We start from the raw sequence: 129,416 nt of genomic DNA on the forward strand, positions 1-129,416 counted from the left end.
CTGGGTCCAGAACTCACTGCGTTCCATCATACCACTTATTGTCCTCATCTTCCTCAATGCGAGGATCATTAATGAGCTAAGGAAACAACGTGTGCCGGGCAAAAAGCTCTCGTCGAGGAACAGGATTACCCTCATGCTTATAGTCATCATTCTGTGCTTTGTCGTGTGCATTATGCCAGATGCAGTGATGTCGTTGTTTTTTGGATTTGGATATGTTGATGAGACCAACTTGGTTCGAGGAATACGCGAAATCACGGATTCACTTCTAGCTGTCAATTCAGCTTTGAACTTTTTACTTTACTGTATTATGAGCAAGGTGTTCCGAACGACATTTATAAAGATATTTTGCAAGAGTAGTACAGTTCAGCGAAAGGTTTCTGAGCGCGTGTTGCAAAACGGCCATAGTGGTTGCGCCGTGTCAGTTGCAAGAAAAGACAGCAACAGTTGCAGTGGCAATAACAACAAGGACTCTTTGGAAACGTACGTCTAGAGATTGTGTACAGTGATAATAAACTCCGTAAAGAGGTCAGGATAGACACGTGACCATACACTAAGACGTAAAGCAAGAGGTCACAGTAGACACGTGACCACACACTAAGTCGTAAGCCAAGAGGTCACAGTAGACACGTGACCACACACTCAGCCGTAAGCCATGAGGTCACAGTAGACACGTGACCACACACTCAGCCGTACAAAACAGCAAGCGGTAACCGTAGACACGTGACGATACACACAGCCCTAAAGCAAGATGTCACAGTAGACACTTGACTATACACTCAGCCTTAAAGCAAGAAGATACAGACAACATGGACTTAATGTCTTGCAGTCAGTCGTACATACAATAACAGACACGTGCACGTAACAATACATTCATAAGGACGTAAGACATACTTATTTCCACACAATGCGTTAAGCATTTCGACAAGTCTTGCCGATGTTATGAAAACAATTTATAACATAAACTTAACTCTATTAGTCTTGATAGGGTGATTTCTCCACTACTTCACATGGACAAATGTCTGTACTGATATCCAAATGAATTATAACACTAAAAAAGATGATATCGTAATTTCGTCGTAAGGTGTATTTTGAAGATCTATTCAGATAACTTAAGCGATATTTACGAGTGAAGATAAGAACGAAACGAAATGTGGTCTTTTTCTTAGAACAAATTGTGGAATTGAAGAAACGCATCGTTTGCTCAAAGGGAAGGATATGTGATCTTTCGTCGTTTCATGAATGTATTACAGTTACAGTTACGTGTAGATGACAACGACTCATCTGTCTGATGAGTGAGGTACTTACGTAATATCGTCTTTCAACGTATCATGCGGTAAGATGTTGGAGGTGCGATCATACGGGTGTCATTGAGCTAGGTAAAACACAAGGATCTGTACAGAAGTATGGCAGTGTTCGATACAAAACACAATGGAACAGGTACAATAAGCATATATATTTTTGACACGCCAATCAAAATATTAATACACTGAATAGTGTTGCAAACTATTTTTTGCTATCATATTCTTTGATGTCGATCGTCCGCCTTATAGTATGATGTCATATCAAAGCCATCTCATCGCCTAAACAATATCTTTTAGCTCGACCCACGTGTCATGACTGTAATATCACAGAATTCTCCCCCGTTTTAATCCACGTGTCACGGTTGTAATATCACAGAATTCTCCCCTTTTTAAATCCTTTGTCATGAAGAAACATCATGGAATTCTACTCGTTTCAACCCGCATGTCATGATGAAATATCACGGAATTCTTCCCGTTTATCCCGCATGTCATGATGAAATATTATGGAATTCTCCCCATTTTAACCAACATGCCATGATGAAATATTATGGAATTCTCCCCATTTTAACCAACATGCCATGATGAAATATCACGGAATTCTCCCCATTTAAACCGGCATGTCATTATGAAATATTATGGAATTCTCCCCGATTTAACCCGCATGTCATGATGTAATATTATGGATTTCTCCCCGATTTAACCCGCAGGTCATGATGTAATATCACGGTATTCATCCCATTTAAACCGGCATGCCATGATGTAATATAACGGAATTCTCCCAATTTTCACCATCACGTCATGATGATTCTCGACATTTTATCCCACATGATATAATATTGTATTGCAGTTTTCTTTCTGCCATTACCCGCATGTCTTATTTTTATATCACATCATTCTGCCCATCATAATCCCCAGATTATTGAATAATGCTGTTTATTTTCTCTACCTATATCCCTTTCCATTCCTAAACCTCACATCTAACGTGCGTGTCACAACCCTTTGTTAGTCCTAATGTAACTCTCATGATGCCAAATCAGAGTCCTCTCCTCATCCTAACACTCATTCTTTACATTCTCCAAGTACTAATTCTCGTGTCACCATGTCATATCACACCTTCTCCACATCGTATTTCACCCTCATCGTGTCATATCACACCTTCTCTACATCGTATTTCAATCTCATCATGTCATATCACACTTTCTCCACATTGTATTTCACTATCATCATGTCATATCACACCTTCTCCACATCGTATTCACTCTCATCATATCACACCTTCTTCACATCGTATTTTACTCTCACCATGTCATATCACACCTTCTCCACATCGTATTTCACTCTCACCATGTCATATCACACCTTCTCCACATCGTATTTCACCCTCACCATATTACACCTTCTCCACATCGTATTTCACCCTCATCATGGCAGATCACACCTTCTCCACATCGTATTTCACCCTCACAATATCACACCATCTTCACATGATATTTCACCCTCACCATGTCATATTACACCTCCTCCGCATCGTATTTCACTCTCAACATATCACACCTTCTCCACATCGTATTTTACTCTCATCATATCACACCTTCTCCACATCGTATTTCACTCTCATCTTGTCATATCACACCTTCTTCACGTCGTATTTCATCCTCATCATGTCATATCACACCTTCTCCACATCATATTTCATTCTCATTATATCACACCTTCTTCACATCGTATTTCACCCTCATCGTGTCATATCACACCTTCTCCACAAAATATTTCACTCTCATCTTGTCATATCACACATTTTCCACATCGTATTTCAATCTCATCATGTCATATCACACCTTCTACACATCGTATTTCACCCTCTCCATATCACACCTTCTCCACATCGTATTTCACTCTAACCATGTCATATCACACCTTCTCCACATCGTATTTCACTCTAACCATGTCATATCACACCTTCTCCACATCATATTTCATTCTCATTATATCACACCTTCTTCACATCGTATTTCACCCTCATCGTGTCATATCACACCTTCTCCAAAAAATATTTCACTCTCATCATGTCATATCACACCTTCTACACATCGTATTTCACCCTCTCCATATCACACCTTCTCCACATCGTATTTCACTCTAACCATGTCATATCACACCTTCTCCACATCGTATTTCACTCTAACCATGTCATATCACACCTTCCCCACATCGTATTTCACTCTCAACATGTCATATCACACCTTCTCCACATCGTATTTCACTCTCACCATGTCATATCACACCTTCTCCACATCGTATTTCACCCTCACCATGTCATATCACACCTTCTCCACATCGTATTTCACCCTCATCGTGTCATATCACACCTTCTCCACATCGTATTTCACTCTCATCGTGTCATATCACACTTTCCCTTGGAGAAATGCACTATTATAAAGCCATATCACTCCTTCCCATCGTAATCAACTACCAATATGCATATCATTCCTCCATTCCGTCATTATGTCCATCCTCATCTCATTATCTCATACCATTTCTTCTCCCCGTCATTATCCTCCTGTCATATTGTCATATCACATCGTTTCATTGTCGTAATCTCATGTGTCATATCGCAGCCTTTTCCCTGTCGTAATCTCATGTGTCATATCACATCGATTCCCTGTCGTAATCTCATGTGTCATATCGCAGCCTTTTCCCTGTCGTAATCTCATGTGTCATATCGCAGCTTTTTCCCTGTCGTAATCTCATCTGTCATATCGCAGCCTTTTCCCTGTCGTAATCTCATGTGTCATATCACATCGATTCCCTGTCGTAATCTCATGTGTCATATCACATCGATTCCCTGTCGTAATATCATGTGTCATATCGCAGCCTTTTCCCTGTCGTAATCTCATGTGTCATATCGCAGCCTTTTCCCTGTCTTCAAGGCGAAGCCGCAATGATATGAGGTGGTAAGTCACATGTCATTACGTAATTTAACAACATACTATCCGTGGTATAGATTGCTTTAATGGGGGTCATGTGATTTATATAATGCCTTTGTTGAATGTCGTGTGAGGTATGGGTGTCTTTGTTGAATGTCGTGTGAGGTATGGGTGTCTTTGTTGAATGTCGTGTGAAGTATGAGTGTCTTTGTTGAATGTCGTGTGAGGTATGGGTGTCTTTGTTGAATGTCGTGTGAGGTATGAGTGTCTTTGTTGAATGTCGTGAGAGGTATGAGTGTCTGTTGAATGTCGTGTTAGGTATGGGTGTCTTTGTTGAATGTCGTGTGAGGTATGGGTGTCTTTGTTGAATGTCGTGTGAGGTATGGGTGTCTTTGTTGAATGTCGTGTGAGGTATGGGTGTCTTTGTTGAATGTCGTGTGAGGTATTGGTGTCTTTGTTGAATGTCGTGTGAGGTATGGGTGTCTTTGTTGAATGTCATGTAAGGTATGGGTGTCTTTGTTGAATGTCGTGTGAGGTATGGGTGTCTTTGTTGAATGTCGTGTGAGGTATGGGTGTCTTTGTTGAATGTCGTGTGAGGTATGGGTGTCTTTGTTGAATGTCGTGTGAGGTATGGGTGTCGTTGTTGAATGTCGTGTGAGGTATGGGTGTCTTTGTTGAATGTCGTGTGAGGTATGGGTGTCTTTGTTGAATGTCGTGTGAGGTATGGGTGTCTTTGTTGAATGTCGTGTGAGGTATGGGTGTCTTTGTTGAATGTCGTGTGAGGTATGGGTGTCTTTGTTGAATGTCGTGTGAGGTATGGGTGTCTTTGTTGAATGTCGTGTGAGGTATGGGTGTCTTTGTTGAATGTCGTGTGAGGTATGGGGGTCTTTGTTGAATGTCGTGTGAGGTATGGGTGTCTTTGTTGAATGTCGTGTGAGGTATGGGTGTCTTTGTTGAATGTCATGTAAGGTATGAGTGTCTTTGTTGAATGTCGTGTGAGGTATGGGTGTCGTTGTTGAATGTCGTGTGAGGTATGGGTGTCTTTGTTGAATGTCGTGTGAGGTATGGGTGTCTTTGTTGAATGTCGTGTGAGGTATGGGTGTCTTTGTTGAATGTCGTGTGAGGTATTGGTGTCTTTGTTGAATGTCGTGTGAGGTATGGGTGTCTTTGTTGAATGTCGTGTGAGGTATGGGTGTCTTTGTTGAATGTCGTGTGAGGTATGGGTGTCTTTGTTGAATGTCGTGTGAGGTATGGGTGTCTTTGTTGAATGTCGTGTGAGGTATGGGTGTCTTTGTTGAATGTCGTGTGAGGTATGGGTGTCTTTGTTGAATGTCGTGTGAGGTATGGGTGTCTTTGTTGAATGTCGTGTGAGGTATGGGTGTCTTTGTTGAATGTCGTGTGAGGTATGGGTGTCTTTGTTGAATGTCGTGTGAGGTATGGGTGTCTTTGTTGAATGTCGTGTGAGGTATGAAGCTGTCGTATCAAACCTAAATAATAACTCAAACTCTTGTTTATATTGTTTTTACTGAATACCACATGTCGCAAGACGTTTTCCTGACGTCATGGTTTTAAGTGAGGAGGATATCACTTTTGAAAGTGATTGTTTTGCTTGATACTTATATTTTTTCTTTGTGTCAAAGTATAAATAATATTATTTGGATGCACAACAGCAGCTGATCTTTTCCTTCAGACTGTTTGTCTTGGTTCATCGTTTTTTGAAGTGTTCACAATCTCAGTGACGTAATCTGGAACACGTAAGAGTGTTTATAATTCGCGAGTCTGAAAACCCACAGAGAAATATCAGGATAAAGTGTCCATTCATTGATATGAGAAATCAGGTGGAGGATAAAATGATTGAGAGGAGGTATTATTTATATTTCACACACTCTCGTATAAATATCAATTTATAAATACAAAGATGTTAAAAATGTGGCCCTGCTTACAGTAGAAAATTGGTGAACACTTTACAAAAATAACATGAAACAGAAGTTCAAACATACCCATCATTGTTCCTATGATTAAAATAGTCTGAGGTTTCCTTATCACAGACAAAACAATCTTAGTCTGATCACTGAATGATTGAAAAGAGAAATCAGTCGAATGTTTGAGTAAGGATAACAACAGGAGGGTCGAATGATTGATAACAAATAACAACAGGAGGGTCGAATGATTGATAACAAATAACAACAGGAGGGTCGAATGATTGATAACAAATAACAACAGGAGGGTCGAATGATTGATAACAAATAACAACAGGAGGGTCGAATGATTGATAACAAATAACAACAGGAGGGTCGAATGATTGATAACAAATAACAACAGGAGGGTCGAATGATTGATAACAAATAACAGCATGAGGGTCGAATGATTGATAACAAATAACAACATGAAGGTCGAATGATTGATAACAAATAACAGCATGAGGGTCGAATGATTGATAACAAATAACAACAGGAGGGTCGAATGATTGATAACAAATAACAACAGGAGGGTCGAATGACTGAGCAAAAATGACAGCATGAGAGTCGAATGATTGATAACAAATAACAACAGGAGGGTCGAATGATTGATAACAAATAACAACAGGAGGGTCGAATGATTGATAACAAATAACAACAGGAGGGTCGAATGATTGATAACAAATAACAGCATGAGGGTCGAATGATTGATAACAAATAACAACATGAAGGTCGAATGATTGATAACAAATAACAACAGGAGGGTCGAATGATTGATAACAAATAACAACAGGAGGGTCGAATGATTGATAACAAATAACAACAGGAGGGTCGAATGATTGATAACAAATAACAACAGGAGGGTCGAATGATTGATAACAAATAACAACAGGAGGGTCGAATGATTGATAACAAATAACATCATGAGGGTCGAATGATTGATAACAAATAACAACAGGAGGGTCGAATGATTGATAACAAATAACAGCATGAGGGTCGAATGATTGATAACAAATAACAACATGAAGGTCGAATGATTGATAACAAATAACAACAGGAGGGTCGAATGATTGATAACAAATAACAGCATGAGGGTCGAATGATTGATAACAAATAACAACAGGAGGGTCGAATGATTGATAACAAATAACAACAGGAGGGTCGAATGATTGATAACAAATAACAACATGAAGGTCGAATGATTGATAACAAATAACAGCATGAGGGTCGAATGATTGATAACAAATAACAACAGGAGGGTCGAATGATTGATAACAAATAACAGCATGAGGGTCGAATGATTGATAACAAATAACAACATGAAGGTCGAATGATTGATAACAAATAACATCATGAGGGTCGAATGATTGATAACAAATAACAACAGGAGGGTCGAATGATTGATAACAAATAACAACAGGAGGGTCGAATGATTGATAACAAATAACAACAGGAGGGTCGAATGATTGATAACAAATAACAGCATGAGGGTCGAATGATTGATAACAAATAACAACATGAGGGTCGAATGATTGATAACAAATAACAACATGAGGGTCGAATGATTGAGCAAGAATGACAGCATGAGAGTCGAATGACTGAGCAAAAATGACAGCATGAGGGTCGAGTGATCGAGCAAGAATAACAGCATAAGGGTCGAATGAGGTATAAACAGTTCCAGGGTTGAACGACTGGTATACGAAATATCAGACAGGGAGGGGGGGGGGTTGGGTTGATAAGGGTAGGATACAAAATTCACCCTTTGATGCATTGGATCATCATCATCATCATCATCATCATCATCATCATCATCATCAATATTCAATGAAAATATTGATCGTCAGTGGTTGGCGACTACTTCAATAAATCGATACTGCAGTCTGGTATAAATATATATATAGTGTATGTCAGTAATATCAGCACACGTTTTCGTCACATCAACATCAATTATAACTGGTTCATAAACTCATTAATTAGATAGAAACTGATCAATGACTTTTTGATGTATTATGTATAAAGACTATTTCATACTGATCATTAACAAGTTACTGGGAGATATTGACAACAGTGAATACAGTACCATTTCACAGTCTGTGAGCCTAACCAAGCTACCGAACCTGTCAATTACCGGTAAGCCAAGAATATGACGCAGTTAATATGTCCAAGCCGGAGGCTATAGCACGAACACATGTTTATATGAACTGTATGCTTTCTGTAAAATTCATTTTTCTTGATAACAACAATTCAACAATTACATGTACTATTTCGTTTCTGTCTGAACCAACTTGTTGCTTCCTCTAAAATAACCCTTTAGGCCTTAAACACTCGTCTAAATTGGCTTCCGTGTGTCCATGTCGAGGTGTTCTAAATACGTGGATCGATTTTTGTTCAATTTAGATGTTTACTATCCGAACTCCTCAACTTTTCAAATTATCAATACTTGAGATTTTATTCAACTAAATTCTGCATAATGGAGTTAACGTGTTTCTAAAGAACAAATTAAATATTGTCGCACGCCCCAAGTGGATAAAACCTCGGTGTTTTTACATGCCATATCAGAACGGACTAGTTAATTGGGTCTCTGCTGTCGTTTACTTTCTAATCCAAAGCTTGCACATACTGATATATAATTAAAATCCAAGCAAAACCGCGCAGAAAGGTAATCAAAACGGCATGCCGTGCCTTGATGACGTTAACGAGATTATGTGTTTCGATTACAATATCAATGAACGACACAGTGATAGTTTGGGGATTCGTAGTGTGCATCACTGACACTTGTTCCGCCAGAATGCTTAACAGTTGGTTGCGAGCAATTAATATATTACATCATTTGTCAGAGATAATGAGGCAATTTAAAGTTTTATAATTGCAGAGTGGTTACAATGACATTGACGCTCAAATTTCAGTACTGTTGAGATATTGTCGCTTATACTAGGCACGTGAGATTTTAACACGCGAATGTGTTGTATAGTTTTAACATGTATTGTATACTTCCAGATAAAATATCACTGCATTCGATCATCCGCTAGAGCATACATTGGAGATAAAGGAGTTAGCATTCTAATGAAGAATGAGTTTCAAACCCAAGCTTATAGACTTGGTTCCATTTTAACTGCACTGAAAGCCGTAAGTGTAGTTTTGATTTTGAGTTGAGCTCCGAGTTAACCGATTTGCTTTCCTACATTTCTCTAGTTTTTGTCTTTGAAAAGTATGACACTTGCAATTTGGACTGATACATGTACTCACATTTTTAATGTTTTCGCTCACATATTCATATCGTTAATAATTCGAAGTTGCTGTGAACTGTGTATATTATCATTTTTGAGAAAGGTGGGGGAAAAAATAAATGTTGAAATGCTGCGGAGATGCAGATAAGCGGAGGTTGAGGTAAGCGGAGGCAGAGATACGATGAGGTTGAGATAGGTATATGGTGAGACACTTTGAGGTTTGGATAAGTCGAGGTTGAAATGCGCAGATATTTAGTTATTACATGTTGATAAGTAGAGATGAAGATATTGGGTAATGAAGATAAAGAAAGGTGGAGATATGGAGCGGTTGAAATAAGCAGAGGTTGGGGTAAGAGGACGTTGAGATAAGCGGAGGTCGGCAAATAGCAAACATTGTGGATATTGAGATACGTGAGTATATACATGGAGTGCGAGATGCATAAAGAGTAAGATAAGCAGGGTTTCGATACGCGGAGACGGACCTGTACACACATGAGATAGACAAGCGGAAGTGTAGAATTGCGAAGGCTGAGATACGCAGAGATTGAGATCCGATTCGCAAAGGTTTAGAGATGAAAACGTTCAGATAAGGCGAGAGTTGTAATGGCCGGGAGCTGAGAAAAGCAAAATCTCAAATTTGAGGAAGTTGACATCTATGTACCATAACTGATATTTAATGGTCATTTTCAAAAGTATGGGGGCGGGGACTGAGAGCTTTTGGTTAGAGTATACAATACTTTAAATCACTTTAACATTACTTTCTAACGGTGGTACACTAGGTAGAATGTATGTGTGCCATTTTGAACGGTGTACTCTGCTCAAATTGTAGTTTTCCGTTTATGTCTGGAAAATACTGACGAAAGTTGTTTAGACGACTCCATACACCACTCAGACAAAAGTGACAAATAGGACACGGTCCCTTATCGTCTTCCATCTATACAAAATAATCCTTGACGCTGAAATAAGGAAATTCATCTTAACTTCTACTTTTAAATAAATTTCAATGAAATCTAGAAACAGTGGCGATAACCCATTATCAGGGTCCTATAGTGTTTTCTCGATTTCTGTGATCTGTAGTTGTCTGACAACTACATCTAGTCGTACAAGCTTCTCAATAGCCACTCTATTACCATAGATCACTGAAAATCCAGAGCTGTCAACTCTAAGGAAAGCATTTAATATTTTGTCGAGTAGATTTTTGAAATTGTGTTATAATTTAAGTGTGGCCTTGACAATTACTATGCCAGTGATAACGACATGTTATCGATTACAGACAGTTGTCAGTGTCTTGCTGTGCACTTAGTGACATTGTCCTAATCACTGCATACCTACAGATAGGGCGAGCCCACAGTAAGACTCGGCAACCAAACCAATGATTTTACCGACTCCGTCTTGCAGAAAAGAGCCAATTACCACTTTTTCACGCAGACAGTGATAATATTTACTGGAGGTTCGTTAACGACACGCGATTCCCGTCACCTGAAGCATCTACAGACCTCACGCAACTTTACAGTAAAACGCTGTCAAACTTGCATAAAATTATGATATTCATTATTATCACGCAGAAAATTCATTTTGCAGGCATACATAGTAGGACAGATTTCCTAAATAGTTAACACACTGCAGTTGTTGACATTAGAAGTTGAAATATACAGACCATATAAAGCTGAAAGACCACATCAGGTTATTTCTGTGACAATAAATGATCATTACGTTGTAGTTTCAAAGAAAGTCGTAAGAACAGTTTTATTTTCATCACAATTACGTGTTTAGAAATAATGCTGAACTCGAGAGATTTCCCGCCATAGAAGAATATAAAATATAATTATGTTGCATTTATCTCAGATAATTACAGTAACGACATTCATGTATCTGAGAAGGAAAAATGACAGCCACAGAAAGAGAATGCATGATCCCGAATGTCATAAGGATCAAAGCTTGATAGTTTTAAGAAAATGAAAGTACATTTTTAAGTCGTTCATATAGCCTTGACGGCATTTTTCTGTGCAATTGATGACAGTGCGCGTTTTCAACCTGATTGTCACCAAATGACGAGTAAAGCCGAATTATTGTAGACATGTTGAGCTATATAAAATATGCGTAGTAGGTTCGGTTATACTTTGCTGTCTATTGCATCTGAGAAAAGAACTGTGGCAAATTTTAAAATGGAATAGCTTGTTTGATTCAGTATAAACAAATTACATTGTATTACCTTATCGTTGTTTCTGAAGTATGATTGTTACAATGAATCTCTGGCTTTACAAATAGGTATTGTGACGTACGGTAAATTATTGAAAAATTATAGTGTTGTCTCAAAGAAAATGAATTCCATATTGCATTTACGCTTACGGTTCTTGAAACAGGCATTAATGACGTCGTGTTTTCAAAATATGTACGTATATCCTTCATGTCTTATGTTCTTATTAGAACAAAAGGGTTAACTGAACCTTTCACTTCCTTAAGGGTGTGATAGGGGGTTTTCAACCCGAGGGACAGATTATAAAGTTGTCAAATGCGACGCTTGACGAGTGTGTGACGGCTTAATTATCTCCCCCTAAGGTCTGAGATCCCCCGATCTCACTCTAAGGGATGTAAAAGATTATTTTTCTTTGATCTTGTTTCCCTTGTGCGAGTGCAAGACGAAGTTTATTGTGTGGAAGCAAAAACACACGGACGGCTCATGAATAAAGGGAAGGCCTGCACCTCAGGCGTGTCACGTCTTTCTTATTTAATCTTACAGAAATATAATGCTAGAGTATATACCAATAAAACGTCAGATAAAACCATACACTTGATATTTGAATATATTCCTATTGATAAGTTGCGGATTAAGGGAGTTTCCATCTTGTTGATAACACAGGGCAGTCGAACTAGTGTATGTGTATTATATTTGACCTTGTAAAAGTAGTTCCACTTCCGGGTTGCGTCAGTGACGTCACTTTCATTGTTTCCAGATCGTGTAAAGAGCAGTGTAGCTTGGATCAACCCTTTTGGGCGAGACAAGGAAATTTCATATCGGGAAAACATGGATTTACATGTAGAGAGTAAGAGAATGTAAGCTCTGTCAAGGATTAAATTTAAATAGATAAATGATCGTTACATATGTAATTTATCAGCCTCTCGTTTTTTTTACATATATTTTATGATGTGTGGAATAAGACATGATGACTACAGTTATTTTACCATTTGTATTCATGGTAATCAAAGTGATGGTCTCTATGTAAACTATTATGACTACAGATATCACGTGTATCGGAGATAAGTGCAATGTGATCATCTTTGTAAATCAATATCATTACACGTGTTGTTAGAACACTTTATCGCATGCTCTCTACCATCTGGACATATTTTATATTTCGGTGATGGTATATATACACATATATAAATATATATATATAACTTGTGATGCTATTGGTAAATGTCTCCTTATAAGTAACAATATGCTGCTTTTTGGTCCTTTTGTCATTGTAACTGTTTAATATGGACTATAAGGACACCCCTTATATATTGATTTTTGCTTGTATTTAAATCGCTTCTTGAATTTATTGGCGATTTCAGATAGTAATGATGGTCACCGCACTATTGTCACTAGCACGCGATGAAACATGTGACATGTCGTATATGCTATATATATATACCATCAGCTTGTTACAGTACAACATTTGTAATCTGAGGTGTTGGATTTTATTAATTGTATGATATATAATATGTCTTTGCAAATTGAATTGCGTCCGAAACAATAAAGTCAGTTGTCGATTTGTGTTCGTTTTTATTATTCATACAACACGTGCCATTTCGAACCAGGATGCTGTCGACGCTCTATACTAAAACAGTTGAAGTTGCCAGAAATTAATTCGCAGACGTTATTAAAACAGTCTGACAGCTTTACATAGCATCGCTTCTGCTGAAATAGGATTTCATAAGTTGAAGTGACGTGTATATTAAAATACAGTGTTTTGAATTGACGGCACGATGGAACGATTGTATATATATAAAGTGAATCACCTTAAAAACAATGATTTGGTTCTCTTAAAGATGTTAATTAATAATTATTAAAGGAAGATCTCTCTTTCTGTTGACCTGTAAATTTTTCCTAAATTACGTACTTATCTCCTGAAATCAGTCACCAACCTTCCTACATCTCTAATGAACATATGCTAAAACAATTTACTGAATACGTATTTATCTGCTAAAATCAATCGCCAACCTTCCTAAATCTCTATTGAACATCTGCTGAAATTAGTCAACAACCTTCATACATCTCTATTGAATATCTGCTAACATAAGTCACCAACCTTCCTAAATCTCTATTGAACATCTGCTGAAATTAGTCAACAACCTTCATACATCTCTTTTGAATATCTGCTAACATAAGTCACCAACCTTCCTACAACTCTATTGAACATTTGCTAAAATTAGCCACCAACCTTCCTGCGTATCTAATGAACATCTGCTAAAATTAGTCACCAACCTTCCTACATTTCTTTTGAACATCTGCTAAAATTAGTCAGCAATCTTCCTACATCTCTAATGAACATATGCTGAAACACTTCACTAAATACGTCCCTATCTGCTGAAACCTACATACAATGTATCCCACTACTCTCTACAGAGGATAATGAAATCCATGGTGATTGGATAATGACCGGAAACATTAAACATGGGCCGGTTATGTAACACACACTTTCAGATATGTAATTCGTAGTTATAATGAAACCACTTTACCGAGAAATTTCATCACGGAGTCAGCAAAAAAGAAAACCGACGATTACTTTACGAATTACATGTTTTCCTGTTTCTGTTTTAACGCTTAAATATGTGCTCCAAATGTATCAATCTGTAGGATACAGTTAGAAGTTTCAGTTGAAGTATTAATAGATTTGAATCAAAATGTAAGCGTTACTATATCTGATATCACACGTACGACAAGACACAAACAAATTTAAGACTCGCTCAGTGGAAAAAGTGAACCGAGGGACATGGACAGGACATTTCAGCGAATACAGCTTAAACAACACATAATCTATTGAAGACAATAAACAAGTCCGGGCATTCCAAGTTCGGATAGAAGAAGGACATTACAAGAAAGTAATAAGCAGATAGGATATCTTTCAGGAACAGTGGTCCTATATGTCAAGAACATTCGGTGAAAATTTCAGGAAAATCGAGAACCAATCAAAGTCCAAGGATAAGTATTTCAATTTTAGTCAATTCTGTTGGGGTTCGACAGGGGTCAGTATTTCCTCAAAAAATCTGTTAAAACAATGCTGTACATAGCTATACGGTGTCAGTTTTGAATACGTAGATTCTGCGGCAAGTTACCATGTCGAAAAATGAATATAAATAACTGAGAACATATAACAATCTTGAACTTGAAAAAATAAATTTTGTCCAAGTTTGTCAGATAAGAAAAGTTTTCTTGAAAGAAAAAAATTGAAGAAAACTGTCTCCAATTTCAGTGCACGAACTATTTTAGCAGATTATTTGTCTCATTATTTGAAGTGTATACCGTGACTGCAGTGGAAAAGAGTATAATTGTCCAATAAACAGTATTCTGAGAAGGCAGGTGTTTACCAAATATTCACATGAATTTGCGAACTTTCATTATCAAGTAATATCTTGAAACATCACCCAAATCAATTAAGTAATTGCAATATTTTGATACGTATCTACCACCATATCGTCAAACTGATCCTTGTTAATCTAACATGCGGTAATGTACAGGTATGATGGTTATATACAGGTATGATGGTTATAACAATACAGGTATGATGACTATAACAATACAGGTATGATGGTTATATACAGGTATGATGGTTATATACAGGTATGATGTTTATATACAGGTATGATGACTATAACAATACAGGTATGATGGTTATATACAGGTATGATGGTTATATACAGGTATGATGTTTATATACAGGTATGATGGTTATATACAGGTATGATGACTATAACAATACAGGTATGATCACTATAACAATACAGGTATGATGGTTATATACAGGTATGATGGTTATAACAATACACTTATGATGACTATAACAATACAGGTATGATCACTATAACAATACAGGTATGATGGTTATATACAGGTATGATGGTTATATACAGGTATGATGTTTATATACAGGTATGATGGTTATATACAGGTATGATGGTTATATACAGGTATGATGACTATAACAATACAGGTATGATCACTATAACAATACAGGTATGATGGTTATATACAGGTATGATGTTTATATACAGGTATGATGGTTATATACAGGTATGATGACTATAACAATACACTTATGATGACTATAACAATACAGGTATGATCACTATAACAATACAGGTATGATGGTTATATACAGGTATGATGTTTATATACAGGTATGATGGTTATATACTTGTATGATGACTATAACAATGCAGGTATGATCACTATAACAATACAGGTATGATAGTTATATACAGGTATGATGTTTATATACAGGTATGATGGTTATATACTTGTATGATGACTATAACAATGCAGGTATGATCACTATAACAATACAGATATGATGGTTATATACAGGTATGATGGTTATATACAGGTATGATGGTTATAACAATACAGGTATGATGACTATAACAATACAGGTATGATAGTTATATACAGGTATGATGGTTATATACAGGTATGATGTTTATATACTTGTATGATGACTATAACAATGCAGGTATGATGACTATAACAATACAGGTATGATGGTTATATACAGGAATGATAACTATAACAATACAGGTATGATGGTTATATACAGGTATGATGGTTATAACAACACAGGTATAATGACTATAACAATACAGGTATGATGGTTATATACAGGTATGATGTTTATATACAGGTATGCTGGTTATATACAGGTATGATGGTTATATACTTGTATGATGACTATAACAATGCAGGTATGATGACTATAACAATACAGGTATGATGGTTATATACAGGAATGATAACTATAACAATACAGGTATGATGGTTATATACAGGTATGATGGTTATAACAACACAGGTATAATGACTATAACAATACAGGTATGATGGTTATATACAGGTATGATGTTTATATACAGGTATGCTGGTTATATACAGGTATGATGGTTATATACTTGTATGATGACTATAACAATGCAGGTATGATGACTATAACAATACAGGTATGATGGTTATATACAGGAATGATGACTATAACAATGCAGGTATGATGACTATAACAATACAGGTATGATGGTTATATACTTGTATGATGACTATAACAATACAGGTATGATGGTTATATACAGGTATGATGACTATAACAATGCAGGTATGATGACTATAACAATACAGGTATGATGGTTATATACAGGTATGATGGTTATAACAACACAGGTATAATGACTATAACAATACAGATATGATGGTTATAACAATACAGGTATGATGGTTATAACAATACAAGTATGATGGTTATAACAATACAAGTATGATGGTTATAACAATACAGGTATGATGGTTATATACAGGTATGATGTTTATATACAGGTATGCTGGTTATATACAGGTATGATGGTTATATACTTGTATGATGACTATAACAATACAGGTATGATGACTATAACAATACATGTATGATGGTTATATACAGGTATGATGGTTATATACAGGTATGATGGTTATATACAGGTATGATGACTATAACAATACAGGTATGATAGTTATAAACAGGTATGATGGTTATATACAGGTATGATGTTTATATACAGGTATGATGACTATAACAATACAGGTATGATGGTTATATACAGGTATGATGGTTATATACAGGTATGGTGGTTATAACAATACAGGTATGATGTTTATATACAGGTATGATGGTTATATACAGGTATGATGTTTATATACAGGTATGATGACTATAACAATACAGGTATGATGGTTATATACAGGTATGATGGTTATATACAGGTATGATGTTTATATACAGGTATGATGGTTATATACAGGTATGATGGTTATATACAGGTATGATGGTTATAACAATACATGTATGATGACTATAACAATACACTTATGATGACTATAACAATACAGGTATGATGGTTATATACAGGTATGATGGTTATATACAGGTATGATGACTATAACAATACATGTATGATGACTATAACAATACAGGTATGATGGTTATATACAGGTATGATGGTTATATACAGGTATGATGGTTATATACAGGTATGATGACTATAACAATACACTTATGATGACTATAACAATACAGGTATGATGACTATAACAATACAGGTATGATGGTTTTATACAGGTATGATGGTTATATACAGGTATGATGGTTATATACAGGTATGATGGTTATAACAATAAAGGTATGATGACTATAACAATACAGGTATGATAGTTATATACAGGTATGCTGGTTATATACAGGTATGATGGTTATATACTTGTATGATGACTATAACAATGCAGGTATGATGACTATAACAATACAGGTATGATAGTTATATACAGGTATGCTGGTTATATACAGGTATGATGTTTATATACAGGTATGCTGGTTATATACAGGTATGATGGTTATATACTTGTATGATGACTATAACAATGCAGGTATGATGACTATAACAATACAGGTATGATGGTTATATACAGGTATGATGACTATAACAATACAGGTATGATGGTTATACACAAGTATGCTGGTTATATCCAGGTATGATGGTTATATACAGGTATGATGGTTATAACAATACAGGTATGATGACTATAACAACACAGGTATGATGGTTATATACAGGTATGATGGTTATATACAGGTATGATGGTTATATACAGGTATGATGACTATAACAATACATGTATGATGACTATAACAATACAGGTATGATGGTTATATACAGGTATGATGGTTATATACAGGTATGATGGTTATATACAGGTATGATGACTATAACAATACACTTATGATGACTATAACAATACAGGTATGATGACTATAACAATACAGGTATGATGGTTTTATACAGGTATGATGGTTATATACAGGTATGATGGTTATATACAGGTATGATGGTTATAACAATAAAGGTATGATGACTATAACAATACAGGTATGATAGTTATATACAGGTATGATGGTTATATACAGGTATGATGCTTATAACAATACAGGTATGACGAGTATAGAATGTTTAATTAGGAATATTTAGAAATGGCTTGAAGCCTGAACGGACCTAAAATTGGGAACAGTTATCCAAAATTGCAATTTAAAGCCAAGAGTTACACCAGCGGAAAACAAAAATGTGATGTTGGATGGTGGTATTATTGATCGATACACAGTATATACAATCCCGCGGGACATGTGGGAAACCAGATACAGAATGATAGATGGTGATGATACAATGTAAGTCTTTAAATTCAAAGAAATAGATTAAACCCTTTTTGTAGATTAACACTGAACGTGAATATGATGAAAACAGCTTGTATTGTCAGTGTCACTGAAGGTGACGCAGATATCAGAAATATTTCAAACTTACAACATATGTACATTTATGTACGATACTACACAAAAGTTGAACCCTCAACATACGGTCACGAACCTGGTCTTGTCAAAGTGCAATGACTGTTTAAGTGAGGTATGTGTATATGAAGGTGTGTAAGGGCGATAGTGAGTTTGAGAGAGAGGGGGCGGGGTCTCCATATGTCATACAACTGTAACATGAAGGTGTGAGGGCGATAGTGAGTTTGAGAGAGAGGGGGCGGGGTCTCCATATGTCATACAACTGTAACATGTATTCGTATGTATTCGTTGTGTTTCGAAATAATTGAGGTAGAAATTATCCATGATTATGTATTCAGAAGTACAATGATATTAAGCAGTCAAACTTTCAAGCAATAACAATGTTGTTCACTCGTCCTTAGATCAGATGTGTCCAGTGAAGATGACACGTGACCCTACCTAACAATCACGGTTGACTGCCTTGACACATATAGATGTAAGAGTGAGAGTGAAACACGAGCATCAACTATAGCTGTTTGACGTGACCCGACCTCTAAAGTTAGATACATGAGACAAATTATGCCCTTCTTAGGGCACTGTGACCAAGTAACTGGGCTCATTACGCGATTTCGGCTAATCTGTTTCCGGAGCGTACATTGACGCCGGAAAAGCATTTCAGAAAAAGTGTCAGAACTATTAGCAGTGTTAGCAGCAGTGTAGTTGATTACGTGTACCACGCTGATTTGCAGCAACATCGCGATTTCTAGGCTTTCTCCACTAAATACGAACATCACATTTCCTGTTCTACCTCATTATATTTGTTTTTGTGTACAAAAATATCGCTCCTGAAAATTTCATAAAACCGGAAATGTATTTAGTTTTAACAATATCTAATCAATCCAACAAGAAAGTAAAAAGGCGTATTTTGCATTTTGGGATAGGAAAACAAGCTCCCAGGTTATATTAACTCCTTTCTCAAGTACATACAGCACCATGTGGATTATTAGGTCTTAGAACACCTTGCGCACAACATATTGTGAATAACAATTCCACATGATTTATACATGTGATGAATAGGATAGATTGTAGAATACCTTTAATATACAAATTATATAACGCCGTAATTAATACTTGTGGTCAAGTTCAAGTTACAGTATAGAATGGTTTCGAGTCACGTGTATAGAATAATGACTGTTATTACCACAGATTCCACACTAATAGAAACTCACTACAAAAAGACTATGTTCATCAAAACGCTTTCTTACTTTGATATAATTTTCAACAGTTGAAAAATTCTTTTCATTTTTTTTCCAGAGTAACTATTATTTCCCCATAGAAGATTTCTGTCAGTAAGATTTCTATCTAGTTGCACTTTTGGTTTTTGCCTAATTGCGGTATAATTACTACTCATGTTTGGCGGAAGACGTGGTTGAGAGAAGAAAAAACGAGCGACTTCCATCATTCCTATCGTCAATACAAATTGGCCAAGCCCACATTCAGAAACACTCAACTTAATATAAGGAACATTTACACTCCCTACAGCTTGAATCGAACGACGCGACAGACTGTGACAGTCAAAATGTTTGGCAGGCTCTGAAGAGATTCAAAGGGCTTCCTAGGCGCCACTGAAGGTCATCAAGGAAACTCCGATCTCCTGATTGTATCGCAGAAGCTTTTGGCGATTATCTTCCTAATACCTATAAGGTTAACGCTGGTCTATCAGACAATATTAGTTGTAATTCGTCAGACAATCTTACTAATAGTTCTGATTCTGTTGATCAGAACAAGAAGCTAATGCTTGCCGAAATTAATTTGCCATTAGAAGGCTGATTCTCAAGAAAGCCCCAGGGATTGACGGCGTTCATATCGAACATTTATGTTATGGTGGTAGATCTCTGTCGTTATGTATACATTAACTCTTCCCCAAGTGTGTTGAACTCGAGCATGTACCTCCTATCTGGAAGAGAAGCATCATTCTCCATATCATTAAATATGATAATTACATTTTTGACCGTTTTTTTTTACCATTCTGATCCTGCTAATTATCGGCTAATCTCGCTGTTACGTTGCTTGAACAAATTATTTGAAAAAGTGTTAAATGTCAAAATAGGATGTTGTCTGAAGACATCTGTCGTACCCTCCTCATGCGATCAACCGAACGGCTTCAGTAAGTTGCTTGGTTGTTTGACGGTCACTTATTGCCTTCAGGAAACCATTTACCACAACCTCGAGTTGAACAGAAAAGTCATTTTTAGCCTTTCTGGATATAAAGAAGGCCTTCTACACTATCTGGCACGAAGGTCTTATGTTTAAACTCAGCGACCTTGGTTTCCAAGGGATTATCTTTAACACAATCTGCAATTCATGCAATGATGTGATGAGCGCTGTGACGTGGCCTGTGATGACGTCACACTGGTTTTATTTTTTTCATTGATAACCTCTTGGTAAAGCTAGAAAATATTAATCACGATGCGAAGGTAGAGTTGGTTAAAGCGGGGAAGACAACGCTAGCTGACGATATTGTCCTTACCAAAACTTTTCCATTGTCTCTCCAGGGACGTTTCGACATCTGTTACGACTGTAGTGTAACATGGAAATTTGACTTCAAACAATCTAAAGGCAAGGTAATTGTATTTGGGAATTGTATACCATGTAAGTAATATACCATATGGGAGTTCGGGACTGAGAACCTGGAAATTGTCCCAACAGAAAATCACCACGGAAATGTAATAACTTCCCGTATGTCTAACCCTGAAAGGATACGCGCGGCGTGTGGTAAGGGAAGGAAGACACTTCATTGTATTATTGGACCCGACCCCTCATCTTGTACTATCAGCCCGCTCGTAAAATGTCTTTACAGGAAAATAGTTATACCTTTGTTTTTACACGGTTGAGAACACTGAGTACAGCTCAGCCGAACACTTCTCGTGAAGTTGAGTCGCTTCCAACACAATGCTGCCAAATCATCCCTAGACTGTCTCGTCGCACAAGATCAGACAGGAGGAAACTGCTTTATTTGGAAAAAATATGATTTTTTGGATAACTGTACAGTAAATAGATATTCATGGCACCACTGTAGCCTAGAAACCCCAGAATAGGGTGTTCCAAAGGATGATTCCATGATATTCTGGTAGTGCGGACTGGAAACAACAGAATAGTGTGTTCCAAAGGATATTTCCATGATATTCTGGTAGTGCTGACTGGAAACCCCAGAATTGTGTGTACCAAAGGAAAATTCCATGATATTCTGGTAGTGCTGGCTGGAAACCCCAGAGTGGTGTGTACCAAAGGAAAATTCCATGATATTCTGGTAGTGCTGGCTGGAAACCCCAGAATTGTGTGTTCCAAGGATATTTCCATGATATTCTGGTAGTGCTGACTGGAAACCCCAGAATTGTGTGTTCCAAAGGATATTTCCATTATATTTTGGAAGTGCTGACTGGAAACAACAGAATGGTGTGTTCCAAAGGATATTTCCATTATATTTTGGAAGTGCAGCCTTGAAACCCTCGAATAGTGTGTTCCAAAGGATATTTAAAGGAAGTGCTCCAAGGAGATTCGCTAGTTCCCTACTTGGAAAATTACCTACGTCTTTATACGTTTCCCTCTCAGTGTCAATGGAAATCTTTGACATTTTCAGGAATTCTCCGAGCACACCATTGTCCTCCGTACGGACTTTCTCCGATTACACCAGTGTCCTCCGTACGGACTTTCTCCGAGCACACAAGTGTCCTCCGTACGGACTTTCTCCGAGCACACCATTGTCCTCCGTACGAACTTTCTCCGATTACACCAGTGTCCTCCGTACGGACTTTCTCCGAGCACACAAGTGTCCTCCGTACGGACTTTCTCCGAGCACACCATTGTCCTCCGTACGGACTTTCTCCGAGCACACCAGTGTCCTCCGTACGGACTTTCTCCGAGCACACCAGTGTCCTCCGTACGGACTTTCTCCGAGCACACCATTGTCCTCCGTACGGACTTTCTCCATAGAATTCATACCGAGTTGGGACCTGCCATTCACAATTCTAGTAGACCAGAGGATAATATCACATATTCATATACTTTGCTTGGTGAAATCTCGGGTCCTCCGTACGGACTTTCTCCGAGCACACCAGTGTCCTCCGTAAGGACTTTCTCCGAGCACACCAGTGTCCTCCGTACGGACTTTCTCCGAGCACACCATTGTCCTCCGTACGGACTTTCTCCATAGAATTCATACCGAGTTGGGACCTGCCATTCACAATTCTAGTAGACCAGAGGATAATATCACATATTCATATACTTTGCTTGGTGAAATCTCGGGTCCTCCGTACGGACTTTCTCCGAGCACACCAGTGTCCTCCGTAAGGACTTTCTCCGAGCACACCAGTGTCCTCCGTACGGAGTTTCTCCGAGCACACATTGTCCTCCGTACGGACTTTCTCCGAGCACACCATTGTCCTCCGTACGGACTTTCTCCATAGAATTCATACCGAGTTGGGACCTGCCATTCACAATTCTAGTAGACCAGAGGATAATATCACATATTCATATACTTTGCTTGGTGAAATCTCGGGTCCTCCGTACGGACTTTCTCCGAGCACACCAGTGTCCTCCGTAAGGACTTTCTCCGAGCACACCAGTGTCCTCCGTACGGACTTTCTCCGAGCACACCATTGTCCTCCGTACGGACTTTCTCCGAGCACACCATTGTCCTCCGTACGGACTTTCTCCATAGAATTCATACCGAGTTGGGACCTGCCATTCACAATTCTAGTAGACCAGAGGATAATATCACATATTCATATACTTTGCTTGGTGAAATCTCGGGTCCTCCGTACGGACTTTCTCCGAGCACACCAGTGTCCTCCGTAAGGACTTTCTCCGAGCACACCAGTGTCCTCCGTACGGACTTTCTCCGAGCACACCATTGTCCTCCGTACGGACTTTCTCCGAGCACACCATTGTCCTCCGTACGGACTTTCTCCATAGAATTCATACCGAGTTGGGACCTGCCATTCACAATTCTAGTAGACCAGAGGATAATATCACATATTCATATACTTTGCTTGGTGAAATCTCGGTTCCTCCGTACGGACTTTCTCCGAGCACACCATTGTCCTCCGTACGGACTTTCTCCGAGCACACCATTGTCCTCCGTACGGACTTTCTCCGAGCACACCATTGTCCTCCGTACGGACTTTCTCCATAGAATTCATACCGAGGTGGGACCTGCCATTCACAATTCTAGTAGACCAGAGGATAATATCACATATTCATATACTTTGCTTGGTGAAATCTCGGGTCCTCCGTACGGACTTTCTCCGAGCACACCAGTGTCCTCCGTAAGGACTTTCTCCGAGCACACCAGTGTCCTCCGTACGGACTTTCTCCGAGCACACCATTGTCCTCCGTACGGACTTTCTCCATAGAATTCATACCGAGTTGGGGCCTGCCATTCACAATTCTAGTAGACCAGAGGATAATATCACATATTCATATACTTTGCTTGGTGAAATCTCGGGTCCTCCGTACGGACTTTCTCCGAGCACACCAGTGTCCTCCGTACGGACTTTCTCCGAGCACACCAGTGTCCTCCGTACGGACTTTCTCCGAGCACACCATTGTCCTCCGTACGGACTTTCTCCATAGAATTCATACCGAGTTGGGACCTGCCATTCACAATTCTAGTAGACCAGAGGATAATATCACATATTCATATACTTTGCTTGGTGAAATCTCGGGTCCTCCGTACGGACTTTCTCCGAGCACACCAGTGTCCTCCGTAAGGACTTTCTCCGAGCACACCAGTGTCCTCCGTACGGACTTTCTCCGAGCACACCATTGTCCTCCGTACGGACTTTCTCCATAGAATTCATACCGAGTTGGGACCTGCCATTCACAATTCTAGTAGACCAGAGGATAATATCACATATTCATATACTTTGCTTGGTGAAATCTCGGGTCCTCCGTACGGACTTTCTCCGAGCACACCAGTGTCCTCCGTAAGGACTTTCTCCGAGCACACCATTGTCCTCCGTACGGACTTTCTCCATAGAATTCATACCGAGTTGGGACCTGCCATTCACAATTCTAGTAGACCAGAGGATAATATCACATATTCATATACTTTGCTTGGTGAAATCTCGGGTCCTCCGTACGGACTTTCTCCGAGCACACCAGTGTCCTCCGTAAGGACTTTCTCCGAGCACACCAGTGTCCTCCGTACGGACTTTCTCCGAGCACACCATTGTCCTCCGTACGGACTTTCTCCATAGAATTCATACCGAGTTGGAACCTGCCATTCACAATTCTAGTAGACCAGAGGATAATATCACATATTCATATACTTTGCTTGGTGAAATCTCGGGTTTCCAGTTCCAGTGTGGCTCCGTATTGAAACTTTTCTTAATGAAGGCTGTGCGGTATGTTGTCAGTGCCACGTGATCTCTTTCTAATGTCCGTTTAGAGCACTGAAGCTCAGTGAATTTACAGACACTTCGCGTGCCCGATATAAAACGTTTGTAACGCCGTGATTCGCGTTGTCTGAACTTTGAGTTTTCCTTTTATGTATTTGGTCTAATTTATTATAAATTGTATAATGTCTCCTTAAACAGGAAATAAAATTTGATGATGGAAGTTGTTTAATTACTACATGTACCCGTTAGTAAGAATTGGAAGCTACTTCCAACGAAACTGTAAATACAAAGTGGATTTCCCTCTAGATTTTTAATATAAAAATGTTGTTTAAAACTACAACATTTAAGTCGTAATCGTGCATGTAATATTTGAAGGGGTCTGCTTCCAGTGTTAACGTAATGATGGACTACTACCTTATATTTTTGTAAAAAAAAAAACCAAAAAAACAAATTTTGAGTCTACTGACAGACAGATTTTCACGAATGTCTTCAGGTAAAACATTCCATAATGGTATTGAGGTATTTTGAAATTAAAAATATTCATATTAATGAGTTCTGCAATTAATTAAAAGTAAATTATTATAGTTTCCTGTAAAAAGACTGTAATTATCGGATACTTTATCTAGGACTCAATTAGACAAGTACGCTGGTGTTTTCTTTTGATATCTTTAATAAAACTTTTATGATTTTCCATCGTTTAGATAATTTTTTTTTTCCAATCCACATCATTATAGAGTAAACTTATACTTGGCGATTCCGTGGCACCCAATAATCACAGCTTCAGTCTAAATGTTTTCTAAATTTTTACATAAGTAGTTTGGTAAATTATCCTAGATAATATCGTAATATTCTAGTAATCAACCTAATAAAAGGAAAATATATTGTTCGAGGAGAATTTCTATCAAGAGTATTTTTTAGACTTCCTAATACAGGTAGTCTTTGAACCCTGGGGTAATCGGCTAACAAAACTATTTATAGGGACTTCTTAGTTCTGTCATTTAAATAATTTTCACACCAATATAATAATTTACCAGAAATACCGACTACTTCTAATTTATGCATCAGGCCTCTGTGCCAAACACGATCGGACGATTTACTTATATCTCAAAATACTGCTATAATTTCCTTACCCGTACCTAAAGCCCTTCCGATATCGTTAATCCTCGATACTCCAAAAGATACGATCAATTCCGCTCTCTACAACCCTGGAACATGTCATGGCAAACTCGAAGGCAAATGCGAAGTGAGTTGACTGGTTACAGTAGAAAAAAAACTGACCAATCATTGGGTGCAGAGAGCGAAAGTGACAGTAACCCCTGGAGTATCGAGGATGTAGTGATCGTAGCCCCTGGAGCATCGAGGATGTAGTGATCGTAGCCCCTGGAGTATCGAGGATGTTGTCAGCGTAACCCCTTGAGTATCGAGGAGGTAGTGATCGTAACCCCTGGAGTATCGGGGATGTAGTGATCATAACCCCTGGAGTATCGAGGATGTAGTGATCATAACCCCTGTAGTACCGAGGATGTAGTGATCATAACCCCTGGAGTATCGAGGATGTAGTGATCATAACCCCTGTAGTACCGAGGATGTAGTGATCATAACCCCTGTAGTATCGAGGATGTAGTGATCATAACCCCATAACCCCTGGAGGAGTACCCCGAGGATGTAGTGATCATAACCCCTAGTAGTACCGAGGATGTAGTGATCGAGGATGTAGTGATAACCCCTGGAGTATCGAGGATGTAGTGATCATAACCGAGGATGTAGTGAGGAGTACCGAGGATGTAGTGATCATAACCCCTGTAGTACCGAGGATGTAGTGATCATAACCCCTGAAGTACCGAGGATGTAGTGATCATAACCCCTGTAGTACCGAGGATGTAGTGATCATAACCCCTGTAGTGAGTAACCCCCGAGGATGTAGTGATCATAACCCCTGTAGTACCGAGGATGTAGTGATCATAACCCCTGTAGATCATAACCCCTGTAGTACCGAGGATGTAGTGATCATAACCCCTGTAGTACCGAGGATGTAGTGATCATAACCCCTGTAGTACCGAGGATGTAGTGATCATAACCCCTGTAGTACCGAGGATGTAGTGATCGTAACCCCTGGAGTATCGAGGATGTAGTGATCATAACCCCAGGAGTATCGGGGATGTAGTGATCATAACCCCTGTAGTATCGAGGATGTAGTGATCATAACCCCTGGAGTATCGAGGAAGTAGTGATCATAACCCCTGTAGTACCGAGGATGTAGTGATCATAACCCCAGGAGTATCGAGGATGTAGTGATCATAACCCCTGTAGTACCGAGGATGTAGTGATCATAACCCCTGTAGTACCGAGGATGTAGTGATCATAACCCCTGTAGTACCGAGGATGTAGTGATCATAACCCCTGGAGTACCGAGGATGTAGTGATCATAACCCCTGTAGTACCGAGGATGTAGTGATCATAACCCCTGTAGTACCGAGGATGTAGTGATCATAACCCCTGTAGTACCGAGGATGTAGTGATCATAACCCCTGAAGTATCGAGGATGTAGTGATCATAACCCCTGTAGTACCGAGGATGTAGTGATCATAACCCCTGTAGTACCGAGGATGTAGTGATCGTAACCCCTGTAGTACCGAGGATGTAGTGATCATAACCCCTGTAGTACCGAGGATGTAGTGATCATAACCCCTGTAGTACCGAGGATGTAGTGATCATAACCCCTGTAGTACCGAGGATGTAGTGATCATAACCCCTGTAGTACCGAGGATGTAGTGAGAGGTAGTGATTATAATATTTGAATATGTACCATCACATGTCAGTATACCTGGAAATGAAAACGCTGATGATCAAGCTAAGAAAACTCTTCAGAAAACACGATAGAATGTAAACTGAAATTATCCAAAAAAGGCGTATAAACTACAATCAATTTACAGTAATAACTGGTGAGAAACATAAACATCTACATCAAATAAAACAACAAAAATTATAGAACAACCAAATATAAAACCAAAAATATTAGGACGTAATAAAGATAATATTGTCACCACAAGATTAAGACTGGGAATAACTAAACGAAATATATAGTGATGTCAGTACATTAACTAAAGATATGTCACCATATGTAATTCAGAAGAGACTATAGATAATGTTTTTCTATATTCTGTATTCGACCAGGAAAAAATCTTATTTTCTATTAAAAATGATAAAAATTCAATACACATCAATCAGCCAGGTTTTAACATAACATGAAAATGAAAGACTAGTGCATGGATCGACTACATAGATAGAGTATAAGTGGTCGAAGGGTGACAACTCCCATACACCAGAAACCTACACAACAGGTAGGATTCCCATGATACCCAGGGAGACCGTGCAGAGAGATTTACCACTGATTCTCTCATTCATTGGTGCATACTGACACTTCATGAGGTCTGCGGTGTCGCTCTCTGTGCCCCATCCCCAACATGCACATTTGTAATATACACATACTGGGAAGGCAGGTGTGTCCCCTGGGAGAATGCTCGCTGCTGAAACTGCACATATAAATAAAACAACACACACTAGCAAACAAGCGCTTTCACGTGTCTGTTAAACAAATAAGTAAAATAGACTGCACGTAAAGTATAGGCCGAGTACTACCAAATGACTGCATAATTAGATAATAACTAAACATACAAACCCAAAGAGTAAATACACCTCGTTATACAAATAAAACAGTATCCACTACTATGTTCAGTATAGATGAAATCATGGTAAGTACAATGGAAATTAACTGATCATTCAGTCGGATTCGAGAGATGTTACTTTTACTCGCACCTCGGGATAAAACAGAATGTATATAATAATATATAGGGTAGGATAGACCTTCTACTAAAATGTAACCAGTTAGAATTAACCCACAACTAGTTGTAAACACATAGCCTAAAACATAACCCAACCATAATATCCGTCTCGTGATTCTCACGCTTTAAAAGACTTAAACATGTCCTGGATAATCCTATCCTAACACTTCAACCTAACTTACATCTCATAAGTCTTCTAAATCAGCACATTCACACAAATCACATATATATCTATAAAAGAAAGTCGGAATAGTGAACAGTATGCAGCCGGAGTGGAATGGATCATCTGGAAGCGATGGACATCAGTTAAGTGGTCAAGTAACTTTGTCGGGTTGATTGGAAAGGTTTTCAAGACGGGACATCCAAAAATCCACGTGTTAGTTATAATTGCACATGCACCGACCTAGCCACTAATTACTATTCATAGTCCGGCGGATGGGACTTTAAACGGCGGCCCGTGTGAGAACTGTTCAATCGCACGCTAAAGATCCCTTTGTGACTTTGTGACTCGGAAAAAGAGCAGGCGTGACAACGCCGGCCAGGGGTTTAGGAATACTGTTAGGCTAGTTAGGCTATACAATTTTGAAAGGAATTTAAAGGATTTCAAAATTACCCTTACATAAACCAAATCTATGTAGGCCCCTAATCCTTCCTGTCAACTTCTGGACATATCACAGACTGCTAGAGTTAGGATAAGGCATTACTAGACACCGAAGCCGTCTTCTAAAACTAGATTACTCAAACACTTACCGCCACAGACGGATCAGCCATCTGATGGGATGCCGCCTCACGTCGCCAGAACACTGACGTTCGTCGGAGAGAAAATTACCAACATAGGTACAAGTCACAGGGATGGAAAACCTATCAATCAATCAACCAACAATCACCTAGGGAATCACCGATCTGCGAGCTTCACGTGTAATTATATAAAAAAGTGGAAAAAACGCGTCCGTTGTACGGCGTATGATTTATTTAGCAAAACATAATTTGGATTTCTATCTGGAAAATCAACAGCGCTTTTGATGTTAGCAGTTTCAATGGCTGGACCCGCTTGTTAGATAGAAGGGAAAATTGATGTTATTTATATGAATTTTATGAAGACGTTTGACAAGGTTTGCCATCTCATCCCGACTCATACATAAGCTATATAGGTATGAAATCGGCCGTAAAGCAACAGAATGGATAGAGAATTTCCTGAATAAAGACATCGAAATGTTTTGATAAACACGGATCACCATGACGGTTTCATGGCGTTAGCAATAGAATTCCCAAGGAAGTGTGCTGGAACCCTCATACTTTTTCTGTGTGTAAACTATTTAACAGAAAACACGTAACACCCCTGCCCTCCATGGCAGATGATATTGTACTGTACAACAACATTAGTAACAAAAATGATATGAAAACTCTACAATCAGATCTCGACCAAAGGCAAACATTTTCAGACGACTGTCTTCTAAACTTCCAACCAAATTAATACAAGGTACCTAATATAAAGTGATCAACCCCGGATGTCAGAAGGTATCATCGTCCCATGGACGAAATCGGCGGGAAACTGCACGAGAAAAAAAGTAAGTAAACAAGAGCTTGGTGAGAAGATCCTTCAGATAAACAGATTAATCCATACAGTGTATTTAAACACTGGTACAATTATACGTAAGACTTCAGTTGGAGTATGTGGCAGGTGCGTGGAACCCGTGCACGAGAGTACAATTACAAAATGGATGAACACCGATGCAACGCGGAGTTCAGATGAAACTCATTCTCATTCAGAGTAGTTGATATGTGAACTGACTTACCTAAACATATCGCTATTGCTCAAACGATTATCGAGCTGAAATTTCTTCTGAACATTTTTCAATCAAATTATAAACAATTTCATAAATTTACTATATAAACAGTTTCATAAACACTGTACTAGATGGACAAAGTCAGTCGGGTATGAGGAGTGATATTAAACATGTATCACTATAATTGTGTTAACTAATTTTTATCATTGGATACAAATATTGATTACGATTATTGACTCTGAACATTTCTTATCGATTGTGATTAATGGTCATGATTATTGTTTTTACTGACTTCTCTCTGTTGAAAAGCAAGCTAACGTTTGGTCAAATTCTTAAAACGACAATATAAAATGTGTACTTTTAGTTTCGTTAATGGAATGTGTTGTTCAGTAGCATCGGTACTTTGTTTTTGACTCGTTGTTAAAGGTATAAACTCTACGAGAACATGACTATATCGATTATAGACTATATTTCTCCGTTAGGCTGGGTTTGTTACAGAGTAAGCAATAGCTGTCTTAAAACAACTCTATACAAATTTATTATTAAAAAGGACTCTGTACATCAAACCAATAGTAATTTGAAGTGAGTGAAACCTAAGATGGAATGAAATGATTAAAACCTATAATGTTATAGATTCAACTAAAACTGGTGATGAACACGTTTGTAAAAGACACAAGTTTGACTGATATGTCAATGGAACCAGGATATAGACCAGTGATGTAAGAAAAATCTGCACGATAGACGAATTTAGTGACGATTGATGTTGGCATTGTACCCACTCGTCCTCTTCATCGACAGTTGACGTGGTATGCTTATCAGTAGCTGATGTTCTATCAGTCGGTATGTAAACCCCGTAACAAGTAGCTTTTGACGGGTTTTCTCCATATAGGGCATCAGTGACTGCGTTATGAGTGTAGGAAAAGCAATGTTGGGAACATGCAAACTTTTTGGCGCCGTGTACTGATCATCATTGTGTGTTACGCCACTCTTCCAATACAGAACAATGTAATATTGAAATGGATCGTGCAATGAATGTTACTGTTCTGATAACGTGGCCAGGTTGGATTATTTGTTTAAACTGGTATATACATGTTATGTTCCAGGAAACAGAAGTGTAACACAATGTCATTAAAGGGACATATTTATTCATGTGGAAGACATTTTTGAGATTCGTGATCTTATTCGGGAGATAGTTCGTTTGAAATACAAAGAAGTGCTAGACATGCTTTCATTAACAATCATGTAATGCTGAATGGAGATATAATCTTTAATTATCCCTTGTTTTTACTTAAAATGCAGCTTTCTGATTCGTCGATTTTTTCCTTTTCATTTTTGCTAGCCCTTCGGAAGGGTTCAAACACGGGACCTCTAAACATGTTTTTGGGTATGAGATCAACTTTCGTCGTGGTAGGATTCGTCATCGTCGAAATCCTTCGGCAGCAAAGGCTGTACAGATGGAGACATCGGTTATCGCTATGTTCCTCGGCGAGTCTATCAACGATTTGTTCCTAACGGAGACATCAGTTCTACATACATTCTTCAGTCTGTCACATCCTCTATCGAAATGTTTCTTTTATTATCGATGATTTTCTTTGACGGAGACAAAAATCATTGATATGTTTCTCGGGCAATGACTTTTGTCACCGAGATGTTCCTCAGACAGAGACATCAATGATCTATGTTCCTCAGACAGAGACATCGATTATCCATGTTCCTCAGACAGAGACACCAATCATCACTGTTCCCCACACAGAGACACCAATCATCACTGTTCCCCACACAGAGACACCAATCATCACTGTTCCCCACACAGAGACACCAATCATCACTGTTTCCCCTGGAGACACCAATCATCACTGTTCCCCACACAGAGACACCAATCATCACTGTTTCCCCTGGAGACACCAATCATCACTGTTTCCCCACACAGAGACACCAATCATCACTGTTCCCCACACAGAGACACCAATCATCACTGTTCCCCACACAGAGACACCAATCATCACTGTTTCCCCTGGAGACACCAATCATCACTGTTTCCCCACACAGAGACACCAATGATCACTGTTCCCCACACAGAGACACCAATCATCACGGTTCCCCTGGAGACATGCACCTATTGGTTCTTCACCTTTGACTTGATCAGGCTTTATCATATGTCTTTTCCATCAGGTCTTTTTTCGTTGAAAAATATTGAAATGAGTAAACCTACAATGTAAAATGAGTTATTCTATGTCACAATGTAAAAGGAGTTATTCTATGTCACAATGTAAAAGGAGTTATTCTATGTCACAATGTAAAATGAGTTATTCTATGTCACAATGTAAAATGAGTTATTCTATGTCACAATGTAAAATGTGTTATTCTATGTCACAATGTAAAATGAGTTATTGTATGTCACAATCTAAAATGAGTTATTCTATGTCACAATGTAAAATGTGTTATTCTATGTCACAATGTAAAATGAGTTATTGTATGTCACAATCTAAAATGAGTTATTCTATGTCACAATCTAAAATGAGTTATTCTATGTCACAATGTAAAATGAGTTATTCTATGTCACAATCTAAAATGAGTTATTCTATGTCACAATGTAAAATGAGTTATTCTATGTCACAATGTAAAATGTGTTATTCTATGTCACAATCTAAAATGAGTTATTCTATGTCACGATGTAAAATGAGTTATTCTATGTCACAATCTAAAATGAGTTATTCTATGTCACAATGTAAAATGTGTTATTCTATGTCACAATCTAAAATGAGTTATTCTATGTCACAATGTAAAATGTGTTATTCTATGTCACAATCTAAAATGAGTTATTCTATGTCACAATGTAAAATGTGTTATTCTATGTCACAATGTAAAATGAGTTATTGTATGTCACAATCTAAAATGAGTTATTCTATGTCACAATCTAAAATGAGTTATTCTATGTCACAATGTAAAATGAGTTATTCTATGTCACAATCTAAAATGAGTTATTCTATGTCACAATCTAAAATGAGTTATTCTATGTCACAATGTAAAATGTGTTATTCTATGTCACAATCTAAAATGAGTTATTCTATGTCACAATGTAAAATGTGTTATTCTATGTCACAATGTAAAATGAGTTATTGTATGTCACAATCTAAAATGAGTTATTCTATGTCACAATCTAAAATGAGTTATTCTATGTCACAATGTAAAATGAGTTATTCTATGTCACAATCTAAAATGAGTTATTCTATGTCACAATGTAAAATGTGTTATTCTATGTCACAATGTAAAATGTGTTATTCTATGTCACAATCTAAAATGAGTTATTCTATGTCACAATGTAAAATGTGTTATTCTATGTGACAATGTAAAATGAGTTATTCTATGTCACAATGTAAAAGGAGTTATTCTATGTCACAATGTAAAATGAGTTATTCTATGTCACAATCTAAAATGAGTTATTGTATGTCACAATGTAAAATGAGTTATTGTATGTCACAATCTAAAATGAGTTATTCTATGTCACAATCTAAAATGAGTTATTCTATGTCACGATGTAAAATGAGTTATTCTATGTCACAATGTAAAATGTGTTATTCTATGTCACGATGTAAAAGGAGTTATTCTATGTCACAATGTAAAATGAGTTATTCTATGTCACAATGTAAAAGGAGTTATTCTGTGTCACAATGTAAAATGAGTTATTCTATGTCACAATCTAAAATGAGTTATTCTATGTCACAATGTAAAATGAGTTATTCTATGTCACAATGTAAAATGTGTTATTCTATGTCACAATGTAAAATGAGTTATTCTGTGTCAGACATTGGTGATGATTATAAAATCATGATATATAGAACATTGATCACCAGCGGGTACTCTAAATAATAAAACTGAAACTAGGAAACATCAAATTAATCAAAGAAATTAATCACTAATGTCTTTATTGTGTCAATGTACGCGTGTATAGTCACACAGAACCCTTTTTCTTAATGAAACACAAGATACAAAATAATCTCCCATTTGAATTATGCATTAAATTTTTGGTTTTTCTTACATTCTATTATTCAATGACTGGCTTAAGTTTGTTTCAGTTCAACCTTTAATCAGTTGAAATATTGCTGACAAGGCTAATTCAGTATAGATAAATAATAAAACATAATTTAAAAATAGGCTGTTAATATACTGAAGGTAACGCACAATATCAACATTGTTTTTCTTTCATACACGAATCAAGACATTATTAACCAAATTGTAATATCATTGTAGTATTATGCTACAACTTTAATTATAGTTTGCTGCAAAAAGAAAAATATAGGGAAAACAAATATCATGCGTTGGAACAGTTATTAGACAACTATTATAGAGATATAACATACAAGTATGACTAAATTAATCTTAAGTTACTCTTTATATAGAGATAATGCAGGAGCCGCCATTTCCTTTCTAAGCTCTGTATGAATATGCTCAAGCATGCAATTATGATTAAATCAAATAAAACACACGTATAATGCTCAACAAAAACAAACCATACTATTACAATAATTCTGTTATTTAATATGCAGTACGAACGCGTGTTAATCCTTATCTACTTATTTACTTAATGCATCAAAAAAATCACAGGAAGGACTTGGGTATATATCCCGCGCGTGAAGTATGAAGATAAACACTAATAGGCAATATATCGTTCTAACTATAATGCATTCTTTGTCGCGATTCATATTCGCGATGTGATGCCATAACATATACATCAATGCTGGAATCTATACTTTCTTTGTATTGGTGTTATTAAAAGCACGTTACATCCAAATAATGATATGATGCAAATGTGAAGTTCATCATTTATGTACGGCAACATGATTGATGATTTATAACTATAAAACACATTCTGCGAATTTTACACGTGCGAAGACTTATAAACGCTGAAAACGCCACATATACCTCCTAAATCTGTCTGCGGCCCCACAAAATCCTCTAACCAAATTCAACAACAAAGTCAGATGTCTTAAGGCAACCCCCAGGCCAGCCTGTGTATGGCTTAACGAAAGCAGCACGTTGACGAGACGCTCTGCAGGATGTTGGAAAAGATTTGGTTACCACAGATTTCAATGCTGCTATCAGTATCTCATGCAAAAGAGCAACAAACAATATCGCCATGTGTTCAGCCGTCAACAGCGTTAGACGTCCAACCACTAGCTCCCGATGTGAGTAAAAGTAACAAATTGCAGAGAAGTTCAAGAATTGCGACTCTCCGGAGCGACAGGATTTAAAAGTCTTATATTCCTAAAAAGAACCAATCCCCAAGAACAGGGAAATACGTGGTCAAATAATCCCCACCTCTACCCCGGTGCACCAACCTCCATTCAATTTGTTTTATAAAAGTTTTGGTTTTTAAAACAATCAAAAAATGTTTCAATACACATATATGGGTGGCGTGTTTTGATCATGTTATGTTTTGGTGATATAAACGTGTAAATTTGGTCATACCGGTGTCATATCATATTTGTATCCCCCATCATAAAAGTATCCGGGTACTTATATGATAGGGGATACAAATATTATATGAAACCTGCATATCACTGGTTTTTAATGATACTGCTGTTTATTGTACTTATTTACAAAAACAAACATGAAACTTACTTGTGAATGAAAATGCTGCCACCATGAAAAATAGTCCATACCAGCCTAACGTGTTCTGTAGATTCGATGTAAGCACCACGCCTAGGGGGCTAGTGACGATCTGGAAGCACACACGTATAAATAAAACTAAAGCCTAACCCAGCGCATTATTTGTTAATGAGTACATATGTACCTGAAGCAAAGGTTCCCTTTCATCAAAGGCACATGCCTCTTACGTCTCATCGACCGAGTAATATTATCAAGGAAATGACAGACTCTTCTACATCAACCCCTTATCTTGATCTTTTCCTACAACGAAACCAACATGGATAGTTTTCTACTAAGCTGTGATTTCAATTTGCCTATTATGAATTTTCCATTTCTGGATAGCATTTTTCCTGCATCAATTACCAATGGTGTTTACATGTTGCAGCTGATTCTATATTCAAGGATCTGTTCCCATTGTCGTGCAAGAATGCAAACTCGTAAATCGGGGTTTCAAAAAATGCAGGTTGATGAAAATTATGTTAGGTTTTACGATCGTCATGGACAGATATCCTATTTCTTTGTGCGATAAGAAGATGGAACGTTTTCTTCTCGTTAGTTTGCCTGTTGGTTCCGTTGTTGTGTAACTTGATCTTATTTGAAATCGTGATATCACTAACTGGCATTGACACAGATTTACATGGCAGGTGTTGTAGAAGCTGAAGATGCTCACTCTTCAGAAACACTTGGTCTTATTCTCCTAATACGTTTTTAGGAGTTGCCGTGTAAATCTTCTTTATGTTTATATTTCGCCCTTGTGTTATTGAATCTGGATTTGGATTGAGTTGATTTGTCGGTATTGTCTTGTTTTTACATACGTCAGTTACAGAGTATAGGCATAAAGTTTAATATGTACACCATTCGTATCTAATGTGTTCAATTAATCCTAAATGAGATTTATTTAAAAAAATTTAATTGATTAACGTATACATACCGAAGCTGTGAAAACAAAGCCATAGTTGATAGCGTAGTATTTTTGTCCAAAACATTTCGCTGTAGCAGTCGGAAGAAGTGAGAAATTCCCAGAGAAGGAGAGGAACAGGATGCAAATATAAACTAGGAAAGCAGCGGGACCCAACCTTTCTGTCAGGGAGAATGTAAGCATACACACACAAAACACCCCACAGGACAGCATTGACGCTACCTACAATGTAATGTTATTGTACACAAAAATGATCACGTACAGGGTGATGTGGGTGATAGTACGAAGTAACAGAGGTCAGAGTCGCATATGGCAGTGTAGAAAGCAGCCCTCATGAAGTACACAAAGTATCGACCGTAGTTTGTCAACAGAGTGATGTCAGTATTATATATATTGAAGCCAACACAGAATATCCTGTAGGTTATCAGTAATATATTGTCAGTATTACAGAGAAATCTAAACAGGATGATCTGTAGCTTATAAATAATATGATGTCAGTATTACAGAGAAATCTAAACAGGATGATCTGTAGCTTATAAATAATATGATGTCAGTATTACAGAGAAATCTAAACAGGATGATCTGTAGCTTATAAATAATATGATGTCAGTATTACAGAGAAATCTAAACAGGATGATCTGTAGATTATAAATAATATGATGTCAGTATTACAATTATAGAATCATATTTTCACCATGACCGATTTAATGCTTTGTCTTTGGAATCGTAATTGTCGAATAAATGAACTTACCTTAAAACAAAACTTATCTGCAAGGTAGCCCCACAGAATCCGTCCTCCGCCATTACACACAGCTGCCAGAGAGCCAACGACAGCTAAAAACCGGTCATCTTTTATAAACGTTTGTCCATATGTCTGTAATACGGAATAATTTAAAAAGCGTTTAGGAAAGTTATATCTAATTTACAATGACTACTTTGAAGCTTCACACTAATTAGACTGTCTTAAGACATTGTATCCAATACCAAATAGCAATTCAACTGGCAAGAAATATAGTTCAGATTTATAAAAAATGTTCCACATATCGGAATTGTATTCCTCGTGTATCGTCCCTATAGAAATGTTAATTTTGTATCAAGAAAAAACATCGCTACATTGTTCATCATTTCAATATCACAAATGTAAGCAGTTGTTCCACATACAATTCTACTGTAAAAATTATCTACATATACCTTGTACAGAGATGATATGAACTGGATCCCTTGTCCATTGAACAGATAGAGGAACCACAGCATGTAGAAGGATTTCCTCTGGAGAACCTGTCCTGGAGTTGAGTCCGTATCTCTTACGTCAACGCTTGTTCTATTGTAACAAAAACATCATAGAACTTAAGACACTCATTCAGAAATAATCAGGATCTGTGCAGTGGTTTCAGTGTAAAAACGATGTTTCTGGATAGGAAACACCTTCGTTTAAGATAGTGGTGACATCGACATTGCATAAATAACAAGAAATGTACAATCTTGTCCTTGCTGAATGTAATTCACAATGTGTAAGTACTGTATTATCGATATAAATGTGGAAGAGCTCTCTTTAAGGAGGACATTATCATTGACGTAATTTTGAGAAAGTTCACTGGTGGAAGAATACGTTCTTTACTGAAAGTGATCTGATTTACTAGTAAAAGTATTTTATCACATTTTGTAATGTGATATAGTTCACTGGTAGAATTACTTTGTCAGTGACATAAATGTGATATAGTTCACTGGTAGAATTACTTTGTCAGTGACATAAATGTGATATAGTTCACTGGTAGAATTACTTTGTCAGTGACATAAATGTGATATAGTTCACTGGTAGAATTACTTTGTCAGTGACACCTATAAACTCGTAAACTTACGTCGATGCTACAAGCTGTGTTTCCTCCTCATTACGATTGATCTGCTCAGACATCTAAACAATTATATTAGACAAATATATAAATGAATTCTGTATAAAGGCACATGTTCGAAACAATGAGTAAACCATAGTATGCATTGTAATGGTGAAAGCACCAATGAATTGGTATGATACAAGGATATACAGGTTTAGATAACGACGGTACTCACATCAGCTGGTGGATCTTTCAAACAGATAACCCCAATAACTTGCATAGCTGCGTAACACCCTCCAAGCACCAAGAACATTGAGGGAACTTTGTCCAGTATGCTGTCTTGGTCAAAGTATCTGTAGAATAAGATAAAAGATGAAATGAAAAAGTCGAACCTTACAAGTAAGTTTGAGAGTGAAAAAAACCGTCAAAGTGAGATCTAGAAAACAGTAAAATGTAACAAATTCATAGCTTTTAAACTCTTCAGAGATAACAAATTCCTCGAGACATCGTATCTAATTTTAGATTCTGCTTTGCTTAAATAAAGTACATGTTATTATTGTTTGAAGGATTTCATCCGGGACGTTCTCTTGGATTCATCAAACTGTTGAAGAAAGCTGGTGATAAGTGCCAAATGACACCATATTTAGCTACACCTCTATTTCTCTTATAAGTAACACTCACTTTATCTATTCCAGTGTATGTTACCACTGTCTACAAGATACACAACCGAAACCACTTTATTGATACCATACATCTGTATAGAATATTCGTCTTACTGATCGTAGATCGTACGTACCATCAATATGTATGGTCATATTACACACTACCTATCTGTATACAATCTTCATATCGTCATATTATATTGAATTATTCATATCAAATATGTCATACACACCATACATCTGTATATAAAAGTTTTCTTAAACACTTTATACTCGCACTCCAGTTATGTAGATAATACAATATTCGCCATTATACATGATATTCAAACAAATGAATTGCATTATTCTATCATTATAAGTAGACAAGCAAACAAATCGCTATAATCGTGTGTATAAAACAGTGTACATGTTGTTTTTATCGAAGATGGCATTTAAAGAATCGAAATTAAGGTCAATACTATGAATTCAGCTAGTTTTATGAAAGAGAGAAATAGAGACAGATAATCTAAAACTGTTTTATTGTTTAATCAACGATATAAATATATACCTATAACATAAAGATACTTTCCTACAAACTGTGGAATTATTCGTGTGGATGGAATAGATATTCAAATCTACAAATCTACAAAGCTTTTTCTACCAGTTTATTCGCTCATTTTAAATATATTCAAGAGGAAACTTCGCTCCAAGAGGTGTCAAGACACCTAGTATTGTAAATGTAATGTTTAATGAGGTGTCAAGACACCTAGTATTGTAAATGTAATGTTTAATGAGGTGTTCAGAATCTAGTATTGTAAATATAATGTTTAATGAGGTGTCAAGATATCTAGTATTGTAAATGTAATGTTTAATGAGGTGTCAAGACAGCTAGTATTGTAAATGTAATGTTTAATGAGGTGTTCAGAATCTAGTATTGTAAATATAATGTTTAATGAGGTGTCAAGATATCTAGTATTGTAAATGTAATGTTTAATGAGGTGTTCAGATATCTAGTATTGTAAATATAATGTTTAATGAGGTGTCAAGACACCTAGTATTGTAAATGTAATGTTTAATGAGGTGTTCAGAATCTAGTATTGTAAATATCATGTTTAATGAGGTGTCAAGATATCTAGTATTGTAAATGTAATGTTTAATGAGGTGTTCAGAATCTAGTATTGTAAATGTAAAGTTTAATGAGGTGTTCAGAATCTAGTATTGTAAATGTAATGTTTAATGAGGTGTTCAGAATCTAGTATTGTAAATGAAAAGTTTAATGAGGTGTTCAGAATCTAGTATTGTAAATGTAAAGTTTAATGAGGTGTTCAGAATCTAGTATTGTACATGTAATGTTTAATGAGGTGTCAAGATATCTAGTATTGTAAATGTAATGTTTAATGAGGTGTTCAGAATCTAGTATTGTAAATGTAAAGTTTAATGAGGTGTTCAGGATCTAGTATTGTAAATGTAAAGTTTAATGAGGTGTTCAGAATCTAGTATTGTAAATGTAATGTTTAATGAGGTGTCAAGACATCTAGTATTGTAAATACAATGTTTAATGAGGTGTCAAGATATCTAGTATTGTAAATGTAATGTTTAATGAGGTGTTCAGATATCTAGTATTGTAAATATAATGTTTAATGAGGTGTCAAGACACCTAGTATTGTAAATGTAATGTTAATGAGGTGTTCAGAATCTAGTATTGTAAATATAATGTTTAATGAGGTGTCAAGATATCTAGTATTGTAAATGTAATGTTTAATGAGGTGTTCAGAATCTAGTATTGTAAATGTAATGTTTAATGAGGTGTTCAGAATCTAGTATTGTAAATGTAAAGTTTAATGAGGTGTTCAGGATCTAGTATTGTAAATGTAAAGTTTAATGAGGTGTTCAGAATCTAGTATTGTAAATGTAATGTTTAATGAGGTGTCAAGACATCTAGTATTGTAAATATAATGTTTAATGAGGTGTTCAGAATCTAGTATTGTAAATGTAATGTTTAATGAGGTGTTCAGAATCTAGTATTGTAAATGAAAAGTTTAATGAGGTGTTCAGAATCTAGTATTTTAAATGTGAAGTTTAATGAGGTGTTCAGAATCTAGTATTGTAAATGTAATGTTTAATGAGGTGTCAAGATATCTAGTATTGTAAATGTAATGTTTAATGAGGTGTCAAGACATCTAGTATTGTAAATATAATGTTTAATGAGGTGTTCAGAATCTAGTATTGTAAATGTAATGTTTAATGAGGTGTTCAGAATCTAGTATTGTAAATGAAAAGTTTAATGAGGTGTTCAGAATCTAGTATTGTAAATGTAAAGTTTAATGAGGTGTTCAGAATCTAGTATTGTAAATGAAAAGTTTAATGAGGTGTTCAGAATCTAGTATTGTAAATGTGAAGTTTAATGAGGTGTTCAGAATCTAGTATTGTAAATGTAATGTTTAATGAGGTGTTCAGACATCTAGTATTGTAAATGAAAAGTTTAATGAGGTGTTAAGAATCTAGTATTGTAAATGTAATGTTTAATGAGGTGTTCAGAATCTAGTATTGTAAAGGTAATGTTTAATGAGGTGTTCAGAATCTGGTATTGTAAATGTAATATTTAATGAGGTGTTCAGAATCTAGTATTGTAAATGAAAAGTTTAATGAGGTGTTCAGAATCTAGTATTGTAAATGTAATGTTTAATGAGGTGTTCAGAATCTAGTATTGTAAACGTAAAGTTTAATGAGGTGTTCAGACATCTAGTATTGTAAATATAATGTTTAATGAGGTGTTCAGACATCTCTAGTATTGTAAATGAAAAGTTTAATGAGGTGTTCAGAATCTAGTATTGTAAATGTAAAGTTTAATGAGGTGTTCAGAATCTAGTATTGTAAATGAAAAGTTTAATGAGGTGTTCAGAATCTAGTATTGTAAATGTAATGTTTAATGAGGTGTTCAGAATCTAGTATTGTAAATGTAATGTTTAATGAGGTGTTCAGACATCTAGTATTGTAAATGAAAAGTTTAATGAGGTGTTAAGAATCTAGTATTGTAAATGTAATGTTTAATGAGGTGTTCAGAATCTAGTATTGTAAAGGTAATGTTTAATGAGGTGTTCAGAATCTGGTATTGTAAATGTAATGTTTAATGAGGTGTTCAGAATCTAGTATTGTAAATGAAAAGTTTAATGAGGTGTTCAGAATCTAGTATTGTAAATGTAATGTTTAATGAGGTGTTCAGAATCTAGTATTGTAAATGTAATGTTTAATGAGGTGTTCAGACATCTAGTATTGTAAATGTAATGTTTAATGAGGTGTTCAGAATCTAGTATCGTAAATGTAATGTTTAATGAGGTGTTCAGAATCTAGTATTGTAAATGTAATGTTTAATGAGGTGTTCAGACATCTAGTATCGTAAATGTAATGTTTAATGAGGTGTTCAGACATCTAGTATTGTAAATGTAATGTTTAATGAGGTGTTCAGACATCTAGTATTGTAAATGTAATATAACGTAATGCACACATTCCGTGACATTACAGACTGTTAAGGATTGTCCGACTGCTCGGTGGCAGGAAGAAACCGATCACGAAGATGCTTCAAGTATTAGACGATCTTCACGAGGAGTGGGTAACTCGTGGTCGACCGCTGCTTGGAAGATCGGATGTTGGTGTGGTTGCATTAAAACGTATGACATACAAGTATATATATATATATACCGTCTTGTGGTTACATCCAAACCGTCTTGTAACCACGCATTGCGTTGCGCCGACTTTTAGTTTCAAAAGATGTGGCATTACGTTAATCAAAACAATTTAAAGCCAAATTATGATTTTTCAGTCGATAAATGCTTTGAGATTTCAATTGAAAAAAATCTTGAGTAAAGAGAGGGATTACGAAATTTTCTTTTTCTAATTTCACGACTGATTTCCCGAAAAATGTTGGCAACAAATCCACAGATTCCTACAAAGCACATCAGTAACTAATAAATATCTGTATAAACAACCAAACTTTGGTGTACGACAAGCTAACGTGATAATATTGTTTTATTTAGTGAGTATATATAGATGCTCGCAGGTAGGAGGAGGATGTGGTGTGTAACATACAACAATGGATATCGTCACACCTGTCCACGACAAGGTTTCTCCTGTTATAGCTTGCTTCCTGAATATTGTTACACTGGGGACCACTGCTATCAGCTAGATTGATATATATCTCACCCCGCGATAACATTCTAATATCATGTCCACCTGATTATGTTTGTTGTTGTTGTGATTATAGTTGACCTATATTACAGATCCATTATGTATATAGTTCACGTCGATGGTCATCTCCTGTTGAAAATCATGTCAAGAGAAGATATATACAACAGACTACTGGTCATCATGTGCCGTAACACGTGACATATTGTTCATCAGTTATATCAAAAAAACTATAAACTATAAGCTGTATTTATTTAAGAACAATTGTGAAACAAGTTATGTCAACTTATACTAATCACTCTAGTTAGCCCGGATGTAAGCGCGCGAGGGGTCTTATTGTGGGAGGAAACCGGAGTACCCGGGGAAAGCCCACGTGGTCGGGCAGGTGATCCTTAAATTTTTACGTCCGTTCCAGGAGTCGCGCCCCGGACGGCTAGGTGAAAGGCGAATGCGTTACCACTGCGCCATCCGAACACCCATCAGTTTAAACAGGATTAAACATGAATAAAGTATAGCGATTTTTAGTTTCATCGTTCATCCATTTAATGGTGTAAAATGGGAAACTTCGGGAACAACAGGCTAATTATGTAAAACATGTGAGAACATTGGATTGTAACATGATTTGGTGTCCATAATCAATGAATTATGTTGACCTGTTACTTTTAGTGGTACATGTTTGTAGTTATTGGATCGGACGCGTCAGATAGACCGACCTCCTTGTCAGAAGGCTGTAACATTCGGTATCAAACTTCGACAAACTCGTGTTACCTGTGGGTGTTATATTCGGTATCAAACCCCGACATTCTCGTGTTATCTGTGGGTGTTATATTCGGTATCAAACACCGACATTCTCATGTTATCTGTGGGTGTTATATTCGGTATCAAACCCCGACATTCTGATGTTTCCTCTGGGTGTTATATTCGGTATCAAACCTCGACAAACTCGTGTTACCTGTGGGTGTTACATTCGGTATCAAACCCCGACATTCTCGTGTTATCTGTGGGTGTTACATTCGGTATCAAACACCGACATTCTCATGTTATCTGTGGGTGTTATATTCGGTATCAAACCTCGACAAACTCGTGTTACCTGTGGGTGTTATATTCGGTATCAAACCTCGACAAACTCGTGTTATCTGTGGGTGTTATATTCGGTATCAAACCTCAACAAACTCGTGTTACCTGTGGGTGTTACATTCGGTATCAAACTTCGACAAACTCGTGTTACCTGTGTGTGTTATATTCGGTATCAAACCTCGACATTCTCATGTTACCTGTGTGTGTTACATTCGGTATCAAACCTCGACATTCTCGTGTTACCTGTGGGTGTTACATTCGGTATCAAACCTCGACATTCTCGTGTTATCTGTGGGTGTTATATTCGGTATCAAACCCCGACATTCTCATGTTTCCTCTGGGTGTTATATTCGGTATCAAACCTCGACAAACTCGTGTTACCTGTGGGTGTTACATTCGGTATCAAACCCCGACATTCTCGTGTTATCTGTGGGTGTTATATTCGGTATCAAACACCGACATTCTCATGTTATCTGTGGGTGTTATATTCGGTATCAAACCTCGACAAACTCGTGTTACCTGTGGGTGTTATATTCGGTATCAAACCTCGACAAACTCGTGTTACCTGTGGGTGTTATATTCGGTATCAAACCTCGACAAACTCGTGTTACCTGTGGGTGTTATATTCGGTATCAAACCTCGACAAACTCGTGTTACCTGTGGGTGTTACATTCGGTATCAAACTTCGACAAACTCGTGTTACCTGTGTGTGTTATATTCGGTATCAAACCTCGACATTCTCATGTTACCTGTGTGTGTTACATTCGGTATCAAACCTCGACATTCTCGTGTTACCTGTGGGTGTTGCATTCGGTATCAAACCTCGACATTCTCGTGTTATCTGTGGGTGTTATATTCGGTATCAAACCCCGACATTCTCATGTTTCCTCTGGGTGTTATATTCGGTATCAAACCTCGACAAACTCGTGTTACCTGTGGGTGTTACATTCGGTATCAAACTTCGACAAACTCGTGTTACCTGTGTGTGTTATATTCGGTATCAAACCTCGACATTCTTATGTTACCTGTGTGTGTTACATTCGGTATCAAACCTCGACATTCTCGTGTTACCTGTGGGTGTTACATTCGGTATCAAACCTCGACAAACTCGTGTTACCTGTGGGTGTTACATTCGGTATCAAACCTCGACAAACTCGTGTTACCTGTGTGTGTTATATTCGGTATCAAACCTCGACATTCTCATTTTACCTGTGTGTGTTACATTCGGTATCAAACCTCGACAAACTCGTGTTACCTGTGGGTGTTACATTCGGTATCAAACCTCGACATTCTCATGTTACCTGTGTGTGTTACATTCGGTATCAAACTTCGACATACTCGTGTTACCTGTGGGTGTTACATTCGGTATCAAACCCCGACATTCTCGTGTTATCTGTGGGTGTTATATTCGGTATCAAACACCGATATTCTCATGTTATCTGTGGGTGTTATATTCGGTATCAAACCCCGACATTCTCATGTTTCCTCTGGGTGTTATATTCGGTATCAAACCTCGACAAACTCGTGTTACCTGTGGGTGTTACATTCGGTATCAAACCCCGACATTCTCGTGTTATCTGTGGGTGTTATATTCGGTATCAAACACCGACATTCTCATGTTATCTGTGGGTGTTATATTCGGTATCAAACCCCGACATTCTCATGTTTCCTCTGGGTGTTACATTCGGTATCAAACTTCGACAAACTCGTGTTACCTGTGTGTGTTATATTCGGTATCAAACCTCGACATTCTCATGTTACCTGTGTGTGTTACATTCGGTATCAAACCTCGACATTCTCGTGTTACCTGTGGGTGTTACATTCGGTATCAAACTTCGACAAACTCGTGTTACCTGTGAGTGTTACATTCGGTATCAAACCTCGACAAACTCGTGTTACCTGTGTGTGTTATATTCGGTATCAAACCTCGACATTCTCATGTTACCTGTGGGTGTTACATTCGGTATCAAACCTCGACAAACTCGTGTTACCTGTGTGTGTTACATTCGGTATCAAACCTCGACATTCTCATGTTACCTGTGTGTGTTACATTCGGTATCAAACTTCGACATACTCGTGTTACCTGTGGGTGTTACATTCGGTATCAAACCCCGACATTCTCGTGTTATCTGTGGGTGTTATATTCGGTATCAAACACCGACATTCTCATGTTATCTGTGGGTGTTATATTCGGTATCAAACCCCGACATTCTCATGTTTCCTCTGGGTGTTATATTCGGTATCAAACCTCGACAAACTCGTGTTACCTGTGGGTGTTACATTCGGTATCAAACCCCGACATTCTCGTGTTATCTGTGGGTGTTATATTCGGTATCAAACACCGACATTCTCATGTTATCTGTGGGTGTTATATTCGGTATCAAACCCCGACATTCTCATGTTTCCTCTGGGTGTTATATTCGGTATCAAACCTCGACAAACTCGTGTTATCTGTGGGTGTTATATTCGGTATCAAACCCCGACATTCTCATGTTTCCTCTGGGTGTTATATTCGGTATCAAACCTCGACAAACTCGTGTTATCTGTGGGTGTTATATTCGGTATCAAACCCCGACATTCTCATGTTTCCTCTGGGTGTTACATTCGGTATCAAACTTCGACAAACTCGTGTTACCTGTGTGTGTTATATTCGGTATCAAACCTCGACATTCTCATGTTACCTGTGTGTGTTACATTCGGTATCAAACCTCGACATTCTCGTGTTACCTGTGGGTGTTACATTCGGTATCAAACCTCGACAAACTCGTGTTACCTGTGGGTGTTACATTCGGTATCAAACCTCGACAAACTCGTGTTACCTGTGGGTGTTATATTCGGTATCAAACCTCGACATTCTCATGTTACCTGTGGGTGTTACATTCGGTATCAAACTTCGACATTCTCATGTTACCTGTGTGTGTTACATTCGGTATCAAACTTCGACATACTCGTGTTACCTGTGTGTGTTACATTCGGTATCAAACCCCGACATACACGTGTTACCTGTGGGTGTTACATTCGGTATCAAACCCCGACATTCTCATGTTACCTCTGGGTGTTACATTCGGTATCAAACCCCGACATTCTCGTGTTACCTGTGTGTGTTACATTCGGTATCAAACCTCGACATTCTCATGTTACCTGTGTGTGTTACATTCGGTATCAAACCTCGACATTCTCCTGTTACCTGTGGGTGTTATATTCGGTATTAAACCTCGACAAACTCGTGTTACCTGTGGGTGTTACATTCGGTATCAAACCCCGACATTCTCGTGTTACCTGTGGGTGTTACATTCGGTATCAAACCCCGACATTCTCGTGTTATCTGTGGGTGTTATATTCGGTATCAAACACCGACATTCTCATGTTATCTGTGGGTGTTATATTCGGTATCAAACCCCGACATTCTCATGTTTCCTCTGGGTGTTATATTCGGTATCAAACCTCGACAAACTCGTGTTACCTGTGGGTGTTACATTCGGTATCAAACCCCGACATTCTCGTGTTATCTGTGGGTGTTATATTCGGTATCAAACACCGACATTCTCATGTTATCTGTGGGTGTTATATTCGGTATCAAACCCCGACATTCTCATGTTTCCTCTGGGTGTTATATTCGGTATCAAACCTCGACAAACTCGTGTTATCTGTGGGTGTTATATTCGGTATCAAACCCCGACATTCTCATGTTTCCTCTGGGTGTTATATTCGGTATCAAACCTCGACAAACTCGTGTTATCTGTGGGTGTTACATTCGGTATCAAACCTCGACATTCTCATGTTTCCTCTGGGTTTTACATTCGGTATCAAACTTCGACAAACTCGTGTTACCTGTGTGTGTTATATTCGGTATCAAACCTCGACATTCTCATGTTACCTGTGTGTGTTACATTCGGTATCAAACCTCGACATTCTCGTGTTACCTGTGGGTGTTACATTCGGTATCAAACCTCGACAAACTCGTGTTACCTGTGGGTGTTACATTCGGTATCAAACCTCGACAAACTCGTGTTACCTGTGGGTGTTATATTCGGTATCAAACCTCGACATTCTCATGTTACCTGTGGGTGTTACATGCGGTATCAAACTTCGACATTCTCATGTTACCTGTGTGTGTTACATTCGGTATCAAACTTCGACATACTCGTGTTACCTGTGTGTGTTACATTCGGTATCAAACCCCGACATACACGTGTTACCTGTGGGTGTTACATTCGGTATCAAACCCCGACATTCTCATGTTACCTCTGGGTGTTACATTCGGTATCAAACCCCGACATTCTCGTGTTACCTGTGTGTGTTACATTCGGTATCAAACCTCGACATTCTCCTGTTACCTGTGGGTGTTATATTCGGTATTAAACCTCGACAAACTCGTGTTACCTGTGGGTGTTACATTCGGTATTAAACCTCGACAAACTCATGTTACCTGTGGGTGTTCTATTCGGTATCAAACCCCGACATTCTCATGTTACCTGTGGGTGTAACATTCGGTATCAAACCTCGACGAATTCTTGTTACCTGTGGGTGTAACATTCGGTATCCAAGCTACATGTGGGGTTACCAGTTGGGGATAATCGACATGTATGAACTATCGTTCCGTTGTTGAGCTATGTACCTTTGCAGTTTCCAACTACATGAAATATATCTGAATGTTAAGCCCACTTCGACCCAGTTCCTGTGAAGCATCACACTCTGTACAGACAATAGTATAACTATGTTCCTTGTATCATTACTTTTCATGTATCTATGTATAAGATATTGCGCCTTTCTGAACACTGAATTGTACGATAATGTGCCGGTTATCTTGATACAAAAAATAGTACATAGATAACAGCTGCTTTCTTTCTTTCTTTTGTATCTTTTAGCAAAAGAGGGTAGGGGGGTGTGGGGGGCGGGGGAGTCTAGTGGATCGCCAGCACCATATACACATCCGTATACACGGATTCTCCAACATATTTATAATGAAATGCTATGCATCCCACTTTGCTTATACTCAGGGGAAAGGGGGGATGATGATGATGAATCTTTTATATTACCATACTCACTTGTCATTATTAACTTCTTTGTTGGCAACAAGGTTGTCGGGATTGAGATACGCAGTCTGCACCTGATCAAATACAAAGGCTCCTCCTCCGAACCCAGCTACAACAAGACCGTTGACGAGTCCCTTTTTATCAGGCAGCCACTGGGAAAAATAAGTCGTGATTAACATCGTAAGGATATTTATCAGTAAGAAATATTATTACAATATTTTCTTGTCGTCCTAATGGCAGGATATGATGAGCTCTATAGTATAACATGTCATCCTGATGACAGGATATGGGGAGCCCTATAACATAACATGTCTTCCTAATGACAGGATAAGGGGAGTCCTATAATATAACCTGTCGTCCTAATGACCGGATATGGGGAGTCCTATAATATAAGATGTCGTCCTAATGACCGGATATGGGGAGTCCTATAACATAATCTGTCGTCCTCATGACCGAATATTGGGAGTCCTATTATATAACATGTCATCCTAATGACAGGATATGGGGAGTCCTATAACATAATCTGTCGTCCTAATGACAGGATATGGGGAGTCCTATAATATAAGATGTCGTCCTCATGACCGAATATTGGGAGTCCTATTATATAACATGTCATCCTAATGACAGGATATGGGGAGTCCTATAACATAACCTGTCGTCTTAATGACAGGATATGGGGAGTCCTACTATATAACATGTCATCCTAAAGACAGGATATGGGGAGTCCTATAATATAACCTGTCGTCCTAATGACAGGATATGGGGAGTCCTATTATATAACATGTCATCCTAAAGACAGGATATGGGGAGTCCTATAATATAACCTGTCGTCTTAATGACAGGATATGGGGAGTCCTATAATATTGTATGTGGTCCTAATGTTGTTGGATCAACAGAGATGAAACTAAAGCCAGATAAGACCAGGAAAATAAGATTGAAGCACATCCATAGCGTTCTTAAAACAAGTAGATATCGTGAAAAACGAATTTGGTTAAAACCAGGAAAAATCAAGAGAGGAAACACCCAGGCAAAGAACATACATAAAGACCAATCTGAAACCATTTATTTGATGAAATTTGATAATAATTTTGTTCATGTAAAAGATCATTTTTAAAACTAGATTTCCATAAACAGCGAATTCCAGGAACACATACTGAACATCAATTTAAATATTATATGAAGGGTTTTTAAAGCTAGCCATTTTCAATTATTCTGTTTTTAACCTTTTCTATTCGTATCAAGTTTTTCTAGAATTTAAAGATACTAAATTAGCTTCCCGACGATAACTCAAACATAACACAAACCTTCATGCCACATCCCATCGGAGCAGCGTAGGCGATGCCCACTCCGAACCCAAACAATCCGCCATAGGTGAGAGCTGTCAGACCGAAGGACGTCTTTATTGTGAAGTAAGTCAAAAGCACACCGCCACTAGTTTATATCAAGAATAAAACGTAATAGTAGAGTATAAGTGATGAACACCATACAAAGTAATATAAAATTGTTTAGATGTCAATAGCGTGCTGGTAACTGCGCGACCAGGAAATTCATAATGGCAAATTCTCAGCGTGTATTGGTTTATGTTTTTAACATGGGGACATGACAATACTTTCTGCCTGAAGGTTACGTAAGAGAACCTGAAAAGTCTGGGTGCATTTTCTTGCAGTCAATATTACAATTCTTATATCTTGAGGACAAACCTTGATATCCATCCACCAAGTAATGTAGTAAGCCTAGTGCCCAGCTTCCTCTGTACTAACCCCCCAATGAAAACACTGGCGCCTTGTCCCATTGTTGCTACTGCAGAGATCCACAGACTGTCGGCATACGTCAGTTCGGGAGAAACCGCCTTCTTCCTCATATATGATGTCATATATGGCGTCATGTTTCCTGCAAAATATTAAAAAGTTCATCCTGACAATTTTTTTTCGAGATGAGTGGAGGATGACCGCCACAAAAGGTAGATGCTCAATTTAAGCTACAAAATTATTTGTTTATGTCTTTTTTCTTTCCAAGTTGCTAGGTATTTTTGAGGACCAGTACGTAACGTGGACAATATTGTTTTCCTTCGTTTCCGTAAATATTATAGGGTTGTGAGCATACAAGATACATTTCTTAAAAGCGAATGTTATCGGGGTGAATCCCCGACAGTTATAATAAACATAACTCTGCTTAAATATTTCGATAATGATATTGTATTCAGATACCAGAGATTTAGCAGCTTAAAGTGAGCACCTATCGTTTGTATCCTTCTTTCTCTGCCATCTTAAAAAGACCATTCCTCAACGGGTATTTATACATAACAAGATTTTGCGGTAAACTCTTTTTAATAAAAGTCTACATGCCACGCTCTGTATAGTGATATTTTAAGCCATATACTCTATGTAATGATAATCCATAGCATAGTTTGTATGAAAGTATAAGATATTTTACACCGTACATCTAATAACAATATTATACAGCATACATCTTATAACAATATTTTACAGCCTAAATCTTTTAATGATGTTTTACACCGTACATCTCATAATGATGTTTTACACCGTACTTCTATAACAATATTTTACACCGTACATCTTATAACAATATTTTACAGCCTACATCTTATAATGATGTTTTACACCGTACATCTCATAATGATGTTTTACACCGTACTTCTATAACAATATTTTACACCGTACATCTTATAACAATATCTTACAGCCTACATCTTATAACAATATTTTACAGCCTACATCTTATAACAATATTTTACAGCGTACTTCTTAACACAATATTTTACAGCCTACATCTTATAATGATGTTTTACACCGTACATCTTATAACAATATTTTACAGCGTACTTCTTAACACAATATTTTACACCGTTCATCTTATAACAATATTTTTCACTGTAATGTATATGCCATAACTTTATGAAACGTGTACATGACACAGAGGTGATGATGATAGTACATTTACTTACCAAATGTGTATACCGTGCCAAGAGAGAGATGTACCAGTATACCGCCGACTATAACAACATACCCCCTCCATCTTCCCATCGAAGAACAAGAGATGTCTTTCTTCCGGCGGTTGTGATTCATTTTGTTTGATTCTAGAATGACAGGTAATGACGAGCTATCTATTTATTGCTGGTCATTACGAAGTGTCTAAGCTGTACCGCGACGTCTATCCATTCACCTGTTATCACTGTATCTCTCATAGATACTACTGTTTATCATAGTCAACGATAAAGTTTTACTGGAGCAACAATTATTGTTTCGTATGAGTTCATAGTGTGTTACCTGAATAAGATTTTATAAATAAATATATGAACTGAATTGTGACCAAGTTCTATGATATCAGAAACCAGTGAGATCAGTGCTGTGATGACCGGTGCATAACATGGTATAGTGAAGCCAATGTTAAAGTGAAGCACGGTTTTACCATTACGGTAAAAGTAGGTCTTTGTGAATTGCATTGCCTTAATCTGATATTGGTTATCTACTGGCTAGCATGCCACAGAATTATCGTTCTAACCCGGCGCTCCCCATAAAATTGGCCATATGTCTATTTTTGCGAGAATAATGTAATGTTTATAGGTATACGGCACTTCAATACAAACTGGGGACATCATATGTTAGTATATAGAGATAAGGACGAATCACAACCTGATCATTGGTAACTTTGTAATTTCATCGACAAATTTCTTTACTTTTACTTCCGAAATATATTCATAACTGCTTATCCTTTTAAATAAGTAAAAACGGACCTGAATGGAGGGGTATTGTATTATTCCTATGCAGTACGGTCCCTTTATAATTTTTTTACTTCGTTTCAATTTAGAGTTTGAAATAACGACGGCAAGTTACCTTTCCAATCAGTCTCAAGACTAAACATGACTAAGCAGCATCGATGAAAACCTAGCCTATGTCGAATTACTACTATGTATTCTTTTGTTGATGTTTTTCTACGGTTTTATGGGAAAGTGGACCGAAGCTATCACGCTTGAACGTATTCTTCTCGACAGTCATGTACTGCAGCATTGCATCTTATCACTAGCGATCGCCACTACCGACACAACCAAGTAATGCCACGAAAGGTTAGCACACAGTAATCATATCATTGTGTTACGTTGTAAACTGAGATTTTGTTCGGGAATCAACAAAGCAACACGCACCATCTTTTTCTAAGTTTTTATTCGTTCTCCTTTTATGTTCTTCTATACAAAAGAGTTCCAACTCGGGGAATGACAACCAACTAAAATTGAGTTACTGGAGTCATGTCACCACTCGTCACCATACCATAACAATATTTACCAGTAATGAATTCCAGGGGTAGCCAATCTTATCTCTCTTTACAACATTATAACTAACTGAGTTGGCCTTTGATGTTTAGTTACCAAAGATTTTTCGTCCTCGGTCGTTTGAAGATGGAAGATGGAATTAGTGAAAATATGATAGTGTCAAAAGTGAACTTCTCAATATATATCTTGGAATTTTTCCAAGAGAGATGTGTTCGATGACCTGAGGGGACGTGTGTTGGATCGGGGTGGATACTTATCCAAAATTACCTATATTTGTGGACAATTGGAAATTATCCCGTTGGATACACGTTTTGTGCCTGAGTCAGTGAGTCGTTTGATGTTTTCCATTTGACTTTTGAGCTGGCAGTTTTGCAATTTTAGCAATTTTTAGACATATCATTATCTGGATTTGTGTAATCAACAATGGGCGACACAGGTGAAACCCACGTGCAGGCTGACGTCTCGGACACTCAGGTAAACGCATCAAACCGTAGCGATGTTACTTCTACCTTTGCACAGCCTACAGGAATGACCTGTTAACCCTGGGTCAATAACACATGAACAGGCTGTGTTGTTTTCGTTGCTGTTTGCGCATGACAGGCAGGTAATATGGACGTTTCAGGTACGTGCTCCGATATTTTCTGGTATTAATTGTATTCTTTGGATCCCTATTATGTGACATTTGGACAGAACATGCTTAATACCTCTCTAAACATCCTAGAGAAGGGAAATCTAGAGTTATTATGGGAAACAAACGCAAAGGTAAAAACTCATCCACAGGTGTAACTCCACCCGAGAAAGTACACGTTCAACAGATGGCTACATGTACCCCTACTCCTACCCCTATGTCGGCAGTAATTACGGACGCTCATGGTTCGCTTTACGGGCAGTGTGGTCAACAGAACATTTCAAGTAATTCAAATGAAAGATATTTTGATGTATATACCGGTCAGTACGTATCGACACCAATACCCGGTAATGTACCCGTATCGAGACTTGTAATGTCGCCCAGCACGTGCACTGTGTCTCACAGTGAGCTGTATACACCAATAAGCCGTGACGGCCCACTACTATACGGACAACACACAAGTATGTCCCCTACACAACCTCTTCATCCTTTGCCGCCGCCTCCTCCGTATCCCCCGTCAATGATGCACCTATTCAATGACCTACAGGGAAGGCTGGCACAGCTAGACCAAATCCTACCGAAACTGGGCCTACTTGACCAGATAAACGAAAATATGAACAGTTTTGAAATTTGTATCAGGAAACTTCAAAATGAAATAACTGAAGTAAAACAAATTGCGGAGCAAAATAAAAGTATTAAAATCAAGCAAGAGGACCACCATCATAATTTAGAAGCACGTGTCTCTAACTTAGAGAAAAAAATGAACATCTTATCAAAGAAAATTATGATCTCAATGAAAACTTTCTGAAGCTACAAACACATACGATGAAATATAACTTGTTATTCTGGGGAATTCCTGATAATGGCCATGCAGAAAACACCGAAAATACTCTTAAGGACTTCATACGTGATACGCTTGAGGTTGCTGATGCTGGGAATATCCCGTTTGACAATGTGCACCGTCTGAAACCTAGAAATGATGGAAAACCACGTGGTATCATTGCCAAGTTCGGTCATTATAGTGATTTGGAGCGAGTCTTGAAATCGGTACCTGTGAAACTGCGTGATAAACCGGACATTACCGTACAGAGACAATTCCCTCCGGAAATAGCGCGCCGGCGGGGGGGGGGGGGGGGGGGACCTGTATCCGATTATGAGAGAACAGAAACGTCACCACAACAAAAGCTGTAATAAACTATGACACGTTATATGTCAATGGGGAACCCTATAGAGGCAATCCTCCCATATATCCGTCAAACGGGGCACCTCCTGATCAGAGGGATCGTATCTAGGACCACGCGACAAGAGGTACGTCAGTACCGGACCTGAAAGTTACCTTCTTCAATGTATGTGGCCTAAGATCCAAACTTCTTCTACCTGAATTTAATGACATCATAACGTCAGAAATTCAAGATGAAATGATTAGTTTGATGAAGAATGATACAAAGATTATACTTGTAGGTGATTTTAATGCCAGGACAAATTGTTATGATGATTATGTTGTACCAGATGATAATCTGGCGGAATTGATGAATTTAGTAGATACTGATGAGTTATATAATGAACTATATGACTATAAGGTACTTTCTCACCTAGGAGTCCCATTGCAAAGGGCCAGCCAGGATATAGCAAGGCCAAATACATATGGCCTTAAGTTGTTAGAATTCTATAAAAATAGTAATCTATATATCGCCAATGGCAGAGTTGGTAATGACAGATATATCGGAAAGAATACGTGTAAAAATGTAAGTCTCGTTGACTATTTGATTGTATCTTCAAATGTTTTCTCCTTCTTGAGTCACTTTGATGTACTTGACTTTGACCCTTTAATTTCAAACGTACATAACAGAATAATATTTTCTATAAATATGTCTGAAAATGTTACAGAGAAACCACTTGTAATTACAGAGAAAACTGGAAAATGGGTGAACGATAAAAATGGTGATTTTATAGCGGATCTTAGATCTGATAACGAAGGGAAGCTACAAGCGGTAAACACGATCATTGATGCTATGTTAGATTCAGATATTGAAATCTCCAAACAAGATGTAAATGATGTGGTAAATGATATTGCTAATCTGTTTGCGAAAATTTCAAGGGACGTCCTTGGAACCCAAAAGGTCAAGAGTAAAACTATTGTTAGCAGTAATAATATTAAAGACAAACCGTGGTTTACCCGTGATTGTGCTAGTAAGCGTAAAGAGTTTCACGAAGCAAAGAAAACTTACAGGAATTTGAAAAATAATGTGAACCGAAAAAAATTACGTCAAAAGAGTAGAGAATATAGAAAGTCGTTAAACAACAATTATAAAAAAATTCAAAAGGGAATTGAAGATGAGATGAGAAATGCTTCCAAGTTCGACCCAAAACTATTCTGGAACATTCTAAATAAAGTTGATAATAGGAAAAAAAGACAAAAAATTGATTTGTCGATCGATGAGCTATACGCATATTTTAAAAAGTTAAATAGTGATAACGACAAAGATGAGGAATTTATTATTCCAGACATGAGGGGAAGTTTATACGACGATATACTAAATAGTAGAATTACCTCTGAGGAAGTAACTACAGCTGTAAAAAAAATAAGTAATAACAAGGCAAGTGGCATTGATAACATAATTAACGAATATATAAAGAGTTCTATTGATATCATGTTACCTACTTATGTAAACCTTTTTAACATCATATTAGACACTGGAATAATACCAGAAAGCTGGAACACCGGAATAAATATCCCAATATATAAAAATAAGGGATACAAGAATGACTTCAATAATTACAGGGCGATAACGCTAGTATCTTGTCTTGGAAAAGTCTTCACATCAGTACTAAATTCTAGGTTATACGAATTATCTGACCAGATCGGCCTCATTAGTAATGCCCAGGCAGGTTTTAGAAAAGAGCATTCAACAACTGATAACATATTTATCTTACATCTACTTATATCATTATACTTATCGTCTGGAAAAAAATTGTATTGTGCATTTATTGACTTAAAGAAAGCATTCGACTCAGTATGGCGTGTAGGATTGTGGAGGAAATTGCTTAAAAATAACATTACTGGTAAAATACTTAAAGTGTTATATAATAATTTATATTCAAACACGAAATCTTGTGTTAGAAATGGTAGTGATATGTCACAGATGTTTGCTTCTAATGTCGGATTGAAACAAGGAGAAATTTTTTCACCATTTTTGTTTGCCCTGTATCTTAATGATTTGGAGGATTTTTTATCAGAAAAAATGTCGACTATTTGTTGAAACTAAATGAATTATGTTGGGATAATATTGGTGTTTTTATAAAATTTTTTGTTATTTTATATGCTGATGATACGGTGTTAATATCTGAAACACCAGAGGGTCTGCAAGCTATGTTAAATCATTTCTAACAGTACTGCCAAAATTGGAAATTAGGAGTGAACACCGAGAAAACTAAAATTGTCATTTTTTTCTAAAAGAAAGAATAAATCTAGAAATAGTTTTTTACTTTATAATAACGAACTTGATATACAAAGCTCGTTCCCCTACCTAGGAGTTCTTTTTAATTACAATGGTAGTTTTGCCGCGGCAAAAAAGCACTTGTCTGAGCAAGCTCGAAAAGCCCTGTTTGTAGTATACCGAAAAATAAGAAATACTGATTTACCGCTTGATTTGAAATTGAAATTATTTGATGCATTGGTATCCCCGATTTTATTATATTCAAGTGAAATATGGGGATATGAGAACTGTTATCTTATTGAAAAGATACATTTACAATTTTGTAAGAGAATTTTGGGGTTGAAGAAAAGTACAACCAATTTTATGGTCTACGGAGAAATCGGAAGATACCCTATTACTATAGATATTAAATTAAGAATGGTTAAATATTGGTACTCACTAATCCTGAATGAGAATAAATTATCAAGTTGCATGTATAAATTGACGTATTCACTCAACGAAACAGGCCAAATAGAATTCAAATGGATAAACTGCATCAAAAATATTTTAAACAGTGTTGGATTAGGTCATGTATGGATGTTTCAGAAAACTTGTTTACCACATATCAATTTTTTAAAATCTGAAGTTGCTCAGAGACTGAAGGACCAGTTTGTCCAATCTTGGTTTGACGAAATGGAAAAATCGTCCAGAGGACAAGTATATAGTATTTTCAAAAATGAATTTGGTATTGAAGACTATTTATTACGGTTGAATAAAAAAGATGCAGAATTTATCTGTAAATTCAGAACAGCAAATGTTAAATTACCGGTAGAATTAGGTAGATGGAGAGAGATACAACATCTTGATCGAGTATGTCCCATGTGTAATAATGGTATAGGAGATGAGTTTCATTTTTTATTTTTGTGTAATAATGATGAAGTAAAACAGCTAAGACTGAAGTATATCCCGGGATACTACTGTAAACATCCTAACCGATACAAAATGAAAGGGATGTTCACAGTCTTTAATAAAAAGTTATTGATGAATGTAAGCATGTTTATCCAACGATTGTCATACATTTTATAATGCGACTGCGTTAATTGTTAGCATTGATTGTCCTAGATATTAAAATGTTTGAGCTGCTTACAATGTATGTTTTCGGAAAATCAACAAATATATAACATGTTTATAACTATGGCTGCCTGTCATGTACTAAAAATGTTTCAATATGTATGACCTCTTGTCACACATTGTTGTTGTCTGAGAGAAATAAAAAAAATCTTGAAATCTTGTCACCTCTATTTGATAGTGAAGCTAGAAAAAGATTTCTTTTTGAAATATCACCTGACAATTCCGCACAAACCGACTCCAAGAAACCCCTTCTCCAGAAAAGCCCGGCTCCATCTTCTGCTATCACTGACTCTATTTATAAAGCTATATCATCTCCAACATTCGTTAATCATCTCATTCAGACCATCATCCACCCGGTAGCTGACATAGTTGCGTCAATCATCCAAAAAACACTCATGGATGAACTTCATCCTATTATTGAAAAACATGTGACAACCCTTATCAGTGACGGTGCCCTGATTAAGGACGCCATTTCGCAATGTCACACCTATGGTCCTATGTGCGACGATTTAACTGACAAAATTTCAATGCAGGAAGCAGCCATAGAATCGTTGAAATCCAAAATCGAGGACCTTGAACAATCAAAGGTTGATCTCCAAAATACAGTTGAAGAACAAGAGCGATATTCCCGAAGAACATGCCTGAAGTTTCTTAACGTGCCAGTACCACCTAACCAAACCAACCAATCATTCGATGCTTTGGCTGCTGTCCTTTCTATCTGTGAAAGGTCCTTGAAAGTCAAAGTTCCCTCCAACGCTATCTCCAGATGTCACATCTTGGGCCAAATTAAAAATCAGAATGTGAACGTAATTGTGCGTTTCGTAAGGTATTATGACCGTCAGCGTGTTTTTGAGGCAAACGGTAATCTCCGCCATAATCCGGATAAAACTCTCGTAGTTGAAGCCCTGACCAAAAAGCGCCAGACCATTGTTAACGAACTTAACAAACTTCGGCATGAAAGGAAAATAGCATCTTTCAGAACACGTGACGGTAGGATCTTTGTGAAGAAAGACACAGACTCCCCAAAAGTGCAAATCAAAAATCTGTCTGAAATATCGAATGTGGTTCCCAATTATGTCTACTCGCCTAGGGTACCTGTTAGTGCCCAACTCTGATCAGTAATCGTTAAAACTTACTGGTAGTGACTGACTGACAAACATGTATATCCATATCATATGTTTACCATTGAGTGTTACCTTAACCAATGCAGACTTTTATTTTTTTTTAATCCCATACCATCTAGAAATTATCTGTGCTAATCCTGGTTGTAGATTCAACTAGCCGACAAAGTGACATGACCATAAATCTCCGATATGTTTGTTACTTGTTTTTCATGAGTAAAGCTGTTTTGTATCTAAGTGTGTACCTTTCCTATGGCTGAATTCTTGTGTATGCGCTCATCCCGAGGCCACAGTGACCTATGGACTGTCCCACTTTGTGGAGGCTATGGGATGTGGTTGTTCAGCTATGGAATTCAGTCACTGGCACGGAACACAAACTTCAAATTGCCAATCTCAACAATAAGTATTTTCGTTTTTTACAAGTTCTGTAATTTCTGTCAATTTTTAAGCCACGCATAATCCTCAGTTACTACTCTTTGCAGTATTTAAAAAGTGTAGCAAAATGTGGTTGAGTCAATTGTCCGTTATGCACTATTTTAAATAATTGATTATATAACAACAATTTGCAAATTTCAACAATAAGTATTTTCGTTTTTTACAAGTTCTATAATTTCTGTCAATTTTTAAGCCATACATAATTGTCGGATACTACTCTTTGAATTATTTGAAAAGTGAAGCAAAATGTGTTTCAGTCGATTTTCCGAAAGTGTTCAAAGTTGGTACCTGAATTGATACAGTAGAGATGGTTCTACATGTATTATACACTGAAATAAATACTCAACTTTTTCTGATCAAAATATACGTCAAATATAAAAATGTTAAACCATCAGCGTACATCTGTTGTAGGCACAATCAAATAATGTTTTCTAGCTTATACAGAATATTCAAATAATGTTTTCTAGCTTATACAGAATATAAAGATCTCATTATAAAAAAGTGTATATGTATGTGTAATCTCCAGTTTTCCTAAACTTCCAATTGTGAAAGTTTTTGTATTTATGCACGTATACATCTTGATCAGCCCAGGGCGGTTCATTCAAGGGAGTGTTGCTATTACACTCATTCAATGTAAAACATACTGTGTTTATGATAAACAATCCCTACTACGTAATTATTAGTACTATGATTCGTTTACTTCCCACCGTAAGTACAGTCTGGCAACACGTGTGTGTGTCTTAGTTTGTATTCCTCAGACTAATTACATATTCGCGATCAAATGATTAATTGTGATTACATAATGTAAATGAAACATGCAGTTGGGTATCATCATATATTTATGTCTAAGTTATGGCGTACTTGTTGGTATTTAGTACTGCCTACGTTCCTCTCTCACACATATTAATTGTAATATTACTGTTATAACTACATCATTATTACAGGTGTTGCTGTCCCTGTTACAATCCAAAATTGTCACCTCAGTATTTTAATTAGTACGTCTAATACTGCCGAAAACTATCTGTACCTTATATTCTATATTACTGCGGCATTGTCCGGTAACTCGCTATATCCTGGTACCCCTAGTACAATATAATACGTACATCAGGTACCGTCCCGCTATTTTTACAGGACTGGGGTTATGATTACAATAATTATTTCAAAGTTTTTTTTATGTTCCCCGTGACTTGTTATTTCTTTTGAATTGCTTATGCACTATTTTGAAACTTTGATCACATAATCTCATCTTATTAGCATGGTATTTGGGACCACAAGTACACATGTAAACAATTCATATTTTTCGTTTACCAAACATTGAACGTAGGAGTTTTAACATTGCACATATATTATTATTGTATTACCTGTGCTCACAGCTCGTTACCCTGTACGGTATTTCGTCCAGATTAGATATTTTGTCAGTTCTATACTGTAAGTCTGCTATATTACCTGGTAAGTCTTCAGGACTGGGTTACTGCTTTCTCTCATATTACGTAGTTCCCTAGTCAATTTTACATTATGGGGTCATGGGTACTTGCTTTATGCTAGTCTATAAAGTGTACAAATTACAGTTAGGGTGTGTGTGCTGTGTGTGTTTTTAAGAGTTATCCCCCTTGAAAATTTTAAATACATGTAGATCTCTTCCTTTTCAAACCGATTTCAATTATATGCTTATCAAACACGACATGAACCTGTTTTTTTGTTTTCCCTAAAGCGCATTTATTTTACTTTAACCACATTAATTGTTTAGCACTGTTCTGCGGTGCGGTTATTGCTACCATTGCTGTATGATATAACACCTATCCTCTCACAGTATTGTGTTTATTACTTTACTGTTTGATATCCACTGATCACTCAATCGGCATGTTTCGTTAGATCTAATCAGGGTTTTTTTTTTTTTAAATGATTTTCAATTTTACTTTGATCAGATTATTTATTTCGTATTGTTACGCTGTGCGGCACTCTTGTTTCTATTGTATTTATAGATGTTTAATTTCCACTAACCATTGATGTTTTTGCTAGAACTGATCACGGTCTTTCTTAATACCATTTTATATTACCTTAATCAGATTGATTATTTTGTATAGTTCCGCTCTGCGGTACTTTTGTTTTCCACAGGATGTCATTGCTCAAACTTATCATGGTTCTATATTCAAGACATACCGTATATAATTTGTATCCTTTAAGAGTATCAATATCTTGGTAACTTGGAGAGTGATTTACAGTTATTCTTCCTCAAAAATAATCATATGGATTTTATAGAATAAGGATTTGCTTATAGTAAATTTAGTTCCTAATGTCAATTCAATCAAATACTTCCTCATAATTAATTAGTCTATGAATAGTGACATATTTACTACATGTAAGTGTTATGACTCATGTATACTAAATGTAATATTTTGTAAATACATATTCCATATTGTCCTTTTCTGTCCACTAAGTCACCCCGATCCTGAATACGTTCTAGTCATTTTCTCACAATGACTTTTCACTCTGCGTTCTTTCAAACGCTCTCTGCTTTACTCTCATTTTACCTCTCTCTCGGGTCACATCTCTTACTATCGTCATATCCCTCTTGTCTCTTATGCTTTTTATATTTCGTTCTTTATCCTACCTTCCTTCCTTCTTCCTTACTTCCCTTCTCTCTTCCCTGCGTCTTTCCTACTTATCACCCTCTCAAACTAGCTACCAGATCGCCCATATATGGCATCAGCACACTGTCTATGGCGGCCAGACAAGCACACATTCATTATCCGCCGTAGTGGGTAATGATTTGTGTGCATGGAGGGCCGCCATAGGTAGTTTTTACTCTAAATTATCGACAGTTCTAATCAGTTTCCACTTTTCAAAAACTTCATTCGATGCATTATCATGCATATTTATTACTAGCATTAGATGTTGGATTTTTACCTTGTTCCTTACGTTTGTACAAATGTCTACTCCAAATTCAAACATAGCAATTCTTATCTATATTCTTTTGGCTATTGCTGGGGATATCCATCCCAATCCCGGTCCTAAATCAAACAACAGTTCCATCATCCACTCATTAAATATTCTGCACTTAAATATCAGAAGCTTGAGAAGCAAACTTGATTATATCCAAACACTGACTGATGACATAGATGTCCTTTGTCTGACAGAAACACATCTTGATAATACTGTTTCTAATGATCAAATTATAATAGATGGTTTTTGTAAGGAACCCTTTAGAAAAGATAGAAATATGTTTGGAGGTGGTGTAATAATGTACTATTCTTCTTCTTTAGTTGCAAAACGTCTAATTGATCTTGAATGTCTTAACGATGAAATTATATGGGCTCAATTTGTTTTTAAAGGTAAAATTTTTGTTATTGGTAATTTATATAGACCTCCTAATACAAGTAACTTGAACGGGCTGTGGCAACATATAAATTTCTCTCTTGATCGGGCTTTTGAACTCACAAATAATGTTATTCTATTGGGAGATCATAACATAGACTTTCTTAAACCTCTCCGAGGTGAACCTTCTACCATATTTACATCTTACAACTTAAAAAATGTTATTACAGAACCTACCAGAGTCACGGCTGAATCTTCTTCTTTATTGGATCCAATTTTAATTAGTGACAGCGTGAATATTCTCTACTCGGAGGTTATAACTATTGATAGATCTATTAGTGATCAAGATGCTGTCTTTGTCATTATTGATGTACCTAATATTATAAACAAACTGGTCAAAAGAAAGGTCTGGTTGTATAATAGAACTGACACTGACGGACTTGGGAAATTTATTTCTGATATTCCATGGAATCACGCTTTGAATGAGTTCAATGATGTAAATGATATGTGCGAATTTTTAACTACCAATATTTTAATTGCTGCAAACACCTGTATTCCTTTTAAGGAAGTTCAATTACGTACTCATGATAAACCCTGGATGAACAACTCTGTACGTCATCAAATTAGAATAAGGGATAGATTAAAAAAAAACAATATATTCGAAGAGGTAGTAACTTTAATAAGAACAAATATAAAACTGCAAGAAATAAGGCTAATAATATGATTAAACGGGCCAAAGAATTTTTTTATGAAAATATTGATACTATTATCGATAAAAGTAAATCTGAACCTAAAACTTATTGGAAACTCTTGCGTCTATTGATGAAAGGAAAGAAAAATGTTGAAATACCCCCACTCTACGATGAAAAATCACATGAATATATTTTTAATGACAAAGACAAGTGTGAACTCTTAAACAACTTTTTTTCTTCCATATCTTCACTTTCTGATAATGATAAGTCTGTACCTCACTTTGAGAAAAGAACTAATTCTACTCTTTCTGATCTTATTATTTCACCAAATGAAATTGAAGATGTAATTCACTCATTAAATGTAAATAAAGCTTCAGGTCCAGATGGGACATAAAATGTTGATATTTATTTCCAAAGAAATTTCCTTACCCCTTTCTATTATTTTTAATTTTTCTCTTTCCAAAGGCTCATATCCCGATAAATGGAAATTTGCTAGTGTAATGCCTATCTTCAAATCGGGTGATCACAACAAAGTGTCAAATTACAGACCCATATCTCTTCTTAGCTATATCGGTAAACTTTTTGAACGTGTGGTATACAAACACATATATAACTTCCTTTTTGACAACAGTCTTGTCTACAAATTCCAGTCAGGTTTCTTGCCAAATCATTCTTGCACGCATCAACTTATCGAGTTGTATCATACCCTCCAACTTAGTTTAGAAAAATATGAACATACTGCATTTGTCTTTTGTGATTTTTCTAAGGCATTCGACAGGGTTTGGCATATTGGTCTTCTTTATAAATTAGAAAAACATGGAATTAATGGTAAACTTCTTCAATGGCTTTCAAGTTATCTTTCCAATAGAACTCAACCTGTCTTTATAAATGATTCTCGCTCTACTGTTATGAATACCTCTGCAGGAGTTCCTCAAGGTTCTGTTCTAGGGCCTCTTCTTTTTCTAATCAATATAAATGATATCTACACAGAACTTACATCTTTATCACGCTTGTTTGCAGATGACACATCACTCTCCTACTCTTCTCGTAATATAGCAGACATAGAATTAGCAGTTAATAGTGATCTGAGAAAATTAGAAAAATGGTCGAAAGACTGGCTAATGTCTTTTAATCCACACAAAACAGAAATAATGATAATATCTAACACACGACCTGATCACCAACCACAAATTATTTTTAACAATACTTATATAGAACTTACAGATCATCACAAACATTTAGGAGTCATACTGAGTAATGATGGATCATGGAATAAACACATAGAAGAAGTTATTAAAAAGGTATCTAAATATATAGCACCTTTACGTAGGTTAAAATTAATTCTAAACAGACACACTTTAGAAAAAATGTATCTCACATACATAAGGCCATTATTAGAATACGCCTGTGAAATTTGGGATAATTGTGGAGTTAATATGTCATCAAATATTGAAAAAATTCAATTAGAGGCAGCCCAAATTGTGACTGGTTTACCCATTTATACTAGATCTGACTTTCTACTAAATGAAACGGGCTGGGAAGAACTTAAATTACGACGTCAACATCGCAAGTTATCTCTTTTTTATAATATAATTAATGTGATCGCACTATCTTTCCTCACTGACTTTATCCCTGAACATATTAATAATCTCACTAGGTGTGACTTACGAAATGCAGATCAGTTACGACAACCAACTTATCGTCTTCAATCTATGTGTAACTCTTTTTTTCCTTCTAAACTGAACTCTGGAATAGATTAGATGAATCTTTAAAAACGGCTGGTTCACTAAAATTGTTTAAAACCAAACTACGTCTAAAAAAACTCCAACAAGCTTAAATCGCGTTTCCTATCATATGGCCCCCGTCAACTGAATATTCTTCATTGTCGTTTAAGAAATATGGCAAGCTCACTCAACTATGACCTATTCAGAGCCAATCTCATGAACTCAGCATCTTGCTCCTGCGGACATCCCTCTGAAGATTTCTTTCATTATTTAATTCATTGTTCGAACTACATTCAAATTCGTAACACCCTGTTCAACGAACTGTCGTCGTATCAGGGTGATATCTCGATAGATGTACTTTTAAATGGAGACGTACGACTAAGTTCAGCTGAAAACTCACTTTTAGCTAGAGCTGTTCAAAAATTTATTGATGCCTCTGGGCGATTTGGCTAGTTTCTGCATTTCTTCCTTTGTACTATATATTCCCTTCTTCCTTCCTCACCTATCCTCCTTTCTTCTTTACATCCTTCTTTTTTTGTTTCAATGAAAAATATCATGATTCAATATATTGTTACATTGCTTGTAGTTAAGTATTGTTTTATCATTCATGTAATGGAGAGGGCTTAATAAGTTGGAAAAACTTGTGCCCAATCCAATTGTACAAAGTTTTGCAATAAAATAATTATTAAATCAAATCAATTTTCCCACAATGATTTCTGGTATGAACGACGGAGATAAATTGCCTCCATAATTCTTTATAAGATAATAATTATTTACTATTCCTGACAAGATAATAATTATTTTACCATTCTTTACAAGATTATAATTATTTTAACATTCCTGACAAGATAGTAATCATTTTAACATTCCTGACAAGATAATAATTATTTTAACATTCTTGACAACATAATGATTATTTTAACATTCCTGACAAGATAATTATTTTTCATTCCTGACAAGATAATAATCATTTTAATATTCCTGACAAGATGATAACCATTTTAACATTCCTGACAATATAATAATTATTTACCATTCCTGACAAGATAATAATTATTTACCAATCCTGAAAAGATGATAATTATTAACAATTCTTTAGAAGAAAATGATTATTAACCTTTCCTAAAAAATTACTATTCTTTACAATATTATTATTATTAACCATTCTTTATAAGATAATAATTATTTTACCATTCCTGACAATATAGTAATTATTTACCATTCCTGACAAGATAATAATGATTAACCATTCTTGACAAGATCATAATTATTTTCCATTCCTGACAAGATCATAAATATTTACAGATTTACAGATTAACCATTCTTGACAAGTTGATAATCATTTTAACATTCCTGACAAGATAATAATGATTAACCATTCCTGACAAGATATTTCAACTTTTTTCATCATGAACGTGAGATGTACATTTGTATTGAACTGTTTATCTGCAGTCAGTGAAACTGTCCAGTCATTTTTCAGTTTGAATAAAAGTGTATCCCTACTAACCCGAAATCCTGGATCCACCCCTCGTTACTACATATATGTCATGGTTGGATATGGAACATCTATTCCCGCACGCGAAATCAGCAATTGTTATGATGCAGTGTTATTTAATATGATCCGGAATTATTTCATGTATCTGAACACATTGATTATCCCAGTGTCTGAGTTGCTGACCCAGAGATGGTCCGTACCATCAACAGAGATTGCTCCAGGGCATGTGACACCGTGTTCTGGTCCCAGGAAACACCGGAATCGATCCCCCTTTTTGTTCATTAAGAACACTCTGCCCTTTTCTGAGTCGGAAAGAAAAGTATTGCCGAACACGTCGCAACACATGGCTGTCGGCTTTATAGCCTCTCTCTCCGAGGTCTCACAAAGAATTTTTCCAAGAACTTGCAAGCTTGGCGAAACAACGACAATCTCAAAGCAGTTGTTTCCACAAAAATTACCCACCAACAAGTCACCATTCGCATGTTCTGATAATCCCTTTGGGGACTTCAGAATCTTTTCATCAGTCTCTGTATTGGGGATTTCTTTTCCATTACACATATTTTCATCGAATTTCACGAGTTTTGCTTTCGTTTCGAAGTTTAAAAGACTTGCCGACGAAATGAATGTAGCATACAAACCATTAGAGCCTGAACATATATTCTGTGGTTTATGTGGAAATTTGTCTTCACGAATGATCCCACTATATGTCTTGTCGACTTGCCAGATAACGTTCCTCTGCTGACTGACTATGGACAGATTTCCTTCTCGACTAACGGAAATGTCGGCGACTTTTCCGGGAAGAGCGATTTGTTTCTTTTCAACACCATCCTTATTGCAGAGGTAAATTGTTCTACTGTTGTTGTAACAAACCCATGCTGATGTATTCGATATTGGTGCAATGCTAGTTACCTTTGTCTCTCCACTTATGCTTTTAATTGTCGACACGACCTTTACTTCAAACATCGGAACGTATAGAACCCGCTTCGGAACTGAAACACTTAGAGCTCTCGTCGACTCACTTATCACAGTTCCTACAGTCCTGCTTCCATGGCTAGGAATTTCGCTAGGAAGGAAAGACATTTCTTCACACGGAACTTCTACGCGTTCGCGAACAAGACTAAGAAACCGATTCATGATTGAACGACTGGAATCTAGGATGTCAATTTCAGAGTCAAGAACAGTCTTGCTGCTCTTCTCAATGATGCTAGTCACCAATTTACGTTTCTCCTCCACTTCTAATGCAAACTGCTGTAGTTTTGACTTTCTTAATCTTCGTTCTGAATCAAGATGTTTTCCCATTGCAAGCAAATCTTCATCAATTGCTTTTTTCATCTTCTCTGCGTGATCACGTGCGGAATATTTTAGCGACGTGATTTCTCGAGTCATACGTATGTATTCATCATGTGTGTTAGCAAGCGCCTCTTCAATAGAACCAAGAAAGTACTGGGCGTTTTTTGTTACCTCAGTTAATTTGAGTTTTTCTCTCTCAGATGCAACCGATATATACTCGACATCGTGATCGATATGTAGTTCATCTTTACACTTGACACACAGCTTCTGTTTACATAGGATACAGTAAATGTAGACTTTGTGTGTTGAGTGGATTTCACACGGGGTATCGTTATCAGATGCCTTGCAATGAGTCGTACTTTGCCTTTTGTTTTTGTTTGAATGAGAGACGTAAAAATTTCTCTGGAATCCGCTTACTCCTTCAGAAGGTATTTCTATTTCCATTCGACATAAAGGACACGGAAAACTCCCTCGCTTGCACCATTTACGGAGAATTGGTTCTAGACAAGTAGTACAGAATGTATGGAAGCAACTGAGAATTCGTGGATCGTTGAAATCAGACATGCAAATACTGCATTCTAATGTGGCCTCTTGTTTAGACATCGCCATGTTTCTGTAATCCGCTGAATACTGTCAATATAAATCACAAAGAACAGTCCAGTTATCTTCTGTGGCAGACATCGTGGCAAATCATCAGTGTCTTTGAATATGACGTTTTCAGATCTGGAGTTTTAACAAAGTTCCGGTATGGATGAATTCTTGTAATCTCCAAAAAAATCTGCGTTATCCATTGGTTGAAAACCCTAATTCATCCTGTATCAAACGTAAATAAGTTTGAGTGTGTTTCATTATCAAGGTTCGAACATGTATACATATGGTATCAGCTGATCGGTTTTGTTTACCGCGGGATAACATTTGTATTGTGATATCGGTCACGTGAAGTGATATGGCCGATATAGAGAGGCATGCGTTTAGATAATGTTAGTACGTGACAGGTATTTAACTTATACTAGGGACAATGAATATGTTAACTCTTAGACGGTACATGATAGTCAAAAGCACCTTTCATCTTTGTGACATAGAAAGATGGTTGATGCCATTTATTTGAATGAAAATCCTGAATAAGACTAACAAGACCCTATAGGCCTTGTCGCTGGATTGTTTATTCTTCCGAAATGTCAGTACGTTATCTCGGCTGAATATCCATTGTGCGTGGTTAAAGACACTCTACCCTAATTGCACTGAGCGGTATTCGGCGGGCCTCCCGTGTGCTGTTCAGCGAGAATATTTGTGAAAGCTGTCTGCACTGCTTCAAACAGTCATACAGAAGACAATCTAGAAGTTCTGTTCACATCATTTGTTTCTTGATATTAACTAACTTTAGGGAGAAAGGTTTTGAAAAAAGATGCAAGACCTTTTTTTAAGAATTCACGTTCACTTTTATTTTGATCATGTCATGACTTTGAAAACAAGATGGCTGCATCATTATATATTTGCATGATATTCATATATACATGAACTTACAAGTGATTGCTTTTCGCTTTTTGTCACACACACGTCAAAATTGTACACTGTAAAAATCAATAAATTTCCTGATGTATTCATTTCGGTTGATTTCGTGGGTACTCCATATGAAATCAAGTGTTTATGAAATAGTATTTTTTATACCACGAATATTGAACTCAACGAACATATATATTTTGTATGTGGTTATCTATTATATTTGACACTAAAAGTTGGTCTAAATCAACTCTAACTTAACAACCTTTCAAACAAGAATGCTCCCTGAAAATGATTTTATTTAACTCCTGTTATTGAAACAAAATTACAGACAACACAAAGTTGTGCTTGTAAATTAGACAAGTAGAAACCAACTAACAGACAACACAAAGTTGTGCTTGTTAATTAGACAAGTAGAAACGAACTAACAGACAACACAAAGTTGTGCTTGTTAATTAGACAAGTAGAAACCAACTAACAGACAACACAAAGTTGTGTTTGTTAATTAGACAAGTAGAAACCAACTAACAGATAACACAAAGTTGTGTTTGTTAATTAGACAAGTAGAAACAAAGAAACAGACAACACAAAGTTGTGCTTGTTAATTAGACAAGTAGAAACCAACTAGCAGATAACACAAAGTTGTGCTTGTTAATTAGACAAGTAGAAACAAAGGAACAGACAACACAAAGTTGTGCTTGTTAATTAGACAAGTAGAAACAAAGAAACAGACAACACAAAGTTGTGCTTGTTAATTAGACAAGTAGAAACCAACTAACAGACAACACAAAGTTGTGCTTGTTAATTAGACAAGTAGAAACAAAGGAACAGACAACACAAAGTTGTGCTTGTTAATTAGACAAGTAGAAACAAACTAACAGACAACACAAAATTGTTCTTGCAAATTAGACGAATAGAAATAAATTAACAGACAACACAAAGTTGTGCTTGTTAATTAGATGAATAGAAACCAACTAACAGACAACACAAAATTGTTCTTGCAAATTAGACGAATAGAAATAAATTAACAGACAACACAAAGTTGTGCTTGTTAATTAGATGAATAGAAACCAACTAACAGACAACACAAAATTGTTCTTGCAAATTAGACGAATAGAAACAAATTAACAGTGCTGACAGCAGTTTTTAGCCTCCTATGGTTCAGTGTTAACAAAGTGTTGACAGCAGTTCAGTCTCCCATGGTTTGGTACAGTGTTGACAAAGTGTTGACAGCAATTTACAGTCTCCCTTGGTTTGATACAGTGTTAACAAAATCTTGACAGCAGTCCACAGTCTCCCATGGTTTGGTTCAGTGTTAACAAAGTGTTGACAGCAGTCCACAGTCTCCCATGGTTTGGTACAGTTTTAACAAAGTGTTGATAGCAGTCCACAGTCTCCCATGGTTTGGTTCAGCGTTAACAAAGTGTTGACAGCAGTCCATAGTCTCCCATGGTTTGGTACAGCGTTAACAAAGTGTTGACAGCAGTCCACAGTCTCCCATGGTTTGGTACAGTTTTAACAAAGTGTTGACAGCAGTCCACAGTCTCCCATGGTTTGGTTCAGTGTTAACAAAGTGTTGACAGCAGTCCATAGTCTCCCATGGTTTGGTACAGCGTTAACAAAGTGTTGACAGCAGTCCACAGTCTCCCATGGTTTGGTACAGTGTTAACAAAGTGTTGACAGCAGTCCACAGTCTCCCATGGTTTGGTACAGCGTTAACAAAGTGTTGACAGCAGTCCACAGTCTCCCATGGTTTGGTTCAGTGTTAACAAAGTGTTGACAGCAGTCCACAGTCTCTGCCAGTTAGGTACATTAGGTACAGTAGAGCGATTTCTCTTTATCATTTTTACATGATCAAATGTCATTAACTTAGTCTATATTAAAAAATCATAGTACATAAGATAGCATGGCTCATTAACAGAGACTCCTTGTCAACCCAGAGAAATAGTGGAGCAAGTTCTGGTGCTTATTATGAAAATAACACAAAGAATAGTCTTTCATGAATTGAACCAAATACAACGACTGATCCTTAATTAAATCTGATAATTCACAGTATTACAAAAAGAGTGTATATGAATTACCAAACATATCACCTGATCAAGTTACCCGCAGGGTTTAAAGTAACTGGTAAATCCTTATAGATATATATACAACTGCAACCTGAAAGACAATTCTCGCAGCTATTACTGAAATATAGATTGTCGTTATTGTCAAAATCACAGTTAGAAAGATTAGTTCTTTTCAGGAACCTGTATTTTCCTTCCTAGACTCTTTTGACTTCTTTTGAATTTTTGGCAAAATGCCCATGTATTTACATATGATTGACAACATAACTTCATCAGCCCCACCTCCAATAGACAGAAGACGGAAATCCCTGAAAACAAAATTAAACTAATTGTTAACAAAAACCCAATTAACATGGCTTAATAGTTGTTGAATATATTAATTATTGAATAGATTTATAAGTACCTTATTACCCTATTGAAAGCTTTATTAATGGACACACTTGTTATGTTCATTACTCGAGTTTAACATAACAGAACGTATGCTTGTGGTGATGCTGATATGCGAGACACATTACTGAGCCTAATTGAAAAATCAGCTTATGTCTCTGTCATCCATTCTGAAGTAATAGTGATAAACAGATTGTCTATGAGTTGATATAAAGATAAGCATCGGACAATGCACCATGACAAGCAGAGCTGAGAATATGTCTCATTCTAATGAGTAATACCTTATTATGTATTAAATATGGCACAATAGACTTGAAACATAAACAACCAGACAGGCTAAATTTGATGACATTGCTGACCTCAATCTTGGCTGACTAATACCTGTAAAATCTGCTGATTAGAACCTCATTAGTGAATCCCATGCCTCCCCAAAACTGTAGACATCCATCAGTGACTTCTTGAGCCAGTCGTCCACACTTTAGTTTACACATGGAGGCTAGCATGGTCACATCATTACCTTCAATATACTGGCCTGAAAATATTGAAGAATTAGACTCCCAGATATAAGTTTACGAAGGCATGACACTGGACAATGGGGCATCGCAATAGGTCACAAAGTGACCTAACAATAGGCATTTTTGTTCAGGAAAATTATGATTGCACAATCATGTTACACAGTCCCGCAGGTGGCCCCAGAGTACCCAGTAAGTCATGCAGATATACAAAAATGTCTTCAGTCTCACCTGAATAACAATCCATATCTCAGTTGTATTCCACATCCTTTTATAAACTTACTTCAAATTAATTGCAATCATGATTTGCATTAAAATGATACAAAGTTGCTGAAGCAAGACTTAAAAGACAGCTGATAGCAAATTATGATGAAATCTTTGTTATATATAGGAAACTTATGAGTATTATCAGATAAGATTTTGAAATGAAAATGAAATTATCTGTCATTTAATATCTGGTGTGAAGCAAGTACTAATAGGGTGTGCAGCATTTCATGACAACAATAGGCACAGTAATTATCCAGATGGGGTCAGACTATTTACAGGATCAAGGGAAAGAATAATTTCAGTGGTGTTTATGTAATATTGGATAGCGGCCCTTGGATTGAACTGGAAGTAGATGTCCTTTATGTAGTAGGCTAGTGCAAATCTACTCTGAATTCTAACAAACAAGCATTATTTTTGGTTAAAAAGTCATATGTAAAATGAGGTTTTGTAGTACAGTGAAAAGATGAAGTCCGGTCGGTTTGTTTATTGTAGAGTAGGCTACGGGAATGGTCGTAGATTGGATTGTTTTCCACAAAATTAATGTACACTGACCTTCAAACGATAGACAGGGCTTAGGTAATAACTTGTGTAATCAGGAAATGAATTAATAAGATAGTTCATATGACTGAATTTCTAAGAGAAATAACTACTTACCAACTGCACGGTACAACATGGAACGGACAGCCTCCACTTCTGTGGCAAGCTCTGCCAGACGAAAGTGGACCACTTGGTTGTGGAGAATGGGTTGTCCAAACGCCTTCCTCTGGCTAGTGTACTCTGCTGTCATAGCAATACACTTCTCCAGGGCCAACACAACTGTAAATCAGAGATATTGTTTTTATTTAGCAGTTTTAGCTTACTACACCATGATAAACTGGAAATTGAACAGCTGTGGTAACGCACAACACATCAAAACTTAGTGTGAATGTTGTGCATACATTGTGTGCATATTGTCTGCACACACACACACATACACACACACACACCCTCATACACACACACACCCTCACACACACAAACACACACACACACCCTCATACACACACCCTCACACACATACAAACACACACACACACACACCCTCACCCTCTCCCTCACACACACACACACTATACAGTATCTACCACACAACTGTGCGATAGGATGATACATTCTATGCACTTTAGTTAAAATGTTGGCTACTATTACAGATCGAAAAACTAAAACAGAAAACTTGTGTAGTTATGACTAAATAGCCATCACAAGTATATAAAATTTCATTGGTGATTATAAAAGCCATTTATTGGTGATTATAAAAGTCATTTTTTATTTAACAGTTTTCGAAATAACACCAGATCCTGTAGTGACTAGTCTTCCTATTGTATAGTTTCACACCTCAGGAAATGGCAAGTAGTATGTCTTCTCCATAACATCTTACCTGTATATGGTTATATGCCTGACAGGTCCAAATCCATACTTGCTACCCCTTCCGTGGTAACAAATACCACACTTATCACTTACCTGAGTATGTATTTTTTGTTTACAAAATGATAGAATAATGATGGTCATGTGTGGGACTTTGTCAACAAAATACTTTTAATTACAAGTGCATATAACTATTAAGACTGTATCAGATAGATCTGCAGGTGTCCAAGCTGGATGCGGTCGTATATTGTCTTCTCCTTCTGTCCGTCCATTTCTTGTGTATGCAACTCCTCCTAAACTAATAAGATTTTCATGAAACTTGCTCAATGCCACTACTACAATGGGTAGATGTGCATGAACGGGCGATTTTTGGTTCTTTGATTTATGATTTATGACATTTTCAATTTTGTTTCTGTAGCTTGCTCTTAGTGGATTTTTATATTTTGTGGCGGCGTATATTGTCTCCACAGCACTCTTGTTTTTATTTAGAAAAGAAATAAAGCCTATCACATACTTATCTGTAAATCATTTCTAAATGTATATCAGCTACTATAGAATCATACATCTGTGCAACAGAACCACACAATGCACAGATGTAGGATAGCTTATTTAGTCCAGTTTCCCTATTGTGTGCACATTGTGCAGACATCGTGCACACGTCGTACATTGTGTAATGTTGTGTGATCTCACAACTATAACATATCAGTTATCAGAAATCTCATGAAATCATTTCCATTATTTCTGTACCAGTTACAAATACTAACATAAATCTTTAAACTTACATGGAGTTTGGAAAAACACTCTTCAGTAAAAAATATTGTTTTAAATACTATATAATTCATAGAATTGAATGCCTACTTAATTTTAAGTAGTTCAGTATCTCCGTGGTAAGAGATTACCTGCTGCTGTAGCCGTTAATCGTTCTTGTTGGAATTGTAACATTTGATAGGTGAATCCCATTCCTTCTTCTCCGATGATGTATTTGGCTGGCACTCGTACATCCTCTAGGTATACCTGAGCTGTGTCAGAGCTCCTCATTCCCATCTTATCTATTTTTCGAGCTAATTTCACTCCTACAAGACAATACATATAACTTCAGCAAGATATATTATGTATTTTGCTTCATAAGAGCTTATCTTTGATTTCTTTGTAACCTTTTAAGATCATAATGAGGAGACAGATATTTGTACCTGGTAAATCCATAGGAAGACAGATAAGGGATTTGTTTTCATATACAGAGCCCTGGGAAGTATTGGCTAATAGACACATCCAGTCAGCCTGGAATGCATTGGTGATCCACATCTTCCCTCCATTGATAACAAGATCGTCTCCATGTGTTACTGCTTTTGTTTGTATACCTGTAAAAAAGACAAATCTTTAAGTGCAGGTAAGAATGAACAAGGGAATCATTTCATTGTTGCTGAGAGCTGAGTTTCTACCTGCAGTACTAAGGTCTGACATCAGACATTTCCACACCCTATGATGTCAGTAAAAAGACAGTAAGCATTAAATGAAACATTATGTCTATGCAGATGAGAACAGTCACTTTATATATACCTACTTCCTGGTAGTAATCAGTAGGAACAGATGAGACCATTGATTGTATATATACCTACCCCTCTCTCATTCAATACTTAAATCAGTATTTCAGGGACAGGTTGATTCTTTCTGATAGTGATATTGCACTTACTTGCTACATCTGACCCCGAGCCAACCTCACTGACCCCTAGACAAGCTACTTTGTCTCCAGACACTGACGGTGCTAGAAATTCCTTCTTTAACTCATCACTTCCAAACCTACAGAAAAAAAACTAGGTGCATATATATGTTTGAGAAACACTACGCTCCAAATGTAAGCCATTCACGACAGCAATGAAACATGAGGGCATGGAAAGTCAACAGAAAGGCAATTTTGCTTCACATCATTTTGTTTAAATCTAATAGTGGAAATTCAAGCTCAGTAGGTCTGGCAAATGCTAATGGATTTAGAGCTATATCAAACATATAAAGATCTCACTGATATAAAGCAATAAACATGTATCAAATGTGACTGTAAAAATCCAAATCATTTCAGAAATCATCTATCTTTGGGATTTTAAAATCACATATTACTTTGGCAGATGTTTACAGATTAAATTGACCAAAATATCAAACCCTCCATGATTTCACTTATATGAAGCAATTTACCAAATTTGATAAAATTGAAGGTTATTTGACAGATACAAAAAAATCGTTAAGAATTTTGAAGGCCCATCAATTTATCAAATCAAATTCAACTGAGATCTTTTTAATATAAAGTGTGAAGTAATTTTGGTTCGAATCTGTTAGTAAAAAGGTCATTTTATATGCATGCTCTTATCTTCAGAAATATGAAACCCTTATCTGTTAACATTGAAAGGTAAAGTCTAAGTAATGTGCAGAGAAACAGACAGACTAACAGGCATCAGACAATATGACCTCTAATCCTCAATCATGGAGGGCATAAAGATACATACATTTATGTTGTTTAATAATCAAAGGTCCAATGGGCCTATATTGCTGTCTTGCCCTGCTATGCAGCATATAAAGAGATAAGATTAACTACTAGAAGAGTTTATCCTGACAAATAACTTTCATTCCAAACATCCCAAGTTCTCTTGGTGATGTAAGCAATAGTACACCGGGCCTAATCGAATTACATCTGTTCCAAGCCAAACAAGATAACAAGAGTAATGCCAACATTACAAAGCTCAACTCAAATTGTTTTTTTACTACAGTTCACAATAGTATTAGAGGGTGGGAGTGCCAATTGCAATATACTTCAATTTTATCAGAAAACATTCCAATATATTGCAAATTATTTTTACATCAAACTAGTTGTATGCATAAATAGATTTCAATGCAAAAAAGCACAAAAAAGACAAAACAAATTTTTGTAATTGTTCAATTATTTCAGTTTTGTTAGAATAGTTTCTTGTTGATTTACGTCCTATTAACAGCCTAGGTCATTTAAGGACATGGCCAGGTTTAATGTGGGTAGTGGAAGAAAGCCTAAGTACTCAGACAACCAGAGGGATCTTGGCACCAATCATTGTCTGATCTTTAGCTGTTCTTTAAAAGTTGGATCTTTTCCTTACTTTTCTCTTCTCTATCCAGTTTTTGTTCTTAATCATACGAAATTTGAATATTCATCTAAGAAATAACAATAATAGTCTTTAATTGCCAAATCCAAGATGTTTGCCTGTCAGCCATTTTGTTTCACTCGTAAGTCCCAAAATCAAACACACAACTAAAGACCTAGAGGAATCTGCATATGAATTTTGAGAAAGATTCATCTAGTACATAACATTGTAATAACAAACTTTCATTGTTGAAATCCAAGATGGCTGGCTGTCGGTCATCTTGTTTTTCTAATCTGTCTCAAAAACAAAATAACGTAACAAGCCTCGAACCTGCGACCCAGAGGAGGAAGGCTAATACCTGATATCTTTCAAATCTTGCATGATAATCTTAATACTAGATTTGACATAAAAACCACTTTAACCCATTGAAGAAATAGTTAACCCCTAGAGACACCCTGAAACCAAATATCAGTATCTTTGTCTGTCATAGCAGGTCTGTCTGTAATTCAGTGTAGTTCTGCAAGTACCTGTCAGTCATATGGCAGGTCTGTCTGTAATTCAATGTAGTTCTATCAGTACCTTTCAGTCATGTGGCAGGTCTATCTGTAATTCAGGGCAGTTATACATCCACCTGTCAGTCAAACGGCAGGTCTATCTGTAATTCAGGGCAGTTCTACAGATACCTGTCAGTCAATTAGCAGGTCTATCAGTAATTCAGTGTAGTTCTATATGTACCTGTCAGTCATGGCAGGTCTATCAGTAATTCAGTGTAGTTCTATATGTACCTTTCAGTCATGGCAAGTCTATCAGTAATTCAGTGTAGTTCTATATGTACCTGTCAGTCATGGCAGGTCTATCAGTAATTCAGTGTAGTTCTATATGTACCTGTCAGTCATGGCAGGTCTATCAGTAATTCAGTGTAGTTCTACATATACCTGTCAGTAATGGCAAGTATATCAGTAATTCAGTGTAGTTCTACATGTACCTGTCAGTCATGACATGTCTATCTGTAATTCAGTGTAGATCTATGTGGACGTGTCAGTCATATGGCAGGTCTGTTTGTGATTCAATGTAGTTCTATCAGTACCTTTCAGTCATGTGGCAGGTCTATCAGTAATTCAGTGTAGGTCTACCAGTACCTGTCAGTTATATGGCAGGTCTATCTGTAATTCAGTGTAGTTCTACATGTACCTGTCAGTCATATGGCAGGTCTATCTGTAATTCAGTGTAGTTCTACATGTACCCGTCGGTCATATGGCAGGTCTATCTGTAATTCAGTGTAGTTCTACATGTACCTGTCAGTCATATGACAGGTCTATCTGTAATTCAGTGTAGTTCTACATGCTCCTGTCAGTCATGGCAGGTCTATCTGTAATTCAGTGTAGTTCTACCAGTACCTATCAGTTATATGACTGCTCTATCTGTAATTCAGTGTAGTTCTACATGTACCTGTCAGTCATGGCAGGTCTATCTGTAATTCAGTGTAGGTATATATGTTAGTCAGAATGGTTCTACCTGTTAATCAGGCAGGTTCTACTTGTCACTCAGAAATGTTCTGTTAATTATTGAAGTTATATAGCTGGATCAAAAAGTTTGAAAATGAATATTTTACCCTTGCATGTAAGAACATATATGCTCTCGATCTTTCAAAGAGTTAGCTCTTCATTGAGGATCAAGTTCTAATGCACCTTGCTAGAGCAGGAGTAGCCATGTCTGTCTGTACACAAATTGCCATTGGTATTGCTCCACAGTTGATAGAACCAAGCTCCTCGGCTACTGCTATACTGTAGGTATAGTCTAGTCCCAAACCACCATACTCTAGTAATAAACATAAGCATACTACTTCAACATAATTACAAAGTCAGCAGGACCATACATAATTAAAACCTCAAACCCCATTTAAGGATATGCTTATATTAAATTGATAATAAACCAAACCCACTTGTCAACTCACTGAAACTACTGAAAGTGGTCTAGTGTCAGCATTAACCTTAATTTATCAACTGATGACCACCAATTACATCAATTATGAGACATATTGTACAGATCAAGCACCTTGTTATCCCAGATGAACTCCTTTTGGATGCATGTACACATGGACAGATGAGTGCATGCACACACAAATCACACTTAATCCTACATTTCCAAAAACAGGGTAGGTATTCATATCACCTGATTCTGTGGACAGTCATTCGTAGAAATTACAGTGTAAAGGGGTTTCAAAATAATTGAGGAATGACAAGTATATGGAAAATATATAATTTTACTTATAAATACCATGTCAATAATGGCACCACTTTGTTCAACTCTGACTCAGCTGTCTCAATTATTCATAGAAATTGTAACCTCATTGTAATAAAAAAAAGTGAAAGACGTCATCATTTGGTGTAAACAAGCTGAGAATCTGTTAACTTTATAATTGTCCTGTGTACTGTAATACTTTGATCTGAAACTCAGATGTAATATACTTACTTCAACATAACAAAGCATTTTCATGTTTAATAATACTTTTAGGATATGGATTTGGTAAAGAGAGTTTTATATTTAGAAGTAGCAATGATTTTCTTGTTCATTAAACAAGAACATGTAGCTGTCAAGTTCCTACAGGTTTTATATATAAGCCAATACTGACTAAACAAGTAGGTGGTATCATTTTATTGTACATCACGTCTTTGTATGATTGCCTGTATTTGTCCGAAGTAACTAACCAATTCCAGATACTCCCATTCAATCATTATTTATTATTGATAGTTTTCTAAAATACATGGAAACATTACACACTGGATTCTTGATGATGATTGAAAGCAGTGTTTAAAATCATAAATAGATGATGTATGCCTTAATTAACAATCATCAAGCTATAAAAACAATTAATAAATCAGGTAGGTGTATCAATGACAACAGCCAGGGAAGTGGAGATTTTCTTAATTCATTCTATACTTGTCAACCAGTTTTGTCGTCCCCGGCTTTATCAGGGCAGCGATTTCAACTCCCCTAGGGTATCTAAACTGTGGCATCCTCTCTGCTAACAAGAGAGCCGTGGACCCAATATACGCCGCCACAAAATATAAAGATCAGGATAAAATGACATAAATCTTACAAAAATCAAAGAACCAACAAATCGCCCCTTCATGCACATCAACCCATTGTAATCGTGACATTGAGCAAGTTTCATGAAATCTGATGATTAGTTTAGGAGGAGTTGCGTTCACAAGAAATGGACGTACGGACGGACGTACGGCGGGGGTTATGGACACACAGACGGATAGACGAAGAAGATGACGCCAATATACGACCGCCTCCGGCGGTATTTAAAAATAGTATATCTACTATTATGACTTATACAATTGCAAGTTTGATAACTCTGATACACATACATGTAGAAGGTAATTAAAGAGTTGTATTAGTTTGTATATGTCCTCCTCTAACTACATCATAAATCAATTATTAACATTGTAATTGAAATGGTATATCCATCACATTTAGTAGTTTATCAACATTAGACTGAACGCTGGTCAAAGATCATCTAGACATATTGTTGATGTGACTGAACGCTGGTCAGTGTTCACCTAGACATTGTTGATGTGACTGAACGCTGGTCAGTATTCACCTAGACATATTGTTGATGTGACTGAACGCTAGTCAGTGTTCATCTAGACATATTGTTGATGTGATTGAACGCTGGTAAGTGTTCAACTAGACATTGTTGATGTGACTGAACGCTGGTCAGTGTTCACCTAGACATATTGTTGATGTGACTGAACGCTAGTCAGTGTTCATCTAGACATATTGTTGATGTGACTGAACGCTGGTAAGTGTTCACCTAGAGATATTGTTGATGTGACTGAACGCTGTGCAGTGTTCATCTTGACATATTGTTGATGTGACTGAACGCTGGTCAGTGTTCACCTAGACATATTGTTGATGTGACTGAACGCTAGTCAGTGTTCATCTAGACATATTGTTGATGTGATTGAATGCTGGTCAGTGTTCATCTAGACATATTGTTGATGTAGATGCTGACACATAGTTTTATATTGATTGTCCCTTATTTCTATTCCCTCATCACGTTCAGAAGTATTTGGCCTAGATCCTGATGTCTGTGAGGTGTCGTTGCTAATGGCAAGGTCCTCTTTCAAAACTGCAAAACTGGTAAACAAATTCCTATTAAATAAAGAAAACCTCCATTCCCTTGGCTGTTGTCATTGATACATATACTTCATTTTTCCTTTTGCTCAATCACTCTGCATATCATTGGGTATCCAGCTGAGGCGTGAAAGAACTCACAAACCATCCAACCAGAACTATCGTCGTTGACTGTATTACCCAAATTCATATTATTAAATAGCAGTAGTATTGGGAACAATTATTAAATGACTCAAACATTTCAGCATACTTTATCTTACCAGTAATGGCAATTAAAAAACAAGAGTGCCGTGGACACAATATACCCGCCACAAAATATAAAGATCAAGATTGGTCCTTTTAATTATCGCTTTTAACCTGTCTGTATACATAAGCTCAAAATGAAGTCTTTGAGACCAGTTAACTTACCGGGAAGAGACAGGGACCTGAGCAAGTTTCGTGAAAATCTGATGATTAGTTTAGGAGGAGTTGCGTTCACAAAGCTCCACTAAGAGCAAGCTACATATACAAAGTTGAAAATGGCATAAATCTTACAAAAATCAACGAACCAAAAAATCGCTCCTTCATGCCCATCTATCCATTGTAGTAGTGACATTGAGCAAGTTTCATGAAAATCTGATCATTAGCTTAGGAGGAGTTGCGCTCACAAGAAATGGACGTATTGACGGACGTACGGATGGATGGACAGACGGAGAAGATGACGCCAATATACCACCGCCTCTGGCGGCGTATAACAAAAAAGAAAAACAACATTACTGTAAAAGTTCAGCTCATTAGCACCAGTGGAACTGAAATAGTTGATTTTATCAAAATGTGCTTTTAAAGATGTAGGTAATTGTGACCATATTAGATTTCAGATCAATATAACACTTGGCCAGTAGGCCTACCTTCTCTTGGTCATTACAGGTAAATTTCTTTAAACATGAAATGAAACCACGATCACACAATCATGTTACAAGATGGCTGCCGTGGCTGCCACTTTGAACTTTTGACAAGACCAAAAGATAAACAACATTTTGATGGCACTATTTCCTTAATATCCCCACCATTTTCAGCCAAATAGAACCTGTGAAACTGAGGAAAAAGTATGTATTTTTCAAGATGGTAGCCATAATGATTTTCGGATTTACCTGAAAAATAACAAGATAGTTGAATTCTACAGATAGAACTTAAGAAGAATTTAATGTAAAAAGTTTATACACAGTCGTAAGACTTGATATCTAAAGGTCATTCTGACACTTCAGGACAGATATTGACAAAACATTTATTTCTGTAAACTTACATTGTCCTGATAGATGAATGCTTTCAAAAGCTTAATAAGCTACTTCTCTTATTGCTCTCTGCCCCACTTAACTCTTACGATCATGCTGGAACCCAAACTTGGTCAAAATTATTTCATTACAACAGAAGAAAATTGATAAAGAATATTCAGTTCTATTCCTCATTAAGATGTTGATGTTTCTTACCAAATTCAATCAAGAAAAAAAGGAAAAATCCAATGCTTACTTGTTAATACCATAATATAGCATTAGACCTGTATCGTGTAAATTTGATGAATGACAAATGGGTAAGCTTAATGGTCCTTTAGATTGCAAAGATGTGCTTAAAGTAAAACAAATACAACTTCTTTTGATCTAATGTATTGTATCAAGATTACAAAATATCAACATAGACTGTGACTCAGTATTCTTTAAATTTCAGAAAAATGTACATCACAATATTCTACAAAAATCGTTTACTCGATTAAATTTCGCTTAAAGATTTTTTTTTAATTAAGCACCTGTTGGCTTTGATACGCCTAAAAGGCCAGCATCTCCTAGAGTCTTGAAGACCTGTTTGGCTGGAAACTGTCCCTCTGCCTCCCACTGATCAACATTTGGATTAATATCCTTGTCAATAATCTGTACCAATATAGAAACACAATTCCAGTCTCAGTTCCATCCTTAAGATAATATCTTCGAACTAATAAACATGGTTATAGAATATTTTAACGTGCAGCCTAGCTTTGTAAACGGCGGGTAAGTCTCTGATTCCTTGCAGAGATACTAGCTAACAAATGCCGATATATACATATAGTGTGTAACAGCAAACTCTACCTGAGTTAACAATAAAACTAACGAACGAAATAGTATTCACATGGACTGCTGTCCCGACACAGACTGTTCTGACTAGCATGTGAGCTTGAGTGCAAGCTCGACACCCAGTGACTTCACCAACTACTGAACTAGTCGCCGAGCAATCCTTGCTCGTGTTCCTCGTTCGGGCTCTTACCTAACCCTATAGCTACCTACCCACAGTCAAAAGTCCAAGCTTCTGCGAGAACAAACAGCCCTCGCACCAGCTTGATAAGCGGTTTCGGAAAAGCCACTATTTCAGACTTTCATACACCAACTGTTACAAATAACTATGTTACGTAATTTGTAAGAAGTCTTTCATCGTCTGTGTATCTTTGAAAGCTTCATTAACAGTCAGTATAACAGTGTTCTGAATCACTTCATTAGGTGTGACAATCGTTGGTATTTAATTTACCAACAATGATGCATACTAAAATATTCACATAGTACAGAATACCTTTCCATACCTTACTACAGAATTATAAACATTTGTATTAATCGACAAAAATCATTAGATGGACGAATTAACCAATATGCAATTAGCTATAAGTCATATTCAAGGCACGTAACTCTTATATTTCCAATTCCATTACATTACCCACGCCTCCGACTTATACGTCCCGCATAACGATCATTAACAAATTATTTTCATTCTTTTTAAACAACCGACAAAGAAAAAAAACCCGATAAAAAAAAAAAACTTGATCATGAAATACAGTCAACAATAGTCCTGATTTAAGAAAGATATAGTGTCCCAAATTCTGCACCCAGCAGGTATGGACGTAGTATATATGGGACGTAACTCTTACACTTCAATTTCCATTACAATATCATATATTTCTCTTCTCAGAATCATTAGTTCTTGAAACAAACATGATCAATTATTAAAGTACAAGATTTTTTTTAAATTACCCAGAAGCTGTTGATTAAGTACATTATTTTCCATTTTATACTGATGTAGCCAAAACATAACAATGTACCGGCATACGACCACCATATAAATTATGTGACTGTCGAATCGGAAATTTTGTGGAGGTTGTCCTGTTACTTAGTGGCGTCCGCCAGACAATTATGTAAGTGGCATTACTTTTTCCAGTAGCCACGAGCTCTAGAGTTTTTTACAAATTCATGTTTCGCTAGGTGGTAATATTTCTTAAACAATTAATGTTTACGTTATTTTAAACGCTCGACTCCTAAAGTGTTTATTTAGAGTTTATTTAGAATTTATCTAGGATACATGATGGACGCAGACTAACTAGCCTCTATGTCCATGTCAATATTTAACACTATACTAGAGGGATTTTGATTAATTGATATATAATATCAGTTAATAACAACAGCACAATAGATCCTGTATTTCTAAACATCCTAGAAACCTTGCGTCTCGAATTTCCGAACTTTGGACTTAACTAGTCTGACGGGTTCTGTGTGTGTGTTGTGACAAATCAAACCTTTCTGAGAGTGTCCTGCATCTGTTTTTGGTCTGAGTTGTAAATGCTCTCCTTCGTACCAGCAGTAACTGACATCCAACGGTTCCCCTGCCATAATGCTGGTCTCAAAACATTCACCAGCCTACGTAAACACACTTTCGAAACGCAACGCATTTCGTCGACCTAAATTTTCCTTCGATCCGTCTGTTTTTACCTCTTACGGGGTTAAATATTTCGTTGCTGTTTGATTGGTCAATACATAATTAATTAAAATAAACTCAGGAAATCGGTCCTGTTGTATTGCAGTAATTTTTTGCAATATATCATATATTGTGAGATCATATATGCAATGTAAAGCTTCGATATACAACGCCCATTTTCTACAGGTGTCGGGGTCACAAACCTTAAGATGGCTTGTCAGCGAAACAAAGCAACTTTTTCACAATCCACCACGTGGCCAAAGGTGGTGCTTTTTGGCAACTATTACACAGGTATGCGTTAATCAACGGGTAATGCGTGAGGGCAATGCAACATGCAATTATTCTGGAATCTGGAATAGACGTAAAATTTAATGAAAAGGAGCAGGTCTTGCCTGAAGACCGCGACACAAGACGCAGATACATAGATATTATATTAGATCACCTGTAGTTTATAAAGGAAAATGACATTTTAGCACGATTTGTATATCTGTTTTGCATTAGATCAAATGTGGTAAGACTTTATTAGCATGTGATGCAGCTTGATGTCATGCACGTGTTGACCTGGACTGACCCCCAGGGGTAGTGCGCGTGGCCGAAAAAGGTCACAAAATGAGATTAAAAAAATCTTCCCATTTCCCGAAGAATCAACCCTATGCATGAATGGAAGGGTCCTAAAGATACTCTACCAAAGTTGTAAATTTCATGACCCCAGGGTCTCCCATTTGGCTATAGGAAGGGGGTAAAGTTTACTTTATGTTATATAGGAAAATGGCATTTTGAGTATAATTTGTTTATCTTTCATTGGAAATAAAAACGTTGTTAGAATTGTAAGTATAATTGTATAAGATGATAGTTAGATGCTATTACATACTGACAATGACTGACATCCAGGGGATGATGGGCATGGCCAAAACAGGGTCATATTGACTAAAGGGTCTTATGTTGCTTTAATTACTGTGGCTGACCATAAGGGGCTGTTGGCTTGATCAAAAAGGATAAAAAGGTCCAAATAGGATCAAATTTCAAAACTCTTTTCAATACCAAAATATTGTAGAACCAAATATTCTTCATAAATGGATTAGTCCGAGTGTAAACTTCTTTCCCAATACAAATAGCGTTTCTCATTTTCTCTTTTCTATATTGCACATTAATTCCAATTGTTTCACTTAGTACGTCACTCAGGTAACCGTTTAGACTGGGATCTTGCAATATATATAATATCTAACTATAAATCAGATTTATTAATGCAGGCCCAAAATTTTGATATCCACCGCAGTCTTTCAATGCATACACAATGATTTATTACTGAGAGGAGATACTTTTGACTGAGGTGTTAAAGATCTGAAGGGAGAAGTACTATAAAATGTAATGACTGGCTCACTACAAATGAATGACAATTGAAAGGTCACCGGCAATGAAGATAAAAGAATAATTTTTCATGAAAAATCATTAGATAATTTCTTTAAAAAGTGATCCGTGAATTGTGTGTTAATGCACAGATAGCACTATTTCTACCTGTAAACACATGAGAAAGTTAAAATTCTATTTCCTTCTTGTAGTCAATTCAGTGATGGCAACCATCTTCTCACTTTTTTCAGATTATGTTTTTTTAAAGTAAAATGGTTGTAACCTAAACATAAAGTGTTTGTTTATTGCAATATTCATCACATTATTCATTACTGTTAAGTCTTAAATGCCCTTGGCTACCTAAGTACATCACACCTAACCGCCAGGAAAATCACCTGGATAAGGAAGTAGGACGGCCAGCTTTTCCTGTATTACACAATAGTCCATGTGCTGAGTCGAAAATTGGTACCAAAATGGGAAAAACTCTACCTATGTTTTTCTGAAAGTACAATATCTCTGGACTATGAAACCACTTGATAGCAATCCAGAACTCACAGCTTAATGGTAGTAATTCGCCTTTGAAGTTGGCATGTCAAGTTTTGCATTTGTACTTCTGTATAACTCAAAATTGGGGTAGGGGAAATATAAACTCAATTATCTTCTGTTCTAAAAAGTGTATAATAACATTTCACCACTCACAATGATTGTCGTGATGGGTTATACATGGTGATATATCAATTACGCAAATAAGGTTGATAATTAGGTCACTAGAGGTCAAAAGGTCATGAAAGTTAGGTAAAACTTGAATTTGGCTAAAAAACAATTTTCATTGTTGGAAATAACATTTTAATCATTTGTAATTATCAATTAACCATTTATAAATATTTATAAGTATTTACAAATATGAAATAGTACTTTAATCTCTGTACTAGCAGTTTAATTGTATGCTTTGAGGATAAGTAATTCGTATACCATGATCGATATAAAACATGTTCTATCGGCGCTTTTAAAAATTACCTTTATATATTATTCAAACCTTGTACTGTGCTCATAGAATTCTGTTCATCTAAAGTGTCCCTCTGATGAAAGCTATTTATTCACTATCATCCATATCATAATCTGAAACATCTGAATCTTCATCATTGTCAGTGTTAAAATCTCTTAAATTGTCATCTTCTTCTGGGCCCTGATTTCCACATGTAGTTAGTTTGCACAAATATGTGTACTTCAGTTTGTTCTGAAGGCAACAGCATATCTCTTCAACACACATTCTTTTGCAGTCACAAGACAAAAGCACCATCACAGCATCAGGTGCTGGTAGTCCATCAACCCAGTTGACAACTGACAACTAGGTCATTGCCATCTATGTTCCACCCATTACCTACAGGACTTGGACAGTTGGGTGAAGCGTCAAGAGCTCTTTTCCATACAGCAGATTGGTTATTTGCCCTTTTTGTATGTTGGAGGAGTGTTTCAGAACAGGGTGGGAGCAGCCAAGAATCAATCTCACCCTTTTTAGCCCGGAATATATTGAACTGCATATCATTCAAACTTTCGCCTGGTGCTGCTGTACCGTATAAATCATCAGACAGCTCCTAAAGCTGTCCCAGTAAGGCTAGTGTTTCTCTGTGTGTCCCATTCTTATCAATCAAACGTAGGCACCCTTGCTTTCCCTTTCCAGCAAATGCACTCACTATGTCACACTCAGTGTACGCATGCATACCAATGAGCGCCTTGCATTTAGACTCCCAAAGACCCTGCCGAATTTTTCAGGACATCACAGTACTGTGCGCGCATCTTTGTCCCACATTTAATGTAGATGGGACAGGAAACTTGATCGGCGAATGTGATGCACAGTATGAATACATCAGTATCTTCAGACATAATTACTACGGATTTAGACCCTGTTTTACTGCAATGAGAGGCATGCAAGAGCATCCTCGTATCCGCTTCCTCTTGGGATGATTTGAGGTCATTTACCTCAGACACCGAATTTCCATACTCGATCCGCTTACATGTTTCGCCAACAGTTATATAGAAATCTTTGTCTTTCAATTTGTCCCGTTTGCTTTCTGAGCACCAATCCGATGCCAACAATGCTTGATTCTGTGGTCAGGCGCTATCTGTGCGAACGAAAGCCCTATCTGTGACCCTCGCTTTACTCTCTCTCTGCATTTTGTATTGAGATATCCCGATACACATCAAAGACCACATCAATTCTGTGATTTGACCCATCCTCTCTCAGTGCCATGTTAAGAATTGTGTTGCATGTATCCCCATAACGCATGTTGTTGCCTTCAACTCGCTGAACTAGCGCCATTCCATGGCTGCGTAAAATCGTTTGAACTAGAATTTGAATTCATGTACAAAATCGGCACTTCAGCTTGTTTATAACCCGTGTTTGGTGAAGCATTTCACCCTGAATATTTAACTTGACTGATATAAAGACGAATTCAACCCAAAAGTGATCAATCATTTACAAGGCTTGGCGGGAAACTGCAAAATAAGTGTCATGTGCCCCTAGCGGGAGACGATGGAACTAGTTATACAACAACTGGGCAATATACGCAGCCCCAGCGCCTTTAACATTATCTTTATACTTGGTGCACTCCGAGTATACTATCAAATTGGGCCTACTTTCATTTTCATTGTACCAACACATGGCTAGTGGACCCTATGCTCACACAAATCATGTAAGTCCTGTATAGAATACAACCATGTCTACTCATGTCTATACATGTGCATTTTGATCACACATTTAACTTACTTACCTATCATGATGTTTGTAAGCAATAGCAGTTTGTGGCAACAAGAACACATTCTAAGTTACTTTATGTGAAGGTGTCTTGACATGCTTGAGACAATGGCTGTTATTAGGGTCATTTGGTGAAAGGATTGAACACTGAAGTACCACAGGCACAAAGTCCTGAATATCACAGATGGAAGGAACCACTCCTGTCATAATCTCTCAAAAATGTAATTCACACCCACCTTGCTAAATGTTGTAACCTGTCAAGCTATTGTGAACATGAAAAATTTATGGTGGGCCTAGTGTAGAATAAGAAGGCAATACAAGATTACAAATTATCCTCAAATCCAAATAAATGATATTTAATGGTCTAGGTGAATATTTCTGAGGATAACAAAACATTATAAAACATTTGGACAGCTGTATGAACCTAAAATGATTGAACAAATATAATCCATTTGACCCTTACATTCCACATTAAGTAAATTACGGCCAGGACCTAATAACCTTGACCTTTTGACCTCTAGTGACCTTAATATTAATCTTATTTGCATAATCGATATATCACAATATAGAATATATCAAGACAATCATTTTGAGTGGTGAAATGTTATACACCTTTCAGAACAGAAGATAATTGAGTTTATATTTCCCCTACCCCAATTTTGAGTTATACAGAAGTACAAATGCAGAACTTGACATGCCAACTTCAAAGGCGAATTACTACCATTAAGCTGTGAGTTCTGGATTGCTATCAAGTGGTTTCATAGTCCAGAGATATTGTACTTTCAGAAAAACATAGTTAGAATTTGTCCCTATTTTGGTACCAATATCGCAAAATCTGGCACCCAGCACAAGGACTACAGGGAATGAGTTCATATTTATAGCGCACTATCACCATCATTGAAATTATTTCAAACTTGGTTAGAATTATGAGCAAAGGATGATGGCATTCACATATTGATCCTGACTGACCCCCACGGGTTGATGGGAGGGACCAAAGGGGTCAAATTGACTCAAATGCTTTTTATGGATGGAAGTTTCTGAAGGTGCTTTACCGAAATGGGTCTCGCATTCTTCCTAGGGAGGAAGTTATGACTTAACTATATTTTTATAGGAAAAATGCATTTTTGAGCATAACATTGTTTATTTGTATTGGCAATGGTATACATCTAGTAACACTGGTTTACTATCATCAGTGTCACAATTTCATTTTCATGACACTTGAAATCTACTTACCTTTTAACCTTTATATTACCTCTAGGCGTCTTGTTATAATTCTTTTGTAATAGTGCGAAAAAAAACCTGTTCAAGTTGGAGTGCCTTTAGAATAGAGAAGCCAGAATTATTTTAAACTGCGATTTCTCTTCACCTACCAGTGATATGTTCAAATGCCTATAACAGTTGCCTTTAAGTAAATTTTATAAAATCAGGCAATTTTTATGTACAAGATTACTTAGTAACTAAACTCCACGTTGTATTTTTTATAGGTGATATTTGGAGGCAGGTTGAATGTTTTAACATTCAATATAATGTAGTGATTATGATTTCTTCTCTTGAATTTCAGATTTTGTCTCTATCATTATGAAAAAAGCAAAGCATTTATGAAGTTGAACCTAGTCTCGAAAAATAAAAAGAAAACACAAAGCCTTAATTGAAGAGTATTATACAATCAAGGGCTTACACAGGCAAAACTACCTCTATGTTGCCTCATGCTTTGTGCTAACAAATTGTGATAAAGGATGGGAATTGACATCGGGTGTTGTAGTAAAGTGTCTATGTCATGGCCACACAAACTAAGAGCTCCAAGACCGTCGATACCTAGTCTTAAACAATCTTTGTAGTATCTTCGAGTCTTTACAACTTTTCAGGTCAAACCTATTTTAGATAATATAACTGACTACGGCACAGATGGAAATACTTCATTTTATAATTAACAAGACTCTGTGCTCTTGTATTTGTAGTTCAGTTTCTCCAATGATGGGTGCTGGGGAAGCATGCTTGCAGATCTGTTACAAAGGTAAGTTCAGAGATTTGAATTATTTCTTTACTTTAACTGTGATATGCGAGTTGCCTTACTTTAAATACCTGCGTTATGGATAAAAGATTGTTTATGTAGTAGCATGTGGTTTAGGGAATATTAGATTGTGTCCCATTCAACATCGTATATATTTCATGACGGGACATCAATATTATGAAGAGTATGTTAAGTGATTGAGAAAAATCAAAACTAGTCAAAATTCTTTAAAACCAGATTGGGAGGCGTTCTAGCCCATTCAGTAAATTTTTCATATTTCTGGAAAATTTTTGGGGAAAGCATATACCCGTTGTCTTGTCTGTCCGACTTTCCATCCGTCCTTTCATGTCTGGAGCATAACTTTGCCCACAGGATCATGAAACTTAGTGTATAAAACATTGATCATACTAAACCAATGTGCTGTGTAGCAAATCAGGGCCCTGAATCCCTCAGTTTCACAGATTGTTTTTTTTTTTTTTTTTTTTTGTTAAAAATATCGTCTCCAGAGCATAAATTTGCTTGCATTTAATTTAGGATTATCAAACTTGATGTGTACATTAATAATATGAAGACAATATGCAGTGTACCATTGCTAGGGCCTGCAAACCTTTGATTACAGGGTTATTGCCCTTTGTTAAAATTTTGTGTCTTGAACAGCACTTTGCCTGCATTGAAACTAGAATATTGAAATGTGATGTATACGTCAGTCATACAAAAACCTTGATGAATTTGTGTGCAGTTTTTTCCGTATTCATTATAATGTACGTTGATGTAATTTGTTGTCAGCAGAGGAGTACAAATCACACTTAATTAGTATGGTAAAGAAGCTGCAGGTATAATCATGAATTTCTTTGATTGTGATACATATATTGTTATGTTGTTATAAAGAACCATTTAGGGACAGTTATTCAATATCAAACCTCAGTACACAATCCGCCTTATCTGTTTATTTTAGGTTAACAGCAGTGTATTAAAGTGTTGACAGCAGTTCACAGTCTCCCATGGTTTGGTACAGTATTAACAAAGTGTTGACAGCAGTTCACAGTCTCCCATGGTTTGGTTCAGTATTAACAAAAAGTTGACAGCAGTCCACAGTCTCCCATGGTTTGGTTCAGTGTTAACAAAGTGTTGACAGCAGTCCACAGTCTCCCATGGTTTGGTTCAGTGTTAACAAAGTGTTGACAGCAGTCCACAGTCTCCCATGGTTTGGTTCAGTGTTAACAAAGTGTTGACAGCAGTTCACAGTCTCCCATGGTTTGGTTCAGTGTTAACAAAGTGTTGACAGCAGTTCACAGTCTCCCATGGTTTGGTACAGTATTAACAAAGTGTTGACAGCAGTTCACAGTCTCCCATGGTTTGGTTCAGTATTAACAAAGTGTTGACAGCAGTCCACAGTCTCTGCCAGTTAGGTACAGTAGAGCGATTGCTCTTTATCATTGATACACGATCAAATGTCATTAACTTAGTCTATATCAAAGCATCATAGTACATAAGATAGCATGGCTCATTAACAGAGACTCCTTGTCAACCCAGAGAAACAGTGGAGCAATTTTTGGTGCTTATTACGAAAATAACACAAAGAATAATCACTCATAAATTGAACCAAATACAACGACTGATCCTTAATTAAATCTGATATTTCACAGTATTACAAAAACAGTGTACATGAATTACCAAACATATCACCTGATCAAGTTACCTCCAGGGTTTAAAGTAACTGGTAAATCCTTAAAGATATATATACAACTGCAACATGAAAGACTCACAGCTATTAATGAAATATAGATTGTCGTTATAGTCAAAATCACAGTTATAAAGATTAGTTCTTTTCAGGAACCTGTATTTTCCTTCCTATTTTATAGACTCTTTTGACTTCTTTTGAATCTTTGGCAAAATGCCCATGTATTTACATATGATTGACAGCATAACTTCATCAGCCCCACCTCCAATAGACAGAAGACGGAAATCCCTGAAAACAAAATTAAACTAATTGTTAACAAAACCCCAATTAACATGGCTTAATAGTTGTTGAATATATTAATTATTGAATAGATTTATTAGTACCTAATTACCCTATTGAAAGCTTTATTAATGGACACACTTGTCATGTTCATTACTCGAGTTTAACATAACAGAACGTATGCTTGTGGTGATGCTGATATGCGAGACACATTACTGAGCCTAATTGAAAAATCAGCTTATGTCTCTGTCATCCATTCTGAAGTAATAGTGATAAACAGATTGTCTATGAGTTGATATAAAGATAAACATCGGACAATGCACCATGACAAGCAGAGCTGAGAATATGTCTCATTCTAATGAGTAATACCTTATTATGTATTAAATATGGCACAACAGACTTGAAACATAAACAACCAGACAGGCTAAATTTGATGACATTGCTGACCTCAATCTTGGCTGACTAATACCTGTAAAATCTGCTGATTAGAACCTCATTAGTGAATCCCATGCCTCCCCAAAACTGTAGACATCCATCAGTGACTTCTCGAGCCAGTCGTCCACACTTTAGTTTACACATGGAGGCTAGCATGGTCACATCATTACCTTCAATGTACTGGGCTGAAAACCAGAACCAGACTCCCAGATATCAATTATGAACAGATCAGGAAAGCCTGACAATATTGAATTATAGTCAATGTTCCTTCAATTCACCATTATGATAATTTATACAATTATGCAATGTCTTACAAATAAGATGATTGAAAGAGAACAAAATTTTCACAAAATGAACCTCTTGTTCATTTAGCCGTCTGACAAATCAGTCACCTGATTGAACTCAGAAACAGTTGGAATGAATGTATAGTTAAGAGAAAATGAGAAATTTGGCCCCTTCCCCCACCCCTATCAGCCCCTGGCAGTCAGTGAGAATTAAGCTTGAAACATTTTCACTGTAAAATACAACAAATTATGCTAAAACAATTACCCCCCTCTCCATGGAGAAATGTGAGACACTATGGCCTTGAAATTCAGCTTTTTGGTAAAGCACCTTCAGACAATTCCATTCATATAGAGCATTTGATTTACCTATACCTGGGTGTTGTGAAGAAAATTTTTGAAATCTTTAAATTTGACCCCTTTTGGCCTCATCACTAAGGCCTCTGGGTTGGGGACCATATGATTCAGTTTCGGTTCATGTTAGGCAAGGAAAGGTTTCTGCAAAACTTCATTGAAATTGGTTCAGGGTTTTTTGAGAAGTCAAAAAGGTTAAAGTTTACGAAGGCATGACACTGGACAATAGGGTATTGCAATAGGTCACCAAGTGACCTAACAATAGGTATTTTTGTTCAGGGAAATTATGATTGCACAGTCATGATACAGTTTTGTTAGCCAAGAAGTAAGCATGAAAGGAGTCTTACAGTGGGAGAAAGCAGAGTAACAGGGGCAACCCCATATAGTCCCGCAGATGACCTCAGAATACCCAGTGAAACCCCACATAGTCCCGCAGGTGGCCCAAGAGTACCCAGTGAAACCCCATATAGTCACGCAGGTGGCCCCAGAGTACCCAGTGAAACCCCACATAATCCCGCAGGTGGCCCAAGAGTACCCAGTGAAACCCCACATAGTCACGAAGGTGGCCCCAAAGTACCCAGTGAAACCCCACATAGTCACGAAGGTGGCCCCAAAGTACCCAGTGAAACTCCACATAGTCACGTAGGTGGCCCTAGAGTACCCAGTGAAACCCCACATAATCCCGCAGGTGGCCCAAGAGTACCCAGTGAAACCCCACATAGTCACGTAGGTGGCCCCAAAGTACCCAGTGAAACCCCACATAGTCACGAAGGTGGCCCCAAAGTACCCAGTGAAACCCCACATAGTCACGTAGGTGGCCCCAAAGTACCCAGTGAAACCCCGCATAATCCCGCATATGGCCCCTATAGTACCCAGTGAAACCCCACAGTCAGGTAAGTGGCCCCAGAGTAACTTGGGAAACCTCGCATAGTCCCGCAGGTGGCCCCAGAGTACCCAGTGAAACCCCACACAGTCCCGCAGGTGGCCCCAGAGTACCCGGTGAAACCCCAGTAAGTCATGCAGATATACAAAAATGTCTTCAGTCTCACCTGAATAACAATCCATATCTCAGTTGTATTCCACATCCTTTTATAAACTTACTTCAAATTAATTGCAATCATGATTTCCATTAAAATGATACAAAGTTGCTGAAGCAAGACTTAAAAGACAGCTGATAGCAAATTATGATGAAATCTTTGTTATATATAGAAAACGTATAAATAAGTATTATCAGATAAGATTTTGGAATGAAAATGAAATTATCTGTCATTTAATATCTGGTGTGAAGCAAGTACTAATAGGGTGTGCAGCATTGCATGACAACAATAGGCACAGTAATTATCCAGATGGGGTCAGACTATTTACAGGATCAGGGGAAAGAATAATTTCAGTGGTGTTTATGTAATATTGGATAGCGGCCTTGGATTGAAGTGGAAGTAGATGTCCTTTAGGCTAGTGCAAATCTACTCTGGATTCTAACAAACAAGCATTATTTTTGGTTAAAAAGTCATATGTTAAATGAGGTTTTGTAGTACAGTGAAAAGATGAAGTCCGGTCGGTTTGTTTATTGTAGAGTAGGCTACGTAGAATTGGTAACACTCACATACCTTCAGGAATCGACACATATTAGCAAGATACATATACAGTTGTATTTATACAAAACTGTTGGTTAAATAATTTTACGCAATAGATAAACAGTCTAACAAAGATTGAGTCATACACGACATCAACTTAAACACGGGAATGGTCGTAGATTGGATTGTTTTCCACAAAATTAGTATACACTGACCTTCAAACGTTAGACAGGGCTTAGGTAATAACTTGTGTAATCAGGAAATGAATTAATAAGTTAGTTCATATGACTGAATTTCTAAGAGAAATAACTACTTACCAACTGCACGATACAACATGGAACGGAGAGCCTCCACTTCTGTGGCAAGCTCTGCCAGACGAAAGTGGACCACTTGGTTGTGGAGAATGGGTTGTCCAAACGCCTTCCTCTGGCTAGTGTACTCTGCTGTCATAGCAATACACTTATCCAGGGGCAAAACAGCTGTAAATCAGTGATAAAGTTTTTATTAACAGTTTTGGCTTACTACACCATGATAAACTGGAAATTTAACAGCTATGGTAACGCACAACACATCAAAACTTAGTGTGAATGTTGTGCATACATTGTGTGCATATTGTCTGCACACACACGCACACACACACACCCTCAAACACACACACACAGACATCCTCATACACGCACACACATCCTCACACACACAAACACACACACCATCACACACACACACATCCTCACACACACCCTCACACACACACCCTCACACACATCCTCACACACACACACCCTCACACACACACACACACACACACATACACACACACACTATACAGTATCTACCACACAACTGTGCGATAGGATGACACATTCTATGCACTTTAGTAAAAATGTTGGCTACTTTTACAGATTGAAAAACTAAAACAGAAAACTTGTGTAGTTATGACTAAATAGCCATCACAGGTATATAAAATTTCATTGGTGATTATAAAAGCCATTTATTGGTGATTATAAAAGTCATTTTTTATTTCACAGTTTTCGAAATAACACCAGATCCTGTAGTGACTAGTCTTTCTATTGTATAGTTTTACACCTCAGGAAGTGGCAAGTAGTATGTCTCCACATAACATTTTACCTGTATATGGTTATATACCTGACAGGTCCAAATCCATACTTGCAACGCCTTCCTTGGTAACAAATACCACACTTAACACTTATCTGAGTATATATTTTTGTTTACAAAATGATAGAATAATGAGAGTAATACAGAAATAATGAAAATAATTTGATGAGATTTCAGATGATTCACTGGCGAGACAATCTTTTTAGTGCTTACATATATATATATATAATGAGTGTCTATCCCCTAAGGCTGGTCACGTGTGGCACTTTAGCTTAGTTTAGTTTATTACCAGTGCAGGATCGTTATGATCCTCTATACCGGTCTCAGTGATACAATGATAATGTTAATAATTATTGTCATTTGAGACGTCAGATCCAGGAACTACAGAATTTCTGATTTATCTATTTTTGAAAGGTTAACTGTTGGTGCCGATATAATATACTCCGGAAGATTGTTCCATATTTTGACCACACGCAAAGAAAAAGAATGTTTCCTGGTGTCAAGTTTACAGTGCTGCATGTAAAGTTTTTTAGAGTGACCCCTTGTTTGATGAATTTGAACTTTGTCGATCCACAATTTAAGGAAACCAGCAGCGTTACTATCACAAAAATTGTTCGTAATTTTGAAGACTTCAATCATACCCCCACGAATCCTCCTGAATGCCAAAGTTGGTAATTTTAGGCGTTTCAGTCTTTCCGAATAAGGCAGTTCCTTAAATCCTGATAATTGTTTTGTTGCTCTCCGTTGCACTGCCTCGATCATATCTATATGTTTGACTTTATATGGATGCCATACAGTGATAGAATGTTCCAGATGAACCCTAAGTATTGTTTTGTACAATAATGGGAAGTTATGTTCATTGAGAAATTGAAACGTTCTCCTTATAAGTGCAAATATAGAGTTTGCTTTTTTGACCTGTGTACTTATGTGTTCATCAAATGATAAAGAATTGTCTACAATTTCTCCTATATCTTTTTCTTGGTAGACTTCCTGTAATTCTTCACTGTTTAAATAATATTTTCTTTCTCCACTTTGCCTGCCAATGCGCAAAAATTTACATTTTTGAGGATGAAATTTCAATAACCATTTTTCACTCCAAGCTGAAAGGCAATCCAGATCATCTTGAAGTATATTCACATCGTTATTTTCTTTTATGCTTCTGAACAATTTAGTATCGTCTGCGAAAAGATATGCTTCAGATTGTATTGTTTCCGGCAAGTCATCAATAAATATGACGAACAGTGTAGATCCAAGAACAAATCCCTGGGGAACTCCAGTCCAAGTATTGATCCTTTAACGAGACTCTTTGCTTCCTGTTTGAAATGAATCTCGCCGTCCATTTTACGATCTCCCCGCTAATTCCATATGACTCCATTTTATCTAAAAGTCTTTTGTGTGGCACTGTATCGAATGCTTTTTGAAAATCCATATAGATACAATCTATTGAGTGTCCATTATCAATATGATCAGTCCACTCATCCAAAACTTTCAGTAGTTGCAGTGACGTAGACCTGCCAAACATGAATCCGAACTGAATGCCAAAGTTGGTAATTTTAGGCGTTTCTTTGAGAAAAATAATTTTGTTTCATATAATCAGTCATGTGACTTCTTAATAAAGATTCAAGTACTTTGCACACAATTGAAGTTAAGCTCACAGGTCTGTAATTCCCTGGTTCGCATTTGTCCCCCTTCTTAAAGATTGCTGTTATTTGTGCCCTTTTCCACTCATTTGGAACTGTGCCGGTCCTCAAGGAGATCAAGAACAAAATTGCTAATGGCGTCGCGATTGCTTCTGCAGTTTTCTTAAGAAACAGTGGATGTAACCTATCCATTCCTGGAGATTTGTCAGCTTTTAACTTTAGAACTTCCTTAAAAACGGAGTCCCGGTCTACTATCATTGAATACATCGGGTAACGTATTTTTTTAGAAGGAAGAGTAGGGATTTCCATTTCTGCATCCGGTTTTGTAACAAACACACTTTTAAAATTAGAGTTAAACATATTTTCCTTAACCTTATCATTTTGTTCCTTACGTGATTGTTTATTACCAGGTTCTGTATACAAGTCTCCAATTTCATCTTTAGTTGTCGATTTCGATCTGATATATCTCCAAATAGCCTTAGGATTTTGTTTAGCCTCTGATGATAATTTGTCTTCGAAGTTTTTTCTTAATTTCCTCGTGATTTTCCTTACTTTGTTTCTTACTCTGCAGTATTCTTTCCAAGCATGCTCGCCACCGTTGATTGCTTTCTTTCCGAGAGCATGTTTCTTCCTGATGATTTCTTTTATTTCACAGTTGATCGGGTAATCGTGTTTGGCATGTGCTGGTTTTGGTATTTTCACCTGTACATATCTTTCCTCAACCTCCATAATTTTGTTGTAAAATATTTCCCAACTGTAATTTACATCGTTTGGTTTAAAGTGATTGTTCCAATCAAATTCTCCTATTTCCTTGTTAATTTTTGAGAAATTGGCCTTATCATATAATCTCTTAGGTCGTGATGGTTTCTTTGTTGTGGAGTTTCATTCGAATTGAAAGACAAGTACACAGTGGTCACTTTTTCCTAGTGGACTCTGATGATCTATATTTGTAACCATGTTTTCCTCATTTGTTAATACAAGATCCAGTAGATTAGGCTTATCTGTACCCCGACACCTAGTTGCTGTGGTAACATGCTGATATAGAAACGAATCCTTTATACATTCTATAAACTTGTAATCCGGTGATTCCGTGTTATTTACATTTACAGTCCACGTTTTCCGGTTTATTTCCGGATAGTTAAAATCTCCCAGTATAAGAATATGCAAATAATGCTCCTTAGAGATGCCTTGTAAAAAGGTTCGTAACTGATCGTTATTCTCACTTCATCCGCTGTTCGATCTATACACAAGACATACTAACATCTCATCTGTACTATTTAAAGTTATGCTTACGCTGAGATAGTCCTCAAAGGAAGTGTTAAAAGTCACCTCCTTACAAGTTAGATAGTTACTAATATATAACATGAGGACCCTTCCGGTAGGAGAATACAAATTTTTAGAAAACATAGAAAAAATGTTTCTGATATTATATTCAGATTTGAACACAGTATATTTGCTATTTTTAGCTTTAACTTCAGAGATTCCAATTATCTGTGGACATTCAATATTTGTTCTGATCAAAAGTTCGTCTTATTTGTTCCTTAGCTGATCAGCGTTGGTGTATAAACACTTTAACGACTTGACTTCCTTCCTCTTTCCCCGCCCCGAGTTCCACTTACAATTTTGACTATTCACCAAGCCTATGGAGGTCCGCGAACCATGAACATGTATTCCCAAACGAGTTTTCTGTTTTCCGCTTGGCTTCATCTCTTTTGTAAACAAAACACTTTTTATTACAATTGTATTTTATTATTAAGTCTATATCTGATAGATCTACAGGTGTCCAACCTATTGATTTAATTAGAAAATATACTTAGTTGTACTCTTATATAATCTTTACTTAGAAAAGAAATAAAGCCTATCACATACTTATCTGTAAATCATTTTTAAATGTATATCAGCTACAATAGAATCATACATCTGTGCAACAGAACCACACAACATGTGCACAGATGTAGGATAGCTTATTTAGTCCAGTTTCCCTATTGTGTGCACATTGTGCAGACATCGTGCACACGTCGTACATTGTGTAATGTTGTGTGATCTCACAACTATAACATATCAGTTATCAGAAATCTCATGAAATCATTTCCATTATTTCTGTACCAGTTACAAATACTAACATAAATCTTTAAACTTACATGGAGTTTGGAAAAACACTCTTCAGTAAAAAATATTGTTTTAAATACTATATAATTCATAGAATTGAATGCCTACTTAATTTTAAGTAGTTCAGTATCTCCGTGGTAAGAGATTACCTGCTGCTGTAGCCATTAATCGTTCTTCCTGGAATTGTAACATTTGATAGGTGAATCCCATTCCTTCTTCTCCGATGATGTATTTGGCTGGCACTCGTACATCCTCTAGGTATACCTGAGCTGTGTCAGAGCTCCTCATCCCCATCTTATCTATTTTCCGAGCTAATTTCACTCCTACAAGACAATACATATAACTTCAGCTAGAAATATTATGTATTTTGCTTCATAAGAGCTTATCTATGCTCACCCTACCATGTAAGACCGTGGAATCTGATTTCTTTGTAACCTTATAAGATCATAATGAGGAGACAGATATTGTTACCTGGTAAATCCATAGGAAGACAGATAAGGGATTTGTTTTCATAGACAGAGCCCTGGGAAGTATTGGCTAATAGACACATCCAGTCAGCCTGGAATGCATTGGTGGTCCACATCTTCCCTCCATTGATAACAAGATCGTCTCCATGTTTTACTGCTTTTGTTTGTATACCTGTAAAAAAGACGAATCTTTAAGTGCAGGTAAAAATGAACAAGGGAATCATTTCATTGTTGCTGAGGGATGAGTTTCTACCTGCAGTACTAAGGTCTGACATCAGACATTTCCACACCCTATGATGTCAGTATGAAGACAGTAAGCATTAAATGAAACATTATATCTATGCAGATGAGAACAGTCACTTTATATATACCTACTTCCTGGTAGTAATCAGTAGGAACAGATGAGACCATTGATTGTATATATACCTACCCCTCTCTCATTCAATACTTAAATCAGTATTTCAGGGACAGGTTGATTCTTTCTCACAATGATATTGCACTTACTTGCTACATCTGACCCCGAGCCAACCTCACTGACCCCTAGACAAGCTACTTTGTCTCCAGACACTGACGGTGCTAGAAATTCCTTCTTTAACTCATCACTTCCAAATCTACAGAAAAAAAAAACATATATGTTTGAGAAACACTACGCTCCAAGTAATCTTGGTTCAAATCTGACAAAAAAAATTATTCATTTTGTTAGTAGAAAGGTCATTATATATGCATGCTCTTATCTTCAGGAATATGAAACCCTTATCTGTTAACATTGAAAGATAAAAGTCTAAGTTATGTGCAGAGAGACAGACAGACTAACAGGCATACAGACAATATGACCTCTAATCCTCAATCATGGAGGGCATAAAGATACATACATTTATGTTGTTTAATAATAAAAGGCCCAATGGGCCTATATTGCTGTCTTGCCCTGCTATGCAGCATATAAAGAGATAAGATTAACTACTAGAAGAGTTTATCCTGACAAGTAACTTTCATTCCAAACATCCCAAGTTCTCTTGGTGATGTAAGCAATAGTACACCGGGCCTAATCAAATTACATCTGTTCCAAGCCTAACAAGATAACAAGAGTAATGCCAACATTACAAAGCTCAACTCAAATTGTTTTTTCACTACAGTTCACAATTGTATTAGAGGGTGGGAGTGCCAATTGCAATATACTTCAATTTTATCAGAAAACATTCCAATATATTGCAAATTATTTTTACATAAAACTAGTTGTATGCATAAATAGATTTCAATGCAAAAATGCACAAAAAAGACAAAACAAATTTTTGTAATTGTTCAATTATTTCAGTTTTGTTAGAATAGTTTCTTGTTGTTTTACGTCCTATTAACAGCCTAGGTCATTTAAGGACATGGCCAGGTTTAATTTGGGTGGTGGAAGAAAGCCTAAGTACTCAGACAACCAGAGGGATCTTGGCACCAATCATTGTCTGATCTTTAGCTGTTCTTTAAAAGTTGGATCTTTTCCCTTCTTTTCTCTTCTCTATTCAGTTTTTGTTCATAATCATACGAAATTTGAACATTCTTCTAAGAAATAACAATAATAGTCTTTAATAGCCAAATCCAAGATGGTTGCCTGTCAGCCATTTTGTTTCACTCATAAGTCCCAAAATCAAACAGACACTACTAGGGATCAAGGGGAATCTGCATATGAAATTTCAGAAAGATTCATCTAGTACATTACATAATAATAACAAACTTTTATTGTTGAAATCCAAGATGGCTGGCTCAAAATCAAGCCAACGTAACAAGTCTCGAACCTGTGACCCAGAGGAGGAGGGCTAATACCTGATATCTCTCAAATTTTGCATGATACCGGTAATCTTAATACTAGATTTGACATAAAAAACACTTTAACCCATTGAAGTAATAGTTAACCCCACGAAACACACTGAAACCAAATATCAGTACCTTTGTCAGTCATGGCAGGTCTGTCTGTAATTCAGTGTAGTTCTATATGTTAGTAAGAATGGTTCTTCCTGTCAATCAGACAGGTTCTACTTGTCACTCAGAAATGTTCTGTTGGTTATTCTAGTTATATTGGATTATAAATTTTTTTAAATGAATCTTGTACCCTTGTATGTAAGAACATATATGCTCTCAATCTCTCAAAGAGTTAGCTCTTCATTGAGGATCAAGTTCTAATGCACCTTGCCAAAGCAGGAGTAGCCATGTCTGTCTGTACACCAATTGCCATTGGTATTGCTCCACAGTTGATAGAACCAAGCTCCTCGGCTACAGCTATACTGTAGGTATAGTCCAGTCCCAAACCACCATACTCTAGTAATAAACATAAGCATACTACTTCAACATAATTACAAAGTCAGCAGGACCATACATAATTAAAACCTCAAACCCCATTTAAGGATGTGCTTATATTAAATTAATAATAAACTAGACATATTGTTGATGTGACTGAACGCTGGTCAATGTTCACCTAGACATATTGTTGATGTAACTGAACGCTGGTCAATGTTCATCTAAATATATTGTTGATGTGACTGAACGCTAGTCTGTGTTCATTTAGACATACTGTTGATGTGACTGAACGCTGGTCAGTGTTCATCTAGACATATTGTTGATGTAGATGCTGATACATAGTTGTATTTTTTATAGTCCCTTATTTCTATTCCCTCATCATGTCCATTTTAAGAAGTATTCGGCCTAGATCCTGATGTCTCGTTGCTGAGGGCAAGGTCCTCTTTCAAAACTGCAAAACTGGTCAACAAGTACCTATTAAATAAAGAAAACCTCCACTCCCTTGGCTGTTGTCATTGATACATTTACTTGATTTTCCCTTTTGCTCAATCACTCTGCATATCATTGAGTATCCAGTTGAGGCGTGAAGGAACTCACAAACCATCCAACCAGAACTATCGGCGTTGGCTTTATTACCAAAATTCTTATTATTAAACAGCAGTAGTATTGGGAACAATTATTAAATGACTCAAACATTTCAGCATACTTTATCTTACCAGTAATGGCAATTAAAAAACAAAAAACAAAAACAACATTACTGTAAAAGTTCAGCTCATTAGCACCAATGGAACTAAAATAGTTGATTTTATCAAAATGTGCTTTTAAAGATGTAGGTAATTGTGACCATATTAGATTTCAGATCAATATAACACTTGGCCAGTAGGCATACCTGCTCTGGGTCATTACAGGTAAATTTCTTTAAACATGAAATGAAACCACGATCACACAATCATGTTACAAAATGGCTGCCGTTGCTGCCACTTTGAACTTTTGACAAGACCAAAAGATAAACAACATTTTGATGGCACTATTTCCTTAACATTCCCACCAAATTTTAGCCCAATGGAACCTGTGAAACTGAAGAAAAAGTATGTGTTTTTCAAGATGGTAGCCATAATGAATTTCGGATTTACCTGAAAAATAACAAGACAGTTGAATTCTACAGATAGAACTTGAGAAGAATTTAATGTAAAAAGTTTATACACAGTCGTAAGACTTGATATCTAAAGGTCATTCTGACACTTCGGGACAAATATTGACAAAAAAATTTATTTCTGTAAACTTACATTGTCCTGATAGATGAACGCTTTCAAAAGCTTAATAAGCTACTTCTCTTATTGCTCTCTGCCCCACTTAACTCTTACGATCATGTTGGAACCCAAACTTGGTCAAAATTCTTTCATTACAACAGAAGAAAATTTATAAAGAATATTCATCTCTATTCCTCAATAAGATGTTGATGTTTCTTACCAAATTCAATCAAGAAAAAAAGGAAAAATCCAATGCTTACTTATTAATACCATAATATAGCATTAGACCTGTATCGTGTAAATTTGATGAATGACAAATGGGTAAGCTTAATGGTCCTTTAGATTGCAAAAATGTGCTTTAAGTAAAACAAATACTACTTCTTTTGATCTAATGTATTGTATCAAGATTACAAAATATCAATATAGACTGTGACTCAGTATTTTTTAAATTTCAGAAAAATGTACATCACAATATTCTACAAAAATCATTTGTTTACTCGATTAAATTTCACTTAAAGAAATTTTTTAATTAAGCACCTGTTGGTTTTGATACCCCTAAAAGGCCAGCATCTCCTAGAGTCTTGAAGACCTGTTTGGCTGGAAACTGTCCCTCTGCCTCCCACTGATCAACATTTGGATTAATATCCTTGTCAATAATCTGTACCAATATAGAAACACAATTCCAGTCTCAGTTCCATCCTTAAGATAATTTCTCTGAACTGATAAACATGGTTATAGAATATCAGATATCTCTCTTCTCAGAATTATTAATTCTTGAAACAAACATGATCAATTATTCAAGTACAAGATTTTTTTTAAATTACTCAGAAGATGTTGATTAAGTACATTATTTTCCATTTTATACAGATGCAGCCAAAACATATCAATTTTTTGGTCATCAATAAGGAAGTCGCTCAGTTAACACTTTAGTGAATAATTGAACCTGCTACATCGTGCCACCAGGCTGATAATGAACTAGAAGGTAGATATTTCACTCATTTATGGGGTTACAATCCCACGTACACCATATGCATCCATAGATGTACAATACAGATTCTACAGCAGCCACCACATAATTATCTGGAGGCCGCCACCCTCTCCCCCTTTCCCCTAAAATTGTCCAAGGGACCATTTTTTTGCAAGAATAATAAACATTAATTTCATCATTATACATGCCTAAAGGTGCATGGCACTTCAATCACATGTGAACTGGGGATATTATATGTCAGTATATAAAAAAAAAAATTGGGGCTACACCCCAAATCAATTTGTAATTACATTGATAATCTGTTTCACTTAACCTAAAGACACTCTGTAGTTCTCAACCTTTCAGGTACATAGAAAAATATCTGAAAGGAGGGGTATCATATCATTAATATGCAGCATACTCCCAAGTTATAATTTGAAACAGTGGCTGCAGTCAGTCGGTCTCAAGACTAAATGTGGGTATGAAAGTATTAATGAAAACTACAGACATGAAGCTTTGTTAGATAATTTGTCAAAATCCAAGACACAGGTACTCTTCTGTAAACTGTATTTTTGGATTATATCCAAAACTAATATCAAGCACCAGGGACCAAGAAAACCCGACACATACACATTAGAGGTCCCGCCTATTTCTTCTAAGAAATAGTGGCAAAAATCTGTATATTTAGAGAGTGATTGCTAGAGCTCTTCGCAAAGACGGACAACAGGCCTTCAGGCACATTGTTGCCTTAACACTAATAAACTGCTGCTTACACATCACTTTCATAAAACAAATTATTTGCTTTTCTGGGCTTCATTTGCCCCTGAATCATGTACCTCTCAAGCTAGCTACATGCCTACATGCTACCTTTATAACTATTTGCGGTTTCATTTTGTCTTGGTCACAGACTGTATCAAAGCAAACCAAATCAGGAAAATGGGTCGAGTCAGAAACGATATAAAACACAGGTGGTGGAGGGGTGAGATTTTTCAGTTTAAAAAATGTGCACTCACTCTAACACTATACTTGGATATGTACCTGCATACGACCACCAGAAAAATTATGTGACTGTCGAATCGGAAATTTTGTGGAGGTTGTCCTGTTACTTAGTGGCGTCCGCCAGACAATTATGTAAGTGGCATTACTTTTTCCAGTAGCCACGAGCTCGAGAGTTCCACAGTTTTTTCGACAAATTCATGTTTCGCTGGATGGAAATATTGCATTAAACAATTAACGTTTACGTTATTTTAAACGCTTGACTCCTAAAGTGATTTATTTAGAATTTATCTAGGATACATGATGGACGCAGGGTAACTAGCCTCTATGTCCATGTCAATATTTAACACTAAACTAGAGGGTTTTTGATTAATTAATGTATAACATCAGTTAATAACAACAGCACAATATATAATGTGTTTCTAAACATCCTCGATACCTTGCGTCTCGAAACTATCAAAATTCAAGTTAATTTCCGAACTTTGGACTTAACCAGTCTGACGGATTCTGTGTGTGTTGTAACAAATCAAACCTTTCTGAGAGTGTCCTGCATCTGTTTGTGGTCTGAATTGTAAATGCTCTCCTTCGTACCAGCAGTTACTGACATCCAACGGTTCCCCTGCCATAATGCTGGTCTCAAAACATTCACCAGCCTACGTAAACACACTTTCGAAACGCAACGCATTTCGTCGACTTAAATTTTCCTTCGTTTCGCAAGTGTTTACCTCTTACGGGGTAAATATTTCGTTGCTGTTTGATTGGTCAATACTTAATTAATTAAAATAAACTCAGAAAATCGGTCCTGGTGTGTTGCGGTAATTTTTTGCAATATATCATGTACTGTGAGATCATATATACAATGTAAAGCTTCGATATACAACGCCCATTTTCTACAGGTGTCGGGGTCACAAATCTTAAGATGGCTTGTCAGCGAAACACAGCAACTGTTTCACAATCCACCACGTGGCCAAAGGTTGTGCTTTTTGGCGACTCTATTACACAGGTATGCGTTAATCAACGGGTAACGCGTGAGGGCAACGCAACATGCAATTATTCTGAAATCTGGAATAGACGTAAAATTTAATGAAAAGGAGCAGGTCTTGTCTGAAGACCGCGACACAAGACGCAGATACATAGATATTATATTAGATCACCTGTAGTTTATAAAGGAAAATGACATTTTAGCACGATTTGTATATCTGTTTTGCATTAGATCAAATGTGGTAAGACTTTATTAGCATGTGATGACAGCTTTATGTCATGCACGTGTTGACCCAGACTGACCCCCAGGGGTAGTGGGCGTGGCCAAAAAAGGTCACAAAATGAGATTTAAAAAATCTTCCCATTTCCCGAAGAATCAACCCTGTGCATGAATGGAAGGGTCCTAAAGATACTTTACCAAAGTTGTAAATTTCATAACCCAGGGTCTTCCATTTGGTCTTAGGAAGGGGGTAAAGTTCACTTTATTTTATATAGGAAAATGGCATTTTGAGTATAATTTGTATATCTTTCATTGGAAATTAAAACTTTGTTAGAATTGTTAGTATAATTGTATAAGATGATAGTTAGATGCTATTACATACTGACAATGACTGACATCCAGGGGATGATGGGCATGGCTAAAAAAGGGTCATATTGACTGAAATCTCAAAAATCTTCTTAATACCCAATTATGGTAGGATCACATACTCTTCATAAATGGAAGGGTCTTATGTTGCTTTAATTACTGTGGCTGACCATAAGGGGCTGTTGGCTTGATCAAAAAGGATAAAAAGGTCCAAATAGGATCAAATTTTAAAACTCTTTTCAATAACAAAATATTGTAGAATCAATTATTCTTCATAAATGGATTAGTCCGAGTGTAAACTTCTTTCCCAATACAAATAGCGTTTTTCATTTTCTCTTTTCTATATTGCACATTAATTCCAGTCGTTTCACTTAGTACGTCACTCAGGTAACCGTTTAGACTGGGATCTTGCACTATATATAATATCTAACTATAAATCAGATTTATTAATGCAGGCCCAAAATTTTGATAGCCACCGCAGTCTTTCAATGCATACACAATGATTTATTACTGAGAGGAGATACTTTTGACTGAGGTGTTAAAGATCTGAAGTGAGAAGTACTATAAAGGTAATGACTGGCTCACTACAAATGAATGACAATTGAAAGGTCACCGGCAATGAAGATAAAAAAATAATTTTTCATGAAAAATCATTAGATAATGTCTTTAAAAAGTGATCAGTGAATTGTGTATTAATGCACAGATAGCACTATTTCTACCTGGAAACACATGAGGAAGTTGAAATTCTGGAGTTGTTTCCTTTCTGAAAATCAACGATTCTCATTGGTCAGTCATTTGTGATGTCAATTCCGCCACTAGACACATACTCATTAGTAGTGTTTATAAAGACTTTGTACATTAAATTAGTTATATTTGATTAAATAAGCATGCCTAGCACTATGAAATGACTAAGAAGTAAAGTTAGTTACTAGACCATAACAGTTTGACCTTTAAAGTAGCTAACAATGTCCAGTGATGATGATTTGGATGATGGATTGCATCCTAGCTTGGTCAATGCCGGCAAAAAAATATAGGCAAACAGTATTTTGATGAATGATAAGGAAAATTTAACTTAATTTTGTTCACTGCACATCTGTATTTACATTTAAGTGAGAACTTTCATGTAGCTGAAAACAATATCATTGTATATAAATTTGTTTGTTTTGTGATTTTCTTCTTGTACTCAATTCAGTGTTGGAAACTATCTTCTCACTTTTTTTCAGATTCTGTTTTTAAAAATAAAATTGTTGTAACCTTAACATAAAGTGTTTGTTTAATGCAATATTCATCACATTATTCATTACTGTTAAGTCTCAAATGCCCTTGGCTACCTAAGTACAACACACCTAACCGCCAGGAAAATCACCTGGATAAGGCAGTAGGATGGCCAGCTTTTCCTGTATTACAATAAGGAATGAATTCTTGTCTCATATTTATAGCCCACCATCACCATCATTGAAAATATTTTAAACGGTTAGAATTATGAGCAAAGGATGGCGGTTTGATGGTATGCACATATTGACCCTGACTAACCCCCACGGGTTGATGGTTGGGACCAAAGGGGCCAAATTGACTCCAATTTCAAGAATCTTCGACTCTACACCCAGGTATGGTGGATTCAAATGCTTTTTATGGATGGAAGTGTCTGAAGGTGCTTTACTGAAATGGGTCTCACATTCTTCCTTTTTAAACAATCTTTGTAGAATCTTCGAGTCTTTACAACTTTTCAGGTCAGACCTATTTTAGATAATATAACTGACTACAGCACAGATGGAAATACTTCAATTTATAATTAACAAGACTCTGTGCTCTTGTATTTGTAGTTCAGTTTCTCCAATGATGGGTGCTGGGGAAGCATGCTTGCAGATCTGTTACAAAGGTAAGTTCAGAGATTTGAATTATTTCTTTACTTTAACTGTGATATGCGAGTTGCCTTACTTTGAATACCTGCGTTTATGGATAAAAGATTGTTTATGTAGTAGCATGTGGTTTAGGGAATATTAGATTGTGTCCCATTTAACATCGTATATATTTCATGACGGGACATTAATATTATGAAGAGTATGTTAAGTGATTGAGAAAAATCAAAACTAGTCAAAATTCTTTAAAACCAGATTGGGAGGCGTTCTAGCCCATTCTGTAAATTTTTCATATCTCTGGAAAATTTTTGGGGAGAGCATATTGCCGTTGTCTCGTCTGTCTGACTTTCCGTCCGTCTTTTCATGTCTGGAGCATAACTTTGCCCACAGTAAGTAAGGATCATGAAACTTAGTGTATAAAACATTGATCATACTAAACCAATGTGCTGTGTACCAAATGAGGGCCTTCGACCCCTCAGTTAGAGGTTTTTTTTGCCCTTTGTTAAAAATATTGTCTCCAGAGCATAAATTTGCTTGCATTTAATTTAGGATAATCAAACTTGGTGTGTACAGTAATAATCTGACGACAATATGCAGTGTACCATTGTTAGGGCCTGCAAACCTTTAATTACAGGGTTATTGCCCTTTGTTAAAATTTTGTGTCTTGAACAGCACTTTGCCTGCATGAAACTAGAATATTGAAATGTGATGTATATGTCAGTCATACAAAAACTGTGATGTAATTTGTTTGCAGTGTTTTCCTGTTTAGATGAATGCAATTTTACCAGAATGTACAGGCACCTCTTTCAAGCATACATCATGTTCCTTTTTTGATAGGGAATTTAAAAAGAAATAAGAGCATAAATGAAATAAATGTTGATGTTTGGCAGAAAGTGTGATGTTATCAACAGAGGGTTTTCTGGGTATAATTCCCGATGGTGTGTAAAGATTCTATCAAAAGTATTTGAAGAATTTGCCAGTAGTGATGTTGCCATGGTGACCATTTTCCTTGGTGCCAATGATTCGAATTTGCCAGCCAACAGCCATCAACATGTGCCAGCAGAGGAGTACAAGTCACACTTAATTAGCATGGTAGAGAAGCTGCAGGTATAATCATGAATTTCTTTCATTGTGATACATATATTGTTATGTTGTAATAAAGAACCATTTAGGGACAGTTATTCAATATCAAACCTGAGTACACAATCTACCTTATCTGTTTATTTTAAGTTAACTTTTGTTAAATCTTGTGGAAATATGATTCAATTTTAATAAAACTTTTATTTCATTTTTGAGGTAATTGAATTCAAATGTTTAAAATCTTAAAGCAATTTATGAATAACCAAGAAGCCCGGGTTTGAAACCTGTGACTTTAAAGTAGGTCAGGGTAATTCATTTGAACAAACTTGGAAGACCTTACCATCCCAGTAACCAATATCATGACCCTGCACCTATTTATTTGAGGAAAATGATGAATGAATTATGACTTTTCTTCTCTTTTTTTTTGTGTTAGATGTGTGGTATCCCTAGAGAAAAAATTCTGCTCATCACACCTCCTGCCTGTGATGTGGTCGCTTGGGGAGCAGACTGTAGTCTAAACGGTAATAAAAGATAATTAATCGGTATCATTGATCTGTCTACATTTTATCCTACTGGTACAAGATAATCTGTATCATTGATCTGTCTACATTTTGACCTACTGATATCATTCTGTATCATTGATCTGTCTACATTTTGACCTACTGATATCAATCTGTATCATTGATCTGTCTACATTTTGACCTACTGATACAAGATAATCTGTATCATTGATCTGTCTACATTTTATCCTACTGGTACAAGATAATCTGTATCATTGATCAGTCTACATTTTGACCTACTGGTACAAGATAATCTGTATCATTGATCTGTCTACATTTTGACCTACTGGTACAAGATAATCTGTATCATTGATCTGTCTACATTTTGACCTACTGATATCAATCTGTATCATTGATCTGTCTACATTTTGACCTACTGATATCATTCTGTATCATTGATCTGTCTACATTTTGACCTACTGATATCAATCTGTATCATTGATCAGTCTACATTTTGACCTACTGGTACAAGATAATCTGTATCATTGATCTGTCTACATTTTGACCTACTGGTACAAGATAATCTGTATCATTGATCTGTCTACATTTTGACCTACTGATATCAATCTGTATCATGGATCTGTCTACATTTTGACCTACTGATATCATTCTGTATCATTGATCTGTCTACATTTTGACCTACTGATATCAATCTGTATCATTGATCTGTCTACATTTTGACCTACTGATACAAGATAATCTGTATCATTGATCTATCTACATTTTGACCTACTGATACAAGATAATCTGTATCATTGATCTGTCTACATTTTGACCTACTGATATCAATCTGTATCATTGATCTGTCTACATTTTGACCTACTGATACAAGATAATCGGTATCATTGATCTGTCTACATTTTGACCTACTGATACAAGATAATCTGTATCATTGATCTGTCTACATTTTGACCTACTGATACAAGATAATCTGTATCATTGATCTGTCTACATTTTATCCTACTGGTACAAGATAATCTGTATCATTGATCTGTCTACATTTTGACCTACTGATATCAATCTGTATCATTGATCTGTCTACATTTTGACCTACTGATACAAGATAATCTGTATCATTGATCTGTCTACATTTTGACCTACTGGTACAAGATAATCTGTATCATTGATCAGTCTACATTTTGACCTACTGATACAAGATAATCTGTATCATTGATCTGTCTACATTTTGACCTACTGGTACAAGATAATCTGTATCATTGATCTGTCTACATTTTGACCTACTGATACAAGATAATCTGTATCATTGATCTGTCTACATTTTGTTGACCTACTGATATCAATCTGTATCATTGATCTGTCTACATTTTGACCTACTGGTACAAGATAATCTGTATCATTGATCTGTCTACATTTTGACCTACTGATATCATTCTGTATCATTGATCTGTCTACATTTTGACCTACTGATATCAATCTGTATCATTGATCTGTCTACATTTTGACCTACTGATACAAGATAATCAGTATCATTGATCTGTCTACATTTTGACCTACTGATACAAGATAATCTGTATCATTGATCTGTCTACATTTTGACCTACTGGTACAAGATAATCTGTATCATTGATCTGTCTACATTTTGACCTACTGGTACAAGATAATCTGTATCATTGATCTGTCTACATTTTTACCTACTGATATCAATCTGTATCATTGATCTGTCTACATTTTGACCTACTGTTACAAGATAATCTGTATCATTGATCTGTCTACATTTTGACCTACTGATATCATTCTGTATCATTGATCTGTCTACATTTTGACCTACTGATATCAATCTGTATCATTGATCTGTCTACATTTTGACCTACTGTTACAAGATAATCTGTATCATTGATCTGTCTACATTTTGACCTACTGATATCATTCTGTATCATTGATCTGTCTACATTTTGACCTACTGATATCATTCTGTATCATTGATCTGTCTACATTTTGACCTACTGATATCAATCTGTATCATTGATCTGTCTACATTTTGACCTACTGTTACAAGATAATCTGTATCATTGATCTGTCTACATTTTGACCTACTGATATCATTCTGTATCATTGATCTGTCTACATTTTGACCTACTGATATCATTCTGTATCATTGATCTGTCTACATTTTGACCTACTGATATCAATCTGTATCATTGATCTGTCTACATTTTGACCTACTGTTACAAGATAATCTGTATCATTGATCTGTCTACATTTTGACCTACTGATATCATTCTGTATCATTGATCTGTCTACATTTTGACCTACTGATATCATTCTGTATCATTGATCTGTCTACATTTTGACCTACTGATATCAATCTGTATCATTGATCTGTCTACATTTTGACCTACTGTTACAAGATAATCTGTATCATTGATCTGTCTACATTTTGACCTACTGATATCATTCTGTATCATTGATCTGTCTACATTTTGACCTACTGATATCATTCTGTATCATTGATCTGTCTACATTTTGACCTACTGATATCAATCTGTATCATTGATCTGTCTACATTTTGACCTACTGTTACAAGATAATCTGTATCATTGATCTGTCTACATTTTGACCTACTGATATCATTCTGTATCATTGATCTGTCTACATTTTGACCTACTGATATCATTCTGTATCATTGATCTGTCTACATTTTGACCTACTGATATCAATCTGTATCATTGATCTGTCTACATTTTGACCTACTGATATCATTCTGTATCATTGATCTGTCTACATTTTGACCTACTGATATCAATCTGTATCATTGATCTGTCTACATTTTGACCTACTGATATCATTCTGTATCATTGATCAGTCTACATTTTGACCTACTGATACAAGATAATCTGTATCATTGATCTGTCTACATTTTGACCTACTGATACAAGATAATCTGTATCATTGATCTATCTACATTTTGACCTACTGATACAAGATAATCTGTATCATTGATCTATCTACATTTTGACCTACTGATACAAGATAATCTGTATCATTGATCTGTCTACATTTTGACCTGCTGATACAAGATAATCTGTATCATTGATCTGTCTACATTTTGACCTACTGATACAAGATAATCTGTATCATTGATCTATCTACATTTTGACCTACTGATACAAGATAATCTGTATCATTGATCTGTCTACATTTTGACCTACTGATACAAGATAATCTGTATCATTGATCTGTCTACATTTTGACCTACTGATACAAGATAATCTGTATCATTGATCTGTCTACATTTTGACCTACTGATACAAGATAATCTGTATCATTGATCTATCTACATCTTGACCTACTGATACAAGATAATCTGTATCATTGATCTGTCTACATTTTGACCTACTGGTACAAGATAATCTGTATCATTGATCTATCTACATTTTGACCTACTGATACAAGATAATCTGTATCATTGATCTGTCTACATTTTGACCTGCTGATACAAGATAATCTGTATCATTGATCTGTCTACATTTTGACCTACTGATACAAGATAATCTGTATCATTGATCTATCTTCAAAGTGTAGCTTAATTGACTACATTGCTACCATTTTGAATATTTTTTTGTTGGTAGATAATTTGTTTATCAATTCTTGTCACACCTTGTTGACCTTACTTATGATTATAGTACAGGTGAAAAAGTTGGTCGATCCTAAACTATCTGGTACACTACACACATCAGTGCTAGTACGCTCCACAGTAGTCATTTGCTTGATGAAAGTGATCGTGTAGATCTTGTAGACACTACATACATCAGTGCTAGAACGCTCCACACTGGTCATTTGTCTGATGAAGGTGACTGTGTAGTCATCGAAACATCAAACTCTAATCTTAAACTGCTTGTGTTTTAAGAACTATAAGATGACTGTAGTCTTTGTTAAAATTTCATGTGGATAGCAAAACTTCTACTGGTTGTGTTTTGAGAACTACTATTCTATTGACATTACCAACCTGAATGAAATGTTCAAAATTAATACAATGCATTCGTTTAAGCTAGGATAATGAAACTTGGTGTATACATTATTATACATAGAGGATAGAGTGTCATATTCAGGGTCTGCAATCCCTTCATTACAGAGTGATATATAGTCTTCTTTGTAAAAATTTCATGTGGATAGCAAAACTTTGCCTTGATTTAAGCTAGGATAATGAAACTTGGTGGTGTATGCATTAGTCATACTAAGAGGGTGTATGGTATACAAAATTCAATATAACCAATAAGATAGTTGCCACTGATGGGTTTAACACTGCACTGCTTATAAGTTAAGAATCACTTGTGCTTATTATGCTGAACGTGTTCCCGAGGCCAGGATGTTACCCAACACTGATTTTCTGCCGAATGGTTAATGCCAACCATAGGCTTTGATTTCTGTTATTCCGATGGACAATTTTCTTCTGATTAATATTTCTGGTTCATACTTTTTGGAAGAAAAATGAATAAAATTTTAAAGATATGCAAAAAGGATTAATATAAAGATATTTGAAGCTATGATATCTTTGTTAAGAAAACTGTTGAATTAATCAACAAACATAAGTAAACATGATAATAGGAATTTAATAGAAGATTTTGTGAGGAAAAACTTTAGGAATAGCTGTTAGTGCAGTATTTCTTTAATATTTACTGACACTTAAACAATGTTTCAGGTCGTCAATGTCATAAGTGCAACAAAACTGCTGGGCTGTATGCCAGTCTGTGTAAAGAATCAGCTACTGAAATGGGTACAGGATGTGTTGATCTTTACACAGAAATGATGAAACTTCAGGTAAATCATCTTAAAAGATTTTTAAATATGTTCTAGTCAGGACTCCACTCATATTGTCAGATACTATCTAGTTACATGATCAGGACACTCATTAGTAACATTCATAGGTCACATTTTAGAAACATAATGTCTGGTAGTCACTTTGTCAGGTCACCCAAACAAAATATTTTTAGATCACACTTCAATCAGACTGTCAACCTCAAGCTGAATTCTACTTCAATGTTCAGGCAACAACTATCACACTCCACTTCCATTGTCAGACTTTCTAGTCAGGTCACACTCCACTTACATTGTCAGACTGTCTAGGTCAGGTTACACTCCACTTACATTATCAGACTGTCTAGGTCAGGGCACACTCTACTTACATTGTCAGACTGTCTAGGTCAGGTCACACCCCACTTCCATTGTCAGACTGTCTAGGTCAGGGCACACTCCACTTCCATTGTCAGACTGTCTAGGTCAGGTCACACTCCACTTACATTGTCAGACTGTCTAGGTCAGGTCACACCCCACTTCCATTGTCAGACTGTCTAGGTCAGGTCACACTCCACTTCCATTGTCAGACTTTCAAGGTCAGGTCACACCACACTTCCATTGTCAGACTATCTAGGTCGGGTCACACTCCTGTTCTATTGTCAGACTATCTAGGTCAGGTCACACTCCACTTCCATTGTAACTGTTTAAAGGTCAGGTCACATTCCACTTCCATTGTCTGACTGTCTAGGTCAGGTCACACCCCACTTCCATTGTCAGACTGTCTAGGTCAGGTCACACTCTACTTCCATTGTCAGACTGTCTAGGTCAGGTCACACTCCACTTCCATTGTAACTCTTTTATGGTCAGGTCACATTCCACTTCCATTGTCTGACTGTCTAGGTCAGGTCACACCCCACTTCCATTGTCAGACTGTCTAGGTCAGGGCACACTCCACTTCCATTGTCAGACTGTCTAGGTCAGGTCACACTCCACTTACATTGTCAGACTGTCTAGGTCAGGTCACACTCCACTTCCATTGTCAGACTTTCAAGGTCAGGTCACACCACACTTCCATTGTCAGACTATCTAGGTCGGGTCACACTCCTGTTCTATTGTCAGACTATCTAGGTCAGGTCACACTCCACTTCCATTGTAACTGTTTAAAGGTCAGGTCACATTCCACTTCCATTGTCTGACTGTCTAGGTCAGGTCACACCCCACTTCCATTGTCAGACTGTCTAGGTCAGGTCACACTCCACTTCCATTGTCAGACTGTCTAGGTCAGGTCACACTCCACTTCCATTGTAACTCTTTTAAGGTCAGGTCACATTCCACTTCCATTGTCTGACTGTCTAGGTCAGGTCACACCCCACTTCCATTGTCAGACTGTCTAGGTCAGGTCACACTCCAATTCCATTGTCAGACTGTCTAGGTCGGGTCACACTCCTGTTCCATTGTCAGACTGTCTAGTTCAGGTCACACTCCAATTCCATTGTCAGACTGTCTAGGTCAGGTCACACTCCTGTTCCATTGTCAGACTGTCTAGGTCAGGTCACACTCCACTTACATTGTCAGACAGTCTAGGTCAGGTCACACACCTGTTCCATTGTCAGACTTTCAAGGTCAGGTCACACTCCACTTCCATTGTCAGACAGTCTAGGTCAGGTCACACTCCTGTTCCACTGTCAGACTTTCAAGGTCAGGTAACACTCCAATTCCATTGTCAGACTATCTAGGTCAGGTCACACTCCTGTTCCATTGTCAGACTGTCTAGGTCAGGGCACATTCTACTTACATTGTCAGACTGTCTAGGTCAGGTCACACTCCTGTTCCATTGTCAGACTTTCAAGGTCAGGTAACACTCCACTTACATTGTCAGACAATCTAGGTCAGGTCACACTCCTGTTCCATTGTCAGACTGTCTAGGTCAGGTCACACTCCACTTACATTGTCAGACAATCTAGGTCAGGTCACACTCCTGTTCCATTGTCAGACTTTCAAGGTCAGGTAACACTCCAATTCCATTGTCAGACTTTCAAGGTCAGGTAACACTCCAATTCCATTGTCAGACTATCTAGGTCAGGTCACACCCCACTTCCATTGTCAGACTGTCTAGGTCAGGGCACACTCCACTTCCATTGTCAGACAGTCTAGGTCAGGTCACACTCCTGTTCCATTGTCAGACTTTCAAGGTCAGGTAACACTCCAATTCCATTGTCAGACTATCTAGGTCAGGTCACACTCCTGTTCCATTGTCAGACTTTCTAGTCAGGTCACACTCCACTTGTATTATCAACCTCTCTATGTCAGGACATACAAATAAAAATGAAGGAAGAGAAAGACACCAATAATTAAGATTATACTACCATGGAGTCTAGGTTCTCAGCAATCTCCTGTTTGTTTGTAGGATGCTGTAAAATATGTATTATGATACCATGTTGTCAGAGGCTAGGATCTGAGGGATTCTCCTGGGTGTATAGGTTTGTAGGGTACAGCAGATACATGTATTATGATACCATGTCGTCGGAGGCTAGGATCTGAGGAATTCTCCTGGGGTATAGGTTTGTAGGGTACAGCAGATACATGTATTATGATAACATGGCGTCGGAGGCTAGATACATGTATTATGATAACATGTCGTCGGAGGCTAGGATCTGAGGGATTCTCCTGGGTGTATAGGTTTGTAGGGTACAGCAGATACATATATTATGATAACATGGCGTCGGAGGCTAGATACATGTATTATAATAACATGTCGTCGGAGGCTAGGATCTGAGGGATTCTCCTGGGTGTATAGGTTTGTAGGGTACAGCAGATACATGTATTATGATAACATGGCGTCAGAAGCTAGATACATGTATGATGATAACATGTCGTCGGAGGCTAGGATCTGAGATTCTCCTGGGTGTATTGGTTTGTAGGGTACAGCAGACACATGTATTATGATACAATGTCATCGGAGGCTAGGATCTGAGGGATTCTCCTGGGTGTATAAGTTTGTAGGGTACAGCAGACACATGTATTATGATAACATGTCGTCGGAGGCTAGGATCTGAGGGATTCTCCAGGGTGTATAGGTTTGTTTAATACAGCAGATAATAGCTGTAGGGTACTGTTCATTTGTTCGTCTTTATACACTTTTAAATGACTTGAAGGTCCTGCATCAAAGGTGAGAATAGAACCCTCTTTTTGGGTGCATGGCTAGATGAACCTGTAGCTAGGTATAACTAAAGGACTTTAATAAGTGGATTAAATTAAATGACCTAGAGCAAGTTTATGGTCATAAGATTTTATGTTGAAGTCATATTTATAGGAAGTTGACGTTGACTTTAAATTTTACCGTTGTTAGTTGGATAAGAGCCAAGATACACAGGACAGGGTTTCTGTTCTTACTAACAGTGCAGTTATACTGGGTATTTTTCAGCCAAGGACAGGATAGTATTAATGAGCTTCATTGAAGGAATTTACCTGTCACAACAACCTATCATAGTGAAAGATGCATTGTCCAAAATCACATTACAGATTAAGAAATTTCACCTTTACTTTACTGTTAATTGGATTTCATTAATCAGTTGGGTTATGTATAAGTTTTTCTACATAAAACTTAATTTCTCTCAGCATACTTATTAGTTTAATCTTGATGATATGGAGGAGCAAGGACACATAAGACAAATAATTATGTATAATTCTTGTTTATTTTAAAATCTGTTTTTAACAGGACTGGCAGCAACTTTTGAATGATGGTCTTCATTTGTCAACTCGGGGATCAGAGTTGCTCTTCAATCTGATGAAACCATTTGTTGTGAAACTAACCTCAGAGATTGAAGCCAAATTTCCTGATTGGAAGGATGTTGACAATACTAATCCAGATGCATCATTATGTTAATGTAAACTAAAAAATGTGTTAATGGTTATGTATGTCAGGAACATCACTTTCATTGATACCTTGAGTGTCACATTGCATTAAATGGTCACTAATTAATGATATGCAAATCACATCTAGTGTTTATCTAATGACCATTCTCTGAAACTATATCAATTGTTTACTAAATATACCATTATAAATAGTTGTTTACTAAACATACCTTTATACATGGTTGTTTACTAAACATAACTTTATAAATGGCTATTTACTAAACATAACTTTATAAGTAATGATGGCTGTCCTAACCCTCATTTTTTGATATGGGAATATTACCTGATAAATTTTGTTGCCTTATGAGTTGATTTATTTCTACAATGACACTTGTAAGGTCAAGCAACCTAGAGAGTCAGGATAACCTATAACCATCATGTTTTGTATGTCGTCGTCAGCCATGCATAAACTTTTCATTCATACGGCTTCTTCTTCATAAACAAAAGGCTAAGGGTTCTTATATATGGTCTATAGTTTTAATGAGATGAAAGGCTACCATTTTTGTAAAATGAATAACCTTGATCAAGATTAAAGGGGTAAAATGTGTTGAAATCTTAAACGACCTCTTCTTAATAACCAATAAGACTGGTCACATGCTAGGAATCGGATGACTGTTAAGGCCCATATGTCCCTTGTCATTTATTGCCTTAATGACTGGTTGTGTTGTCAGAACTTCTATTCTATTGCCATAACCAACTTGTAGAAATAGTTCCAAAAAGTATATGAGCTCTTACTAAATGTAACAGTCATGAATTCTTTTACATGATGTACCAGACCCTGAACTCTATTTCAGAATATACCAGATCCCTGAGCTATAACGCAGAATATACAAGACCCCTTAGTACTATTCCAGAATGTAACAGACCCTTGATCTTTATTGCAGAATGTACCAGAATCTTGAACTTTATCACAGATCATACAAAAACCATGAGCTCCAATTAATGATTTAACCAGAACCCTAAGCTCCAATTGATTATTTAACCAGAACCCTAAGCTCCAATTAATGATTTAACCAGAACCCTAAGCACCAATTAATGATTTAACCAAAACCTGAGATCCAATTAACGATTTAACCAGAACTGTGAGCTCCAATTAATGATTAACCAAAACCCTAAGCTCAAATTAATGATTTAACAGAACCCTAAGCTCCAATTTATGATTAACCAGAACCCTAAGCTCCAATTAATGATTTAACCAGAACCCTAAGCACCAATTAATGATTTAACCAAAACCTGAGATCCAATTAACGATTTAACCAGAACTGTGAGCTCCAATTAATGATTAACCAAAACCCTAAGCTCAAATTAATGATTTAACAGAACCCTAAGCTCCAATTTATGATTAACCAGAACACTAAGCTCCAATTAATGATTTAACCAAAACCTGAGATCCAATTAACGATTTAACCAGAACTGTGAGCTCCAATTAATGATTAACCAAAACCCTAAGCTCAAATTAATGATTTAACAGAACCCTAAGCTCCAATTTATGATTAACCAGAACACTAAGCTCCAATTACATAATCAAAATCTTTATCTCCAGAAGTTAAAAGATGGATTGTACTAAAACCTTCCAATTACAGAATTTACTATAACCTGACCTCCAAATGCAGAATATAGTCCAGATCTCTGTGCTCCTATACAGAATGTTCTAGAGCTTTGAGGTATTACCTGATATAGTAGTAGCCTTACCTGTCTAACAAATGTATTAGAACTTGGAGTTCTGAAACAGAATGCTGAATTACCAAATATTGGAGCAAAATTATACAATGTACCTGGTCTATCAATTGCATTTCTCTTTCTTGAATTTGCTAATGATTTTCTTGTGTTTTTTTTTTTTTTTTTTTTTCGAAAATGCTTTCTTATTTGTCACATGCACTCTTAATGACCTTTCACTCAATTATACCACTTGTTTGCCTATTTACAGGCCTTGAATGTCCTAGTGTAATATGATGATTGTTTTTTGTAAATTTCCTTTGATGCCATAGCAATAGTGGATATAGATAACTGTGCCTGCTGACGGATAGACCTGTTATTACATAATATATTGTGTATTTTAACCATGTACGTTTGACATTTTCATTATCATTATATGTACAATTGTTCATTGTAATATCATTTATGCTTTTATAGATGATACATATTTATTAGAATTAAAATTGCAGATGAAATAAACTTTTTAGATGGAGACTTTCAAGACAAATTAATGATATCTTAACATGAAAATGAGTTTCTGCATATTTGCCATTAAGATTTCCTCACGAAAAAGCATTCTAATTTGTATTTTCCCTCTATTGACTCGGGTTTATTTACATTTGCGCTTTTATCCAGCATAGGAACATTATCAGGGGAAAAGACTGAAAACCATAAAGTCTGCACCATTTGGTATGGCTGTAAATGTACAATGCAAGGAATTCCCAGAAGTGACAACTGCAATAGGTATAAAGAGTGTTCATGATTTGATTTCCAGAAGTACACTTATCCAGTTTCCACCGTTGAAGATCTGTTCGCCTCTATCAGTCACCAAGCAAGACATTTAAAGTACTGGTGAAAGCTGTTACATTTTACACTGCATCAGCTCTTGGTCATTTGTGTTTCAGATTGAGAATGAAACATTTTGCAGATTAACTAGCCTAAAGATGACATCTGTCTGTCCAACAACTTTTTGATACAAATGGCTACTAGTCATAAATGACTTACAGAAGGTTGACCAAATTTGGTCAGAAGCATTCCTAGGTAAAGGAATATTTTAAATGGTGGGTCTTTGCCCCGGGAGGATGTGGAACAGGGCACAAAAGGAGAAATTTTAAAAATCCTACTCAAACTGTAAGAACGATTTCATTTTTCCCAAATTTTGTCTCAAGCATTGTTGGGTGAAGGGAAATCACTTTTCTATAAATGGTAGGTCTTGGCCCCCTTGGGGCAGGCAGGGCAGGGCCAAAAGTGCAAATAGAACAAATCTTTAAAATCCTGCTCCTCCTGTAGGAATGATTGGATTTTGCCCAAATTTGGTCTGAAGCATTGTTTGGTGACGGAGAATATTTTTTGTTTGCCTGCTGGGATGGAAGGGGCCAGACTCAATAGGGGAATTGGGGTAAATTCTTTAAAAACCTACTCCTCCTGTAGAAATAAATGGATGTCATCTAAACAGGACCCTTATGGGGGAAAAGAGCATTCTTTAAAATCCTTCTTTTCCATTAGGAATGATTAGATATAACCCAAAGAATAAGTGGATATTGCCTTAGTTTGGTCTGAAGTATTCTTTGGTGAAGGGGACTAAGTCCTGCATAAACGGTGCATCATGGCCTCCAAGGGAGGGAGGGAGGGAGGGATGGCCAAATTAGGGAAATTTAAGTTCTTACAAGTCATTCTTCCATACAAGGATATTTTTCCAAGTTTGGTGTGAAGCAATTTTTACGAATAGCTAATCTGACGAATAGGGCAGGACTCAAATGGGGAAATTATATTAGAAATTGTTTGTCATATTTGAAATTATTAATTTAATGACTGAATATCTAAATTAGGTGAGTGATGCAATATATATGAGTAGATATATACTCTATATTGCCATAGGTTTGAAGTTTACTTGTGGTACAAGTAATAAGTGACATTTTGTGGTTAATGCTCATTAGGCAAAGTAATGAAGCATTGGTTATTAACAGACCTTACCTTATATAGCAATGCAAAGCTAACGGTCTACTTGTAGGATTATCCTGTTGAATTGTTAACATACAACACCGAAGAGGAAAATTGCAGAAAGACGTTGTATCTGCAAATTTGTTCAATTAATACTGATTAAATTAATTGAAAACAATAAGAAATATGTTGTTGTTTGTCGTCATCTTTCACTTGTAAATGTGGGATTGTATTTCATATGAGAGTATCACTGCAGGTATACGTTAAAGTTTTCGTAAAAACATACATATTTCTTCACTGTACTTACTCACACCTGAAATCATAACAAATAGAAAAAAAGTTGTGCCGAGAGAACAGAAAAAAAATTTAAATGATGATAAAAACATAAGGACATTCTTTTATAAACATAGGTATCTGATGAAAATTTTGAATTGTAAGCTGCTGTTTCAGTCATAACTGTTAACATTGCACCGATTGCAACCACTACTATAACAGTGATTCGAGACAAAATCTGACACTTCATACAGGATTTCGTTTATTGAGAAAACAGAAGGTATTGTGAAAATATACAATTCTTTTATTTTCATGTAAATACAGCAAATACCTTAAATATTTATCTTATAAATATTAACAGCATATCGATTATATATATCCACAGTCAACTATCATTCGTCGGAGATATATGTTTCAATGGTCTTCCCTCGTTGCCATAGGCACTTTTACTAATATGTTAAATATCGCCCTATTCACAATATATTTAACTAATCCTTATTTCCAAATCTTTCCATATTTGATGTCTGCCGTTTGAATTCATTTACTATCTTTTTTGTGTACAGTAAATTTTCTACGTTCAATAGTTTTGAAATTTTGAACATGCTTGTGAAAAGATGTGCACTTTGTAATGGTACGTTGTTAATGCTAATACTAATAAAACAATGTTGTTTTAATGTAATCAAACAAGAAAAAAGGTATTGATAAATATGCCACATATGTAGACAAGTCAATACTCTTAACCATTATGGTTCGAGAGTCAACCATCTCCAATTGTTTGTGAAAAAGTTAAATTCAGTAATTCAGCTGATAGTAACAAGTTAATGTGTACAGATATACATAAAGGGATATAAAAGTTTAAAACACTGCAAAGTAAAAAGGAATTATATATATATATATATACATTGCGCTACGTGTTCATATCGCATAATAGACAATTTGCTAACTATGATCATGTGAAGAATTTCCAGCTGTCTATCACTACAACTTCCAAAAATCTTTTTGGCTTTCTGTGAATGAACGATATTCATTGTCGTTGTTAAATATATATAAAGCACAAGGCTTTATTATCTATTTCAAACTCAAACAAATTACATAGCTACACATATTAACGTATTATATCCTTGGTCTATTAAGTTAGATCGCTTGACCTACTTTTCTATTAAGTTAGATCGCTTGACCTACTTTTCTATTAAGTTAGATCGCTTGACCTACTTTTCTATTAAGTTAGATCGCTTGACCTACTTTTCAATTTAGATAGTAAATTACATAAAATAAGTAATACAACAGATACATCAACATACTCTATGATATTTATCTCGATTTCTCCTTTAATTAGAAATGAAATACTACTGTCCAAACAAGTCATATACAAATTGGTTCAAAGGATTATAAATTATTATATAAAACATATATGTAACATAAACAGGTAAACACATGCAAAAACAGCATGATAAATTACTTATGTAACTGCTTAGGTAGCTGATAAATAATATAGTATCAAACACCGAAATGCGACACTTCAAATTGTGATGTCAAAAGTTAAACATTCAATACTGATGGTATGACAGATTTTTTTTTTTTTTTTTTTTGGGGGGGGGGGGGGATTGGGGGGTAACGTATACATATCTATGAATATTTTTTTTCCTTTAAAGATACAACGTATGCATCATTTCCCTTTTGAGTTAGGTGAAAAAAATACGCACATATTATTATTACTACATTATTACATACTAACCGAAGATAAGTATTTATATCTCACTGTATTTAAAATGCCACTTTGTCCCAATACCGGGGTCCTGAGACACATCATACAGTGATCATGATGAAACAAACATTCAAACCTGTGTGATAGGAAACAATTTTGATGTATGATTTGTTAATCCCTGTTTTCTTACTTAAAATATTAGACTCTTAACAGTTAACTAAAACTAAATTTGAAAAAATAAACTACATTTAAAACTATACAACTACGACACCGTAAATGACTATTTGCTCCACACTACAATAATGTGATCGGAACAGTTGTTGCATAGTCGCTTCGGTCATCAGCATAAAATTATCATAATCATATTAATATCTAATCATTTTGTTAGAGATTGCTGTTAGCCTATATCACAGACAACATGTTTAAAAATCTGAACATGAATATACTTCAGGAGTTGTAATCGACTTGGTAATACTATTAGGAATTTATTTGGGTTTGTCTGCAAAAGCAGAAAAAAGACATGCCTGGCCTATTTTTTATTTCATTGTTATGTCAACTGGTGACGTTCGTGGGAGCACAACGACATGCTGTCCTGATGCCACAGCAGTGGTCATCTCAACAGATAACATATATGCATTATTAGACATGCAGTTTGTAATTTTTATGAACTGTATTGGAAGGATGATAAAACAAATGTGCTCGAATCGATGCTTGTAATCAAAAAGATAAATTTGAACTTTATGGACTAATTTATTGTAAATTATCTCTATGTTATGTTGTAGAGATGAACGAAAATAGTGTTACGTAAATGACTTTAATATTCAATACCTTCCATACGTTATAACCGCAAAGCGTGTAGTATACAACATAACATTTAACCTGATATCTAAAGTATATGTAATTCCAGAACAAATCTATCGTTTCAAACGCCTTTTCAGTACGAGTCACAAAAAAGATGTTGATCTGTTTCCTTGTTGTCGAAATGAAAGCAATGTAACAAATCTATTTATTTCATGTCACCACAAGTGTTGTTCATTCACATTTCACTCTCTAGAAACTGCATCGGATTACATATATATAACATGGTGTATTGTACATCCTTTGTACTTCCTTGTTAATATTTGTTCCCTAAGGTTGTATCAATATAATGCGATATCGATATTGTCTATGTCACATCACAGCTACGTGATCCAAATATAAAATGTATGTTAACACTACATGTATATCAATAATATTAACAATTATTTGTTGGTATAATCGTGTTATATTCTACTGACAGGCTCAGTCATATAACATGAGTTTCTATAGAATAAGGCTGTTTGTCCATCTCTGGTGTTCATCTCAGCGAGATTTATCGCATAGCGAAGACGAATTATGTGATTATGTCTCATCTGCCTTGCTTTGGGTGAGTTATGTTGTGGACTGTGTTCTGATTACTGTTGACGTAGGTCATGCTAATTCCCAGTTTCTCAATGTAATTTATGGCAGATGTGTATGTAATCACATGTTAGATGTGAACCATTAATGTAATTGTATGAGTGAAATGA

At 36.5% G+C, this 129,416-nt stretch overlaps 8 protein-coding genes across 8 annotated transcripts in view; 2 read left to right on the top strand and 6 right to left on the bottom strand.

Moving 5' to 3' along the window:
• The window catches only part of LOC132556906 (nociceptin receptor-like), a 1,173-nt gene extending 683 nt beyond the window's left edge, over positions 1-490 (top strand). The window contains exon 1 of the mRNA XM_060221361.1: positions 1-490. This exon is cut by the window's left edge and continues 683 nt beyond it. Within this exon, the coding sequence (XP_060077344.1) occupies positions 1-490 (490 nt within the window).
• A 3,736-nt stretch (positions 491-4,226) lies between these two features.
• LOC132556888 (mucin-2-like) lies at positions 4,227-6,232 on the bottom strand. Its single transcript, XM_060221343.1, has 2 exons — positions 6,229-6,232; positions 4,227-5,701 (listed from the first exon to the last, which is right to left on the bottom strand). Exons 1-2 carry the CDS (start codon positions 6,230-6,232, stop codon positions 4,227-4,229), a joined length of 1,479 nt encoding a protein of 492 aa, XP_060077326.1.
• Positions 6,233-22,563: 16,331 nt separating this feature from the next.
• LOC132556889 (zinc finger protein 271-like) lies at positions 22,564-23,676 on the bottom strand. Its single transcript, XM_060221344.1, has 3 exons — positions 23,488-23,676; positions 23,235-23,450; positions 22,564-22,977 (listed from the first exon to the last, which is right to left on the bottom strand). The coding sequence occupies exons 1-3, from the start codon at positions 23,674-23,676 to the stop codon at positions 22,564-22,566; spliced, it is 819 nt and encodes a 272-aa protein (XP_060077327.1).
• A 20-nt stretch (positions 23,677-23,696) lies between these two features.
• LOC132556890 (uncharacterized) lies at positions 23,697-53,401 on the bottom strand. Its single transcript, XM_060221345.1, has 15 exons — positions 53,281-53,401; positions 52,016-52,205; positions 51,620-51,746; positions 50,328-50,467; positions 39,615-39,732; positions 39,407-39,459; positions 38,739-38,868; positions 38,299-38,421; positions 37,560-37,769; positions 36,602-36,701; positions 28,685-28,883; positions 25,062-25,244; positions 24,656-24,838; positions 24,216-24,398; positions 23,697-23,958 (listed from the first exon to the last, which is right to left on the bottom strand). The coding sequence occupies exons 1-15, from the start codon at positions 53,399-53,401 to the stop codon at positions 23,697-23,699; spliced, it is 2,322 nt and encodes a 773-aa protein (XP_060077328.1).
• Positions 53,402-68,692: 15,291 nt separating this feature from the next.
• LOC132556905 (tripartite motif-containing protein 2-like) lies at positions 68,693-70,459 on the bottom strand. The gene has a single exon (XM_060221359.1). The coding sequence runs from the start codon at positions 70,457-70,459 to the stop codon at positions 68,693-68,695; it is 1,767 nt and encodes a 588-aa protein (XP_060077342.1).
• A 2,987-nt stretch (positions 70,460-73,446) lies between these two features.
• On the bottom strand, positions 73,447-86,951 carry LOC132556886 (probable acyl-CoA dehydrogenase 6). The gene is made up of 9 exons (XM_060221342.1): positions 86,799-86,951; positions 85,014-85,134; positions 80,776-80,905; positions 77,677-77,783; positions 77,177-77,344; positions 76,886-77,059; positions 75,237-75,398; positions 74,185-74,335; positions 73,447-73,724 (listed from the first exon to the last, which is right to left on the bottom strand). The coding sequence occupies exons 1-9, from the start codon at positions 86,949-86,951 to the stop codon at positions 73,592-73,594; spliced, it is 1,299 nt and encodes a 432-aa protein (XP_060077325.1). The 3' UTR covers positions 73,447-73,591.
• A 7,071-nt stretch (positions 86,952-94,022) lies between these two features.
• Positions 94,023-109,230, bottom strand: LOC132556876 (probable acyl-CoA dehydrogenase 6). Its single transcript, XM_060221328.1, has 9 exons — positions 109,052-109,230; positions 107,094-107,214; positions 105,198-105,327; positions 103,531-103,637; positions 103,031-103,198; positions 102,709-102,882; positions 98,012-98,173; positions 95,520-95,670; positions 94,023-95,059 (listed from the first exon to the last, which is right to left on the bottom strand). Exons 1-9 carry the CDS (start codon positions 109,202-109,204, stop codon positions 94,942-94,944), a joined length of 1,284 nt encoding a protein of 427 aa, XP_060077311.1. The 5' UTR covers positions 109,205-109,230; the 3' UTR covers positions 94,023-94,941.
• A 199-nt stretch (positions 109,231-109,429) lies between these two features.
• Positions 109,430-122,226, top strand: LOC132556892 (isoamyl acetate-hydrolyzing esterase 1 homolog). Its single transcript, XM_060221346.1, has 6 exons — positions 109,430-109,522; positions 111,910-111,965; positions 112,836-113,052; positions 113,459-113,546; positions 118,246-118,364; positions 122,059-122,226. The coding sequence occupies exons 1-6, from the start codon at positions 109,439-109,441 to the stop codon at positions 122,224-122,226; spliced, it is 732 nt and encodes a 243-aa protein (XP_060077329.1). The 5' UTR covers positions 109,430-109,438.
• Positions 122,227-129,416: the final 7,190 nt, after the last annotated feature.

The sequence above is a fragment of the Ylistrum balloti genome, unplaced genomic scaffold (genome assembly GCF_031769215.1).
Source record: "Ylistrum balloti isolate Yb309-2 unplaced genomic scaffold, AGI_CSIRO_Ybal_v1 Utg370598, whole genome shotgun sequence".
NCBI lineage: Eukaryota > Metazoa > Mollusca > Bivalvia > Pectinida > Pectinidae > Ylistrum > Ylistrum balloti.

Coding starts and splice junctions, on each gene's coding strand:
- LOC132556889 (XM_060221344.1), bottom strand. CDS start 23,676: ATGAATTCTATGGAGAAAGTCCGTACGGAGGACAATGGTGTGCTCGGA. Junction 23,451..23,487: donor CCGAGATTTCACCAAGCAAA/GTATATGAATAT, acceptor CTGGTCTACTAG/AATTGTGAATGGCAGGTCCC. Junction 22,978..23,234: donor CCGAGATTTCACCAAGCAAA/GTATATGAATAT, acceptor CTGGTCTACTAG/AATTGTGAATGGCAGGTCCC.
- LOC132556876 (XM_060221328.1), bottom strand. CDS start 109,204: ATGCGTTGCGTTTCGAAAGTGTGTTTACGTAGGCTGGTGAATGTTTTG. Junction 98,174..102,708: donor ATTAATGGCTACAGCAGCAG/GTAATCTCTTAC, acceptor ACTGATTTACAG/CTGTTTTGCCCCTGGATAAG. Junction 95,671..98,011: donor CATGTTGTATCGTGCAGTTG/GTAAGTAGTTAT, acceptor TCTGGTTTTCAG/CCCAGTACATTGAAGGTAAT.
- LOC132556890 (XM_060221345.1), bottom strand. CDS start 53,401: ATGAATCACAACCGCCGGAAGAAAGACATCTCTTGTTCTTCGATGGGA. Junction 50,468..51,619: donor CGATGGGATGTGGCATGAAG/GTTTGTGTTATG, acceptor TATTTTTCCCAG/TGGCTGCCTGATAAAAAGGG. Junction 25,245..28,684: donor ATGGGAATCCTACCTGTTGT/GTAGGTTTCTGG, acceptor CTGGTCTACTAG/AATTGTGAATGGCAGGTTCC.
- LOC132556892 (XM_060221346.1), top strand. CDS start 109,439: ATGGCTTGTCAGCGAAACACAGCAACTGTTTCACAATCCACCACGTGG. Junction 113,053..113,458: donor GCATGGTAGAGAAGCTGCAG/GTATAATCATGA, acceptor TTTTTGTGTTAG/ATGTGTGGTATCCCTAGAGA. Junction 118,365..122,058: donor CAGAAATGATGAAACTTCAG/GTAAATCATCTT, acceptor TGTTTTTAACAG/GACTGGCAGCAACTTTTGAA.
- LOC132556905 (XM_060221359.1), bottom strand. CDS start 70,459: ATGGCGATGTCTAAACAAGAGGCCACATTAGAATGCAGTATTTGCATG.
- LOC132556886 (XM_060221342.1), bottom strand. CDS start 86,951: ATGCGTTGCGTTTCGAAAGTGTGTTTACGTAGGCTGGTGAATGTTTTG. Junction 85,135..86,798: donor TGCAGGACACTCTCAGAAAG/GTTTGATTTGTC, acceptor ATATTGGTACAG/ATTATTGACAAGGATATTAA. Junction 73,725..74,184: donor CTAATCAGCAGATTTTACAG/GTATTAGTCAGC, acceptor TTTTGTTTTCAG/GGATTTCCGTCTTCTGTCTA.